Raw genomic sequence first — 144,179 nt, forward strand, 5'->3', positions numbered from 1 at the left:
GGCCGTTCGTGCAGTTTAACATTCATCTAAAGCTATTTGTCTTCTGTCAAAATAGTGTGTGCTTCTTTGTATAAAGCCCCTGTGATGTGGGAAAGTTTGTCAGTAACTCGCCAACGGTTGGTGGTTTAGGTCGGGCACTCCAGTTTGAAAACAACATTTCTGTGTCCCTAAATTACTCATCAGTCAACACCTGGACGGCTTTAAGTCCGGAATCTTTTCAAATAGGTGTGGTGCATGCATAAACACATAGAGTGATTCGTCTTTGGGCCATGGCAAAGTCTCTCTTCTACAACACAAAATGGCCACTTACATACCTCCTAAACAGTGGCATTTAACATGTGAGCACAGACTTAAGTAAAACATCTGCCAAGGTTTTTATATTTCTGCACACTGCAAAATCAAGTAACACCAGAGACCACACTGTAATAAGCCCAATCAGCACTTGAGAGGTCCAGCGAGTTTGCGCAGATCTAACGTAGGTAAAACACATTACATTACGGCTGTTGCTAGATTGAATACACATCTGTCTGTTGACTCAATGGCACCTAACGTAAAATCATGTCTTTTAGTTGCATTAGTCTGCGTCACCTTATTTTAGGTAAATCTACTGGAACGCCCAATACCCCTGAACTTGTTTTGGAAAGACCTAAATGACCTAAGAGAAAATAATAATAAACTCAAATCCTAACCCATGACATAAGTGATGTACGTCGGCCCCTATTTAAACACATTCAGTGTGTACTTGGGTACACAATTGATTTCACTGTCAATCAGTCTGGCAGACAGCGTGTACACTGTGTGATGTCAGGTGAAATGAATGACACATCAGCAGTAATTTGCCTGACACCCACCTGAGCTTGGCACAAGATAATCAACAAGTTGTTTGAAAACATGGTCATTCAAAATCAATATTGAAAAAAGGTTCGAGCATGGAGTTTAATTTTAGTTGGCTCGTACACTTCAGTGAGGCTATTCTTACCAGCTACTATATGGCGATAGACTGTTCTGGTCTGAAAACCACAATAACAACAAGTGGCCAAGGATAGAAGGAAAAAAAACAACACATCATTGAAATTTGTCTGTGTTTTTGGATGGTGTGTAAATTTAGCCTGTGCAGTCAACTCACCGTTCAACAGGAGCACGAAACGTCAGAGCACTAGGTAAAGCAAAAAGGCGCTGCAGCAACCGACGGGGCTATAAAACCCGCAAAATCTCCACAGAGAAAGGTAGTCCAAAACACAACCCCTGGAAGTTATTAAAACGGATTTAAAAAATGATCTTTCACTGATTAACTCGCTCTCCGCTGTCAGGTGGTTGTCGACCCGCCGAGCTCTTCAGAAGTCCCACGCAACGACATCTGGCGGTCACTCGGTACGACAGCGGCGAGTAAAGAGGAGACAACCGCGAGAAGGCCTCGTCAAAAGTAGGTGTGGTCGTTTTTTTTTTTTTTTCTTTTTTTTTTTCTTATTCTTTAGCTAAGATCGATTCATTTGTGACAGAAGGCGGATAAAAACTATAGAAATTCCTTGGCTACGCAATAATCACAATTAGTGATCACAATGTTCATGACAAGTATGTTCGGCACTGTAACGATGTCCTGTTCATTCCCGTCACCCCCACCCCGTACCGGAGGAAATAATTGAATTTCTTGTATGCGTATCATGTCGGTCAGACAACATGTAACGACACTGTTTAGCACTAGGGGGGCGTCGCCCATTACATTACAATGAAATCTATAAATATTGGCACTCCTTCATATCTTAGACACCACGAAGCCTTTATTTAAAAGCGAAAGGTAAACATTAGACGGTACGTCTTCAGTGTGCAAGCGTCCACACCTATCTAGGTGTTCAGCATAGAGGTATGTAGGCCGAGGCATGATATGGTACCTGTAGCAAGTGCAACTGAGAGCTTTGAGTTGTCTGTACGCCAACTGGTGTGTTTATCCTGAACCAAAGGACGACCATTACTCGGCCTGTCCATGTACATTCAGCTCGAAAAGAGACACGCTTGAAATAAACATGCGTGTAAATTTCAGTCAAGTATTTTATCCTGACAAGGTTTTAAATAGCGCGCACCTGGAGCGTGTTGATTTCATAGTTCAAAAAACACATTAGCATAAACAATGAAGCCTGTACAAGCCATTTCCCTGACAATACCTTCTAGGCCATAACCACAATTCAACTGTGACTATATATTTCCCTAAATGGCTTATACATTTCCCCCCTCTCTAATTTGAAGGAAACTACCCATGAACCTAGCTGTAATACCTATATGTACATTTATATTGCCACAAGTCTATATGTGCAAATTTTCCCTTTCTATGTCGTTTTTAATAGATGTGTTTACAAGATAATCTTTAGCTCTGAAAAGAAAACTTAATTTCCTTCTTTTAATTGGTTTCATAGGTTAAAAAAGAAACTCCTAGTATTGGTTACATTAGTATTAGTAAAATTGTGACAACTGGGTGTTCTGAGTGTACATGTACATGTGTTTTAACGGATGGATAATCACACTACTATTACGTGCTCAGTTGGCACGTGACCCAGAATTTCTATACTAGTGATAATCCCAACTGACAGCTACAAATATAGCCCATGGAATTAAATAAAACAATTGAGAACATTTTAACACATTTGTAGTAGATATTCCAATTTAACTCATGTACATTATTATATATCTGTATTATGGTGGAATAATAAAAAGAATAATTAATTCACCTGTCATTATTGTCCCTCTAACATGAGTATCCACACAAATAAATCACCCCAGTGTGTGAAACAAAGGATGTATATTTCTCGTTCTTTACGGATAATTGTACTTTACACCGTGCTCCAGATGTGAGCGTCTCCTATCCACAATGCATGCAGCTGTATTGTCATAGCTCAGTGGTTAATGGACTGGATATAATATTTGTATATTTGTATGTAGTATTTGTGGATATATACATGTATCTATGGAATCTCTGCCCCCCCCCCCCCCCTCCCCCACCTTCCCAGCTATGCCCCATCCTTTTCTCTCCATATATCATCTCACTGTCTGGCCCTGTATTGCCCCCCCCCCCCCCCCCCCCCACCTTCTCTTCCTATCTCTCTCTTCCAGTTTTCCCCCCTAGAGACAGACTCTTATATTTATTGCTAAAAATACGTATAACATAAATCAACAAACCTTTTAATTAGTGGGAATAAACTTGCAAATGTGTTTTATTTTCACTTAAAAATATACGTATGATCAGTCATAAAAAAATGGACATTAATCTCCATTTTTCATATTGCTTTATTTGTGTGGGCGTGTGTATGTGTGTGGGCGTGTGGGGGGAGGGGAGGGAGGTAGGGCATCAATGATTTTAAGACCCAAATAATTGTTGAAAAAACTAATAAAAGCAGTTGAAAAAAAACTACATCTACATGTAGCATAACTTTAGCTGTGGAAAATGTTAATTAAATTGACAGTTTGTTTCTTTTATTGGGGATCCATGCTGCATGAAAAATGGCATTTACTTATACAGACGTCACAGGTAATGAATGAAAGAATGCTTGGGGTTTGGCGTGGTAAATAATTTTTCAGTCATATGACAACGAGGAGTCATTAAGTTGTGTACATATACTATGTCTTCTTGTGGCAGGGCGAGTCCATGCCGCCAAAGTGCTGCCGCCACTGAAGTATCATGCCGAAGACACCAGACATGACACTCCATCCAATCACATTATACTTACACCGAGGCGACTAATCATGTTTCCTTGTTCTAGCCTCTCGGTTCTGAGCGCCAAGCGAGGCTGCAACAAGAACCATTTTTAGTGTTTGGTATGACCCGGCTCGTGAAGTTTGATCCCAGGCCTCCCGACTTCGTCGCCAGAGGTAAGTTTTACAGGTTAATCAAGGAGACCAAATAGCACTAAATGAATCCATGGCCGATTTTATTATTGGTCAAGTATAAACTGGGTAGCTTTGAATTCAAATCTTTTGTCGCTAACCACAGTGAAATTCTCATAAATATGTTAAGCCACCTTGGTTGACACTAATTTACTGATAACCTGTCTCACCATTTTCCAGAGGCACAAATCACAGACGTTCAGCTACCCCAATTTCTCCATTGTTCGTCTTCTATAAATCACTCTTTTCAAATTTTTTTTAGACACCCATGTTGTAATTAATGTGATAAAAAATATTTTTGATAGGTCACATGATGCAGTAGGCCATTTTTTACCTTTAGCGATAAAAGAGATCGAATTTGCAAACATCCTGTTGTATAACTTACCGAATTTCACCTGCATGAAGGTCAGGTCAGTGTGTGTATCATAATGCTGAATGGCAAGGTATATCATATGAGCTTCATGTACATCCACCCAAACAGGTCACTGTTGACCTCTTATTGTACATACAAAGAGTGGACATTCCCTGCCTGTATCTGGGATTGAATCCCCCACATACTAGAGAATGAGTGAGTGGGGTGAGTACTTGGGCTTTGACGTTGTCATATTACGATGAAGGAATCCTCAGGGTGCATGTAATGTGCCTCCTTGTTGCAGGACGGAGTTCCACTGCTATTTTTATCTAATGCTGCTTCACTCGGACACTTTACCGAAGCCAAGTAAGCTGTATCGCCCCAGCCATTATACTATACGGGTCAACCAGTCGTTGCACTATCTCCTTTATGCTGAAAACGAAGCTAGGAAGTTACAGCTTCCTCTTTCTAGGTCTTAGGTGTGCTTCGACTGGGATACGGGCAAAAAGTCCCCGGACAAAAAGTCCTGTTACTGGAAGAGTAGACAAAAAGTCCTCTTCATAACGAAAGCTTGTTTTCTTGAAACATTTGAACAATCTGATACTTATAAAAGAAGAAAAAAAAAACATGACTTTTGTTCTTCATACAAATTAAAGCACACGTATTAAAAGCTATAGCCCACAAATGCAGCACAACTTTATAGCAACACACTCTCCGTCTCCAAGTGTAAATAATGCCCATTCCAGAGCTCTGGGGGAAAGAGTGGAGGAAGTCTTCCAAGGAGGAGAGGGCCGACGCAAGGTACCGTTTACGTAAGTGACATCAAAGTAGTTGACTAAATCGTCTAAACCATCAGGAATGCTCCATGATGTGGAACGATTAAATGCCTGAAGATTTGACTTTCGCTTTATATATATTGTATATGACTGACAGATCTAACTCAGATGACTGCTCAGTTTTCCATTTTTAGTAAAGTCTACTGTTTTAAACAGGTTAGTCGCTAATCCCTCTTACCCCATTCTCTGCTAATCATGCCTGAATTCTGACAGAAGATTAATGTATTAATGCAGAAAAAAAAATTGAAGTAAAGGGAGTTACTTTCATTTATTCATGGATTTATAGTTTATAGTAATTTAAAGTGGCATTGTCACTTAGAAATTTGGACAATTTGTCACTAAAACTGAAGCTGTGAAGTGGACTTCTTTGCATAAATGTTGCTAGAAAGTTGTGCCGCATTTTGTGCTATAGCTTTTAAAAAGTATGCTTCAGTTTATATGAGGAACAACAGTCTTTTTCTTCTTTTACAAGTATCAGTTTTTGAAGAAAACAAGCTTTAGTTCTGAAGAGGACTTTTTGTCCCCCCTTCCAGTAACAGGAGGACTTTTTGTCCTACACCCGACTTGACCCAGGATTGACCCTGGATCCACCACTCCCGAAGCAGACACTCTACCAACTAGAGAATGAAAGACCTACCCCAACATAGTCATGTGCCTCCATTGTTACAGCTTAGGCAACACCAGTTTTAGTTTGTTTTTTACAGGCCAGTCCAATGTAAAACAATTCAAAAAAAGAATAAATATAAAACTCAAAATCCACCTTTTTAGTTTGTCTGATTTTTATATCTTTATGATTTTTTTTCCTGTTTTTCAAAGCTTTCTGACCATGTAAATATATGTCTTCAATGTCCAAAATTTTGTTTTTACAAAAAATTACATGACATTTAAATTTTATTTTTATATACTCTCTGATGACACTGGAAAAATATTTATTCTACCTGTAAAACAACAATTTAATTTGGATTGTCCTAAACATAAATATCACACAGGCAAAAACAACATGACTTCAGTGTCACCATTGAATGATAATTTATTTGTATCCAAAACATTTACTCTTGAATGAAATCATAACACAACTGTTAAACATGAACTCGATGACATGTCTCCATGTAGATAAAACCAAAATTACATTTGAATGGATTACTTAGAAGTATAAAGAAGACTTCAACATGTTGGCTACTAGTAATATTTATTTACATATATATAACTTATTGTATAATTTATAATAACTAGTGTTCACGATATAAATAAAGAGCATGATGTACATACATGAAGGTATGTAAATGCACACCTACAACCCATGTGTTGTGATCCCTACTCTATACCAATCACTACATATTTCACTCTTTTGTTTCCAGAGGTGAAAACAATCCTACCATGTCATGTGGCTTGTGAAAAATGTTACTAGGCAATACACCTTTGCTAACATTAATTTATCAGTCATCTACTGGGTATCTTACCCTTTTCCAGAGGAACAAATGACACCTGTTTCCTTTAGGAACTTTTCAAATTCACAAACCTTCAGATTCTCAATTTCTCTAAAAAATTACTTTTTATGAAACTTTTTCAGTTAGACGCCCATGTTATAGTGAATGTGATGAAAACTAGATGCCTAACATTTTTGACAGCTCAAATGCTAAAGGTTGGACTTTTTCTACCTTCATCGATAAAAGAGTTCAAAGTCGAAACTCTGGTATTTATTTGTCTATTTATTTGTCCAGTGAACTTGTCAAACTTGCCGAACCAAACTAGAACAAGCTCTTATTTCATGCGATATGCGTACAAATAACATCTGACTGTTCTCACATTTCTATTTTTTACAAACTGCAAATTAGTATGATATATCTTGAGGTGTCAATTTGTCTTTATAAAACTATTCATAATACTCAATTTCCCTCTCTCATTATCATACGATGTGAGAGAAAAACATATCACTGTACTTCTGTAATATTTTCCCCATATCTATGCATGCCTAAAATGTTACTATTATGATATTAATCACTTTAATACTATAATTTTTGTTATCACAGATCACAGAATGATTATAACCATAAATAATATACCTATTAATTATCACATGAAAACACACAGTACAATGTACAACACATGTAAGTAAGTATATATCAGTCAGCCTTAAGATCCACATGTATTCTACAAAACTGCAACAATTCTACTTATTTCAAACATTAACAGTATAAAATTTAAATTGCACCTAATAAAAATACATATATATTCTGATCAGCAGTCTTAATAATTGTTATTGCCTATTACTAATAATCTGAATACATGTAATAGGCAGTGAGTACACACAGGGGGAGTAACCTACGTGTAATTTTGTCCCAGTTCAGTTGTTAGAGTTACTGCCCTTGTTTCATGTCAAAAACTGAAGCTTCCAATGCAAACTAGGTACGAAGAATGGCTATGTACTTAGTTGAGAACTGATCAAACATTTTATTCAGTCAACTGATAGAGAACGGAGGGACAGAAAATGAGGATCGGCAAATACCCTATTCTGTTTGATTGCTGGTACATACTGTGATATGTAACAGAAATCTGGAATGAATATTCTGTTACATGTAATGCAGTTGAATGCAGTTTTTAACTAATATCATACCATTCTGATAAAAAAAATATCTGCCCTTAAAACAACGAGGCCATCAGAGGGTTCATTCGACAATACATACTGAAAAGAAACAAAATCTGTGTAAAGAAATATAAAAGCACGACAGATAACCCACAAATTTTCTTGAATTTTTTGGCAAAATCTAACTTAAAATGAAAATTAATGAATTAACAAAAATTATGAGTCACAACTTTGAATAATGAGAAAATATAAAAGCACGTTTTAAGAAAAGCATGTAAAATATGGTAAAAAGCAATTTATTTACAACACATTTTGGCTGATGACAATACATCGGCACACACAGAACCGCCAAAATTCCCCTAAAAATGGTTTCCAATTTTCCAGATGAGTTAAGCATTCATTTGCGTGGAAAGTTATCTATGGATTTGGTTAAATTTCTGTCCACAGGTTGGCCTTACAGGGGTTTATTTGTGGGAAAAGTTATGCATGGACTTGGATGAAATTCTGCGCTAAGGATCAATCCGTTAAAGTTTGGTTCTTATCTGAATCCAGAAAGTTTTAAATGATTATTCACTGTTAAAAACATGACAGAAATGCAGAGTATTCTCCCCTTGTCAGGTAGTATAAGACGAGCATTTTTTCATGCTGGTCCATGCTCTAAAATTTAACCACCCCATTCTATAGAACACTCAGAATTCAAATAAATAAAAAAACATTTATTTTTTGAAACAGCCCTTTATCGTGGAGATAAAGATCACAAACTGGATAGGTCAGTTTGAGGTCCTCTCCGGCCGTATGTGGGAAGGTCTTTCAGCAACCTGCAGATGGTCGTGGGTTTCCCCCGGGCTCTGCAGGGTTTCCTCCCACCATAATGCTGGCCGCCATTGTATAAGTGAAATATTCTTGAGTGTGGCATAAAACACCAATCAAATAAACAAATAAATAAATCAGTTTGAGAGCTGGCTTCACCGCAGCGATGATTTGACAGAATCTACATCGTATGTGCTCAGGCTACACCTAAACAAGTGACATCACCAAAAATGTGGACAGCGACCCTACTCACTGCTTTTTACTATTATACCAACAATTAGGTGAAGTGGGTCTGAAAACTGCAGTTCCACCTAACAAACATGTAGTTCTGCTGTAGTGAATCTAAAAGTTAACAGGTGAAAACTACTCTGAGTATAAACGATATTATTGACGCAATGACGGATTGGTAAGAAGTTGCAAACATCTATACTACCATTGTTGGACAAATTAAAGGAATTATTGCATAACTACTCACAAAAATTCTGATACACAGCGAAAATCTTCAGTACAATTTTGAGAGAGCTGAGTTCTGTAGAAAAATTAAGTAACTGTTAAACAGTTGGCCAAACCAGTCATACTTCTATCACCACTGTGACACACACATGGGGTTGTTTAGACTTGCCATTGCTATAGTGTCCTCGTGCTGACCAATAAACGTCACCCCAATGACTTCGGGGTTACGGTTGTTTAAGATTTCTGTACGAAATTTTCCACTGGTGTCACGTAGAATGCGGCCATATTCTTGAGGGTGCTGTTTCTGTCACTGTTTGCCTATTATGAAATGTCGGACAAGATTTTCATACACTCCCCACATCGAACCTGGCACAGACACAACCAGAAAGATGACATCAAGTACAGATGTACTCGTCATGGCAATACTTCACACTGCTAGCCCTGTCATTGTAAAGCTTCAAACAATTTATCCGATAACGGCATGTTTTTAAGTTCGTACAGCTGTCGTCGCATTTCCTCCACATCGGGACGGGAGGGTGGGATAGATGACTGCGGCCTTATGGGAGGCTCTTCACCAGGTTGGATTTCTTCCAAAGTCCCAGCGTTCCTTTCTGCTGACTTCGTCTCCTGGCGTGTCATCGGCGCACTGCAAGGCCTCGTCTGGCGATGACGATGCTGGTGATGTTGTTGTTGTTCCCTGCTCAATGTAGGTTTTTCCTGAGAACTTGCTGCAGCTATCGTTTCTGGAGCCTGTGGGAGACCCCCTACAAGACTTATCTTTGACCGGTGGCGAATTTCTGTCAGAGTCTGGAACAAAGAGATGCCAAGTTAATACCAGAATTTGGACTGGACACAACACAATGCTGAATTAAAGATTGGCTGTAACTTTGGGATGTATGAATCCACCATTTTTATTAAATGTAGTAAATATTATATGGGTTTATTGGGGTATGAACGCAAAAAATGTATACATCAGATAGCTCATTACTGCTTGAACACAAAGTAAATTTAATTATACATCTTATGAAAAATAATTAAAGAACTAAATGAGTTTTAATCTTTCTTGAAGACTCACAGAAACTTCAATGAAATCATTTTGACTACCGGTACATTTATGATTCCAATAAAGAAAATCTACATAGATCTGCAGACTTTAAAAAGCTTTTCAAAGTTGTGGCATGCAGTGAGTTGTGCTACAATTTCAAGCACTATATATATATATATATATATATTTGAATATATATTTAACAAAAGCATAGAAACAAATATTTTAACTTAAACATTCATGATACGGCGACACCAATTTTATTTTATGTTTCAGAGGCAAGCCGACAAAGAATCCCAAAATGGAATAAAAATAAAATTGAAAATCTGTTTTTATTTTTGTCCAATCTCAATGTTTTTTTTTTTTTTTTTGGACTTTCCTGTTTTTCAAGGTTTTCCCATAACATAAATATGTTTTTAGCACCAAAGATTGCTGGGACAGTCTATATTACCCACAAATAAGACAATTTTCAGTTTACCCTTCCATGACCTTGACGAAATGAATCTGACCCGTAAAACAATATAATTGGTGCGGCCTAATATCAAAAACAGAGAGACAAATCAAAAACTGTACTTGCATTCTCCGTCAGTCAACATAAAACCAGCAAAATATTTAACAATGGCACAACCAAGAAATTATTAAATTACAATGTCTAAAAAACGAGATACATACATGTCACGGGATCTATTAATTAAAATTTAAAAATAAGAAGCAGCTTTATTCATAACTGCAGGTGTAATCTAGGCAAACCCTAAGCATAATGATATGTAAATTCTAAAGCAACTGGGCATGCATAAATAAAAAAATAGAATACTACTGCAAGTATTATACTAGTGAGGAAAAAACACAAAAAACAAAATGGAAAACCAGAAAATATACTATGACACTCAAAGAAGACATTTTTTCTCCACTCCATAAATTAATTATTTATATTAATCGCGAAAAGCCTAGAAATTACTATACATGTATGTCGAGGAAAAATTTAAGATATTTGGACTTATTAACAGCCAGCCTTCACAAAACTGTAAACATTTATCAGAACTGAACTATTGTCATAAATCAAACAATAAACTTGTTATCTACCTCAAAGGACTTTAAAAATTAAACTGTAATAAAGGCAATGATAAAACTGATGACCAAAGCTTTGTGAAACTCTGGTTAGAGAGTATCTGAACTAGGGTACAATATGCAGGGTTAGTCAGTAATGCACGGAAACTTGAGGTAAATACCTGAACACTCGACCTGGTAGAGAAGGGGGAAACAACGACAACATTAGTGACACGTGCATCATCGGCATCATATAGTGCCAAGTGAGAGCTCTTTAGTACAACACACGTCAGTAATCAATCACACACACACATGAACAAAGAGGTTTGAACGAAAACTTCAGGGCAAAGGAATGCAAATCTCACAACTTAGAGACGCAGGTGTAAAAGTCTGAGACAGGAAAAGGTTTGCAATCTTGAGAATGTTTTGGCACTGTCTGTAATCCAGAGAATCCGCCGTCATGACAATTTACTGGCAAAGGTCTGCCATCATGACAATTTACTGGCAAAGGTCCGCCATGATGACAATTTACTGGCAAAGGTCTGCCATCATGACAATTTACTGGCAAAGGTCTGCCATCATGACAATTTACTGGCAAAGGTTTGCCTCACCAGGCTATGTAATCCAGGTTTGTAACTGAAACTTGAAATGCACCATCAAGTCCTTACTACTGGTCTGGAATCCTATGTGTAAATCCATGTACATGTGCCAGTAGCCGTGAAATCGGTTGGTCATGTTCCCAGGTCACCTTCCACATCAATGCTCTGAATCCTTACATTCATTAATCTGGAGAGTCAAAGCTGTTTACGACAAAAACAGCTTTCACCTCACTATGCTGGAATAATGAAGGCCATAACATCACAAATAATACGGCTGTACCTGCCAGAATCAGACAGCATCCAAACTTCACCATCGAACGTGTCCGAATCACGTGACTGCATTGCTAAGACGGACATGGCCGCTCTTCACAAAATTAAGATCATCTTTTAGACAACAGTTTCTTACAGTTCCTTCTGTTCAATATTACAACACAAATTAACGTTAATTAACATTAAGTAATCTGTCAGTGCCAGTAGATTGTCATGACGGCAGACCTTTGCCAGTAAACTGTCATGACGACAGAGCTCTGCCAGTAAACTGTCATGACGGCAGACCTGTGCCAGTGAATTGTCATGACGGCAGACCTTTGCCAGTAAACTGTCATGATGGCAGACCTTTGCCAGTAAATTGTCATGTTGGCAGACCTTTGCCAGTGAATTGTCATGACAGCAGATCTTTGCCAGTAAATTGTTATGACGGCAGACCTTTGCCAGTAAATTGTCAAGACAGCAGACCTTTGCCTGTAAATTTTCATGACGGCAGACCTTTGCCAGTAAATTATCATGACGGCAGGTCTTTGCCAGTAAACTGTCATGACGGCAGACCTTTGCCAGTAAATTGTCATGACGGCAGGTCTTTGCCAGTAAATTGTCACGACGGCAGGTCTTTGCCAATAAATTGTCATGACGGCAGACCTTTGCCAGTAAATTGTCATGACGGCAGACCTTTGCCAGTAAATTGTCCTGACGGCAGACCTTTGCCAGTAAATTGTCATGACGGCAGACATTTGCCAGTAAATTAACGTTAATTAAAGTTGTCAATCACATATTTATGGTGTACATCTTCTTGGGTTTAATCCCAATGTTCATGACTATCTTTTTTCAGATGATGACAAGAGCGAACTACTCAAATTGAAATTGGCATTCAGCAAAGTTTTTGTCAGGTACATTCGTATTAATTGTGAAGTTATGATCATTGTTCTTCAAAAATAACTAGGAGATATGGAGTCACAATCACTGTAGGATTAAACGGAACATGTTCTTTCTCGCATACACTTCTGACATATTGAGGACAGCACTTCCAGTGAATGGAATAGTACAAATCTGTTTTTCTGAAAGCTAAGCTGGGAGGAATGAAACAGATCTCAGATCTAGTATGCCATATATTACACTTTGTTTAGAATAAATTTGAAAGAAACACAATATTAAAGCCACATGAAGTTACTGTAAATCTTAAATCTTTTCAACCACTAAAACACTTTTTTCAGTAGAAGTTATGCATACAATTATTATGAAAATGATGCCAAACATTAGTTGTTTGTGTCACTATGTGCAAATTAGTTCTCTATACCTCATAGTTATCTCAGAATGATTCAAAATGTTGGTTGCAGTGGAGGAAGAAAAGGTTGAAGAATCTGGGTAGATGTAATTAGAAAACAGCTTGCATTGTGCACTTAAGTATGTTAAGACAGTAGAGTCCGAGTTCGGTATCAACCAGTGAAGACTCCATTACAACTACCCACACAAAACACACCGCACGCGTACCAGGAGTTTCCAATTCTATCGGCCGTTTTACCTGCATCGTGTCTTTCGCTGTCTGAAGACCTTCTAACCTCTTCTGCTCTGTCAGAGCTTTCTCATCAAATAACTGGCCACACTTCTTCACATACAATCGTCTGATGTAACAAAATGTGAAAACATGTTTTATGACATTGAAATAATAGCAAAAATTATAACAACGTTGATTAAGAACGTTCCAGCACTTATTTTTCTTTGTGTTTCATTTTTTTGACATCTGTCTACAGAATCTGCAGGAAATTTGACTACAGCCCCAATGCATTTAAATAATGTGTTATAATAGTTCCAAGTAAACTAAAACTATTTTCAAAAGATTTTCTGATATATATAGTTCTCTCCAAATATGGTTTTATATCCTGATTTATATACAGACTGACTTCTCTTTAAAAGTGTACTTTAGAATATTTTATTCAATATATCCTTTGTCTATTTCATATAAAGTGCCACAAAGGAAATAGGAGAGTCATAAGTAAATCAGCGACATTTTGAACGCAACAGTGTAACAAATTTTCCCACGTCTTGCATAGGGTCTCATGTACAAAGCAAGATCGTTCAGTATGCCATATTACTGGAAGGTTAAAGTGTGACAAACTTTCCCACATGTTGCATACGATCTCATGTACAAAGCAAGATCGTTCAGTATGCCATATTACTGGAAGGTTAAAGTGTGACAAACTTTCCCACATGTTGCATACGATCTCATGTACAAAGCAAGATCGTTCACTATGCCATATTACTGGAAGGTTAAAGTGTGACAAACTTTCCCACATGTTGCATACGTTCTCATGCACAAAGCAAGATCGTTAAGTATGCCATATTACTGGAAGATTAAAGTGATTTTTGAAGAACTTCGAGGCCATCTAAATGTCTCTAGGATTTGATTTGATTTATTTATTTGATTTGTATTTTACGTCATACAAAACCGGTAAGAGGAAACCGGGGAGAACCCACTGAAGAATTTCCACTTATGGAAATGTCTCTAGGAACAGTGTCAACCTACTTTTTGGAATAGTGGACGGACAGTATAATCGCTAAAATTTTCTTCTCAGGGCTGTGAGTGAACCATCAGTTTGTGTGCCTAAGAGAAGCATCTTGACAGCATTGCAACATTACGATTCGCAAGAATACATTTACTCTCTCACCTGTAAAATTGAACAGGGTGTTTTGCATAGGGTGCCTTAAGAAACCGACTTCCTCTGTCGTCATTGTTTGACAGTAGTGACTGACAGAGGGAGAATTGACCAAAGCAATCCTGACAACAGTACATACAGGTTTTCTCTGTCATCATTTATCTACATACCTTAGCTCAGTGTTTCTGCTCATTAGGTCATGCATCATCTGTTTATACTTATCATCCACTTGAGCCACCTTTTCATCAAACTGCTCCTCAAATGTCAGCAGACGCACTTTCTGTTCATGAGCGTAAAAACAAATAACAAAATTATTCTCCATAATTGTTACTTCTATCTCATTCTTTCTGACAGTAGTCAGTTTTTGGGCAGATATTTTCCAGACCAAACCAGTTTACCGTGGGCAACTATCTAAGGTACTTTTCCTCGTGTAAGTCTGACAATTTGAGCTCAATGTCTTTTTCCACTCTGGTGGAAGGGATTTAATATCCCAGGAACTTCATGTAACACCACCTGGATGCATGGTCAGATGAGAGCTATCAACATATTTTTTAATCCTTACACTAATATGAAGCAGGACCTGTTACTAATACCCTACTTCCTCATCCTTCTCGCCTATGAAAGGGCAACTTTCACATTTTCAAATTTCATTTTGGAGACAAAACTATACTGGTTGGATTGGCCAATTTCAGGGCCTCACAAAAAGTACAATTTTATCAGTCAAGACAGAAAAATGCCTTCAGAACATGCTTGAGCGAACATCTTGCAAACATGCAAAAAGGTTGAAGAATTACAGCACATCAAAACTTGACTGCTACTGTTACAATGATTGCTAATGTTACAATGACTGATAATTGATTGCTACTGTTACAATGATTGCTAATTGACTGCTACTGTTACAATGATTACTACTTGATTGCTGATATTACAATGCATCAGTTTCTATGGTAAAATTGTCCTGTCTATATTGTGACCTCATTATGATGAACTTGGAAAAGGAACCAATGTTCTGTTAGAATAGCACATGTAATTTTAAATGTTTTGGGTTCAAATGTACTTATGACTTTTTCTAATTGCACACAAAAGAGCACATTCCTTGCTAGCCAGTACATTTTCTACGCTTTAGCTAAACTTTTTTTTGAAGATTATATTAAAGCTGCCAGTAAAAATAAAAACTGCTTCATTTCGTCATGACTCAGGCTATATCCCAGATGCACTTGTGTTTAAACTACAAGCATTTTTATTCATCAAAATTTCAAATTTACTTCACAAATAGGCATATAGTGTCATCCAACGAAACAGTGATATTGGTACGCTACAAAGAGGTCATTTTCAGAGTATGATTTATCTGACACAATTATCCGCGTATGCAGTTAGTGCACAAACAGTTTTTACCTCCATTGTGTGATGCGTTCCAAAGCATTACAGGTCAGGAGATATCAAGTTTGGATGATTTGACATTTCACTCCCAGACCAGTGATTCCTGTATTTAAACATCTTCTGCCAAGGGTTGTTCATTCCCATATGTAACACCAGATCTTTGCTTTGGTCATGCAGTATTTTTTTACTTAATATGGAAAACGATTTCACTGTAAAACCTGCCATCAAATTTAAACTCTTCTGCATATTATAAAATGTGCTGTGGCATAACTTTTTCATTTATTTAATTGATTGGTATTTTAGACTGTACTCAAGAATATTTCATTAATGAAACGACAATCAGTATTAAGGTGGGAAAGAGCCTGGGGGAAACTCACGGCCATATGTAGGTTGCTGGTAGACTTGCATATGTATGACTGGAGAGGAAGCCAGCATGAGTTAGATTCGCAGCGATCGCATTGGTGAGGGGCTGCTGAGTCATTGTGCTGCACTAGCATGCTAACCTCTAAGCCATGAAGGCTCTGTAGCGTGACTGTCAGGAATATACGACTATATATGTATATATTTATATTTGTATGTTGCAGATTTACCGTGTCCATGAGTTCTGTGGAGGTTTGCTTCAGCTTCATGGCTGTCTCTCTGTACAGGGTTTGCAAAGACTCATGCTCTATCTTCAGCTCCTGAAACAGAAAGTGAAAGTCACAAGCACATTCTTATGATCAGTCTGTAACAAAACCTAGCAGACTGTTCAGACATACCCACATGCGCCCCTCTTTTTTTTTGTTGTTTACGCAAAGGGCTAACAAAAGTAATTATTCAGAAAAGGTTGGAAATGGACCTAAACAGCCACAGGTATATTTTGGCTTCTGTTACATCAGCAGGAACCACTGTATTTTGGGGTTAGAGAAGTAACTTGCACCTGATTGGTTAAAATTGATAACACTGTCGCACTTTTGATTTTTCAACATGTTCTTACTTTGATCTGCTGTATCTTCATTACGTGACATAGGAAACTTAGAAAAGTACGCTTTTTACACGTCAAGGAGGATACATGTACGATATCCTATCAGCATATTCTGGCTGATTCTACAACGGATTATTACATCTACACGGACAGGTGTACGTTTCACATCCCTTAAGGTCTTAAGAATGGGACGCCAGCAGAAGTCCGAAGTTCGACGTATTACCTCACTTCAGTGACACTGAACATTCCACTGCAACGTCAACAGCACAATGTCACAGTGGGTAGACAAAATATGTCGCAGGTGAAACTGTCGCACTCAACATGTTTCGCATCGTGCAACAAAAGCCTTGTGATGTGCAAGTCCTATGTAACACTAGTGCCACTTTTTGTGAAAGGGAAATCTGCTGGTATCCCATTATTATTCAAAAAAAATGATACAAGGAATATTCCAGCAAACAACATAAAATTTTAGAACAAATATACAGTATTGGAGGACTTAATCTATCTCTGTCATTACTTTCTCCGTAAATTTATTTATTTATTTATTTGATTGGTGTTTTATGCCATACTCAAGAATATTTTACTTTTACGACGGCGGCCAGCATTATGGTGGGTGGAAATCGGGCAGAGCCTGGGGGAAACCCACGACCATCTGCAGGTTGCTGGCAGACCTTCCCAGGTATGGCTGGAGAGGAAGCCAGCATGGGCTGGACTTGAACTCACAGCGACCGCATTGGTGAGAGACTCCTAGGTCATTACGCTGCGCTAGCGCGCTAACCAACTGAGCCACGGAGGCCCCTTTTTCCGTAAAGGTGTATTACAGAGATGTAATATGGTAAATGACACATTTCACTAATGTCTATTACAGCTGAACATTTTGCCTGACCCTGACAGATTTAGGTTTCACAACCAAAACATTTTATGTCATTTACCATATACAAATTAATGTTAAGTACATGTACGAATAAATAAAAATAAAAAGTTGCTCCAATTTGTGTGTTGTTTACCTCCAGCTCTGTCTGTACGTTTTTCAGTCTCTCCAGGTCTGCTGCAGCATTAGAAAACCTCTTCTGTAATGCCTGTGGTACAAGATAAAATATTATAACCCGGATTTATTTTGACTCTGCAAAACATCCATGTAAGTGGGTGTTTTATCTATATTACAATGAATGTAGAAACGATGATTGAGGGGAAACCACGTACATGTAAAGCTTTTATATAAAATGTGCTACATGTATGTCAGGAAAACCAAAAATGCTACTGTGTGCATCATACACGGTCTGGATTAAATCACAACCACACAGTCTAACTAAACCACACAGAGCATATGGCACAAACCACACATGGCCTGGACCAAACCACATAAAGCCTAGGGCAAACCACACATAGCATGAGCCAAACAACATACAGCTTTCCACACACCACATATGGCCAAGACAAAATCACATACAGCCCAGCACAAACCAGACTTGACCTTGGCTACACCACACAGAGCCTAACACAAAGCAGACGTGGCCTGGGCTACACCACAAATCATCCTGTTGTCTTCAAGATAACTAACTACATGTATACAACCTGCAGACAAAGTAAAGCTCCAAGCATCTGGACTTACGTTCAGCTCCTTTTTGTATTCCTTCCGTACGCTTTCCACATGTTTTTGGTGATCTTTCTGCATTGTAATTCTTTCGTTATTTCTTTCGGTAATTAACTTGGTTTCTGAAAACGCAATCAAGGAATGGTACATTGTTCATTAACCTCATTCTACTATACATGTATCTTACTATAACGGGAAGTGGATCATTTACATTATGGAAATACAGAGGCTAAGGGTTTCACAGAGAAACACAGTAACAAAGGGTTTCACAGAGAAACACAGTAACTAAGGGCTTCATGGCAAAATACAGTCACTAAGTGTTTTGTGGAGAAATACAGTAACTAAGTATTTTGTGGAGAAATGCAGTAACTAAGGGTTTCATGGGGAAATACAGTAACTAAGGGTTTCATGGAGAAATAGAGAAACTAAGGGTTTCATGGGGAAACAGAGTAACTAAGAATTTCATTTGGAAATACAGTCACTAAGGGTTTCATGGAGAAATACAGTAACTAAGGATTTCATGCAGAAATAGAGTAACTAAGGGTTTCATGAGGAAATACAGTAAGTAAGGGTTTCATGGAAAAATACAGTAACTAAGAATTTCATGGCGAAATACAGTAACTAAGGGTTTCATGGAGAAATAGAGTAACTAAAGGTTTCATGGGGAAATACAGTAAGTAAGAGTTTCATGGGAAAATAGAGTAACTAAGGGTTTCATGGAAAAATACATTAACTAAGGCTTTCATGGAGAAATACAGTAACTAGGGGTTTCAAGGGGAAATACAGTCACTAAGGGTTTCATGGGGAAATACAGTAACTAAGGGTTTCAAAGAGAAATACAGTAACTAAGGATTTCATGGAGAAATACAGTAACTAAGGGTTTCATGGAGAAATACAGTAACTAGGCGTTTCAAGGGGAAATACAGTAACTAAGGGTTTCCTGAAGAAATAGAGTAACTAAGGGTTTCATGGAGAAATACATTAACTAAGGGTTTCATGGAGAAATACAGTAACTAGGGGTTTCAAGGGGAAATACAGTAACTAAGGGTTTCATGGAGAAATAGAGTAACTAAGGGTTTCATGTAGAAATACATTTACTAAGGGTTTCATGGAGACATACAGTAACTATGGGTTTCAAGGGGAAATACAGTAACTAAGGGTTTCATGGAGGAATACAGTAACTAAGGGTTTCCAATAAAATCAGGTTTACAGGCAGTGGTGTACAGTAATGAAGCGTTCTACGGAGCAATACAGAAGGTTTCATGCAGGAACAGAATAACCAAGGGCTCCATACAGAAAGGATTTCATGCAGAAATAGACTACCTAAATTATTTATTTTATTTATTTATTTATTTGATCGGTGTTTTACACCATACTCAAGAATATTTCACCTATATGACGGCAACCAGCATTATGGTGGGAGGAAACTGGGCAGAGCCCAGGGAAAGCCACAACCATCCGCAGGTTACTAGCAGATCTTTCCACGTCCAGCCAGAGAGGAAACCTGGATTTGAAGTCACAGTGATCGCACTACCTAAAGTATTATGCCGGGGTAAAATTAGATGATGAAGTACATACTGAGGTCATGTAGAGCTTCTTGTTTGATTTCCTCATGTTCTAATCTGAATTCCTCCTCCTTCCTCTTCCATCTCTGGTCCATTTCCTGGTTCAGTGTGCCTTTATACGAGTCAAAGGCACCTTGTAAAAATTCTGTCTCATTCTTCATTCGATCTATTTGGGAAGAAAAAGGCAGCGAAAACTGTGAAGCATGCCAGACTTTATATAATACTGACTGCTTTGAAACTGAAATGTATTGTTCTTGGGGTTTTGGTGGCAATTCAAGGTCAATGCTACTTTCACACAGTCTTGCATAAAGTTTATTGGGGACAACTGGACATCCTTCAATGCTTCATATGTTTACATCTGAAAGTTTACCTTTAACTCACCAAAGGTTGGAGGTTTACTCTAGGCATTCTGATTTCATGACACCAATAAAAACTGATCGCCAAGTAAAGTATTTCTAGAGTATAGAAATTAACGTTTGAATACATAAATAAACTGAAACTGCAGAGTTATAAAAGTCTCATGTACCAAACAAGACTGAAGTCTAAGACCTGCAAAAAGGATGCCCTGTGGGGATGAGAAAGAGTTGACAGGCACTCTAGATCGCCAGACACTCCCTACAAGTATTTTACACCACTGAACACAAGCTTCATGTGTCTCACCAAATAAAAGCCAAACACCTTAATCACTCAGCCAGGACTGCTGTTAATGGTGTACTCAAGGATTTTCCAGTTATATGACTGAGCTCAGCTTTTTGGAACCTGACAAACATCCTAATATTAATAAAGTCAAAACCGGTATTAAAGATCTATTTTATTTATTTGATTGGTGTTTTATGGTGTACTCAAGAATATTTCACTTCTACAACGGTGGCCATCATTATGGTGGGAGGAAACCGGGCAGAGCCCACGGGAAACTCACCACCACCCGCAGGTTACTGGCAGATCTTCCCATGTACGTCCAGAGAGGAAGCCAGCATGAGTGACTTCAACTCAAAGTGGCCACACTAGTGGGAGGCTCCTGGTTCATTGTGCCGTGCTGGCATGCTAACCTCCCTGGCCACAGAGGCCAGCTGAATATTAAAGAGCTGGATTCGAGCCTACACCCTGACTGGTGCAAAGAGTCACAGAGTTGTAGGAGGAGAACCTGTATACCTCCCATTTGATAGGCATCAAACATCTCCATATATTTACAGCAGAAAATCAAAACAACTACTGTTTATATTACATTCAATACATCCATAATTAACGGGAAGCCCATTACTTCTTTTTTATTTGAATATAGGAAATTATATCCCTATGACAACCAGTTAAAAACTGAAATTCCAAACATGTAACTCACTGATTTGACCCTCAGCAGCCATTTTGTACTTCCCAAACTCCTTCACGTGCTGAGCATGCTGCTCTTGCAACTCTTTCTCATGTTCCTCTTCAAGCTTCCTGTATACAAACAGAAGAAAAAATGACACTATTTACCACTTGGTTCTTACTACTTGCGTACATACTACTACAACTAACCAGTATAACACCACACCGTGTTTTTTAGCATTTTATTTACTGCTTTCCATGAAGGGTACTAAAAGTGACAAGTATTTGCATCAGTCATATTTAGACATAACAACACTATGAATACAGACGAGCTATGTGATGTAATTTGCCAGGAACCATGACTTACCTAATACCTTTTCTTTCTGTGGCTAACAACATGCTCAAATTCCCAAACTTTCCAGTCCAGTTATCTGATTCACCATCGTACCATCTATAGTAACTCAACTACACGCAGGCTGCTCCAATAACTTTCACAAATCTGCAGTCTGATTGTATAGGCTTACGGTATATGTTCATTTGGGGGCCTTGTCATACCAAGACAAATTCTCTACAGGAGCATAAAACTAACTATGGTTCCCTTATCTACAGGTTTAATCTCTAGGCAACAACACATAAAATATGACACGGATAATCCACAGGTTTAATCTCCAGGCAACAACACATAAAATATGACACAGATAATCCACAGGTTTAATCTCCAGGCAACAACACATAAAATATGACACAGATAATCCACAGGTTTAATCTCCAGGCAACAACACATAAAATATGACACGGATAATTCACAGGTTTAATCTCCAGACAACATCACATAAAATATGACACGGATAATTCAGGAATCCATCATGCTAATCCCAAACATCTAGTTTCTTACTCCATTTCTTCCTGGTGTTTTTTCTCCAGTTCTTCAGCTTTATCCTTCAGGGCTTGGTTTGCCTACAAACCACATAAAAATATCAGAGTATTGCAATTTATTATAAAAAGACCTTTATATAAACTTATCCAAAGGGAAACTAGAAGGGACCCTGTTTAAAGCAAAAACTTGTCTCCAGCTCCTTCCTAAATACCGCTTCAACCCTACCAACTTCAACCCTAGCAATGTGGCCCGAAGCTGGACAAATTTTTGTTACTACATGCATTCTGCAGGACTAAAGGGAGATAATCAGGCGGAGATAACTCAGTCAAATCCTTTTTTAATCCTAAAAAAAAAAGAGAAAGGTTTAAAAGCCAAGCAAGCAGTGCCTTTTCATTCTGTGGGTTTAATATTACAAATGATAAATTTATTTAATAAAATATATACTAAAATATTACAGTAAACACAAATTATTCAGTTTCCATTTGTTATATTTGCAGTGAGATTCTGTTCATACTATATTTCTTCAAATTTATCAGCACATGGAACTTTTTCTATTGTAATAAGGTTAAAATTCATTTGGTTTGTTGCTCAAGTTTCATACTTGCAAGATATAGGTATCTAAATGTAAAGTGTATACATTATCTTAGTGATCATAATTATTTGTTTATTTATTCAATCAGTGTTTTATGCTGCACTCAAGAGTATTTCACTTATATGATGGTGGCCAGCATTATGGAGGAAGGAAACCGGATAGAGGTCAAGGGAAACCCACGACCATCCAAATGATTATAATATACATACAGTGTCTAACATATGTAGGTAATATGAATGTGATATATGTAAATGTATGTAACCATGGTTACTGCAACACGTACCTTAAATCTGGTTTGTCTGTGATTCATTCTCTCTTCCTCCAGGTACAGGGAAAGGTCATTGATTTGCTGTTGCAGTTCACCAATCAAAGCATCCCTTATAAAAGAAACCAACCAGAATGTTCATTACAAAAGAAACCAATCAAAGCACATTTACCCCATATACACATTTTTAACTACACTATCACCTTTAAAAGCAACCATTCAAATATGACACTGTTATCTGTAAAAGGGTAAACTACATATAAATAAGCATTTTTTTTCATTGTAGTCTTCATGTGTTGTGAAGATTTTGACTGACTGTATTAACTGTGGGACTGTACACGTATGCTTGTCTGTTCAAAATACCGGCTGAGAAAAAGAATACAGGCACAAAAATATCTTTCGTACTACATTTTTATTTCACGTCATTCTGGAGTTTAACCAGTGATACTCAAGCTTTTTAGATGTAACTCTGCCAACAGGACACCATTCTTTTTGTTCACTGATTTCATGTATTACTTTAAAATTAATCTGTGAGCTGCTCATTATTCTTATGCTAAAATTTCAACTCTAAGTTTGTTTGGAGGGTAGGATGTCATACTGGTGAAGCAGAAGTTTCAGCACCAATGTAATACTTTATGACATTTACTTGCTCCTCAAAATGAGACTTATTATGCAAAATGTGAGGTCATTTACAGTAAATCAATGGTAAATTCTAACCATAATTCTAACCTGAGTTTTCTAACAGCTGAGAAATTACAGTGTGTGAAAACTTACTTTTCTGGATCATAAAACCTGGGCCTGTAATGACACAAGATAAAAACAAAATGAAAACAAAAAACAAAAAAAAAAATTCCCTGTAGAGACATTAAGAAACATACAAGTATGTTCCTATTCTTCAACCATTTTGGAAAAAAGTACTGGGAAAGAAAACAGTAGAAAGAAGTTAGCATCACTCGACAAGACAGTCAAAACTGTTGTTATAAATGTATTCCACTGGTCTAAAAGGGGGCCTTCAGGCCTCAGTTGGTGGCCACATACTAGCTTAGGTTAATGACCCAGGAGCCTCTCACCAATGCAATTGCTTAGAGTTCAAGCCCAGCTCATGCTGGCTTCCTCTCCAGCCGTTCGCAGGAAGGTCTTCCAGCAACCTGTGGATGGCCGTGGGTTTCCCCCGGGCTCTACCCGGTTTCCTCCCACCATGATGCTGGCTGCCATCATATGTGTGAAATATTCTTGAGTACAGCGTAAAACACCAATTAAATAAATCAAATATAAACAAATAAACAAATTCTTGAATAAAATGAAATGCTTTTAAACAAAAAAAATACAAATGTAGGCTTTATAGACTATACTTACATGTTTTCCCTTTCTTTTCTTTATTATCTTTATGTTGTCATGTTGTGTTTGACAAAATTCTAGTAAAGTGTGTTGTGTAATACAGAGTTTAGAGAGGAAATGGAAAGCTTGTGACATCATCTGCACTCATCACTATCAGGAGATCCATAAAGCACACCTCAGCATTTACACATCTGAACGGAAAGAGAAAACCACCTATCTTTGGCAAGTAACTGACAAACTCTCCCACATGTGATGTGAAGATATGCACACACCATACTGGTGGAAGACAAGAAGGCTGGCAGGGACTTAACTAATACATTATGTCTAAGAGATTGAAAGAAAACACTAACATGAAGTATACATCTGACAAAAACCTGTTAAAAACTGTCTACAACCATAGTTTAGTTGATTTTTTTATGGTTTATTCAACCCAGAAAAAAGTACTTGGAACTTTGAATTTTAGGGGTGCCTGATTTGACCATGGTAGATCCAGTGACATCACAAAAGGTTTTTTGCCACTTAATATGCATACACTGATGGATTTCATCGTTTCAAATGCATATACACATAGATCTATCAATGTGCTCGCAGAATGGACCTTCAGACAGACTATTTCAAGTATGTGACGTCGGCTGATACCGTTTGGGTCACTAAAGACAACCGTAGATAATGATGTTTTAAAACCATTTTACTTAGTTGAAAAAATTCTAAAAAAATAAATCCAACTATTTTCATGGATAGTGTTTACAGGTCTTCTACCTGAGGTACACTTCATTTTGGTGTTTTCTGTGTCTTGAAAAGTGCTGTAATCATTCAAACAAGAAAACAAAATATATAAATATATCACAAGAATTTCAGCTGTATGAACATACTCTAGAAAACACTTAAAACTACACAGCCTGTAAAGACAAAAAGAATAAAAGTGTAGGACAAATTACCTTTGTTTTTCCCCTTCTGTGTGGCCGTCAAAGAACTCCTCTGTCTTTATGGTCATGTTATACTTGGCTTTGTTCCTGGACAGTACATACGTTGGGGTGACAACACAGGGGGTCATTGGGCCCTGAAGCAGAAAAGCCAACAGACCTGGCTGTCATAATTGTCTTGTTTGTAAATACACAGTAGTTTAGAACTATTTCTATTACTAGTATATCATATCTTGACGCAATGATCATCAGTTCAAAACATTTTCACAGATAACAGATAGTTTTTTTTTTTTTATAGTTATCACTTTATTTCACAGAATGATTTTAGTGTCTAAAGTCATACACCAGGTCATGTAACTTATAACTTATATTTGTATCTGTAATGCATTACTGTATTTCCCTTAGCATTTATTAAGTACAGGCCATGAAATCTGAAGCAAACGAAACAATCATTCGCGCGTCGGTTACACGAAATGTAATTGTGCAGACATATAAATCGGTTACACTGATCTGTTCCCCGGAATGTTCCCACAAATGCAGCCCTTGAACTGCGTAACGCTCAAAGGTATATTAGAGTTACCCAAACAAGGCTGCTGGTCATCCTCAGCGACAGCTACCACAAAATCATGTCAGCTTTTAGAGCTACCTCTTCCCAGGTTGTTTTAATACTTGTTCGTTGACAAAAAAAACAAGCGGTAATAGAACTGTGACCGAAAACGTCATTTGGTGGCGTGATACTACAAAGTGTTCTATTGAACTTGAATCCACTGCCATTATGCACGAAAATATGCAGGCACCAGTTTTCTGCTCTGACAAAATTTCGTTGAGGTCCACGCTCCATCAATCAGGTCAATACATTTGCGCTGTCTCATCTGTGCCGCCATGTCCAGCCTACAAACCCTCTAATAACTTCACTGAGGTGTATAAATAACTCCTGAGAAGGCTACCAAGTTAAAACAAAATTTGAAAACTTTTGGTTAAGAAATTACCAATCAGGTGCATTTGTCAGTTATGTATTTGTGCCTCTTGTGAGCTAGCGGTTGAGAAAGGTGACAATCAATTTGAACAGTTCAATCAGTTCAAACTTTCACTAGTCAACAACTTTCCTTGAACTGGTCATCGCTGACATTCCCTCGTGTCAACGGTTGTATTATTTCACCCTGTGGACGAAACCATTACATCAGACAGGGATGGTGAGGGCTTCATAAGCCAGTTGGATATTACACACACTACAAATAGCTACCTGTAAAAGTAATTATTAATCATCTAAAGAAAATAAAAGCACTCAGGAATATAACACATATGTTGGTCTTGAAAGCCATGTGATGCTCAGTGTGCATGACAAACATATTTTACAGTGGCTCCCTAATATATGCTGACAGTGGCTCCCTGATCTCCCTGGTTCATGCTGTGCCCCCCCCCCCCCACCCCCCATGTAGCCATTGTGCTATCTGAGGATTCCCCTGGACATGTAGGAAGGCAGACTGTACTGCAATACAACCAGCTTTATACGCAAATTAAAAATCTTTGCTGAAATTACTGTAAATAAAAAGAAAAAATCTGCTAGAAAGTACTGTAAATGACATGTTCATGTAACCAGTTTGTACAAATGATTGGTCTGCTTTCTCGTCGTGGTGAAACAGAATGATCGTTAACCGTTATTCAAGGTTAAAACCCGTCACTGATTTTTGGCTACGTCAACCACCTAAATTTCATGGCCTGTATTAAAGTGAAAATTTTTTTTTTTTTTTGCAATTTGTTGTTTCTGATCATTTCATCAACCTTGTAGGATAAGGCTGATTAAGTCTAATTAATTTCTCATCAGAAACACTTAAGTATTGGCATACAAACCATCATTTTAAGGCCTCAATATGCTTCTGAAACTGACTTATTACATGCCAACCTTTAGGTGAAATACAGCGCCACTATCTATTTCAGGGGTTAGAATACTAAAATACCCTACTTAATTAATTGTTACATATGACGTAAGGCAGTCTCCAAAGTGTATAGCAGATAGAAAAAGGAAAGCTCAAGAGAGTCAATTTACAAAAAATGGGAAATACTTTTCCTTTTACTTCAAAATGCACATGTACTTAACTGTGGTACTTTTCACACAAGACGTACATGTGGCTACACTACCAGCAGTTCTGTGTACATGTACCTAACTGTGGTACTTTTCACACAAGATGTACATGTGGCTACACTACAAGCAGTTCTGTGTACATGTACCTAACTGTGGTACTTTTCACACAAGATGTACATGTGGCCACACTACCAGCAGTTCTGTGTACATGTACCCAACTGTGGTACTTTTCACACAAGATGTACATGTGGCTACACTACAAGCAGTTCTGTGTACATGTACCTAACTGTGGTACTTTTCACACAAGATGTACATGTGGCTACACTACAAGCAGTTCTGTGTACATGTACCCAACTGTGGTACTTTTCACACAAGATGTACATGTGGCTACACTACAAGCACTTCTGTGTACATGTACCCAACTGTGGTACTTTTCACACAAGATGAACATGTGGCTAAGCTACAAGCAGTTCTATGTACATGTACCTAACTGTGGTACTTTTCACACAAGATGTACATGTGGCTACACTACAAGCAGTTCTGTGTACATGTACCTAAATGCAGTACTTTTCACACAAGATGTACATGTGGCCACACTACAAGCAGTTCTGTGTACATGTACCTAACTGTGGTACTTTTCACACAAGATGTACATGTGGCTAAGCTACAAGCAGTTCTGTGTACATGTACCTAAATGCAGTACTTTTCACACAAGATGTACATGTGGCTACACTACAAGCAGTAATTTTATATACATGTACTTAACTGTGGTACTTTAAACACACCTTTGTCTGTGAAAAAAAAAATTAATTGTTGTTGGTTAAATAAGATTAAACTATGAATCAAATGATAAATTTCATGCTGGTTTCCTCTCCTGCCTTAAGTGGGAAGGTCTGCCAGCAACCTGCGGATGGTCGTGGGTTTGCTCTGGGCTCTGCCCGGTTTCCTCCTACCATAATGCTGGCCGCCGTCGTATAAGTGACTTATTCTTGAGTACAGCGGAAAACACCAATCAAATGAAAAAATAAATGATAAATTTCAGGTACTTTCCCCCCTGGAGTTCACAGATCCACCCCCCCCCCCCCCCCCCCAATGACCTGCCAAATGTTTAAATAGTCTGCTGTTAATTGGTGACTGTTTGTGCCAATTTGGAAAAAAATGTTGATGTATTTAATGGGTTTGAGCGATCCAACCCTTCTGAGAGACAAGGACGACTGGAGAAATTATTTATTCCAGGCCATGGACATCCAGGCATTTCCGTTTTACTTAAACCAACGCATGTTATTCGAACAGAAACATCATTGAAAACACTGGCCACACATTGTGGAAGTTAATGCAAAACTTACAGCGATGCCAGTCCAAAACTAGACTTTGCTGACACTGACAATTTACATCTGCTCTGCAGTTCTGTTGTTTTACAATCAGCTGTAGGTATCAGAATATCATCCAATGGCTGATCATTGCCCTAAACCTCTCCATGTAACCTTTCCTCTCTTCATCTGCTTTGCTGCTGCCTGATGTAAGGAAAGTGCCCTGCTGTGCACGGCCTCACATACATATCCTCTATCATAGGGCAGCTACCCAATCAAGTGTTTACATGTATATACCTCCGTGTATCTAAGTTCTGCTAAAAAGAAATCAGATCCAATGTCATTCCAACAGTTTCATCACCCTGCGCAATAAACAGAATTTCTCCAGGCAAATTACTTCTGGACATTGTATGATGAAAAAATCAGTATAATAGAAATCTTGAAAATAATAGCAAAGATACAACAACAACAACCTGTCCTCTTCCATATCAATGAATGTGATACTGTATGTGGCTTGCTGTCAAACTGAGATATCAAGAGGGACAACTCACATCAAGGTTTTTCTGCCAGGGGGGCGGTTTATTACGTTTCAGAGGGAGGTGGTTTTCCATTCGTTGTTTGCGGGTGGGCTCATGCTCAACCTGATACAATCGATCACACCTGCAAATTGACAGAATGGACAGGTCCATTGTTAAACAGTATGTCAATTGATAATTCATAGATGCACCAAAACCAGCTTTGGAAACCTGTCATCTGATCAGGTTCTATGCTGCATATGACCATATACTGTTTTAAAGGCAATTAAAGGAAACAATAAAATGAAGTAGGCCTATATATACATATTTGGCAAAAGACCAGTAAACACTGCCCAAGAAAATAGTTCGATTTATTTTTCAACTAAGTAAAATTCATGATTTAAAACATCAGTTTCTACAGTGACCTGCAATGACCAGGAAGGTACCAGTGACCTAATACCTATATTTTTTGCTTGAAACAGTTTGTTTTGAGGTCCATTCAGGGAACATCTCTATATGATCTACATGTATGCATTTTTACTGCTGAATTCTGTGTGTGTTAAGTGGCAAAAACCTGACGTGACATCACTGGTCCGAAGAGGGTCAGAAAAGGCCATCACAGATTCAAAAGTTTCAAATATATTTTACTAGGCTGAAAAAGTTGCAAAAAAAAATGACAAACTATTTTAAATTTGTGGACAGTGTTTTATGGTCTTTTATCTTACATGTTTATACTTCACTATAGTGCTTTCTGTACTTTTAATAAAACAACAGATGTATATTGCGGCTTCTTTTTATTTTCACAAAGCAAAAAGGCATAGACAAAGGTAGTCCTGCACTGGTGATATTTCACCAGACTCTATAACACAAACCCAAGCTAATGTTTGGTACATGTACATACTGAATTCCATGGATATCCTGTTCCTAAAACTGTTAAAACTGACAGTGACAAACACTGCAAAAAAAAGTCAAATCCATGTCCATCATGTTTCATACCCATACCTCTGGCATGGAGAGTACGTGCTGGCGGGTTGAAAATTTCTTCCAACAGGAAATGTCTTTAAGAATGTGGTAAAATGTTTCGGTGCATGGCTGGATTACAGCTAATTTTGGTTTACCTATACAGCCACTGACATTTCTACCAGTTCTATGAGTTGGGGAATCGGCCCATACATGTGTAACCCAACATTAGGACAGACTTGAGTTAGCTGGTCCTGGGGTCTGTGTACATTAAACAGGCTCCTCTCTGACTGGGCTAAACAACTTACTGTAAAATCAGCAGTGTATGCATTAGGCCACACCAATTAAAATTTTTGTTTTATGGACTGAATGAATCTTTTTTCAAGGTCATCAGAGTTTAAAATTAAACATAAAACTGACAAAAATCACCTAACTCATGGGGAATGTGGACTGCCCCAGCATTGTTGTTTAAAATGTATTTAGTTGATTGACAAAATATTGAATGGTACGTATATTTACATTTTTTTTTCTGTTTTAGTTTTTAAGTGTTTTTTTATTTTTTGGTGAAGGTGCTTGATATCAAAATGATGGAAACTGTCTAAACTGTGTGCAGGTATGAGTTTTAATGATGAAAGTTTGGAATTCATGGCAAGATGACACAAGGAGATAGGTGGCGATGAGACTGCAAATACAGGTAATGTCCCCTTTGCATAATTAGGCATGCCTCCCACCTGCTGGCATGGAAAGGCCCAGATTTTGACGGTCAATCTATGTCAAGCTTTTTATGGCTGCTTTGTCAAAGGCTGGGCCAGCTTGTTGGTCAGGGATTGTCTAAGACTGAGTTACAGCACTAAATGTTGGCATTGTTGCTTATGGAAAATTAACAGGGGGGTCTGATGCCGAAATACATGTATCAAATGGAGCAGAATTTCAGTTCAGTCACGTCGTTATTTCACATGCACTAGTACTTAAAGCAACCCGAAGTTGAGTTGAGTTGAGTTGAGTTGAGTTGGGTGTTAAGTGCATGCTGAGCTTAACACAAACATCCCAAGGGAATACTGTCTTTGTAAATGAAGCTCCTGATATCTTACTCTGTACGGTACATGTTGGGATGGGCTGTTTTGGGGCGTCTCATTTTACTGCTGCTAACACGAGGCTTCACGGCAGATGAAGGAGTTGACCTGCAAAAACAACCAAAAAAACAAATGCTATCATTGCGATAATATGACATTCAACAGTAAAATTTTATTGTCCCTACATCATCTGTGATTCTCCATCAGATTGGTGAAAATGTAGACAACACTTGTCAGCGCTGCAGGCCATTCAGGGTAATTTAAACCTTGTGCAGCTGAATTACTGTGCAGGCTAGCATCACTTTAATTTGTGACGCTATACCCAGCGCAGCTACATTACTGCGCAGACAGACATAACTTTATTTTGTGACGCTGCATTCATGGCATGTAATTGTGATGTCATGCCACTATACCAGTGCTCTTTGCTGTCGACGGGGCTATCATGATTTTTCTCAGCTCAGCTTTTGGCTTACTACGTATCTGATAAATATTGTAGGAACAAAATCCCGATATAGCCTTCTCAACATGCGGATAACTTATACTATCAACTACAGTACATGGATGTGTGCACTTAAAAGTGGTCACAAAATACTTCCCTCGAAGACTATAATTTGTAATGATCATTTGATCATGCTCCGACTTATTTATCTCTTGACCTACTGTTACATTTACTAGGTCAGAGTTCGAGAAAACTTATATTCCTTGCGCTCTCAGAACAGACAAACACCCAGGTCTATAGACCTTTCCGGACTGTCAACCTTTCTGTGATGTCACGTCACCACAATCAAGCTGACCTTCAACGAGAGTGGAATGATACATAACATCATCATGAGAAAGGTTCTGCCAGACATCTAGGGTGTGGCATCCATCAAACAAAGACTGACAGTTCACCTTTCTGAACTGTCGACCTTTCTGTGATGTCACGTCACCACAATCAAGTTGACCTTCAATGAGAGTGGAATGATACATAACATCATCATGAGAAAGGTTCTGCCAGACATCTAGGGTGTGGCATCCATCAAACAAAGACTGACAGTCCACCTTTCCGGACTGTCGACCTTTCTGTGATGTCACGTCACCACAATCTAGTTGACCTTCAACGAGAGTGGAATGATACATAACATCATCATGAGAAAGGTTCTGCCAGACATCTAGGGTGTGGCATCCATCAAACAAAGACTGACAGTTCACCTTTCCGGACTGTCGACCTTTCTGTGATGTCACGTCACCACAATCAAGCTGACCTTCAATGAGAGTGGAATGATACATAACATCATCATGAGAAAGGTTATGCCAGACATCTAGGGTGTGGCATCCATCAAACAAAGACTGACAGTTCACCTTTCTGGACTGTCAACCTTTCTGTGATGTCACGTCACCACAATCAAGTTCACCTTCAATGAGAGTGGAATGATACATAACATCATCATGAGAAAGGTTATGCCAGACATCTAGGGTGTGGCATCCATTGAACAAAGACTGACAGTTCAACTTTCCGAACTGTCGACCTTTCTGTGATGTCACGTTGCCACAATCAAGTTGACCTTCAACGAGAGTGGAATGATACACAACATCATCATGAGAAAGGTTCTGCCAGACATCTAGGGTGTGGCATCCATCAAACAAAGATTGACAGTTCACCTTTCCGAACTGTCGACCTTTCTGTGATGTCACGTTGCCACAATCAAGTTGACCTTCAATGAGAGTGGAATGATACATAACATCATCATGAGAAAGGTTCTGCCAGACATCTAGGGTGTGGCATCCATCAAACAAAGACTGACAGTTCACCTTTCCGAACTGTCGACCTTTCTGTGATGTCACGTTGCCACAATCAAGTTGACCTTCAACGAGAGTGGAATGATACACAACATCATCATGAGAAAGGTTATGCCAGACATCTAGGGTGTGGCATCCATTGAACAAAGACTGACAGTTCACCTTTCCGAACTGTCGACCTTTCTGTGATGTCACGTCACCACAATCAAGATGACCTTCAATGAGAGTGGAATGATACATAACATCATCATGAGAAAGGTTCTGCCAGACATCTAGGGTGTGGCATCCATCAAACAAAGACTGACAGTTCACCTTTCCGAACTGTCGACCTTTCTGTGATGTCACGTTGCCACAATCAAGTTGACCTTCAACGAGAGTGGAATGATACACAACATCATCATGAGAAAGGTTCTGCCAGACATCTAGGGTGTGGCATCCATCAAACAAAGATTGACAGTTCACCTTTCCGGACTGTCAACCTTTCTGTGATGTCACGTCGCCACAATCAAGTTGACCTTCAACGAGAGTGGAATGATACATAACATCATCATGAGAAAGGTTCTGCCAGACATCTAGGGTGTGGCATCCATCGAACAAAGACTGACAGTTCACCTTTCCAGACTGTCGACCTTTCTGTGATGTCACGTCGCCACAATCAAGTTGACCTTCAACGAGAGTGGAATGATACATAACATCATCATGAGAAAGGTTCTGACAGACATCTAGGGTGGGGCATCCATCAAACAAAGACTGACAGTTCACCTTTCAGGGTTGTAGCCCAATCAAAGGCCTAGAAAGCAACTTGGGCACAGACCCATTTCATAATCACTGAATATGTTGCCACCCCCATCCACAATCAGTGGAATACAGTTATATATATATGTGTGTGTGTGTGTGTGTGTATACAAAATATTCAAAATTATATACAAAATGTGACTACAAGAGATCATTCAAATCTATCGATTCTTTGTTCTGTTGAAATACACCTGGTTTTTGGTACAAGTGCTAGACAGGGAATACTCTGCACAAGCCTTGGAAAAAGAGTAAGAAGTCACCATACTCAAATCCCACGAACTCTATCAACGAATTAGTTAACATTTGGCCCGTTTTATCTTTCCTCTTCATTCAGTCACAGTAACTTTACAGCAACAACATGTGCGGACGACTTCAACTGGTCATTCTGGATAATGTTACTCAGCCACCTGTATCAGATTTGTGAGCTCTTTTAGCAGAGGTAGGAGACGGAAGGTTACCGCACTCTGCATTAGGAATGAGTGAATGAATGAATGCTTGGGGTTTAACATCGAACTTAGCAATTTTTCAGTCATATGATGACGAGGAGTCATTAGGTATGTGTACATATACTGTGTCTTCTTGTAGGAGGGTGAGTCTATGCCGCTGAAGTGCTGCCCCCACTGAAGTATCATGTCGAAGATACCAGGCACGACACTCCAACTAGTCACATTATATATTCATTACTGACACCGGGCCAACCAGTCCAGCAACAGGTACAATTTTTAAAGTCTTTAAAGACTTCGATGTGGATGCTCTTAACCGTTAGGCCACCGAGGCAGTCATCTACATAAGAAAACATGATAAATCACCTTAATGGTCAAACCAGCCCTGTCAACTGCGTATTGCCAACTAGACCCAAAGAATATAGTGAATGTCTGGATCCCAGGCAGCAAGACTGGGATAATGAATTCCCACATACTGTGCCCCAGCATGAATGTCCAATAGACCTTTTCGAACTGTTAATCAACAACACGAAATTGACCAATCAAGAGCAGTATTATTGGAAATATGTCAACCCAATGTCCCATACATTGGTTACAAATGTTTAGTATTTCTGTAATGCAATGACATCATAACTGTTTCCACTGGGAATGGAATGAAAAGTATTCTACCCCAATGTCAGTTGCCAGCCGTGTGCAAATATGCATATTAAATAGAGATGACCTTTCAAACAACATCAATTGTGTCATACAACACACCAGCCGGTACCTTTACCTCCCCAATTAATATCAGTTTATGTCTAAAAATAAAAGAATTTGTGTTTGTTTACTTGTTAGATTTGCTTTCATGAGTTATTTAAAGACAAACTATCAGAATTTCCTTCAGTGATGAAAGTGTTATTTCGTACAGTTTATAGATATCGCTTCTGTTTTTACATTTTTGATAGTTTACACCCAGACGCCATGACATGGAAAAAGAAACATTTGTTTCATGATGTTCCAATCTGAGCTTAGCGGTATGACTTCATAATACATTTACAGTGCAAATGTACATTTCTACGTCCTTCAACAATGAGACACGATGCTACACATATGCAGCTTGCGGCTGATTGGTCTAAAAATGACCTCTGTGGAGGGAGTGAAAGAGAACAGCAGTAAAAGCTGTATGAAAGAGAACAGCAGTAAAAGCTGTATGAAAGAGAACAGCAGTACAAGCTGTATGAAAGAGAACAGCAGTAAAAGCTGTATGAAAGAGAACAGCAGTACAAGCTGTATGAAAGAGAACAGCAGTAAAAGCTGTATGAAAGAGAACAGCAGTACAAGCTGTATGAAAGAGAACAGCAGTACAAGCTGTATGAAAGAGAACAGCAGTACAAGCTGTATGAAAGAGAACAGCAGTACAAGCTGTATGAAATATGTATTCCTTTTTCAGATTATGGTTCATAGCTCCCCTAAATATCTAAACCACTTCAATATTTTGTAAATATCTAAATGTACATTTTGCACAAAATACTATAAATTGTAGTCGTGTATGAAATTGATCTTTATTAATAAATGGCCAAACTACCACTATTACCATGAAATTATTGCAATCCATGTCGACGCTGTAGAACTTTCATTGATTAATTTGCTTATTTATCTGATTGGTGTTTTACGCTGTACTCAATAATATTTCACTTATACACAGGCAGCCAGCATTATGGTGGGAGGAAACCGGGCAGAGCCCACTGGAAACAAACAACCATCCGCAGGTTGCTGCCAGAGCTTGACACGTAGGCCCGGAGAAGAAGAACCTTCATTGACAAACAGTAATTAGTTATTTAATTTTGAAGTGCAGTCTAATTAACTTTAAAAATCCATTCAGCTACAAATTTTACCGATTTCCTCTCCATGAAATCAGTCTGCTATGCTCTACACAGAACCAACTTTACATGATTATAAAGACTTTCATTATTCTTTTTCTAAACCTTCATACAAGAACTCCTAAGCATTATGGATATAACTTGACACTCACTCCAATTACATGAAAAACTGGGCGAACGTATGTGTGCCAGAAAAATCCTCACAAAGTCATGAAACTGTATAATGCACAAAAATTGCACTTACCATGGTGGATTAATGGGATAGACAGTAATCATTTTTCTGCAGTGTGCAACGTCATAAGAGGATAAATCCACAGTTTCAGACAAATGCTTTCATATCAGTTTACATCCCTGTTTAATAATCGCCACAAAACCACAGTGCCAATAACTGCTACCAACACACTGTCACAGATCCGATGCATACAGATTCCTTTCTTATGTGTCAATAAAGCTTGCACAAAATTCACCCTACTTACTTACTAAGCTGCCTTGTAGCTGACTTTTTTATGTTTACACTGTCACAAGTAACCAGGAACTGATACGTATCAAAACAACCACCTCCAGGCTGTAAAACAGGCTGACTGTTAAACCGGGAAATTTACAATCGCTGGGATATAAAATATAAAGTCTGTATACAGTACACTCATGCTACCAGTTTGTTCCTGTCCATGTCTCAAACACTTACTTAACACGTTATATGTACTGGTACTCTGTGTTCTCATTTTATACTGAATTACTATTGAAACCTTGAAAAGGGGTGGGGCGTGGGTGTAAATAAATTTTACTGTGCACACATATCAGGAGATAGACTCAACTAATCATTTATAGCCTTATAATGATCCCACAACATAAGCACACTCTGTGTTACTATTACAGCTTAAGTTTGGTATACAGTAAAAATTCACTTTTAGAAACGCATAAAGGCCTTGAAATTCTACTTTCCATGCCAAAACTTCAGTTTTTCTGATAAAAATGTAATCTAACTTCACAAAAAAGCTGTTAGGTAGCCTTCTAAGATGGATGAATCAGTCTGGATCAAGTGATATGTGTTTAGTTTGAAAATGTTACTTTTGGGTGAAATAGAGTGCTTGAGACAGCTCATTCTTGCTACACAGGGTTGATATGGGTAGAATATTGTATACACACAACTTTCATTCTTGCTACACAGGGCTGATATGCGTAGAATACTGTATTTACACAACTTTCATTCTTGCTACACAGGACTGATATGGGTAGAATACTGTATACACACAACTTTCATTCTTGCTACACAGGGGTGATATGCGTAGAATACTGTATTCACACAACTTTCATTCTTGCTACACAGGGGTGATGTGGGTAGAATACTGTATACACACAACTTTCATTCTTGCTACACAGGGATGATATGGGTAGAATACTGTATACACACAACTTTCATTCTTGCTACACAGGGCTGATATGGGTAGAATACTGTATACATACAACTTTCATTCTTGCTACACAGGGTGATGTGGGTAGAATACTGTATACACACAACTTTCATTCTTGCTACACAGGGTGATATGGGTAGAATACTGTATACACACAACTTTCATTCTTGCTACACAGGGATGATATGGGTAGAATACTGTATTCACACAACTTTCATTCTTGCTACACAGGGGTGATATGGGTAGAATACTGTATACACACAACTTTCATTCTTGCTACACAGGGGTGATATGGGTAGAATACTGTATACACACAACTTTCATTCTTGCTACACAGGGGTGATATGGGTAGAATATTGTATACACACAACTTTCATTCTTGCAACACAGGGCTGATATGGGTAGAATACCATATACACACAACTTTCATTCTTGCTACACAGGGCTGATATGGGTAGAATACTGTATACACACAACTTTCATTCTTGCTACACAGGGGTGATATGGGTAGAATACTGTAAACACACAACTTTCATTCTTGCTACACAGGGGTGATATGGGTAGAATACATTTACATATATGTACTAGTAGTAACACTACCCCGTTCTGAGAATGTCATTCTTAATAATTAATAAATCCTAAGAAAGAACAAAGGAACCAAAACACTGCCATATTTACACAAAGAAAGTTTTCCAGACTGCTATAGAAGGAAACAGACAAAGGATACATATGTAACATAAACCGTTCCGTTTGACATAGATCTCACTGATTCTTGTCAAATATCACTGTTTCTATGGAGACTGCATACATAATTTAAGTGACACAAAACTGTCGTGTGTATTTAATGAAAAACAAAAATGTAGTTCACATGTTGAGGGAAAAGTCTCTTTCAATTCCTGAACTATTAAAGGAAAAATGGACACTTATTTCAAACACATTAACATTGGTACATTTCCATATTTTGAAGAAAATGTAGTGAAGTCAAAATGGTTAAACTGGTTTTCCCAATTTCATCTTAAGTATGACCTAATTAAGGTCATACATCGGTAATAATTCACTCATTGATGTACATGTACAGATACTGCACACAAATTCAATACTCCAAGGGCACGAAATAATTGTCTGTACTTTTAACTGTATTTCACTATGTCATATTTATGGTATACTTCTTTGTTTCATAAAGGTTTACTGCTTTGTTCAATAATTTTTCACCTGCTGAAGCAGGAAGGAAAATGGGTACCCGGCATGGAGGAAATGTGAGTCTCCGGGGGGTAAACCACGGCATGCCCTTCACGAGGCACCTGATAAACCCCTTGACTTAAAGCTGGACTCCAACGAATAAAAGCTGGAGTCAAGTCAGCAAGACAATGGGCCAAATTGCTAAGTTGTCTACAGCAAGAGAAATGTTTTAATCGTGCATCTTAGCCAAGAAGGGCCTCCTAAGTTTCTGCATGTATGTGGTATGTACAAGATCTATATACTATTAGACTTACTATAACATACATCAGCATTTATCAACGATCCGACCCCTGGCAAGAAATCAAAAGGGGTACGGTGCAAAGCTGCATGCACTGTAACTCTTCAACCTTTTTGCTAGTTTAAATGGTTTAGATATGTAAAATTATACTTTTTGTGAAGCCCTAACACAGGCTAATCCAACTAATGTTGTTTAAACTCCAAAATCTGATTAAAAATGTGCATAAATTGCCTTGAAAGTTGCTCTTTCAAATGCAAAATGTTTGAAGAGTTTGGATATATTCCTCAAAAAGGGGGCAGGGAGCCAATTACTACTGCTTATCTGTGAACACTGCTCCAGGCAAGAAAGGGGCAGGGTGCACATTTTAAAGGTAAAGTGCAGCACCTTTCTTAAAAAAGCCCAGTTTGGGGTTTCCCCTATGTGCATACATGTTCCGATTTCCTTAGACTATATGCAGCCTTGATCTGTCCACAATTAGCCCATACATAGCACAGCATGTTATAAAAGAGTCCAGGTACAGGTGAGAACTTTGGACCGCAGCCAAACTCTGAGGTATCGTTAAACCATTTGTCTCATATCCTGCTGACATGACCACTCAACACATCATGAATTGGCTAAATTAACCCTCACACCAAATTGACAGGTACACTGAACTGTTTTGTCTGTTACACGGCTACGGTTATGTCTGATGGTAGCTATAGTGCTAACAAAAATGTCTTCACGGTTCACGGCTGATAGCATGTACTGTGACACTATAGTCTGCCCAGGGAAGATTGCTTTGTTATGGCTATGTGTCAGAGAGACAAGTTTTGAGTGCAATGTGATAACCTTAACTGTACTACATTATACACATGTACAGCACAGACTTGCACCCATTCCACAAAGCAGTAATGATAATGAAATTAGTCCACAAAGCAGTAAATGATAATGAAATCCAGGTATCACCACATAAGTGTAAAAGGTTTCACAAACTTCCACTTGATAATGATCTAGGCATATGGCTTGAAAGCTTGTGAAACCTTTTACATTTACGTGGCGCTGCCTCGACTTCATTAATATTTCTAATGAACCAACCTGCAACTGTGAGTCTTTAGCGATATATGGCTTACATGTAGGCTACATGCATAGTCCAATCTAAAATTTTATATTTTGCCACCATGCGCAGTTGCTAATGTCATCCAACCAAATTGTCTCGCCTTTGTTAGTTCTATCAACTGGTCCTGATATCAAACACAAGTGTTTAGGTCATGCCTCAGAGTCTGCCTTTAAGTGGCAAAACTAACTTTGGGCAACCAGCACCAATAGGGACGTACTAGTTGCGGGTTCAAACTTGGACATGGACGGGAAATTTATAAATTTGTTCCCCTTATATCTTCCACTTATATGTCTACGTCACACAATAGTAACAATAGTGACTTGCCAAAGGGTCGGTGGTTTATTACCTCACTACTATCGTATAAGCCGTTTATCGAGTATGGTGTTAAAAAACGATCAAGTCAATAGGTAAATTTTCTGCTTCACAGTAGTGTAATTTTTCAACATTTTAGCTACAGTATATGATGTGGTCCAGAACAATAGAGTACCTGTCCAGTCAGGTCTAACTAAGCTGGGTAGAAGATTGGTAATACGAAACAATTAAAAACACCTTTTGAGTTCAAGTGCAGTTCATGCTGGCTTCTTCTCCGGCCGTAAGTGGGAAGGTCTGCCAGCGGATGGTCGTGGGTTTCCCCCGGGCTCTGCCCGGTTTCCTCCCACTATATTGCTGGCCACCGTTGTATAAATGAAATATTCTTGAGTACATAGAAATCAAATAAATAAAAACGCCTTTGCTAGTTCGTGTTAAGGAATCGTTTAATCACCATATCTTTGCTAAATGTATCTATTTATTTACATGTGCATGTATTTATTTGCTTACACTTTTCCCAACTAATTATGTGAGGTGGATGGGTGGAGGAAACTCAATAGCCACCACCACTGGCATTGAACACATGCTACATCTGGCTGACAACCCCCTTCATCTAATGCCACAATGAAACTCAATGAAAAACACTTTTACACCCTTTAATACATATACCTTGGTCTGAAGTTCTCAGCCCAGGCATCCATGCTGTACGGTGTAAGGCAACAATGAAATAAATAAATAAATTTATTTACATGTACATGTACTTATCTGATTACACTTTACCAAAAAAAAAATTTAAGGTTAATGGGTGGATGAATCTGATTTGATCGCCCTGATTCAACCAGCACCTTTTGCACGGTACACAGTTGAAACAGCTTTACACTCTTTACACACATACCTTGGCCTGACGTTCTCAGCCCAGGTGTCCTCCCTGGTCTTCCTCCCAAACTCCACCCCTGGCACCCGCTTCAGCTCTGCTGGGAAGGTGAACATGTCAACGCTCTCCCTGTGAGCCACGGCTATGGACATGGTCTGAAATCAAGGACAGAAATGTATACAGTTTGAAATCTGTAGAAAAACTACACGACATCTATAATGTTTACAAGAACGTCATGGCCCACCATTACCACATGCTATAAAATCTTCAACCTTTTCAACCACAAAAGCACTTGTTTTAAAGCAATTTATGCATAATTATTATGTAAATGAGGCTAAAAATAATTTGTGTCACTAAAGATGCAAGTTTCAGAAAACTGCACAAATTATATCTCTACACTCCATAGTTCTCCCAGAATGTTTCAAAATATTGGCTGCAGTGGTAGGTGAAAATGTTGAAGAATTAGGGTTCACCATGAAAACTGTTTCCACATAAATCAGGCTAAGAAACAGAATGTTTCCATGCACAGCATGAAATCTGAAGTCAAAAGACACAATGTTTCCATGTTCATCTTCAAATCTGAAGTCTAGACACACAATATTTCCACACATATCATGAAGCCTGAAGTCAAGAAACACAATGTTTCCATGCACATTGTAAAACCTGCAGTCAAGAAACACAATGTTTCAATGCACATTGTGATATCTGCAGTCAAGAAAACAATGTTTCTGCATACTGTCTAATCAAATATCTGTTTGACAAACATATGTACAAGTACACCCTCAATCAGGTCATTTAGTTAATTAATAATTTGACAATTTGAATGCATTTTGTGCCTGGGATTAACCATCAAACTGTGACAAATTACTAACAAACTTTCCCACGTGTCACAGAGTGACGTACAGATATGCACATTATATGGGTGGATGACAAGTGGTCTTCAACCAACATTAGACTCCTAAGGCCATACAAGCCTTGTTACCTGTTTACTGGCTCCAACGCCCCTCAAAAAATGAGAGTGGAGGGGTCAACTAATTTCCTGGTGGAGAGTGAAGACAACCTGGGTGTAAAACGATTGAGCCACCAAGTTTCCAGGTATATGTATATGTGCAAAATGGAATACGTTTGAGAAAGAAAGTTTCCACACATCATGAAAGGTTCAATTCCTGCTCGCCTAAAAGCTGAGTCCATAGATTGATCACATTTTTTATTTCTTTCCTTATCATTTTAAACTTTAAACTGAATTACATCTCAACATTTCTAATTTTATGAATTTGCACTGATTTCACCATGTCAGCAATTTTCTTGCAATATTTTTTTTAAAGAACAATACTTTTCTCACATTTTTAACAACAAAAATAGTTTCAGTTCACTGGAAAGTAATTTGATATCAATATTCAAGACACAAGTTTCCTGGCAACGAATCATATAGGCCTAGTATAAATCAAGACTCCAAATTTCATACTTAGTTTCATATCAGTGAATTCATTCTTTAATTCAAACAAGTCATGTTTGTAACAAAACCAGTTTATCAATGGCCATGGTACTGAAATGCATCCACATTACAAATACAACTGTTGACATTTTAAAAATTAAGCAAGTTTGACACTGATTTTCTTCAACAAATTCTCTCTCTTCTTACCCAGTCTAAATGATAATAATTACATGTAGGTCAAGAGAAGTCCATGAAAAATATAATTAAGGCATGATTATTTACTTCACGGACTCCTCCCTCTCTCCTTCAAAGGGTGTAATCATAAAGTATGATAAACTACGGCAGTTATCAACATATGTACCCGTTAAAGTGTTCAGAATCAGGTTTTCCTAACTGTAAATTGAACAGCTGTCAACATCTAAGTTTACTTAAAATTAGACATTGAACATGACATTATTAGTGATCAAAACGTCAAGGTGTTCGTAACAATGGATCAATAAATGTAAACTAGAGAGTTAAAAATCAGAACAGTACAGATTGGTGAAGAAAGGTCCAATTATCGTGTTCATGTAAAAACAAATTCTGAATCAAATTAGTATATGAATATCTGAACTCAGAGAGTTCCACTGCTTTTGTACATACGCACCGGCGATTCTTTCATAAAAACTTGTCTTGAGCCTAAATTTCCATTATTCTAATTTACTTAGTAAGCGGGCATCGAAAATTCAACCACTGGGCGCCATATTTGTTGTCAAGACGCTGCGGATTAAGTCATTATCTCCCCTTAACAATTGACAAAAAATTGGGTAGGAGAGTTAACCCCCTTTTCCAAACAGGTACCCGCCATCCAAATTGCTATGAGCCACTTTTGTAAACCTACTTTTTTTGCGAAAACTGCATTTTTAACGTTAAAACACAATAAAACATGATTTACGAGAAAAGTTACGAAAAAGAGATTGATAAAGTATAATGAATGCAAACTCAGCTGTTCAGAGTATACACGGTGTACTATTTGTACGTACTTTACGACCAGTATACGGTCTTACTTTTAAATTTAGCAAATCTTTCAAAACATTGATAAAATATTGACCTGTGTATCAAATACTTTACCACAAAGACACACCTTACCTTCACAAAAATCCCCCACAAAAAACAAACAAACAGACAAACAAACAAACCTCGGACCTATCAACAACTGTGTGTACTCGGGCAATTATATTCAGTAGTTTAGGGTTTCCGTGGCCTAGGGGTTTATCACGCCAGCACGGAGCCTGGAGCCTCCCACCAATGCGGTCGCTGTGAGTTCAAGGCCAGCTCATGCTGGCTTCCTCTCCGGTCGTACGTGGGAAGGTTTGGCAGCGGACGCTCGTGGGTTTCCCCCGGGCTCTGCCAGGTTTCCTCCCATCATAATGCTGGCCGTCGTATAAGTGAAATATCCTTGAGTACGGCGTAAGGCACCAATCAAATAAATAAATAGTAGTTTATTTTATCTAAGTCATTATTACATTGAAAACGTTATACCTGTGCCGTGGAAAAGCGGAGTTACTTTGGCAGCTATGTACATATGTTGCGTGGTGCGCATGCATTCCTTGAGCTCTGTCAAATTGTATTCGTCCTTAAAGCCTGTATGACTGTCCATACTCTTTCAATAGTACATAAAAGACTAGAGCATGAAAAGTAAAACCAGAGTAGCGACGACAGTTTTGTGGTTGGAGAATACCGCCTCATGTCAATTTAACTCAATTAGGCTTTCATTCTAACTGTTCACGAAAATACTTTAATAGTATCTAATTACACCCCCCCCCCACCCCCACCCCTGTCAGACACACACACACACACACTGGCTAGCACCATGGTATAACCATCAGTTCGATAAATAAATAAATACACCATATGCTCCCTCACTTAGCTGGCTCTGTAGCCTCAAACGTCTCTCCAGCACCCCCCCCCCCCCCCCTTTCCCCCACCACTCCCACCTGTACACCCAGTTTCATTCAAGATTAGAAATACTACAGAATGGACATACCTTTATGGTGAGTGCGAATACAGTATATTTTCCTGAAATTTTCGTGCAACAAACTATTAGTGCTTGAATTAAGCTAAGCGAAATCAGAAATATGAAACTGATTTAACATAGCTTTTAAATGGGAAAGAATGCATGTCGATTTGCCGCTGGTATGAATCGTGACTGTTTGACTGGTATGGACGGTTTAAGGGTGGAAACATTTGGTGTCAAGTTCTCATCATAGGCCTATACGTTTTATAATTAAAGGACAAAACAATGCACAAATATGACTCATTAGGGACCGCCAACTTTTTATTAGGACGCCCCGCCATGACATCACTGACAAGTGAGATACAGAAACTTTATTAATTATTAAATGCGGTCGACATCCAAACGGAAGCCAACAAATAATCAAACAGACCATGACAACAACGTATATGGCAATTCTACGGAAAATGACACGTGTACATGTATGTATACCAGAAAGCATGGTTCCACCAAATGAACACATAACGAAACCCCAGTTTCACCCATCCAATTTCTTGCTAAGCGCGTTTCTTATTTTGGTTTTAATACCTGCCATTTAAACTATTCATGCAAGGGATGTAATAGTGAGTTTAATCCGAAGACCCTATATAATGACCTATGTTTGATATGGATGAAACGTGCTTTATTGAGATATGTGCATACCAGCAAATTTTCTAGGGGCCACAGAAATCGGCTATTTGCAAGCGTGACTCGCATAAAATGCCCTCATATGTTTCAACTCCTAGTTTTTCGAGTGGATCTTTGTATATACAGCATGCATGGCTCAGCCATTCAGGCGGTCATATATTTATTTATATAAACCTACGTGTGTATATTCTTACATATACAACCGTGCGTGCGTGAAGAATCACGAATGCCAAAAATTTTAGACATCCTTGCTAAGCGCGTAGGCATACAAGTCGTACAAGAGGAAATATGTTGGTCAGCCATTAACTCATATATATGGGTAACAGACGAAGTAAAGTTCGTATAATAGCAGTGTAGTTATATTTATTTGATTGGCGTTCATCTATTCATTTGATTGTTTTTAACACCATTGTATATATGCTCAAAAATATCTTCATCTTATAGTTCTATGGTCCCGTGTAACGCCGACCTTCTGAGCATATTGGTCATTAGACGTTAAATTCCAAGTAGCGCCTTTAAATAACGGTTTTAATTACATAGAATCAATGCTGGCCGACGCTGTGTAAGTGAGATACTCTTTAATACAGCATAAAACATCAGTTAAATAGATACATTACACAGAATCTACGTTTAACTTGTCCTGGGGGAAATACATGCATGGTCACTTCTAGTAAAACACGTGACACACTTTGATCGACATTGCAAAAACAAAAGCAGACATTCAGGTCATTTAGTATTCAGGTCAAAATGGAAACATTGAATAAGCCGAGAACCCAGCCATTTCTGTTTATGCCATCCGAAACCTGGGCTGCCTTTTAACCACATGTGCTTGGAACACAAGCGACGCAACATCGTGTTTCCGGCTGCTCTAGCATGGCGCGTTCCATGGGTTCGTAAAAATTCCCCTGTAGAAATTGATTTATAGAGGTATCAATGCAGCCTAATTAACAGCTGTTGCATTGGATGTCTAGGTTCAAACTATGTAACTTGTTACATTTATCTCAGGTTCACACTATGCAACCTTCTAAATGTTACGTTCATAGCAGAGGTTCAAACTATTTAGCTTATAAATGTTATAACCGCAATGCTGGCCGCCGTCGTATAAGTGAGATATTCTTGATTATGGCATAAAACACCGATCAAGTCAATAAATAAGCAGAAGCTGTTGTCCAAACTACCAATAGATTGTATGCACGTCATTCCTTATTAGGAGATTATTACAAATGTCATATAATCTTTACGTGTTTCATATATGTCATCCTAGATCAGAAACCATGTAATACTACGACTAATTCGCTTCGGTTCCAAACTGTAAAATCCGTACGGCCTCCGTGGCCGAGGTGTCAGCGTGCCAGCGCGGGGCAATTACCCGGGAACCTCTCCCCAGAGCAATGAGTTCTATCGCACCTCATGCTGGCTTCCTCTCCAGCATTACGTGGGAAGGTCTGTCAACAGCCTGCGGATGGTTGTGAGTTTTCCCAGCCCGCTTTCCTCCCACCATGACGCTGACCACCGTCGTATAAGTGAAATATTCTCGAGTACAGTGTAAAACACCAGTCAAATAAATAAATGAATAAGTACATAAAATCCGCTTGGCATCAAATAGCTGTAAATATATGAATAAGTGTAACAATTTTCTAAATCATTTTCTACAATTACATGAGAAATTAAAAAAAAAACAACAACAAAATTTGTTGCTTTCCACTTTTCTAAACAAATGACTGGGTTAATGGTCAACATAGTTATATCGGTACACGTCATTCATACTGTGTGAACGGCATGGCTTGTTTGCAGGTATTGGAGATAATATTTATTCAAATTGTGTTTGGGCGCATAAGATGTAAATGTTACGAAGTGGTTTACATATATTCGATGCATAGGCCTACAGTTCATTGGCCTACAGTTCATAGGCCTTTAATTAGGTAAGCTAAATCAGGCGTAAATCATTCGTCGCTTCGTTCATTTTCATCCTTCGTTTCCCATCTCCTTTGATTGTTTGTTTAATTTCCCGGGTTTCCTCTGTTTTTATTTTCGCAGCGCGACCTACATATGTCATATCAGCCAGCGGAATGCAGGCTAGCCCATATAAATATAGCAGTCAGTGGATAGGGCAGCTGACGCAGCTATCAGGCCTACCTTACTGCTTAAATTAGCAGGCCTCAATCAGCCAATGGGAGCGCACGTTTCATTGTCGTCACCTTTTTGCCAATTGGCGAGCACCGAAGGGATATCTTGGTAATGGCGACAGGTGACGTCCGCCATTTTCACCGACGGATGCATTTTTCTCGCCGACTGTGTCAATGAACTTTGGATTTTGAGGACAACATGGGCATTTTTTCCACACGTCGACTCTAAATCCAGCGACCAGAAGGGCTTCTTAGGTGGCATAACGATACATATTCCGTGTCGGAATTGGGCTCAACAGCGTCCGGCCTGAATTGAGGTTGTCGGACATTGAGAGCTGGAGGTTTTCGTTGCAGCACGATATAGACGGTAAATGTAAACAAAAACAGACCTCATCGGCGTTTTAGGACGATTTCTCGGCTTGCTGAAATGTCCGAGCTGCCGGGGATAGTTTAAAGATCCCCGGGCTAGCCGTGGGATGAGCGAGGGAGTGGATGTAAGATGGCCCATCCTGTATCCCGACTACAAGATATCCCGGTGGCTGAGCTGACGGCATTGAGCCGAGCGAATCGCGCTCAGCAATCTTCTTCCAGTCAGGTAACACAACCCATCCAACCTTCGCTTTTCCTCCCCCGAAAATTTCACATGTTCTCCTCACCATACATCCCTCTAACGTCTACGATTTGACTTGGATATTCTGTTTTGCGGATTTGGGATGGTTTTATAAATTACATGTCAAATACATCGCACTTAATGAACAGCAACCACACGTGGTGAAGAATGCATCTATGTAGGACGTACTAGCTGTCAAACCGAGCTGTCATTTTCACAATGAACGTCACTGTTGTCTGATTGTCTATATTGAGGGCTTCTTTCCTGCATTTTGATCTAGTCTGTTTATAGTTTTAAGGGCAATACTGTTTACATGTTATGTACCTTCCAGCTGGATACTTGCAGGTCACATATTTGCATGCATCTATTAACGGTTTGTCCACTGTATTGTGTTGCCTAACAATACATGTACATGTAGACTTAGGATGCAAATTTTGTACAGGATACACCATTTAGGAATTGTCAATTCAAATATAAACTTTGCTAGAGAGAAATCTTTTGCGGAAATGACACTTTTATCCCACGTACCGATATGCATTTCCGTTGATATTCCAATACATGTAGATCTAAGGCTGACCTGGATTTCGTTTATATGTAATTCTTTCTACACTACAGCATGTTGGCAGTTGGGTGAGCCTGCTAAAAGGAGACATTACAGTTTGATGGAAATCAATGTTTTGAAAGTGGTTTTTGTAGTCAAGCAAAGAAAGAAATGATTTATGAAACAACATTCATAATACATGTAATCATGCCTTTGAGGTGAGTAACGGTACTATTGGAAACATATCTAATGTTCGCTGTCAGAATGCATCAACCCGATTTGTGTTTATTCACACGAGGTTTCTGTCATTCTGCTCCTCACCTTTAATTGTCAATGGAACATTCATCTGCTTTTGTGTGGATTGTGTTGGCATTTGCTTGGAGCTATTCAGGTAGCCATCAGCATTGCTTCTTTCTGATCAATGCATTGTCTTCTAAGGCTGATCAAAGAAGCCGTAATTTCTAAGTGCCCGAACTCCTCAACCTTTTCGCATATCAAAGAGCAACTTTTAGTGCAGTTTATGGACATTTATAATTTGAGTTTAGAGATAAAACTACAAAGGTTGGATTTACCAATTTCAGGGCTTCACAAGAACATTGAAGAATTGCAGTACCATCAAATTTCTAGTGCTGCCTCACTGGAATGGCATTCCAAATACATCAGACAAGTCAGGTCAGGTCTGAGTATACTGTTGAGGAAGCAACCAGCACTCATTTTGTACCTTGATGTACCTTGATGTACCTTGACTGCATGCATTAACGCATGGACAAGCTTCTGCTCTAAAGTCTGCTTATTTGAACTTGATCTCCAAAGTCCACCATTGGGATTTAACCTGGCCCCCCCCCCCCCCCCCCCGTGTTTTTAAAGCAACAGATTGTGGTGAATTTATGGCTTGTTTGTAATGGCACTACTCCACTGATACATGCAACATACGATGTGTTGCCAGTGTTTTATGTAAGATATGTGCACTTGGCATACAGCACCAAGCTTGTTACTGGCTTCTGTACAACTTTTCAAAGTTGGAGACCCCTGATCAAACCCGAGTTGGCTCATACCAAATACTTAAGAATGGTACTTGTTGCTGCCTCGCTTGGCCCTCAGTACTGAGAGGTTAGGTTAGAGAAAGGAAAACAGGACTGGTTGGCGCAGTGTCAGTATAATGTGATTGAGTATAGGTACGGTATGATGTCTCGAGTCTTTGGCATTATACTTCCGTCGCCGCAGCAGCACTTAAGCGACTTGTAATTGCCTTGCTACTAGAAGACACATTATGCGTACATACACCTAATGACTCCTCCTCGTCATATGACTGAAAAATGTTTAAATGCGATGTAAAACCCAAAACATTCATACATATACATACATTCAAGGAATAGGACAGCCCATGTTGCCATAGTGCATTTGCCTGCATACATACATGTGTTATGGACTAGCTGCATAAGACTCACTGACATTTCCAGTCTGCATGCAGATGTGTGGATGCTAGCCTGTAGGTACTACACATAGGACCTACTGACTGGTTCTCTCAGCTCATGCAGATACCCAGCACATGTGCTCAGTCCCTACTGTACACACCTACAGTGTTATGAGTAGCCTACATGTATGCATTGTATATACCAATTTCTTAGTGTGTAGCATACTGCCTCTGTCTCTGAAGTGTGAGGCATATGCACTTGGGGACAGACTCAGCACATCTTGAAGGCTAACAGTTTGCATCATTACACACTATTTTTATTTACTTTTGGACTGAATTGTTCATTATATACATTATATGGATGTAATTAATTATTGTTGGAATGGATAATTATTGTTGGAATGGATAATTATTGTTGGAATGGATATTTTGAGCCATCAAGGCAGAGAAGATCAAAGAAAACACTAAATCTGGTCAATCTGATGTATATTAAACAATATCTTACTTTACAACACTCATCAAAGTGTCTTCAAAAGAGAGTGGAGTGGAAAGCCACGTGGAACAAAACAACTTCAAATGGCTGTGCCCTGAACTCTTTTGCCACTTGTCTATATTAAAAGGACGTAGTTTTACTGGCTTCAGCCCTTATTATGATTTTTCCACTCTGAGTCTTAGTCTACACATATATATTCTGTCACTGTAACTTTTCCAAATACTCTGCTGAAGACACTTCAACATGAGTGTCGCTCATTTGGTTAGCGTGCTAGCGCAGCTTAATGACCCAGAAGCCTCTCACCAATGCGGTCGCTGTGAGTTCAAGTCCAGCTCATGCTGGCTTCCTCTCTGGCTGTACGTGGGATGGTCTGCCAGCAACCTGCGGATAATTGTGGGTTTACCCCGGGCTGTGCATGGTTTCCTCCCACCATAATGCTGGCTGCCGTCATATAAGTGAAATATTCTTGAGTATGGCATAAAACACCAATCAGAAAAAAAAAAATCAAATATCAACATGAGTGTTGCTTTGTAAAAATCATTTAATGTTATGTAGATTTAGTGTTTTGTTTGTTAATTGTTGTTTCAAATATTTTTAAAAGAAAAGAATGAGAATAGGGACTTAAAAAAAGTTTGGTAAGTGTTTGTTCTGTATGCATTCACATATACTGTACCAGAGTTCATATTATATATGTGTAGCACGTGGCTAGTTTATAGCTTCTGGGGAAGGGGACTTCCTCGCTTGGCGTTCAGCATGATGGGCATAGTGCAAGGACTGGTTGACCCATACCAGCATAATGGCTCAGGCGGGGCAGCTTACTCGCCTTCGGTAAGGCGACTCAGTGAAGCAGCTCTAGATCAAAGAGCTGTGGAAATCCGTCCTGCATCAAGGAGGCGCATTACATTCACTCTAAGGATTCTTTCGCCGTCACATGACTGATAAATTGTTATGTATGATGTTAAACCCCAATCACTCACTCACTCTAGGGAGGGGCATGGTATACAAGACTTCTGAAGCAGAGTGTGTCCCCCCAGGAAGCCCGGGAGTCGGTCTGCATAGCAGCAAGTCTTGTCCCTTTCCAGGGTTAGGGGATATTACAGGCATAACAATTACTACCAAAGTGTGTACCTGTAGTCACTTGTATACCATATGGTAAGGATGGAAATTCTATCCAGGGTATGGTACTGTTGGTGCAAACAGTCAGATTGGGTGGGCTACCCTGAGAACAGCAGATGATGAGTCTGGGGTACTGTGAGTGGTGTTTCTCCCTGGGGAGAGGTTCATCCATTGAGTAGTGGACAATATGACAGGTTAACAGTGTAGCCAGTCATGATCATCTGTGTGTGTGTGTAGTCAGTCATGACCATCTTCATGCACTGTTGTGCTGGCCTTGCATTGTGCGACAATACAAGATCAGGGAATGTAGAAGTGTTAAAGCAGGCAGAAGTAAACATGTTTTGACTGACGTATAAAGAAACCTTGGACATAGGAGATCTAAATCCACAGGTAGAGAAATGCTCCGTGGAGCTTTTACTTGCAATAGACTGTTAAAATTATGGGGAGATATTTCAAAAAAAAAAAGTGATATTAAGCTGGATAGTAGCTGTTGGCAATTCGTTATTGGTTAATTTTTGGTGTTGACCTAGACACCTGTATTCGTGTGTATGTATATTTATTTATTTGATTGGTGTTTTACGCCGTACTCAAGAATATTTCACTTATACGACGGCGGCCAGCATTATGGTGGGAGGAAACCGGGCAGAACCCGGGGGAAACCCACGACCATCAGCAGGTTGGTGACATACCTTCCCTCGCGCAGCCGGAGAGGAAGCCAGCATGAGCTGGACTTGAACTCACAGCGACCGCATTGGTGAGAGACTCCTGGGTCATTACGCTGTGCTATCGCGCTAACCAAGTGAGCCACGGAGGCCCCTGTGTATGCCCCTGGGTTGTTGAGAATGTAGAATTAGTTACATGGTTAGTCAGTGATGGGATATGCAAATATAGCTCGAGCCCAATATGAGGATTATTGACACCGTATGTTTGCGTAACCTATCACTGAGTAACCATGTAACAGATTTGTCCTGCAGATGCATCATTTCAGTGCAGAAGAACGATGTATGGGTGAATGGCTGAACCAATGTAGTTACAACCCAACAAAGGGAGATAACCTACTCAGTAGAAACAGTTGACGTCGTCTGCAGGATTCGAGAATATATCATGACAGTTGTTGTCCAATGAAAAGCGCAGGATTTTGTCTGATGCAGGATAAATGTACATACATATACGTGTGTACAAATACATACACCAGTTACATCAGAAGTCTGTCACCTAGAAGTGTGCACCTTCCCTATAGCTAGTCTCCATGGCATTTTACACTTTTCTTTGATCTCTAACACATTATGTGTTGTATATGCACAGCTGTGTGGATTTCTTTTTCTCTCTCTTGCGCAGCAAATGTTTGAGAAGTGGCTGATGCATGATGGGTTCCAAACCCGGTTGTGTTGAAAAAAATTATGACAACAGAACATTTTGTAAAAGGACAACAATGTCTTTGATAGTAATTGTTTTATAGTTGCTTGGAAACATAAAAGTAGGCAATGGGTTTTTAAATGCATAGCAGTAATTACCAGTGAATCATACTTCTGAAATACGAAGTTTCGTTTTCAAGGTGTGCCCAGTTCTTGTAGAAGCTGTGTACAGTTAGATTTCCCATGATTCAGTTCACAATTTCCAATCAAGAGGTTGGCATATTTCTCCACCAGATGGCACGAGCTTCTATAGATGACGGAACGTGTACGTGGTCAGGCACATGTTGATTTAGTGATTGGTCAGGCACATGTTGATTTAGTGATTGGTCAGGCACATGCTGATTTAGTGATTGGCCAGGCACATGTTGATTTAGTGATTGGTCAGGCACATGCTGATGCTGATCTAGTGATTGGTCAGGCACATGTTGACTTAGTGATTGGTCAGGCACATGTTGATTTAGTGATTGGTCAGGCACATGCTGATTTAGTGATTGGTGAGGCACATGCTGATTTAGTGATTGGTCAGGCACATGTTGATGTAGAGATTGGTCAGGCACATGTTGATTTAGTGATTGGTCAGGCACATGTTGACTTAGTGATCGGTGAGGCACATGTTGATTTAGTGATCGGTGAGGCACATGTTGATTTAGTGATTGGTCAGGCACATGTTGATGTAGAGATTGGTGAGGCACATGTTGATTTAGTGATTGGTGAGGCACATGTTGATTTAGTGGTTGGTCAGGCACATGTTGACTTAAGTGATTGGTGAGGCACATGTTGATTTAGTGATTGGTGAGGCACATGTTGATTTAGTGGTTGGTCAGGCACATGTTGACTTAAGTGATTGGTCAGGCCCATGTTGATTTAGTGATTGGTGAGGCACATGTTGACTTAGTGATTGGTCAGGCACATGTTGATTTAGTGATTGGTGAGGCACATGTTGACTTAGTGATTGGTGAGGCACATGTTGACTTAGTGATTGGTCAGGCACATGCTGATTTAGTGATTGGTGAGGCACATGCTGATTTAACTATTGGTAAGGCACATGTTGATTAATTGATTCGTCAGGCTGAGGTTGATTTAGTAGTCAGATTTAGTTGGAAAATTTTGATAATTTTACTGTACAAAATCCTGTGGTGCCACTGATAAGTTTTACCTGAATGCACAAGTAGTAACTTGGAAGAATGAAGGCATTTTGTACTCTGCCCCTTTATTGTCTGGCACAATGTTAATGGATATTTAGCAGAAATTGCCACCCTGTCCATTTTTTGTCTGGCACAATGTCAATAGATATTCAGCAGAAATTTCCACCCTGTCCATTTTTTCTATGGCACAATGTTAATAGATATTTAGCAGAAATTGCCACCCTGTCCATTTTTTGCTTGACACAATGCTAATAGATATTTAGCAGAGATTGCCACCCTGTCCATTTTTTGCCTGAAACAATGCTAATAGATATTTAGCAGAAACTGCCACCCTGTTCATTTTTAGCCTGGCACAATGTCAATGGATAGTTAGCAGAAATTGCCACTCTATCCATTTTTGCCTGATGCAGTGTTCATAGATATTTAGCAGAAATTGCAAACTTGCCCATTTTTGGTCTGGCAGAATGTTAATAGAGGACCTCTGTGACGGAGGTAGTTAGCATGCCAGTGCGGTGCAATGACCCAGGACCCTCTCACCAATGAGGTAGCTGTGAGTTCAAGTCCAGCTCATTCTTGCTGTACATGGGAAGGAGTGGAAGCAACTGGGGGATCTTCGTTGGTTTCCCGCGTACTCTGCCAGGTTTCCTCTCACCATAATACTGGTTGTAAAACAGCAATCAAATAAACAAATAGTTCTGTTTCAGTGTGAATCAGGAGTTGATGATAAAGTATGAGTCTTCTTTTGCATCAGAGTTACGCTTTTTGTGTACTATATTTATAATGTGAATAGATATTCGGGACACGTGAAATTATGTTGAAATTTTGCTAAGTCATCCTACTGCCTCAGGTATGTTATGGTCTCTCTTCTACCAGCGTCTGCCCTCATCCCCTCTGCCCCAGTCAAGATGCTTTAGGCTATATCCCTAGCTGTTGCATTTCATTAACTATTTTTGTATGTTTTTTCAATATTTGTATGTTAATGTTGTATTTATTGCTGGTATAAGTCGTCATATATAGAATTATGATGACCCATTTTTTATGTGCCTGGTGTTATTTAGATATAAGTTATCTCCCTTGATGATGCTGATTCAATTGTCCAGACACGCATCACAACACTATGAGAAGCAGATTCTGGTTACTTCAGTTCCCGGAAAATCAGTGTTTTCCTTGTAGTTTATTTATTTATTTATTTATTTCATTGGTGTTTTATGCCGTACTCAAGAATATTTCACTTCTACAGCCAGCATTATGGTGGGAGGAAACCGGGCAGAGCCGAGGGGAACCCATAACCATCCTCAGATTGCTGACAGACCTTCTCACGTAGTGTCAGAGAGGACGCCAGCTTGAGCTGGACTTGCACTCACAGTGACATGAGAAGTTTGCAAATTTTAGAATTTGGTTGATGCAGACAGATCATGTAGCTGAATCACAAGGTTAAGCTAAACTCCTTCATGTAGCACAGTTCATGTCCAGTAGAATGTGCGTCAGGTTAAAGCATCCGTCGTGAAGTCGTGGAGAACACAGGATCAAACTTGGATTGGGTCATACCAAAGACTTTAAGTATTATGTGACTGGGTGGGGTGTCATGTCTGGTGTCTTCAGCACAATGCTTCAGTGGCGGCTGCATCTAGGCAACGTTGACTCGGCCTGCCAGAAGAAGGCACAATACATCTACACACACCTAATGAGTCCTTGTCGTCATATAACTGAAAAATTGTAAAGTACAACATGAAACCCCAAGCATACATACATTCATGCATCAAGTACTACACTGGAAAAGTCATCTGAAAACTTCTAGGTAACTCTGTGCACCATGAGAAAGGCAGTCATGAACCGTGCACTCAGATTTGTGAACTGTTGCGTGTTTGTTCAGTTGTCTTCTGAGGTGGAACTTAAATGTGAGAAAAAGCATCCTCATTTCTAACCATTTGAACTCCCATCAGTTGTGTATTCTGAACTTCATAAATCCCTTCTTGCCTATCAGTTTATTTATTTATTTGATTGGTGTTTTATGCCGTACTCAAGAACATTTCACTTATACGACGACAGCCAGCATTATGGTGGGAGGAAACCGGGCAGAGCCCGGGGGTAACCCATGACCATCCACAGGTTGCTGGAAAACCTTCCCACTTGGAAAAGCCGGAGAGGAAGCCAGCATGAGCTGGACTTGAACTCACAGAGACCGCATTGGTGAGAGGCTCCTGGGCAATTACGCTGCGCTAGCACGCTAACAAACTGAGCCACAGAGGCCCCCTTGCCTATCAATACAGTCCAGAGCTATGTACAAATAGTGTTAAGTTGTGGCTTAGGAAAACCCTTCCCGCAGTTCTCTTCAAAGATTTGTTCTTTTACCAGTAGAAGTTGAAAAAGAAAAATCCTCGCTGTCCATGTTTACAGCCTGTTCAGGACCGGTACCAAATACGTTCTTAGAAGTTCAGGACTCTTACAATGTCGTACCTGTATGTACAGAACCCTTACAGTGTCGTACCTGTACGTACAGAAACCTCACTATGTTGTACGTGTACAGGTACAGAACCCTTACAGTTTCGTACCTTGCCAGGTACAGAACCCTTACAGTGTCGTACCTTGACAGGTACAGAACCCTTTTAGAGTTGTGTGATAATGTGGAACTCCTGATAGACGGTGACAGTAATGGTACAGTGTTTGTGAGTTGTTTCAGTTAATCATGTTAATACTACAACCTGTAGCTTATTTTAATAGGTCTGCTCTGAATTACCTCCCTTGTTACATGCCAGTGACAGTGACGTGAAGCAAGTTTAGATTTCGAGCCTATATTCTATGGGCAGCAGAATGTAGGAAAAAAATATGAAGTCAGCCTGTGAGAGTTGCAGAAATTTCCAGAGATCTGAAATGAAGGCGATGATTTCCAGCTTAGGTAGAATATACATATATGGTGGGGGTTTAGGGAAGCTGTCTGTTGTATTTAATTTCGGCCAGGATTTTAAAATTACCTCCGAATGGGCTAAAAAACACATAACGCTTGTCCTGGGCTTTCCAAGTATGTTTACACAGTTAAAAAGTTAAAATCTGTTTTAAAGCTAGGTCTTCAACTACATGGTAGCTTATGCCCGTTTAACTCTGAAACTTGCCATTAACTATTTTCTGAGGTCCCACATAACCACACTCATAGAAACATGCCTGTTAAACGGAAGAGTGACCTCAAGGGAGGTAATTCGGTGCGGCCCATTTGTTATTAAATGCCCTGTGGGCGCACTTGTTTCAGAGAATAAAAATCTGACTAATTTTTATATATCATCGCGACATAATTACTTTGTCATGGCCACACATTAAATTTGCGTACCAATTTTGCCGAGTCATCCTCCATTCATTTACTGTAGAACATGTATGATTGATCAGCTGACCTACACGTAGGTGTACACCAGCAGCAGCAGGTGCCCCTCATCATTACCACCAAGCCTAGGTACCCTGATTGCATGCACACTTGTTTGCCGTCTGTGATGCTGAACCAAGTTGCCTTAGGCTACACATGTCAGGCTTCACATCACTTAATTGTAGGTTATATATTCACATCAATGTGTATTTTACATGTATGTTCAGGAAATCTTGATGTGTTTACTGAATTACGTTAAATGTAACATGCATTGAATGCCTTCTATAACCAAAATAAACAAAATAAATTTTATTTTAAAACTGCTGTCTGTTCATCATAATGGTGACTGCTGTCAATTATTGGAAATCTTCAACCTTTTCAACCTCTAAAGCCCTTTTTTGAGTGGAATTTGTATACATGCATATATGTATTTTGTAAGGGATCTGTTCATTTATTTGATTGGCGTTTTAAGCCGCACTCAACAATATTGTACTTATACGACGGCGATTAGCGTTATGGTGGGAGGAAACCGGACAGAGCCCGACTTTTGGAAGGGATGAACCAGAACTCAAAGCCTTAGGCGTAGTTTTTCAGTTTGTGTAGGAAGATCGAGTGTTGAGTAAAGTTTGTACATGTATGAATTTATGATGTTGTAACCAGGGAAAAACAGGACAAGAACAGTGGGCAAAAGCTGGTTTTTAAGTTAACAATACTCAAATAATTTTCATAGGAATGTCTTATATGTTTTCATACGTTGTTGTTTTTTTTTTTTATCAGGGAAAACGAGGCAAGAACAATGGGAAGATGAAACGTAGTGATGGAAGTTTTTCCGACAGTTCTAACAGCTTCATTCGCCAGGTAAGTCAGGTTGCAGAGTTCTTTTGGATTGTTTTTGTGTTTGTTTGTGTTCCACCCACTAACCACATGTAATTCATGAACGCCCACTTTTGATGTGACCTGATTTTCTTCTGACATGACATGTGAAATAAACTATGTTATTAAATGTGAGAAGAAAGACCACTGAAAACTACATTAAAAAATTATGCCTCCTCTTTTTTTTTTGTTTTTCTTTTTTAATTTTTTTTTTGTTTACTGAATAAGTAAATGGTCTCAAATTTACAAATTATTAACCTGGGTTTTATGGACTGTAAGTATTTTGTTAATGACCTCACCAATCCTTTTTCCATTGTGAACATTGTACTACTTCATTCAAAAGTTTGTACTACTTCAAACATTGTACTACTTCATACAAATAGTAACTATGTTATTCAAACATTGTACTACTTCATTTAAACATTGCACAAGTTCATTCAAACATTGTATGATTCCATTTTTCTTAACACTCACCTATTTCTTTATTTGAATTTTTTGAAAGTGACAAGTTTACTTATATAACAAATACTTTAAATTACATGTGTAAAACCAGTAAAACTCAATTTGCAATAACGTTGGATAAGTTTAAATAATGCAAAGTTGCTTAATGTAATCTTCAAGTAAGGAAACCTTTTATATTCTTTACATTTAGAAGTTTTATGATTTATTATGTAGTCACATTTCCCATGTGCTGTATGTTTCTCTACGGTTCTTCATTAAATGCATGAGACAACGTTGGCCTTTCACAGAACAAATTGGAGTTTCCAGCTTTTAAATTGAAATTACAATTACATGGATGTTTTTGTTGCAACTGTTGTAGTTTGTAGGAATGTCATGCGAGTTCGGTTTGCAGTGGAAAACTGTTCACTTCATGAATATGTATTTTCAGGATTTCACTGTTTCGGTATACCTGTGCTTATACCTGTATCTGAATCACACAGTTATATGATCGTATCATATGTAATAGCTGTATCTACATGTACATGATGGGGATCAAAGCCCATGCCAGACATTTTTAATGAACTGTTTGGAGTTTTTTTGTGCAAGATCCAAGAAGATGTCTGCTGGATGGATCTGAAACACATCCACAAAGTGTAAATGTTCAACCTTTTCAACCACTAAAGCAGTTTTTTTTTTCTGTGGAGTTTTATGCCATACAGTTATTATGAAAATGACACCAAAACTGATTTGTTGTGTCACTAAAGTTTCATAAAACTGAACGATTATTTCTCTAGGTGCCATAGTTCTCTCGGAATGTTTCAGATTACACTGTAGTCCCACTCTAGCATGCCGCTGTGGGGACAGATTCCTAAGCGTGTTATAGGCTACCTCACGCTATAATGAGATGAGCTTGAGATCCAATATATATTTATTTATTTATTTATTTATTTGATTGGTGGTTTACGCCGTACTCAAGAATATTTCACTTATGCGACGGGGGCCAGCATCATGGTGGGTGGAAACCGGGCACAGCCCGGGGGAAACCCACGACCATCCGCAGGTTGCTGGCAGACCTTCCCACTTACGGCCGGAGAGGAAGCCAGCATGAGCTGGACTTGAACTCACAGCGACCGCATTGGTGAGAGGCTTCTGGGTCATTACGCTGCGCTAGCGCGCTAACCGACTGAGCCACGAAGGCCCCGATCCAATATATAGGTCTACAGTATATAGGGCTACAGTCTATCTTACAGGTCATGATTTTGAAATTGAATGAAGTTTAATCGATGCATACTGTGCTTTGTCAAATGCTCTCTTACTGTTAGTTTACTTTTAACACAAGATTTTTTAGTTACCTAATGATTCAAGCATTCCGGCACCATCCTACGAGTCGCATCCGCCGAAGCTAACCTCGTATCACATAATCACAGGCCTGAGCTGATCTACAGAACTCGGTGCATGTTAAACATTTCCGCAAGCTGAATTCAAGTAACATAGTTTCATCCACTTTATTAAGCAACAACGCATCTGGTGTGCAGTTCATCCATGTCTGCTTGTATCAGCAGCAACTCCTGGAACTTGTATGCCTCAGACTCAATATGGCCGATAGCAGATGACTGCTAACCAGATGATGTGACCACGTTATAGCCACTGAACAAAAAAAAAAAAACAAAAAAAAAAAAAAAAATTCACCATTTTAAAGTGAAAGTGTACAAATATCAATCCCTGTATGAGGTATGCCTGTCACAGTGAGCGAAAATGTGTTCTGCATTGCTGGAGAAGCCACACATGAGGAAGTAATGCTGCAACAACAACATCACATGTGCTTTTGGAATCAGACTCGCTGGCAAAGAAAGTGTAACCGGTGACATCCATTATTCATAGAAAAAGCCATTCTTTTTTGCTTATACTCACATAATATTCATATACCTTGAATATCAAATTACACATGGGTAACACATGGGTAACAATAGGAAATGAAACCAATGATGTTTGCGTTATTTACGTATCTTTGTTGGTGAAAAATCTTTATACGTTAGCAGTTTTAGCAGTTCTCACATGAAAGTACACCACAGGTCTTTGGGGGACAAGATTTGGGTTGTGTGATATCCGATTGCGCGCTGTATCGAGGTGTCTTGTAGGGAGGTTACACTGTATTGCTTGCATGGTGGGTGAAATGGTTAAAGAGTTAAGGTATATCTGTATTCCAGGAACATGTCGTATATTGAATATTATAGTTTGCAATCATTAGTTGAATAGAATATAGCTAAGATATATAGTAAATACAGTGAGGATAGCGGTTATTGTGGTAATTTGAAGATGTGAGTGTGACTGTATGTTGTATGTATGGCTTTTCCTATCACAAACTGAAGTCAGTATTACTGGTGTGAAAGCTATGTGCATATACAGTGGTAATAGTACAGTACAGTTATGCTGAGCGTATTCAGATACGAGTTAAAGATCATACTTAACAATTTTTCAATTGTTAGTTGTGTTTACGTGTACTGCAAGTCGTCTTGTGGTTGAACGAGTCCATGTCGCCAAAGTGCTGCCATCACTAAAGTGTCATGCTGAAAACACCAGACAATTCGATGATCAAAAAAATGAGGTAGAGCAAAGATATTGTGCACTGTGTGTGCTTGTGCTTAGATGGACATGTGGAGTGGAAGGATAACTTTGTGCAGTTGGATGATCTGCTTGTACTAAAATTTCTGTACAGGTACATGTGTATATACATCTATCTGAAGAAATGCATGTTTTTGGATTTGGTTACTTAAGCTTAATTCGTTACTTAAGCAACTTAAGCGTTACTTAAGCGTAAATTTTTTGAAAAAAATGTATTCATCAATAAGGCAGCTCGTATATCTGGTGACTGAACTTACAAGTGCTGCAACAGGGTAATATGGAGAAAAAAACTGAAGCTTCTGATTACAGACTTGACAGGCGACATTGTAACCCTGCATAAATACATTTTATGAACTGCAACTCAAAATGATGGTTTCTGACAGCTTCTAAGTCTGTGAATGAAGGAAATTTGTATGAAAACTGAAATTTTTGTTGGTAGACCATCACATTCTTGTTCAATTTACTTTTAATTAGTTAGTTTTAATAGAACTTGTTTAGTTTTGTGGCCCAACAGTTAGGGAGCCCAAACGTTTTCCCGAACTAAAATGGCTCCAGATATGGTCTTGTGAAAGGTTGCGCATGCTTGTGGATACATCACAGTTCTGACCATCCTCCTGCATATACTTGTGCAGCCTAGAGTTATCTCCCCTCCCTTCCCCCCCCCAGCCAGCCTGTCCCTACCTTCAGGCTGTAGGGCTAACACAACAGCTGGTGTAGTCTCAGTTCATGCACTCATAGATCTATTTTGGTTGCCTGTGGGCTCCTGTTCTGGTGTTCAGTTGATGTCAGTTCCCCAGATACCATGTTGTACATTTGCCTTGGGTTACATGTACCCCAGTGGTGTGCTAACAGCTGGCCACTGTGTACTTGTATACATTGTTGCCATTTAGTATACTAGCTGCAAATTTCTATGCATACATGTGGTATGGGACAGTTGAGATGTGGTTGAAAGGCGTATGGTGGTATATCTTGCAGACTTCAACGTTAAGAAACAAATTTAATGAGAATATTTTAATTAAAAAATATAAGAGAAATTCAAGTAAAATTAATGAATGTGTCATTAGGAAATACTATTAGGTAAATTTTTTTGATGGTAAAATTATTTATTGTTTGATGACGGATGTCTGTGGCCCAGCAGTTAGTTGGCTAGTGCAGCACAATGTCTTAGGAGCCTCTCACCAATGCAGTGACTTAGAGTTCATGTCAAGCCCATGCTGGCTTCCTCTGTGGTCGTATGTGGTCTGTCAGCAACCTGCAGATTGTCATGAGTTTCTCCTGGCAAAATATTCCTGAATAGGGCATAAAATTCCAATCATTTAAACAGATGATTTTTCAAAAGTAACATATGGAAAATTTGAATGTTGGTTTTATCTTGAAGTTGCCTGTTTCTCTTTTGATTTTCCGTACTTTTTGTCATAAGGTTTCCGCAGTGGTTAAGTACAAGTAGTAGATGAGAGATTAATGATATGTATTTTGAACAAAAATCTCCCAATCTCCCAAAAACTTCTTGGCGAAAACTATCGTTGAGTTTTATCAAATATCACACTGCATGAATATTGGGAGTTTTGTTTCAGTGAAAGTGGCCTTTCTTACATGCATTAGTATGCCAGGGGTTATAGAACGCAGTTCGTTGTAGCTTTTGGAAAAGATATGCATCACTTATGCTACCAGGTGCACATGTTTACAGGTAAGCGTCAACAAATGCCAAAGCATAAGCTCAGCTGTTTACCGGTTGTTTCCTCAACACAGTTCTGCAGCATTGTTTATTTCTGTAATCTTACCCCTTTTTTTTCGGACAAGTTTACCCATAGACATAGCACTTCACTCTAACCTAAGCAAAAGTGGTAAAATTAACTCATCCCTGTAACCTCTGCAGGATGCTTTTGAGATGGTTTCGGGCTGGTTGGTTGCTTAGACCTACTACTGCTTTAGTTTCACAAGTTACGTAATGCAGTCTGCACCTGCCAACAACAACAACACCTGATTTTGGCCGAACCGAAGACTGATCTCAGGATTCTTGCGTCTGCTTTTCTCATGTGGCTCGTCTTTGATTTTGCCACTGATAATTTCCAGAACATACTGCAAATGCTGTAGATCTTATCTTATATTTCTTCTTTCTGTGTGAGCTGTTGAAAGCTAACATGTGTCCTCTCTATAAAAATATGACAAAATTTAATAAATTCTGCAGGTTTCTGAAAATGAGAAGAATGACGAACAGTTTACCTCCATAGATAAACATTCAGAGAAAGTTTCATAATTGTACCAGACAGGTAGCGTAATGCTTGTAGAATGTAGGATTCATTGTATGCAGGTGAAGTGCATGTGTGCAAGGTACTTAGAGCAGAACAAAGTTACATGTATCTGGCATTTTGCCAATTACAGAGATGACACATGTTCGTGTTTTGATTTACGGTGTCCGAATAAGGAAGGTCAAGGCAACGTTTTTGTGGGGGGGGGGGGGGGGGGGGTCTGTGGTTACGTCACACTATACATTATTCTATATGAAATGTGCAAATGTGTTTATAGTTTAACTTGCGTAAATGAATTACGAACAGACAGTGTTCTACACATCCCCAGATAGACATCAGAGGGGGCAGAGGGGCAAGTGCACTCTCCCTGAGGGGCCTCTGTGGCTCGGTTGGTTGGCGCGCTAGCGCAGCATGATGACCCAAAAGCCTCTCACCAGTGCAGTGGCTGTGAGTTCAAGTCCAGCTCATTCTGTCTTCCTCTCTGGCCGTAGATGAGAAGGTCTGCAAAGAACCTGCGGATGGTCGTGGGTTTCCCCCCAGGCTCTGCCCAGTTTCATCCCACCATAATGCTGGCTGCCATTGTATAAGTGAAATGTTCTTGAGTATGACGTAAAACACCAATCAAATAAATAAGTACACTCCTTGAAAAGACGTGCCTGGTGGCAATTTTCATTCCTATCCATTCACATCGTATCCTATGAAGAAAGGGCAGGATGCACCTTTCACCAGTCTGACAAAACCTACATGTAGATAGGGATATGTTCTATGTAGACTTGCCCTTTTTATGCATTGTCATTTTGTCAGTTTGTTCTTTTTCATTGTGTAATGGGGGATAACTCAGGGACTGAAAACGACCAGGGTCTCCCTTGTAGCATGGACCTGTGTCATGAGAATGTGATGTTTTGTCCTTAAGATGACAATGGAAGTTGTTTAGATAACTTATTGTGAGCACCTTGGTGGCTGTATAATTTAACTCCAGGATTTGTATGCAGAGCACCATACTCGGATACATGCACCGTTTTGACAACATCTCTAGCTTCATGCATCATTATGTAATGTCAAATTCCAACCACCCACCCACAATCCTAACCTGAGGATAAGTATTTTAATGCAGGAGTACCCACTCATGGAAAACCACAATTATTTAAGTATGTGTAATGAAACAGGAGATAAAATGAATTCCAGTCTGATTGTTTGGAGTTTCTTGCTTCATTGCCAGATTTTTCTTTCTGGACAGTTTTGTGATTAAAGACTACAGGGGCAACAAAATGTAATTTCCTTTATTACATAAAAATCTTAGCTTACAGTTTGTAATTTATAGTTAACTGGAGAGTTACATGTTGGTAAGTTTGAAAAATATTAGAAGATTTGTACTGACAGTTGACCAATGGACAGTGGAGAGTTAACCGCCCCCACAGGCTAGTTAGCCATGCCCACATTAGAAACTGCTGTTCCATGGGTGGGAAGTCAAGTATTGTATATGTAACTTTTTACTAACTAAATAATGACCTCAGTGCATATTTTTAAAGCAAACCATAGATTATTTCTGCTCTAGAAATTGAGCTACAGGAACATGCATATTGGCAGTGATTTGTTTGTATACGTAGTGTTTTGTATCATCCCTATTTCGGACATTTCACGAGTGAGTCTCCTTGTAACAAGCTGGGCCCAGTTTCACAAAGCTCGCTTGACATTATGAGCTCTACCACCATGCCTGTGTAATGCCTACAGTACTGGTTTCTGTGGTAGTTAAATGAATGTAACGTTAAGAGTGCTGTGTGAAACCAGGCCCAGGTCACAGTTAATGGCCACAAAACCATAATGCTGCATCAGTGACATGGTATGTCAAAGACACCAGACACAGAGTTCTGCACTACACACCATGGTAACTTACATTCATCAGGGCAAGAATGTGGCCTGTCTACTTGTACCAAGCCTCAAGCATGGGAACTATTAACATGTATGTTAGCTATTGTATATAGGCTATAAGTATGACCCATCTTGGGATTGAACCCTGGTTTTGTCATTCTCCGCTTCACACTAATTACATGTTACACTCACAGGCCAGGAACAGTACTAGTATGCAGTGTTTCTGGTACAGACCCGGCAGCATTAGGGACCTGGAAAGGCAACTTTGAGGCTGATCCAAAGTGTGTTATGTTTTCTTGGGCCGTAATTATGTTAGCTTTAGCACACAAGTCAGTCTGTAGAAAAGGCCTTGACGCTAATTGAGGACTATCTGTTTTTACAACGCCTGCCTTTTATTCCAGTCTTTCTAGCACTTTCCACACAATAACCTCTTTTTCTGCTCCTGGTATACTAACGTCATATATTTTCTGATGGAAGTTGAGAGAAGCAGTGGCCTTGGTTATAGTTTGTCTGACCTTACACCTTAAGTACCTGCTTTTATGAGAGATCACATGGTATAGTTACCTCCCTTTACACTATTGAAAGGGTTGAAGATTACCTGTACATAATGTCATCTTCAGGTGTGTTATATTAGGATTAAGTATTGCGTAAAACACACCTGCTTAAAGCCCCAAGCTGTAAATCAGAGAGAAAAGTCTAGAATTATTGTTTTTTGTTTAATTCTGTTAGTAACTGCTTATGCTATGCAGATCTGAAAAGCAGTGTTTATGCATCGTGGGCTGAATTTGACAGATTTTCTGAAGTTTTTGAGTTCAGGGATGATTCAACCAGTTATGTTTTAAGTACCTAATTTTCACTAGATATTTAGATATTTATGTGTGGTTGAAATTGAAAAACTTTTCAATCATTTCTCGAGAAGGCTCCCAAACACTTAATAACATAAAAGATGGTGCAGCTACGGGATAATGTAATTGGTTTTCAGAATACATGAACATGACTGTTGATTAAATAGGTATCCTTTGTAGAGGATGTTCATACGTTTATATTTAACTCCAAAAATCTACAAGTACATTTCGATAGGCATAGCCCCAAACAGTAAAGTTTTACCATTGTTAAAAAAATATCCTTGACTGCACATATTTAAACTTCACTCAAAGAAAATAAATAAAACAAAATGCAACATGTACAATCGTTGATGTACAAGAAGGGGAAGTACGTGGGTAATTATGCGTGAGTTGTTAATAAGAGGGATTGGTTAACAGGGATTCGCCGAAGGAAAGGGATTTGATTTATTTGATTGGTGTTGTATGTCGTACTGAAGAATTCACCTATATGACGGCTGTTAGCATTATGGTGGGAGGAAACCGAGCTCGGAGAAACCCATGTCCATCTGCAGATTGTTGGCAGACCTTCCCTCAAACCGCTGGACAAGAAACCAGCCTGAGCTGGGTTGAACTCTCAGCGAAGGCATTGGTGAGAAGTTCCTGGGTCATCGTGCCGTGCTGGTGTGTGGCTAACCCCAGGGTAGCCCACAACAATGGATAAAAGTTATCAGGCCAGGTCTGGTGGAGAAGCAGAATTTAGAAGACTAGCTTGGGGGTGCATTCCTGTAGCATTGGGTTGGTCTTCACTGTTTAAACATTGGGTATACTGTGACCGGCTGGCATGAGGAGAGGTTGTGAAGTTGGGGGGGGGGGGGGAGGGGGAGGGTGGATTTGGGGAGGAAGGGTGGTAAATGTGAAGTGAGTGTGGAATTGCAGTAAGTGACCTAAAATTTCCCCACAAAGAAACATTCCTAGAGGCAAATAATGGTGGTAAAACATTTCTTGTGCTGCAGAAACTTCCTTCTTTTTTCCCCGGTAGGATCTCACTCTTACCTGACAAATAGACCTGGAAACACCTTTCTAGGATGAGTAAAACTCACTGAATCAGGCCAGATGTGCAGCTACCATGTAGATGCAATTTTGGGTCCTTTACCATGTGTTGTGGGTATATATACCTGGCACAGGCCTGCCTTCTGTCCTGCTTCCAGTGACTTCAACCTCTGTATCATATCCTCATCCAGGGCAGGCTCACTTGTCTGGCGTGTCTCATCACTTGTAGGCGTGTTGCACAAGCTCTTGGAAAGATGACCGTTGATGTTTTCTTCCCAACAACAAGACCTTATTGCTAAGTTTACAAGTATGCCAATTCACAGATTTAAATGATCCATGTCGTGGATTTATGGTGGTATGTGCTTTAAATTGACTTGAACAAGTGGGTTTCTTGATTCCTTCGCTGGAGTTGAACACTGGAATATGAAAGTAACCAGTTATGGAATTAAGACATGATGTCCTTTTGATACAAGCATGTCTAGGTGATTGATGGATTATGGCGCCAGTTGAGGTGCTGTGGGTAAGTTTTAAAATGGGTATGACCCTAATTCCTTGACCTTTTCGCATATGAAAGAAAAACTTTCAGTGTAATTCATGCACTTTTTTAATTTGATTTTGGAGACAAAACTACATTGCTTGGGTGGACAGTTGCATGGCTTAATTCACAAAAAGCATAATTTTATCAGTCTACACAGAATAATTCCTTCTGAATATATGCTTGAATAACGCATTACAAACATGCAAAAACATTGAAGAATTACAGTATATATTCTGTAGACTAAAATTAATACTTCATATATACAGTTACTCTGTTTCACGATAAGCTGTTTGTTTTCCAAGAAACACATTTTACGTGATTCTGATGAATTCATCCACCTTAGAGGGCCACTTAAGAATTAAGTTTGATTAATTTCTTATCAGCAAAAGTGTTGACATCAAAAGTATCTTTTTACGGCATCTGTCAATTTTTACAAACTAAACTATAGGCTATTTCTGAAGTTTATTCAAATATAAGTAAAGCTTATATTCGCCTAGTTTAATGATCAACAAACATTTTGAGAGGTGTTGGCAGGGAGATATTTGAGCCTTTTCATGCCAAGTTTTCACCATCTTCTTGATGTCGTAGTTTTTCCACTTCCTCACTGCGTGGCCATAACTTCATGACCCCCTGGTCTGGGTGCGGTATTTATACAGTCGGACACCTGGAACTGCCAGTGATAACATATTTGGCAAGGATCCACGTTCATTCATCAGAAGCAGATCTCACTCTTCTCTGTACACTGTGTTTAAATCTGCTTCATTGAGACCTGCTGCAGATGAATTCCATTGGCTGGCAGTTGGCCAGAGATTGTTTTGATTGGTAGAAAACTGGAGGATGTGGATGTTCAGAATAACCCAGCCTCTGACATTCCTTTGGTGTTCTCGAGGCCGGGCCGTGGTGAACACCTGGTACTAAAATCTAGCAGGATATCGTGGCCTTTTTTTGTCCTATGATGCTTGCAAGTTTCTCCTCCAGTTCTTTGCCATGATTTGTTGGGAAGAAAGTATGTACTTAGGCAAGTCTTTTAGCATCACATTTGCTATGTTGTCATTTTCCAAGCGGAATAAAACAGTGTCTTGAGCGAAATTAGTTGAAATGATATCAAAATCATGTATTTCCTGATGATGATTAACAACAACAACAATAAAGCATTCTAGCCACAAATTCACCTGTGACTGGTTTCTTAAAATCATGTACAATTCATAAATGTTCAGAACTACAAGAATGGGCTGCAAGAATGAAAATTTGGCACGTTTGACATATCTGGGTGAGGCTTCATTTGACTGTTTGGATTCCAAACATAAATGCCCCTAATTCGTCAACATTTTCACTTTATTTGATTATTGAGACAAATCTACATTGGTTGGGCTGGCCAGTTTTAGAGTATACTTGAATAATCCAATTTCAGTGTGAAAAGGTCGAATTACAGTAACATTGGGCTCTTATGTTAGCACCATTCTGCTCTGGTGGTATGGTCAGAATATTGCAAGATTGCAAGTTGACAGTAAACACAACCAGGAGCAGGAAAAGTAAAACTTGCTGAATTGATAAGATTATGGTTACCACATTTGGTGTACGTGGCCATGATTCATGTGATGCATATCTTCAGCATTTTACCTGTGCATATTGCATCGCGGTGAATTATTTAATTGCTCGTATGAATTAATCTTACGTAACTGGCTCTCCGACAGGTCATATGGCGTAGATATGAAAGCCAGCAGTATCATGTTGACGTTATGATTATTTAATGCATGTATACACTTGCTCCATGTTTCTGTGATATTTGATACATAACCAGTTTACTTGTTGGTTTAATTGTATTCATCATCAGTAGAAGAGGCAATATTGCCAGGCCCTGGGTTCACGAGGCAATGTTGCCAGGTCCTGAGATCAGAAGGCAATATTGCCAGGTCCTGTGATCACGAGGCAATATTGCCAGGTCCTGGGATCAGGAGGCAATATTGCCAGGTCCTGGGATCGGGAGGCAATGTTGCCAGGTCCTGGGATCGGGAGGCAATGTTGCCAGGTCCTGGGATCGGGAGGCAATGTTGCCAGGTCCTGGGATCGGGAGGCAATATTGCCAGGTCCTGGGATCATGAGGCAATCTGTACTTAAGTAAAAATCTCTGTCTTTAAACTTGATATTTTTCGTTTCCATTATTCTGTCAGAAATTGGTTTTGCAATAGCTTCCCGAGAATTCATGTTGTCAAGCAATATTTTAACCATTTTACATAAGAAATAAAAATTTTAAAGTGATCAAAATTTTTACTCAAGTCTTGAGGCCAAAATGCAACATCGCTTATAAGTACAGCACTAACAATCACATATATACATAATCAGATGCAATGGTATACTTAATTTTGGATACATGTACACGTGGAATTTCTCCAAGTCACATGTTTGTAACTTTCGAACCCTTATACACATTAAAGTTGTCAGCTACCTTAATTCTTCAACCTTTTCGCATGTTTGCAAGGTGTTAATTCATGTATATTTCGAATGTATTATTCTGTGCAGACTGATAAAATTGTACTTTTTGAGAAACCTTGAAATTGGCCCAATCCAGCTGAAGTAGATTTCTCTCCAAAATCATATTAAGGATGTTTATAAATTGCATTGAAAGTTGCTCTTTCATGTGCAGAAAGGTTGAGGACTTAGGGTGAGAGAAAGTTTGATGGGAAAGTGAACAAGTCAGTTACAGATGTTCGTATATAGCCTGACTAATTGTGCACAAATTTCCCCCTGATTGAATCAGATTGTGCAACTCCAAGGGCATCTGTTGAATTTAACAGATGAAACAATATTGGTTCTAGCTGAACAAATATACCAACAGGTGGCCTAAAATTTGCTCAATGATATTGTCACAGGTGTGTCTATGTTCGTGTCTCCACCCTATAGCAGTAATGGATTGTGCCAGTGACCTAGTGGGAGGTCAGTTTTTAAACCATGTAGATGTACTGGATCAATCCATTTCTGTACCAAGGGGAGGATTAGTTGACATGTAATTGATACCTGTAACATGCACACGTGCAGTGGATACATGTGAATAGCAGTTGGTTATTTTAAGTTTTGCAGGTACATTAACTTGTCGTATAACACTGGTTGTTTGCCATCAAACTGTGGAATGGGAGAACAGTTAAGCCTGAGTTAGGTAATAGCTATAGGCCCAGCTTTGTCACACAGTCACTTGATGAGTTCACTTCCTACTCTGATTGATCTATGATTTTAATTACTTGAGTGGGCGAATGTCTTTGTAGTTTACTCTTTATCTGAATTTTCGTCTTATTGGTATGTCTCTATTTGATTTTAAGTATTGTTTTTTTTTTTTTTTTTGTTTTTTTTTTGCACTTTTTCTTGTTTCATGTGAATTCTTCATTTGTTTCTCTCTTTCTTATGCTGTTGTTGTCGTACCATTGTAGGTCGAGTGTCTGACCGCTGTCCAGTTTGCCGTTTGACCGCTCCGTTTATGGCTACTATCGTCTGGCTAAGTGCATAAGCTACCTGTCGGACTTAACTCTGAGCTTGGCCGAAATTTTACCTTGGACCTAGGCCAGGGATTTTGTGATTACACCAAGACATAGCTAATACCAAAACATTTAAGTGGAGGTACACGTACAATGTAGAATGTATATTACTGCTCTACTGCATGATGACAGCTCTGTGTTGATTCAATTGTGAAAAGAAACCTGATTGGTTACTGGGGATTGATTACGTTTTGACCAGGGCCACTATCGCCAAAAACAAGATTCTCTTGAAATATTCGCCGAGGGCGAAACACTGTGATTGGTTTGCGAGGTTTTGTCAAGCCTGGCCATAATGAAGTTGCCCTCAGAACCTTGGTACAGTTAATATGGAAGATAGGCCACATATTTTACCAGGGCAGCAAATGCAATAAACTCCTTACAGAAGGGGCTTAACAGACTTTATTGTTACTTGACGTCAGCGTGAGATCATCCGCGTCAAGCTATATGTATGACAGGCTGAAATTCTTCATGCACTGTTGCCTATTTAGGGCAGTGGGAGACCTGTGTTAGCCACCTAACATGTAGACACAGGTGACACAGAAAGTCGCTCATGTGGAAATGTATGTCTTTCACTGTGTCCTTTTACCTGAGGATAATCACCTATGCCTGGTGTTTGAGAAAAGTGTGCGATGATTACAGGTGGAGTTTTAACGTACCTGTTCCGAGCTCGTTTTTCTTTTAGTTTCTTTCCTACCTGTGGAAACGTTTGTGTGTGTGCATGTCGGCTACATGTGGTAAACTGTGTAGGTGAGGAAAACGTTGAATTGCGATCTGGAGCGTTGTGATTAATGCCGTGTCACTATAGACTTCATGCAGAAGATGACACCCAAATCGAAGATGCTGAAAAGTGAAACAAAGGCCAGTGTAGTAAGTATGAGACATACCTGTTGTACATTTTCGGTGGTCTGGTGTTTGGGTGACTGGAAGTCAAGCTTGATGGTGTTGGTTTTACCTTCATGTAAATATATTAAATAGAAACATAGAGTGACAGCTGAAGTATTTGAAACGTAAATCCGTTGTCACACACGGCAATGCGTTGTAGTGAAAATGCACGATTATTGTACACAGAGTGTCGGAATCACCACGATGTGTGTGTGGACCTATCCGAGGTTGGGAGACAGGCCATACACACAAAGTTAGTCATTTACATGTATTTATTTATTTGATTGTTGTTTAGCGTTGCACTCAAGGTTTTTTTTCTTAAAAAATGACAGCTATAATTTATGGGTTTAGCAAGCTGAGAAAGCTGAGTTGACCAGTGACGTTTCTCAAGTTACTGGTAAACCTTCTCATGTGTGGTGTGATGTCATTACGTGGGAAGGTCTGACAGCAACCTGCAGATGGTCATGGGTTTCCCCTTTGCTGTGCCTGATTTCCTGCCACTGTAATGCTGGCTGCCATCGTAGGAGTGAAATGTTATTCAGGATGGCGTAAAACAACAATCAAGTAAATAAAATTGTATAGTGCATGTAGGATGTGTTATGGTATAGAATGTGCTTGGGGAATTCAGAAAACTCCATTTCCAACTTTAACAAGGTTGTCCAAAGCAATCTTTTCTTTCCTGTAGCACAAACATTACACTCATCTGTGAATATGTGTGCTCTTGCAAACACTTGCATATTGAAATGTAAATGTAGGTAGTGCACAAGTGACATAGTGACAATTTGCAAATCCGTAACCCTGAAGGGTTCTTATGACAATTTGCACATCCGTAACAGTCAAGGTTCCCTGGGACAGTTTTCACATCTTTAACAAAGAAGGGTTCTTGTGACAATTTGCACATCTGTAACATTGACGGGTTCTTGTGACAATTTGCACATCTGTAACAGTGAAGGGTTCTTGTGACAATTTGCACATCTGTAACAGTGAAGGGTTCTTGTGACAATTTGCACATCTGTAACAGTCAAGGTTCCCTGGGACAGATTTCACATCTTTAACAAAGAAGGGTTCTTGTGACAATTTGCACATCTGTAACATTGACGGGTTTCTTGTGACAATTTGCACATCTGTAACAGTGAAGGGTTCTTGTGACAATTTGCACATCTGTATCAGTGAAGGGTTCTTGTGACAATTTGCATATCCGTATCAGTGAAGGACCACAGCAGGTTTAATAGTACTGGTTGTTATAGGTTTAAGTGAAGTCCAGATCATTTGCATACAATTAAGACACAGTATTAAGGAATATTATTAAAATCCAGCTGATCTCTACAAGCATGATATAGACCAGCTGCCTAATCTGATCATCTGGACAGTCCTCCACATGCCATCAGCCATCCACATCTAGCATCCACATCCCATCAGCCATCCACACCCAGCATCCACATGCCATCAGCCATCCACATCCAGCATCCACATCCCATCAGCCATCCACATCCAGCATCCACATGCCATCAGCCATCCACATCCAGCATCCACATCCCATCAGCCATCCACATCCAGCATCCACATCCCATCAGCCATCCACATCCAGCATTCACATCCCATCAGCTATCCACATCCAGCATCCACATCCCACCAGCCATCCATATCCAGCATCCACATCCCATCAGCCATCCACATCCAGCATCCACATCCCATCAGCCATCCACATCCAGCATCCACATGCCATCAGCCATCCACATCCAGCATCCATCCACATCCCATCAGCCATCCACATCCAGCATCCACATCCCATCAGCCATCCACATCCAGCATTCACATCCTATCAGCCATCCACATCCACATCCCATCAGCTATCCACATCCAGCATTCACATCCCATTAGTTATCCACATCCAGCATCCACATCCCATCAGCCATCCACATCCAGCATTCACATCCTATCAGCCATCCACATCCACATCCCATCAGCTATCCACATCCAGCATTCACATCCCATTAGTTATCCACATCCAGCATTCACATCCCATTAGTTATCCACATCCAGCATCCACATCCCATCAGCCATCCACACCCAGCATCCACATCCCATCAGCTATCCACATCCAGCATCCACATCCCATCAGCCATCCACATCCAGCATCCACATCCCATCAGCCATCCACACCCAGCATCCACATCCCATCAGCTATCCACATCCAGCATCCACATCCCATCAGCCATCCACATCCAGCATCCACATCCCATCAGCCATCCACATCCAGCATTCACATCCCATCAGCCATCCACACCCAGCATCCACATCCCATCAGCTATCCACACCCAGCATCCACATCCCATCAGCTATCCACACCCAGCATCCACATCCCATCAGCCATCCACATCTGTCGGCTATTGCATTGTAATACCAATGACATTCACGTGCTCGTGCAGGCTATCTTTCATCAGTATCATTAAAGTGAAGGTTTGCATTGAACTGTGAGATATATTATTAAGCTGTCCTGAGGAAATGGCTTTTATGGGAGAATGGAAATGTGAGGTACTCAGAAGGCCCAAATGACATTAGGACACATCGTTTTCTTCTGTGACTTTCGAGTGTGTGTGTGTAATTCATATGTGCTTTATGAGCTTACAGTGCTAGTGGCTGAAGTAGTTAGAGTACTGCCAACACGACACAATGACACAGGAACCTCTCACCAATGTTCAGGTCCGTGGGACACACTGCCCCCGACCTGCAGATGGTCGTTGGCTTCCCTCAGGCTCGGCTCGGTTTCCTCCCATCATTATGCTGGCAGCCATCGTATTAGTGAAATAGGACACCAGTCAAATAAAGAAATGAATCAATTTTTGAAGAAGACATCCAAATGTTGTTGATAGACCAGCAATTAGTTCAGCTTATAAAGTGAACGAAATCCCAACGAGGTGAAATATCTGGAATGACTGCCTACAGTCTGGAGAGACCAATCAATCAACGTGTTGTGTTTACGAGAGCTCATCTCCACTTATATTACCCTAACTTTTTTTTTTTTTTGGCATGTTACAGTCAGCCTGGATATTATGCAACACCTCTCAATCAGTATGAGACTGTTGTTGGGACACAAACCTGCCTACCATGTTATATATATATATATATATATATATATATGTGTGTGTGTGTGTGCTGGGATTTTCAAGTCATAACTTAACAGTTTTTCAGTCACATGATGGCAAGGAGACATGTGATCTGTGTACATGTACTGAGTTTTTTTTGTTACGCTTCTTAGCAGGTCTCGTCATCATATGACTGAAACATTGGTAAGCCTGATGTTAAATCCCACTCACTCACTCACTCAGTCTTGACAGGTCACCTGATACAGGTAGAGCTTTTAAACCATTTCTGGCCTTGCCATTGTACAAGAGGAAAGTCTTGAGTGTCAGTTAAGCAAAATTATTTTATTTAAAAACTTTTTAAACATAAAAAAGATTTTGATGTATATACAGACACATGCATGCAATAGCAATGCAGAGAAATAAAATTTAGGATCACATGTAAGATGACATGAATCAGTCCATCATACAAGTATGTCAATTGTAATTAATGGCTTGTTGTGTGATTATAGTTGTGTTGTTAAATTAAGGTAGAGATGTGTGGAGATTTTACTTTCCAGGGCTAATCAACACTTCTCACCCAGAGGGCTCCAAACCAGGGCTTAACAGTTTAATATATAAAGATGTCCCAAAAGACAACCATTCCTCAGGCTGCGGTGTCACAAGTTCTTGTCCAACTCTTGCTGGTTTTGTCCGAGAGTGCTTTATATCAGCAGGGTGAAATGGCAGTTTTTACTACATGTAGCTCATGTGATAGAAGGGTTAGGATTTCTGCTAAAGTTAAGACTGAACTAGGTCTAAGATTGCTGCTGTCACCCTATTGTAGGGATTTGTGTTCAATTAAGGTTCAGAATGTGGGACGTTCGTTTGGCACAACTGGCTGAATCACTGTTCTAGCAGAAAAGCAACACAATAACCAGTAAGTTTGCAGACTGGAATCCGCTGTCTGAGCAGTACAGCTGTGGCGCTGACTCGGGAGGTGTTAAGGTCAGATATGACCAAGGGTGTTGGTTTTACCCTGGCTCTTCATATGCATATAATTACCAGTAAAACCTTTAAGGGACTATATTCAGCCATGGTTCGAGGGTTCGGCGTTGCTGCGATATCGTGCCCACGATGACAACACGACGGGTGTAAGTCGCTGGTGTATTTAAACTTGACTGCTGTTGTGAGTACGACATTTCTAATATGGATTAGGGAAATGCAAAGAAATTCTAGTGGGAAAGGGATTCTAGTATGTGTAACATTAGCAGCAGCGGAGTTTCGAGTTTGAAGTCTTGTGCCATTAAAGGCAAAAAAAGTCTTACAGTATGATGTGACTTGTGAAAAAGACATTAATTTACTGATTGCCTGTCTTGTAGTACATGTTCTGGAGGCACAAATAACACCTCTTTCTTTTAGAAACTTCTGAAGATTCGTTAACCTTCAGCTCCTGAAGTTTCTCCATCATTCATATACCGTAAACAGCTTCTTGTGGAAGTTTTCAGACAGCCATGTTATAGTAAAGGCGAACAAAAATTGGTGCGTAACATTTGTGACACGTCACATGATGTGTACAGTAAGACATTTTTTTATACCTTACACAATATAGTAGTTGTAACTGGAAACTCCTCTATCGTTCATGAATATGTATTTACCTCTCTTCTTGCTGGCGCCATTTTGGAATAAATTTTCTCGCCTTGGCTACAGACATCATGGCATGGTTACTAAGTGTGTTCACATGTACTCTGGTGGAGTGAGAGTGTCACTTGTAAAGGGCAGAATGGGGGATTCACATCTTTTAGTAATCACCATTCAGAGCTAAACATTTATCGTTACATGTGGATGATCTTTGTGGGCATGGCCTCACCCACAGCATTGAGTCCTAAACATAGGAACTCTTAAGTTAATTAACAGGCAAGAGGACTCCTCTTGTCTTGTCGAATAAGTGAAATATTCTTGAGTACGGTGTAAAACGCCAATCATGTAAATAGATAATGTCAAAACCACAGCTTTTCTTAATGATGCAAACTTATTCAAGCCTGGATGTTAATATTTAGGCTAGACTGGGTTAGAGCAAAGTCTGCTGTGTCAGCAAATTTTACTTAGCTTGACATATACCTTATAATTCTTAACGGTGAATTGTTCCAGTCCCGTATACTATGTAGAGCTTGTATAGGATGTCTCCACCTCCCCCCCCCCCACCTCCACACCACCACACGTCCTCCCCCCCGCTCCCTTGTGAAAATTTGATGTTATTTTTTCGCACCTGTATTACAGTCTATACCAGTTGCAAAGTACATTGTACAGTACATTGGAGCTTTTATTTTAATAAAGATAATCAAGAAAGGTCATTTTATTATTGCATTTAGCATCTACCAAAATTGTATATACTTGTGCGGGGCCCATATCTAGAAAAACATTAAAGGCTCTGATCCCGAACTTTATTGGTGACATTGTGACTGTGCATAAAGAAATTTTATGAATGCAACCCAAAATGATGCTTTCTAAGAGCTTTTAAATTTGTGAATGAAAGAAATTTGTATAAAAAATATGACAACTTAGTATTGGTATAAAACCATCATATTTTTGTTTAATTTACTTCTTTGGTTTTAATACAGCTTGTTTCAGTTTGGGCAGCCAACAATTTAGGAGCCCAAACGTTTTCCAGAACTGAAATGACTCCACATATGCCCCTGATGTACGTGATTTGAAGTGTAAGAACTACAGACTTCATAATACCTGTGTGGGATGATCTTACTTCTACAATAAAATGATGTTCAGACTGACATGTTTAATACAACACCTTGCATAAAATTATGAGAATTATCAGCCATTAATGCAGGATATCTTGTCAGAGCCATTCCCTGGAGGCCTTAACCCTTCCCCCACCCTCCTCGCAAATCTCCTCACGCCACCCCACTCTCGTGGGCAACCCTCACGGGCATGTTGTACTAGCTCTAGGACAGGCAACTTCCATTATACCATTATAATCCCCCCACCCTCCTTATTTCCATCCAGTATTGATCTGGAGGAACTTGAGAACCAGCTCAGGAATTGAATTGAGCAAGGCATAGTCTGCAGTGTCATAGAATCGCTGTTGTAAATGTGTGATGCACTTGTGCTGTACCTAGCTCAGTTTCCAAGCCATCTAGCCAGCCAGCTGCGGAGTCAGTGAAATGGAGCGATCCGAAGCCAGTGTCTCTTCCAGTGGGACAGGGCTTGTGGAACATTCCACTCTCCAGCCTGCGCAGTATGTGTAGCAAAGGCTGTCTGATAGGGTTGAGCTGCGACCCTCAAGGCTGACTTGGCATTTCAGATCAACGAAGCCTCTCTCTGGACTTGGTATTGATCGTGTTGTGGCACAGGGCCGAACACATACACAGCTACTCTACATCTACCCATCAGAATTCCTGTTTGATGAGCAGTGCAGTATTATGGGATGGAGACTTGTAATTACATGTTTAGAGAGTAGAGAGAAGCTAGATTGTGTTGTCTGACTGTGCCTGCTGTGAGCACGTAATATGTAAGTGGCCCTGGACCTAGAAGGCCAGTCTAGTCCTGGTGCTCAGATGGTGATAGAAGACCTTTGTCTGCTACAAACGCTTGAGGCTGTGCTCATGCCATGAAGGTACCATAGAATGTGTGTTGTCCCGATTGTCCTTCAGTCCTTGTGCCAAGATGGCGTCGTCTGAACCGTAATGTAACGCTTTCCTGTCGGTACCAGCAACGAACAACCTGTGATCTAAGCATTCTTCCATGATCTAGGATACAGTTTTCACAGGTTTTTACTCTTTATCTGGACAAATGGTCAGTTTCCGTTAGAAGCCGGACAGCGTACGTGTATCCATTTCTGTATTCACTCTTCATTCAGTCATCCACAGTTGATCTCAGATCTCATTGATTAGCAGGTCTGGGAATTATATCGGCATTCCTGACTTTATCACTGGCATATTGCACATGTACTGTAACCATTTTTTGTTAACACCTTTGAATAGTGGATGATCGTAGTGTGTTTGTATACGCCCCTCCACCCCTTGAGAACAGACCTCCTATCGATCAGTGGTGTATTAGACTAAGATGAGTGCAAGCTGGAGGGTTAAGGTGCGCGCTGGATAGCGCCTGAGCCATGCGGACTGTGGTGAGCGCCTGTGCCATGCCGACTGTGGTGAGCACCTGTGCCATGCCGACTGTGGTGAGCGCCTGAGCCATGCCGACTGAGGTGTGGTATGACAGTCACTCCTCCAACAATGCCTGATCTGTACATCTGCCCAGACAAGCACAGGATGGGACGGCTGCGCAAAATACTCTCTGGTCTAAGCGACACTTCACTCACGGTAAAAATTTTCACTTGGACCACAAATATCGATTATGGTCACAGTTTCGCTTGTCTCCTAATGTCGTCATTGTATGCCCTGTATTCTCCATGTTGCAATGAACACAAGTATGCTTCAGTCACCTTATAAAATGATCTGCAGTCACCTTATAAAATGATCTGCAGTAATATCATGACCTGTATTATACATTCTCACTCAGACGAAAACATGTCGATCTTGGTTACATTTCCGGTTGTCTTGTAATGTTATTTTCTCATGACTTCTGTTGTTCCATGAATGCACATATGCTTCAGTGCAATCACGGTAAACGTATGGATGATAGTGGGTTTCCCCCCAGGCTCTATCCGGTTTCCTTCGGTACATCACACCTTTGCAAAATTTTGTTCAAGGACACATTTGTTCAGTTTTCTTTGTAAACATACAAGGTATTTCCCATGTTATCTGAAGAATCACCTGCATGTAAATTTCACTGCAGGCAGTGTCAGTGCTCGCATTCTTTCTTTCTTGAGCCTCCCATCAGATATTTCAAATTCGCTTTTTGTTTTAAAGAGGATATTTTTTCCAGATGCGTTTAAAGCGGGGTTTCTCCACTAAATTTACTGGTTGACAGTTCACATATCCTTGCAGCATTATTTCATGTGGCAAATTCATGACATATCAGTATTGTGAAGAGTGTACTCTTAATACTCTGACAAAGCCTTACTTGTGGAGAACATATCATTGGCCTGTCTTAATTTACCACAAATCAATCTTTACTCAGTTACATTGTAGTATCTACATCTTCAGTTCCCTCAGAAGGAAAATTGGTTTGTGAAAAAAAGTGAGAGTTGTAAATTAAAGCTAACAGCTCTGTGGTGTAGTTCTCTGTGGTGTAGTTCTTACTCGGACTGTAAATCAGTAAGATGGCTAATGTGTGCGATTTGTCACCAGCCATCTAATTACCACAGTATAAATGTACACGGAGGTGTCGTCCCAGACACAAGTTATTGGGGTATTGTGAATAATGGTTCCCTAATGCCCATTACAGTTGCAAAGTCTTTGTATCCATCTGGTCTGCTGCATTGTACCCGTCATAACTGGGTTACACTGATTACATTTGCTACATTATGCAATCACTGCTGCTACATTGTAACCATCACAATAACTGGGTTACACTGATTACATTTGCTACATTGTGCAATCCCTGCTGCTACATTGTAACCATCACAAATTCTATGTTGTAACCATTACGAGTGCAACATTGTACCCAGCACATTTGCTGCATTGTACCCAGCACAGTTGCTACATTGCACCCAGCACAATTGCTACACTGCACCCAGCACAGTTGCTACACTGCACCCAGCACAATTGCTACACTGGCACCCAGCACAGTTGCTACACTGCACAGTTGCTACAACTGCACCCAGCACAGTTGCTACACTGCACCCAGCACAGTTGCTACACTACACCCAGCACAGTTGCTACAACTGCACCCAGCACAGTTGCTACACTACACCCAGCACAGTTGCTACACCGCACCCATCACAGTTCCAACGCCGCACCCATCACAGTTGCTAAACTTCACCCATCACAGTTGCTAAACTTCACCCATCACAGTTGCTACACTACACCCATCACAGTTGCTACACTACACCCATCACAGTTGCTAAACGTCACCCATCACAGTTGCTACACTACACCCATCACAGTTGCTACACTACACCCATCACAGTTGCTACACTTCACACATCAAATTTGCTACATTGTACTGGCACTACTTACAGACTGCATGTACAGTGTACCTCTCCTCCTCCAGAGCCAAATAGAAGCTGAAGCTTCATGTTTAGACTGTCAGTTTATTTGAATCTTAAATTCTTAAATCTCTAAATTAAGTATCTGGGCATGTATGCATGAGCATGTTGTGTGTCTTCATTACCATGTGCATATGTATATAGAAGGGAATACATAGTAGCCTTAAAAATATAGAAAAGTCAGGAAAAAAAGTACAAGCCTCTTTAAAAGTTGATAATACTGTCAGAAGAATGATCAACACTGCGAGGATTTACGCATATACGATGGTCTAGGGGTATAATGGACCTTGAACTAGCTGCTCCCCTCAAGCTTACATATGTAGTTCTTACCAATGCTTGCGTCGTTGTGGTTTCCTTATTAATATGCAAGTAGAGGTTTTAGCTTTATTTCCCTCAAGCTGTATTCATGGATTGACGTTTGAGAATGCTTGATTGTCATGAATATGGTTTAGGGTAAAAATGTAAGTTTCAGCGTGAAAACGTAATTATTTACAACATTTATTTGCCTCTAAAAATACATGTTTACGATGAACTTTGAGGTCAGTTATCTAAATGAGAACTGTTGGTATTATTAAGCCGGGAAATTACCATCTGTGATAATGAGAGGTGCTTCTGCATAATCATAAGGGTCCCTAGTCTTAGGTAACACCGGTTTTATGTTATGTTTTGTGGGCTGGCTGACACCATATCAAAAAATGGAATAAAAACAAAACTGAAAAGCAAATTTTTAATTTTGTCTGATCTTGATGTTTTTATGATTTTCATGTTTCTTTGTTTTGTTTTTTCCAATGATATTAACAGGTCAACAACAGGAAATATTGCCAAGGATAGTCAACCTTGGAATTGGAAGTAAATCTGTATACATGTATTAAGATACAGTTTTTTGGGATCGCTTATTACATCATCGAATTCAATAGCAAGCATAAATGTGTCCCCGGCTCAGATGTTAGCTACGTTGTTGAAAGCATCAGTATCAAACTTTTCAGTGAAGACAATATTAAGGTTTTATTTCTGAGGATTGGTAATATTTATATTTATTTATTCATTTATTATTTATTTGTAAAACGTTAATCAAATAAATAAATAAATAGATAAATACATATTATGCTCATCTGGCTTTACTGTTAACATCAGCATCACATTGTTCTGCATTTACCCCTACGCTCAGCCGTTGCCAACCCCCGCCCCACCTATCCCCCCTACCAACATAATGCTGGTTGCCATGGTGTAGGTCTTGAGTATGGAATAAAACACCAATCAAATAAATAAATAAATCATGACATTGTTATCTATCCCTATGTCTGATACATTTATGTCAAGGCCTGTCATTGGTTGATCACCGTTGTACAGTACACACACATCACTACTATGTGGAACACGGTAAGCAGATTTGTCCCCCTCATAACGACTCAGAGGTGAGGGTTACAGATTGTCCTGTGGAATGAATCAGGGCTTTATAAGGCCACACCAATTTTGAATTGTTTTACATGTGGAATGTTAAAATCTTTCAGTGTCGGGAGGGTAAAAAATAAAAAAATAAAATCATCTACTGTTGACTAAAACTGCATTTTTTTTCCTGTTGAAGATATATTTACATGATTGGAAAGCCTTGAAAAAACAGTAAAATGATAAAATGAGTGACAAAATAAAATCATGCATTTTCAATCGTTCAATGTTTAAAAAAACAAAAGGTCTGAAAATAATATTTTTGTGACGACACTTAAGTTTTTCCTGTAAAAATTAAATTAATCAACTCCCTGCTCCCAAAAACAGTAAAAACGACTTTCAAGTTGACTTGTATAAAAGTGTTTGATACAATCAGAATCAAGGGATATGAATCACCAGAGGTCCATTACCTAGAAGTATGCAACTTACCTAGAAGTATGCAACTTACCAAGAAGTATGCAACTTACCTAGAAGTATGCAACTTACCTAGAAGTATGCAACTTACCTAGAAGTATGCAACTTACCAAGAAGTATGCAACTTACCTAGAAGTATGCAACTTACCAAGAAGTATACAACTTACCTAGAAGTATGCAACTTACCTAGAAGTATGCAGCTTACCAAGAAGTATGCAGCTTACCAAGAAGTATGCAACTTACCTAGAAGTATGCAACTTACCTAGAAGTATGCAACTTACCTAGAAGTATGCAACTTACCAAAAAGTATGCAACTTACCAAGAAGTATGCAGCTTACCAAGAAGTATGCAACTTACCAAGAAGTATGCAACTTACCAAGAAGTATGCAACTTACCTAGAAGTATGCAACTTACCAAGAAGTATGCAACTTACTTATAGCTATAGTCTCCATGGCAGAGCACGCATGTTCAAGACACACCTGGTGGAGAAATATATGCACAATAGAGAGAAAAATAAAAATACATTGCTGCGCAGATATGTCACATAATGTGTTAGAGATGGAAGAAGAGTGTAAAGTACCGTGGAGACTAGCTACATGTAGAGGGAAGTTGCGTACTTCAGGGTAATGGAATTCTGGTATCACTGAAAAATACTGACCTTCAGATGTATGTGTACCTGTTTCAGCCTCTAGACACATAGATACGTTGTCTGTATAATGTGGGTGTGATCTGTAAACAGTCATAGTACCATGACTTGTCAGCTTTCTTCCAGGTGAAAACGGAATTATTTTTCAGTAACTGATTCAATTAAGCTTTAAAATATAACCTCCTGCTCCTCAGAAATATGCCACATCCGTCTTCGTGCCCTATTAATTATTGACAGTTTTCAAAATTAGTCGCTAATTACTGGTTGTTAGTGGACGTTTTTGTCACTGACCTGCCAAATGGGTCAGCTGTAGGTCAAGCAGCTATTTTTGGGATCTGACATCCAAAAGAAGATCAGTATAGCAGAGCTATAAAGTTTGTGGTGGTGCGGTGTGCACAGGTGTTGTGTTTATAGAAATTGATGAGAACAACTTATTGCGTTGATTTCTACGTGATTTCATTGGAGCTGTTAAGGGTAATTGTTAAGTTATAATGATCAGTGTAAATGCCATTAATGCTTCGAAATGAAACAGTAAATTTATAGCGACAGGATATCTGATGCTGGCAGCATCAGTAATACACTAGCTGATGAGTGGAGAGTTTTAATACACGACTTACCGTGGCAGCCGTTTTGGAGTACTGTTGTTATACCAGGCCATGTAAATACCTATTGCTCCAAAATGGTAGACAAGCAGGGTCATATCCAAAAAAGCTGGCCAGTTTTGAATTTATGTCTTGATTTGAAAACTCGATTTCATATTCATTTTTGGACAGGAAATGTTAAAATTGGCATCATGTGACAAGTGTAGTGTTAATTAATTGAATTCTCTCCCAGCTGATTTCGTAGGACTTAATCGAATAGATGTTTGCAGATTTTGAAATTTGATTTAAATACTTCATTTGGACACTAAGCATTAAAATTAGGAAAATGTCACAAAGTGTATAATTCATTGCATCTCAATTTGAACTTCTTGAGCCATGACTAAACGTATACCTTTTATTGAAGTGAGACTTGCTTTTTTAGTTGAACCAAGTTATTCTCTGGGCTCTTTGATTTCTTCCGCCCATAAAACTGACAGCTCGCATTGTTGATGAAATAAATGTGTCAGTGTGTATGGCGAAAGCTTAATCACTTGTTGGATTTCTTAAATGCTTTCCACACATTTTTGCCATGCATGCTAACCAGGTCAAATCTGGCTTCAGGTGCATGGCATCTATGCATTCTCTAAGGTGGTAATGTTAAATAACAGGGCTACATGTAATTAATTGTCTAAGTACATATCAGATGAAATAAGTAAATAATTAATAAAACTTGGCCTTCCTAAGAATGGTTTGATTTGTGGGGAAAAAGCTGCAGGTTGGATTTACTGAGACAAGCATCTGTCAGCTGTTTGTATTTTCATTATGAATCGAGTGATTTCTATCTGGTCCAGGCCAGGGGTGTATATGTAGGGCATAGATGTACTGGGGATTTGTAAAGGTCATACCAGTGCACATCTGAGTCTGTCCATGTTATAAAGCCTCATTCCATGCTCCATTGTGGACATCATGGGAGATAAAATCATAATATAATCATGTAGTTGGAAAGGCCTGTCAGCAACCATGACCTGTCATGGACATGGCACCTGTATTGCTCAGGCTTACAACCTCTGATGTGTATAACTTGTTACAAACAGAAATGGTCAGAATTTTGCATTCCATCACATTTGTACCTCAGGCCAGCTCTATCTTTAATGTATTATGTGTATCTGTGGATTATGTGTGCCCATATAGTTAACAGGCATTATTAATTAATCTGCTGTGGCCATATTTACCCTAATCAGCACTCCTGACTGTGCACTGTGTCATGCCTTGTAGATGACACTGATTGACATTTGACCTTGTTGACATTTGACCTCATTGACATTTGACCTCATTGACATTTGACCTATATGTATGTGGACCAGCTTAATCGCCTGTGGCATTGCATGTCCTCGCTGACATGACAGCTCGACCTCTGACCAATCAGGCCACTGGATCAGATCCAGTTCTTGCTGGTACCTCTCTAAAGTCAGGAGGTTTGCCCGATACCTGCTGGAATGGGTTGGTCTACTTCACCTGGCACTTGTTCCATGCACCCATGAAGGCAACTGTTGTTTAGATGTACTGTAGGCACCTAAAGTTTGGCACCTGGTTTCCTCCCACCATAATGCTGGCCATCGTTAATTATGTGAAATATTCTTGAGAACGGCAAAAAACACCAATCAAATACATAAGTTTAGGGTTTTTCAAGCAACACATTCTGCTAGATTCTGATTGGCTCATTCATCTTGAAGGACCACTGTAGAGTTTTTAGTAAAGTGTAATTATTGTGTTATGAGAAAAATTGTAGTTTTGGCGGAGGAAGTATCATTTTAAGGCCTTTATTTGCTTTTGAAAGTGCATTTTTACATACTTAAGTTTAGGTATATGAAAAAAAAATTTGTGATGTCTTACACACTAAACAAAATATATACACCAGCACTTGTTTGACAAAGTTATTACATACAGGGATAACGGCCATTGAATTTGCCACCAACCAGTTTGAGATCAAAAATATGAATTTCATTGCATGTTACTTTAGATTGTTTGAAAGATTATAGACGGGCACTTAAAGATTTGTTCTTATTTAAGCAGACTGCTCAGTGTTCGTAATTCCAAAACATGACACCGTACCTGATGGTAGTTAAATTAAACGGAGTACAGATTACAGTAACTAAAGAGTCATCGTCTGTCTCTTGATTGAAGCTATGATGACCACTGGTTTGTGATAGTGAGGATGTATTGGCGAAAGCCCCATGGAAAATATACATTAAATTTCACGTTTCATTGTTACTAAATGAATTCATGTCTTTTCCCTAAGGTTGACATATACCAACTAGCATGATTATGTAATGACCTGGTTGGTCAATGATACACAATATGACAAAATTTTACAATCTTTTACTCATATCTTCAGTTGTGTGTACTGTATATGACCTTGTATCACATGCATGTCCCCCGTCCGGAGCCTCAGTCAGCCTTCCTCAGTCTCTGTGTCAGGGCTGTTGAGGTTAGCTGGCACGGAGAATTGGACATTGCCGAGGCCCTCAGCACAAATCTATTATTTATCGTGTGGTGAGTTTCTGTTCCTAGTCGCAAAAGCACGATGAGCTGCAAACCTCACCATTGGCTCTCTCTCACGATTTCTCTGTAATCACATTTCACTTTCCCGGAAATGCTTGCGGTCTCATGGTTTAGCCATAGCCTGTTTGGCTGGTGATTTTGTCTGGTGTGTCAGAGCCGATGGTTGCATCGTACGTTGTGAGGCCAATTGCCAAGGTTCCACTTCTGCCAAAGCAGGTTGTATCCATGGTCACCATCCAATGCCACGGGACCATCATTATACCCAGATTTGTTGTCATGTTTGCGGATTCACCCAAATATTCCGAACTTATTCAGATATTAAATTCAGTTTTGTTTATCCTTCATTAAGCATTGAATTGCACGTTTCAAATTATAGTTTTTCAGAATGGACTAAAAAAATCTCTAGTTTGATATTTCAATTTTGTTTATCCAGCAGTAAGAATTCAATAACACATTACAAAATCTTACTTATTCAGACTAGGGTTTGCCATTTCAGTTTTGTTGATCCGCTAACCAGCTGTGTATAATATTGTCAGATGTTAATTCCTCCAAATAATCTCAGAAAATCACTTCTTGGATGTTCCGCTTTTGCACCATTAAGCTTTATAGCAAATTCCAGCTATATGCCTTGAAAACTTGGAGACTCGCTTGTTGGACATTTCAGTGTTATAGAACATTGACAAGCTTTGTAACATATCGCTAAAATCAGGGAAATCACTGGTTGGGCATTCGTTATTTGGAGATTCACCTACTTCCATTGTTCAATGGGGACCATACTGCTAGTAAGCGAAAATCACAAAAGAAAAAGATTGTAATTATCTTGTCAATGGATCACGGTTTACATTGTAACAGCATTTGAAATAGGAACAGAAACCAGATAAATGCAGCAACTGATTTCTGTTTTCTGTGTAAATATCCTAAATATGAACTTTTTTGAGGTGATTGAAAATTAATATCATCAAAAGCATCTTTTCTAACTGGCACCTAAAAATCAGTGATGTTACTGATGGAAACGACATACAAAGAAAGACCTTAAAGTGTTGCTAATTGTCGGACACCTTTGCCTTAAGGATGATATCCATAAAATTGGTTTGCAGCAAGACAGTATCATAATTGTGGTAACCCATGGAATTTTCTATGTTTTGTGCCCTATGTTTGGGTGGCTCTAAATGCGTTAATATTTACACGTGTACACAGATATACCTCTGATATATGCATGTACATTCGGACAGGCACGGTTAGGTACTGCATGACAGTGGGGCTGTATAGCCTTTAGTTTTCTAACCCAGTTAATATGACAGCTGGTGGTCTGTACAGTGGAATTCCTTAGGTCCTGCCTTTTAATTGATCTAAATGGCTATGCATGTAGCACTGATAGATACACATGTAGATATTCACAGTTAAGTACCGCAAGACGACTGAGTTTATAGCCTATAGTTTTCTACCCCAGTTTATCAGCGGGTGGTCGAGTCTCCAGCTCTTATAAGCCTATCCAGGCTATACATAGACGATATATAGTAAAAGCCGGCTGCTGCCTTAGAGCCTACGCAGCACCGGTATTGATTTTTCATTGGACAGAGATCTGGTAATGTTTATATGTATGTCTAATACACAGAGGAACGATGGACTGGAAAGCTTGCCATATTGTCACAGGTTATACACATGTGGCCTTTTGTACCGGAGGACCTGGCTTGGGTGTTTATGCGAGGAAAGCTAGTATCAGCTCTCTTAACACTTTATGATAAGCTTTACTGTGTTTTTCTGTAGCCATATGCAACGTTCGTGCGAAAGCTTCTCCGACGTTTTATGCAAATAGTTTTCCTTGTGCCTTCTGTTATAGCTATAGTGAAGCGACACAAGGAGATGCTATGTAATAACTGTTTTCTAGTGAGCGCTGGGGATTTATAAAAATGCAAAGTGCGCACAAGCTATGATGTTTGTCAGCGTGACAAATGCAGCGTCCATGTACTGATTGGGGAGCTATGTCCTTGCTGTAACGACGCACCCAGACTGACTGGAAGCTGTAGTGTGCGTGTGGCTGTGTATGGCTGAGGCGATTCGCTGATTCAAGCCATACCAAGGCGAGCCGAATCAAGACTGGAGAAACCTCCTTCTGACTGATACAAGCACCTTCTGGACAGAATGAAATTAACGCACGAATCTGTTGATGTACCTCTTTGTTACACGTATGTGTAACTGTTACCCAACACGGAACATTCGCTTCAGGATATTAAATGCTTCTATAAGGCTTCAAAGGGATTTGTTTGGAAAGACTGTTCTGCAGCTTTCACCCAAACTGCTGGCAGCGTGTCAATTCTTGCATTGGGCCTGCTATGCATGCAAATGGATTTGGACAAAGGCAGTGACATGTGGTCTTCTGAAGAGTGAACCATTTGTCTCCCATCCGTGTGAATTTGTATCAGTGTTTTGTCATTGTTACCATCCATCCTAGCTGCGAGCTGAGGGCTGTCTAGGTCGGCAGGAATCCTCAAACCTTGTTTTTTAGTGGTGCCACGCGGCATGTCGGGGTTTAGTCGAGGTAACATAAGACTATGCCCCTTGGACCCGGCCTTTGGCCACCAATTCCTCTATTGTTCTCCTGTGAAGAATGCTTGGCTGTGTGTGATACCCCAGCCTGATCATTGTTGACCTGTAGTCTACTTGACGTGGTGAAAACCTGAAAAGGCTGGCTATTGATTAATGTCCCAAGCTTTGGTCCCACTGCAAGTTAGCCCCTTTTTTTCCCCTGCAACCAATTTCATTTACTGATGCATATAAGCATAGTGAGTGGGTTTGCATAAGCCAGACTTGTTCCCTAATCCCTTAAAACTCCCCCCCCCCCCCCACCCCCCTCCCCACCCCCCACCACCACACAATGGTTAACTAAAGACCTTGCTAATTAATTTAATACCCTTGTGAGAAACTGCCGCATTTGATTAGTATATTACCGTACCAAAGTGTAATTGTTAGCTCTCCCATCACTGCAGTTCTAGCAGTTTTTTAGCATGGAGAATATTCCACTTGCATCCATGTTATCATTAATGTTGTTCTAGTCTGAACAATTTTATACTCAAGATTCCAAAACAAAAAAAAACATTCTAAGTACACCACACGGAAATGAATCCCTTTGAAGGATACAGCCAAATTTGGCTTGTATGATTTGGATGGTATGGTATGTCCATTGTAGCTGTTACAATTTATTGCAGTCAAGGCTTATTTGTTGCCGTACTGAAGTGTTTGCACATGTGCAGCTGACATGCAGCATCGTTTACATGAACATGTAAGAATGAGTATATCCGACAGTTAAGGCGACAATCTGTTTTCATTGACACATGAATTAGCCCATGTGTTATTCCTTATCCATATACGTGTACATTCCTTTATATTCATGTGCAAATAGTGTACAAATAGTGTACAGGTAGTGCTGTATGTGTTGGAGCATTTGGCCTTTATTAGCTCTAGAACTGCAGCCTGTGATCTCGTCCCACTTCCCCTGTCCTGAAACCAGTGCCCGGGCCTGATGAAAATTGTGTCTGTCTAGCACACGGTTAAACAACATCCGTCGACTTTGACATTTGCTAGATGATCTCCTCACCAGCAGGTAATCCATTACGCCGTGTTTAGAGGCCGTAGCGCATGGAACGACTGACGTGCGCATCACCCTGCTGTGGAGAAAGAAGATTGACACACAGTCTGCAGCTGCTGCGCGCATATGTTGCTCTGACACGCAGTTGATCTGTCGTTATAGGTGTGTGTGTATGCATGGGCCACAGCATTTTGCAGGCCTCTGCAAGCTTGGTTGTATTCAGGACTCTCTCGGCAGCTGTAGGCTTTTTTCGTGGAAATTTGAATAGGTATACATAATTGAGCCTTGTTCCTGGAGACCTTGTGCACATTTCCAGGTAAAGCATTGTTTGTTGTTCTGAACTGTTGATGTTTGCATGCAGGTTCCACAAGTACCTGTATGACTATCTCCCAGACAACGTGGAGTGGTGCTTTTTTTTGCAGTAATTGCATCCAACTGCAAGCATAGTGGCTGCATATTGCCGCGCCAAAAAGAACAAAAAACTGTTGACATTAATTTTGGATTTGTTGCCTTTCTTCTTCACGGTTGATAAGAATAGGCTAGATTCATATTGCCTTAGACCATTGTGTTAGGCCATAATACTGAGGATGTCCGTGAACATCAGGTTTCTGTGCTGCCTATAACAGAGAATGTTGTGAAGAAATACAGACCTGTGGTCATCTGATACGTGTGTTATCGTGCGTACATATATATATATAGATACATATATATATATATATATATATATATATGTGAGAAGGTTTGTAATTGTGTTCAAGTGGAGTACTCAGTCTGGAACATATTGGATTTTTTACTCATTGTACAGTTGGGTGTTGATTATCGGAAGACTTCAAACTCGCCTTCTGTGACTCAGGCTGGTTTGTTATTACCGCGAATATCGGGCACTTTGTGTTGACTAGTCGTGCTTTGTCAAATCTGTGACAGTCTAGATCGAAAACCTTCATGGTGGCTGCTTCTAGGATACACTCACAAGTTCGCTTATTGGATAGTTCGTCGTCATACTCTCAGGTGAGAAAGAAAAATTTCTTTATGTGTAATATCATAGGTATTAAGATGTTTCTAAACTCTGTGTGTGTTCACGGCCCAGAGACTCAAGGTGGATTAAATTAGGAGAGGTTAGAACCCCTCAGATTATGACAGGGCTGAATACTAATTCATTTGACTAATTAGTTCTTGTGTGCCCAATCTTGAATGAATGCTAGAAGCTTAATGGTTACAATATTTACAAATGTTTGTGCGTACGCTTGTGGTTTAATGGCGTAAACGTAACAATTTTTCAGTGATTTGACAACTGTGAGTCATTAGGTGTGTGGACTGTGTCTTCTTGTGGCAGGGCAAATCCTTGTTGTCAGAGTGCTGCCGCCACTGAAGTACCATGTCTATGACACCAGACATGACACCTCAGCCAGCCACATTATACAGACACCGGGCCAACCAGTCCTGTTACCTTGCTCTAATCTCTGTATGTCCCGAGTTCAGTGGAACTATTCTAACACATGGTGTATATGGTGTAAAAATAAGATGCTGGGAACTAATTACCATATAGATTTTGTGAGTTTATTCACATGGGGAAGATCAAATATCCTCAAGTGAACTTGGGTTAATTATAAGTGGGCCTTGTATTTCTAGCAGGCTTAATTAATTAATTACTAGACAGTCCTGTGCCAAGAAATCGACCACTACCAAGCAAGAAAACAAATAAAAAAAAAAAAGCCTAAGTCTTCATGGATAATGTATTAATTTTTGTGGCTAACAGATTTTAAAAAATGGGGAAGTTTAGCCGTGCATTGCTTTAATGGTTCATTGCAAATTTTGGAAACAAGTTACCATGAGATTAAATTTTTATGAGAACAGGAGTTGTAAATTTCACTTGATTTTGCAACATTTTGCCATTTTCAACCTTGGTCCATGTTGAAGAAGGAGGTTAATTGTTTGATCAGGTTTGGAGGGCAATGTGGTCTGTCTTAATGGATAATTAAGGATATTATTCTTCAGGTGCATGGCTCATACTTTATTTTTTTTAACCATTGATGGTAATTTGATGGTAATTTGACATGCGTTAACTGTAAATTATGGGCAGTGCTCTGGTTTGATAATATTATTCCTTTTGTGAAGGGCTTACATTTCTCATTAAACCAATTAAGTTTTTAATATGTCCACTGTCAAACCAAAGCCTGAATTGCATTGGAAGATGCCTTTCATTAAGCTGAGAGCTTATGAAATTAAATATTTGCATGTATACACATATGTGTCCTTGCATATGTTGACTTCAGCAGCCTATAAAAGTGTATATGTATATTTATATATATATATATATCCAGTCTGAAGGTGTCTTTTGTTAGTAACACAATGGTCATTATTGATTGGCTGACATTCTGACCAATTGTGAAGCAGGAGACTGTTGACTGCCTAGATAGCCTGATCCCATGGTGCCAGCTTAGCAGCTACATGGTTCATTGTGTACATACATGTACGCTCCATATGCTGATTGTACAGGCTTGTATGGTGTGTATTGATGTGTATTGATGTGTATACATTGCCATATTGGTGCAGCATTGTCAGCTTGTCTTACAGTGCATAATGCAGAATAATGTCAGTGTGTAATGCAGGACAATGTCTGTATGTAATGCATGGCTGTTAGCATGTAATGCAGGAGAATGTCTATATAATGCAGGAGATTGTTTACCTGTGCACTACAAATTTTACCCATGGCTAACTTGCACAATTTGCCTGATCTTGACCATTTTGTTGATCTTACAAAGGCGTTTTGAGGTTTGTTTGGAAGGAATTGTCAATTTCAGCACCAAAGGTAATATTTTGTGAGATATTTTGGCTTGAGAAATTATCTTTTTTGGGGGGACATTAAAACATTTTAGGTCATTTAATGTATTTTTGATACTTAACACGCATTAGACTGCTACATTTCATCATTCAGAATGCATACACACATAGATCTATGATTGCATTCACTGATTTGACATTGAAATGAATTATTTCAGGCAAAAAGTATAGACACCACATGATTGTTTTTTTCTGGGTCACAACGGACCATGGTAGAATCTGATCTTTTAACACAATTTTACTCGGCTAGAAAAACTGTAAGAAAAATTAATCCATGTATTTTCCTGGACAGTTTTTGATGGTCTTTCGTCTGATATACTTCATTTTAGGGTGGTCATTACCTTCAAGTGATTGATATGTTCACTGTGTTTGTGTTTTTTGTTTAATATTTATATGTAAAAAGACCATGTTCCTATTTGTGTCTATTTCAAGTTTGATTTTAACTTGTAGTATATGTAGCGCAGCTGTACTGTGACTTTGCAATATGCTGCATTAGGGAAAAAGAAAGGTTGGGGGATATGTTGTACTGAAACCAGTGAATTGCACACGTTAAGCCTTGAAATATTGACTGGTATTTTATACCTGCATTGTATCCATAGTCATAATATGGACTTCAGTCCTTAAGCATGTTTTCATAACATGCATAATTCACCAATGGGGTCGCTGTGAGTTCAAGTCCAGCTCTTGCTGGCTTCCTCTCCAGCCCTAAGTGGGAAGGTCTGGCAGCAACCTGTGGATGGTTGTGGGTTTCCCCCGGGCTCTGCCCGGTTTTCTCCCACCATAATGCTGGCCACTGTTGTATAAGGGAAATAGTCTTGAGTACTACATAAAACACCAATCAAATAAATAAATAAATCAAATAACGTGCATTATAGTTTCATAATGTTCTACTTCAAAACTTATATCATTTCTGGACTGGTTAAACTGCTATGGCTTGTTCATCTTATATGGACATACACATGTATTTTATAAGAATTAATTAACGAATTGCTGTTCTGTGGCTTTTTGTCTTCATAGCCCAGTTGGCATTTCAAGGGGATATTTAAAAGGATCCAATCTTGCATGTATAGCTAACATTTTTACTGATTGTCCATCATGTGGTTTTAAATATATGAATTCCATTTTACATTTGTTTTACAGTAATTAATGATTTCTTTTTTTTGTCCTCAACATCCAACTTGACATGTAGTTTTAATTAGAATAAACTACATTCAGAATCATAATAATAATTTACATGTACGTCTGTTTTCTGACTTTCCATTTTTGTTGTATGGTTAAATGTTATATGAACACCAATCATGCCAATCTCCCATAAATTGTACATGTGTGAATGACCTCTGTTTTCTAAGTATCCATCTTTTGTGGTTCCAAATTTATATGAACTCCATTCTTCCATACATGTACATGTATATGTAGATGGTTTCTGTTTTCGGAGCATCCATCTTGTATGATTTTTAATTCATCTGAACTCCCATCTTCCAAATATGTATACGTGTGAATGTTTTATGAGCGTCCATCTTGTGTTGTTGTTGCAGGGCTCTGCGGACTCTAACTACAGCCAGCCGTCATCCGATTTGTCCCTGGATGAGGAGAGAGAAGCTCTACGTCGCGAGACGGAGCGACAGGCCCTCACCCAGCTTGAAAAAGCAAGGGTAGGTAACTCTGCAGGGTTTAAACTATGGCGTAGCTTTTTTTGGCCAAGATTTTTATACATGTATCGTCATACCCAAAGCTCTCGCAAAAATGGAGGCTGAATAAGTTTGTGTGTAAGTTTAAGGTTTGGAATGCGAGTGTACAAACAACCAAGGAGGTTATTTGTGGTCCATGTGACTTGCCATTGTCTGACTGCTTAATTGCATTGTAAGATTATATTGAGGTTCGCTTCCTACCCGGCTGTACATGGGAAGGTCTGTCTGCAGGCAACCTGCGGATGGTCAAAGGATTTTCACCGGGCCCTGGTTTTCTCCCACCATAATGATGGCTGCCATCATACAAGTGAAATATTCTTGAGTAAGGCGTGAAATAAATCAATAAAAATGTAAATATATTGAGGTTCCACAGGTCTTCCGTGAAACTGGCTGAAATCTCGGGCAATGGAATAATAAATGGTCACGATCCAGATTTTTTCAGAATTTCAGATCAAAGCGAAATTTATTTGAGGAAGATGCAAATTAAGCAGCGAGGTGTTAAATGTTCTTCATGTGATCTTAATTCTTTATAATGATTTGTAAAATGACATTACAGAAGCATTGAAATATGTTGACAAAAGTTTTTACATAAAGTTGATGTTTGCGATGGTAAAGCTTTTGGGGTTGACCGACACAACTGTCCTCGATGTTGCAGACGAAGCCGGTGGCCTTTGCGGTACGGACAAATGTCTCGTACGATGGGTCACATGACGATGACTCTCCTGTACATGGGTACGCTGTCTCATTCGGAGTTAAGGATTTCTTACACATAAAAGAGGTGAGTAACATATTTCACCTGTAATTTGCTATGTGAGGATGCACATACAGAAGCAGGTAAAGGCTTTTGAGCCCTGTATTTCACCTGTAATTTGCTCTGTGAGGATGCACATACAGAAGCAGGTAAAGGCTTTTGAGCGCTGTATTTCACCTGTAATTTGGTATGTGAGGATGCACATTCAGAAGCAGGTAAAGGCTTTTGAGCCCTGTATTTCACCTGAATTTGCTATGTGAGGATACACATACAGAAGCAGGGAAAGGCTTTTGAGTGCTGTATTTCACCTGTAATTTGCTATGTGAGGATGCACATACAGAAGCTGGTAAAGGCTTTTGAGTGCTGTATTTCACCTGAATTTGCTATGTGAGGATGCACATACAGAAGCAGGTAAAGGCTTTTGAGTGCTGTATTTCACCTGAATTTGGTACGTGAAAATGCACATTCAGAAGCTGGTAAAGGCTTTTGAGTGCTGTATTTCACCTGAATTTGGTATGTGAAAATGCACATTCAGAAGCTGGTAAAGGCCTTTGAGGGCTGTATTTCACCTGAATTTGGTATGTGAAAATGCACATTCAGAAGCTGGTAAAGGCTTTTGAGTGCTGTATTTCACCTGAATTTGGTACGTGAAAATGCACATTCAGAAGCTGGTAAAGGCCTTTGAGGGCTGTATTTCACCTATATTTTGGTATGTGAAGCGTATAAAGGCCTTTGAGTGCTGTATTTCACCTGTAATTTGCTATGTGAAAATGCACATACAGAAGCAGGTAAAGGCCTTTGAGTGCTGTATTTCACCTATATTTTGGTATGTGAAGCGTATAAAGGCCTTTGAGTGCTGTATTTCACCTGAAGTTTGGTATGTGAAAATGCACATTCAGAAGCTGGTAAAGGCCTTTGAGTGCTGTATTTCACCTGTAATTTGCTATGTGAGGATGCACATACAGAAGCAGGTAAAGGCCTTTGAGTGCTGTATTTCAACTGTAATTTGCTATGTGAAAATGCACATACAGAAGCAGGTAAAGGCCTTTGAGTGCTGTATTTCACCTATATTTTGGTATGTGAAGCGTATAAAGGCCTTTGAGTGCTGTATTTCACCTGAAGTTTGGTATGTGAAAATGCACATTCAGAAGCTGGTAAAGGCCTTTGAGTGCTGTGTTTCACCTGTAATTTGCTATGTGAGGATGCACATACAGAAGCAGGTAAAGGCTTCTGAGTGCTGTATTTCAACTGTAATTTGCTATGTGAGGATGCACATACAGAAGCAGGTAAAGGCTTCTGAGTGCTGTATTTCAACTGTAATTTGCTATGTGAGGATGCACATACAGAAGCAGGTAAACGCTTTTGAGTGCTGTATTTCAACTGTAATTTGCTATGTGAGGATGCACATTCAGAAGCTGGTAAAGGCCTTTGAGTGCTGTATTTCACCAATATTTCACCTATATTTTGGTATGTGAAGTGTATAAAGGCCTTTGAGTGCTGTATTTCACCTTAAGTATGTGAAAATGCACATTCAAAAACATGTTAATTTGTTTCCTTTCGCCAGAAATTTAGCAATACCTTGCTTACAAGAAAATCAGTGGAAGAAGGCTCTGTCCATTTTCAGTTTAAGGAAATACTCTTGGCTAAGGTGTAAAAAACCATCCATAGAATCTGTTGTGATTATTTTTGTGTTGTTTCTTCCTGCCAGAAATTTAACAATGGCTAGTGGATAGATGGATAAGAGAAATTACCATGGGTATGAAATAAAATACGTGCTTTTGTGCTTACATGTGTTTTTAATTTGTTTATTCCTGCCACCATTTTAACAATGACTGAGGAAAGGCTATGGCCACTATCAAATCAGTGACATATTCTGGAGGTGGTGTAGAAGGCCAGCCAAAGGAAGTAAAATATTTACATTTGTGCTTCAATTTTTGATTTGTTTTGTTTCTGTCCCTCAACATGAATTGAACAATGACAAAAAAAGAAAGGGTCTGACCCCTTTCAGATTAATGGCATATTCTTGAGTGTGGCATAAAAGGCCACCTAAGAGAAATAAAATATGTACATTTGTACTTATTTTTGATTTCTTTTGTGTCTATCCCTCCACAGAAATTTAACAATGACTGGTGGATAGGTAGATTAGTAAAGGAAGGCTGTGATGTGGGCTTCATCCCAAGCCCTGCCAAACTGGAAAACCTCAAACTGCAATCCTCAAACTCTGGCAGGGCAGGCAAATTATATGCTAGGTAAGTCTCATGCGGATAGTGCCTGGCGGCCATACTGGAGGACACTGTCCTACCAGCTGATGCTAAAGGTGCTAAGATGTCTGCACCTTCTTGTTCGGCTGAAGACCTATATTTCATACAAAAGCCTACACAAGTGTATAATGTGTTGTTTTTTTTTAAAAATGAATTATTTGACCAATAATACAAGTTCTAAGTTTTACTTTTATGTTTTATTTATATACGAAAGATTGCCTTCGGCTAATGATGTCTCTTACAGACCTGCAGTGTAATATTACTTCGAATAATGAAGACATTTTACTCCTAATTTCTCAAACTTAATGAAAAATATTATCCAGAACAGGCATAATTTTCACATAATTGTTTTGAGTGCAAGTGAAAAAGCAGAACATTTGTATCTTTACTTGTATATGTATTGTCATGTTCAGTACAAGTGCTGTTATGAGCGATATATTCAAATTAAAAATGTTCTTCTGTTTTTTTATGAATCTTGAATGTGCATATTGTTTGTATTAGTTTTTGTAAATAACTTCTAAACCAAAGGGGATTTTTGTTCGAAAAAACTGCATTCACTTTTAGTAATATTGTTCTCCTGTTAACAGTACGCAGATTGTTGTCAAAATCAACGTGAATTGCTTCTAAACCAAAGGGGTTTTTCGAAAAAACTGCATTCACTTTAGTAATATTGTTCTCCTGTTAACAATAGGCAAATTGTTATCAAAATCAACGTGATTTGTAAACAAGTTCATTAAGTTGAATTGCTTCTAAACCAAAGGGGTTTTTCGAAAAAACTGCATTCACTTTTAGCAATATTGTTTTCCTGTAAACAGTACGCAGATTGTTGTCAAAATCAACATGAATTGTAAACAAGTTCATTAAGTTGAATTGCTTCTAAACCAAAGGGGTTTTTCGAAAAAACTGCATTCACTTTTAGCAATATTGTTCTCCTGTTAACAGTACGCAGATCGTTGTCAAAATCAACGTGATTTGTAAACAAGTTCATTAAGTTGAATTGCTTCTAAACCAAAGGGGTTTTTCGAAAAAACTGCATTCACTTTTAGCAATATTGTTTTCCTGTAAACAGTACGCAGATTGTTATCAAAATCAACGTGATTTGTAAACAAGTTCATTAAGTTGAATTGCTTTTCATTGTACACGCATGAAAGCAAGACTTTGCTGTGATCTTGTTGCTGAACCAGTAATGTAGACCCACTAAGATTAGATCCTGTAGTACTCGGTAAATGACCTAAAAATTTGGTCCTAAAAAGTGCATTTTTAGAGGTAAAAAAAAAGGGCATAAAGTGTTATATTTGGAGCTGATATTTTTCCAGTGGGATATCATCCAACCCTCCAAGCAAACTTCAAAACACCTTCCTAAGGTCAGTAGGGCGCTCAAAAACCTGGAAAATAGGCGACTTGATTGTGGGTGAAATTTACGTCATTTACCATAATCATTTCACAAAAATATTGGCTGCTCGTATTAAAGTGAAGAAAAAAAGAATAATTGACTCGTGATGTGACATCAGAAGTACCTTGTCACTGTCCGTAAGATGCATGTGTGTGCACCCCAATTTGGAAAACAAACAAAACCGTTGGTGTGATAAACCCCACCCCTAACTTTAAATTAAGATCGTTGTCTTACCTGTCTTACTTCACAGCAAAACCAACTCGTCTTCAAATATTGATAATTTGTTGACAAATTCCAAATCCTCAAATTCCAGAGGGTCAACGCCACCTACCCCAGGTAAGCAACCAATCAAAACTCTTCTTTCTTAGTTTTTTCCATGCATGCCCAAGTCTTGGTGACAAGGATTTTGATTGGCAGTTACTTGTATGGTTTTTAAAATCATCAGTAATAACCATTTTGCAATTTAATGAAATTTGTACATGCATGCACATTTGGTTGGTATTTTTCATTATGCATTGCTCCTGGCTGGAGAATTTTTCAACCACATTTATTGTAGAATGCACAGCGCGCAATTATTGGCTTCTTCTCCAGCTGATTTTAATATTAAGAAGTGGGTTGTTTTGCATTTCCAAGCAATGCACTTCCTGGCTGTAATGTCCTGCAACTCTTCTGTTTCTACCAACATTGCTTATTTATACCCTCATAGTAGTAGCAGATAAAACTAGGAATGGTGGCACAGGCTGTTGATGGTGCATTGCTGCGTAGTGTATCATTCCACCTCTTCGGATGACTCATGGCCCTTTTTGAGAGTCATAGGTCATGGGTTCAAATCCTGTTCATGCTGGCATGACTGCTGCATTACGTGAAGAATTTCATCATGCACTTGTTGGGATTATGTGGTTGCTTTTGAGATCTGCCTGTTTTTTTATTTTCCACCTATAAACCTGTCTGGTTTCCTCCACCCCTTGCCATATTCCTCCTCCCTTAAACTTGTCCGTTTTTCTCCAATCCTTGCCAGTTTCCTTCATCTGTAGACCACGCCAGTTTTCTGCACCAACAAATCTGCGTGGTTTCCTCCACCCATTAATTTTGACTTCAAAGTGAATTAAAAAACACCTATTGAAAAAGTAAATGAAAGCTGTTTGAAGAGTGCTTTGGTTCAAGGTGTATTAGTAGCAAATATGTGAACACCAAGCAGTAGGTGCACGGTTGTTAAACCAGGTGTTTAGAGCGTGGTGTATTATGATCCCTCTTCATTTCGATGTGTCTGTGGTTAATGATTGGGCCTACCACCAAATTGAATGACTGATTGAATGATTATGGTTTTATAAAGAGGCTATACCAGAGAATTTTGACGCAAATTCCATGTTTGCTAATCAAATCAAATCTTCTGTATTTACCAAGAATAGCTCCAGTTTTTGCCTCTAGTAAATATAGAAATGTACCTGTACTACGAACGGCTTAGTGGCCTAATGGTTAGATCGTCTGTCTCGAAGTTGGGAGACCACGGGATCAAACCCAGCTCAAGTTATACCAAAGACTTCAGAAATGCTGCTTGCTGCTGCCTCACTTGGTATTCAGCAGTGAGCGGCTAGAGCAAGGAAACAGGACTGGTTGGCGTGGTGTCCTTATAATGTGACTGAGTAGCATGTCACGTTTGGTGTCTTCATCATGATACCTCAATGGTGGCAGCACATTGGTACTATGTGTGGTGATAAATTGATTTTAATGCTTGAAAAAGTTATAAAAACGAGACTCTTTATAAATTTTAGGAACTTTGAACAGTAACAGGTGCACAGACTGATTATTTTGTGAAAGATGATCATTTTGGCTATTCTGAAACATAGGAAAAATTCGATTAGACTTGCATTCATCAATTTTTTTTGAAAATTCTCTGTTATAGCCTCTTTAGTTGAACTTGACAACTGTGGAGGTCCTTGTACATATAGTTGAATCTTTCACTGAACACATCCGATTCGTCATGAAGAATCTGTCACTGAACACATCCTATTCTTCATGATGAATCTGGCACTGAACACATCCGATTCACCATGAAGAATCTGTCAATGAACACGTCTGATTCATCATGATGAATCTGTCACTGAACACATCTGATTCATCATGATGAATCTGTCACTGAACACATCTGATTCATCATGGTGAATCTGGCACTGAACACATCCTATTCTTCATGATGAATCTGTCACTGAACACATCTGATTCATCATGAAGAATCTGTCAATGAACACGTCTGATTCATCATGAAGAATCTGTCAATGAACACATCTGATTCATCATGATGAATCTGTCAGTGAACACATCCGATTCATCATGGTGAATCTGGCACTGAACACATCTGATTCATCATGAAGAATCTGTCACTGAACACATGCGATTCATCATGGTGAATCTGGCACTGAACACATCCGATTCGCCATGAAGAATCTGTCAATGAACACATCTGATTCATCATGAAGAATCTGTCAATGAACACATCTGATTCATCATGATGAATCTGTCAGTGAACACATCCGATTCATCATGGTGAATCTGGCACTGAACACATCTGATTCATCATGAAGAATCTGTCACTGAACACATCTGATTCGCCATGAAGAACCTGTCACTGAACACATCTGATTCATCATGAAGAATCTGTCAGTGAACACATCTGATTCATCATGATGAATCTGTCAGTGAACACATCCAATTCGTCATGATGAATCTGTCACTGAACACATCTGATTCATCATGAAGAATCTGTCAATGAACACATCTGATTCATCATGATGAATCTGTCAGTGAACACATCCGATTCATCATGGTGAATCTGGCACTGAACACATCTGATTCGTCATGATGAATCTGTCACTGAACACATCTGATTCATCATGGTGAATCTGGCACTGAACACATCCGATTCGTCATGAAGAATCTGGCACTGAACACATCCGATTCGTCATGAAGAATCTGTCACTGAACACATCTGATTCATCATGGTGAATCTGTCACTGAACACATCCGATTCATCATGGTGAATCTGTCACTGAACACATCTGATTCATCATGAAGATTCTGTCACTGAACACACATGATTCATCATGAAGAATCTGGCACTGAACACACATGATTCATCATGAAGAATCTGGCACTGGATACATCTGATTCATCATGGTGAATCTGTCAGTGAACACATCTGATTCATCATGGTGAATCTGTCACTGAACACATCTGATTCATGAGGTTCCCTGCATGTTCTTATTGATTTCCTCCATCATTTTCTCCACCCATAATCATGGTTTCCTCAACCCATAATCATGGTTTCCTCAACCCATAATAATGATTTCCTCCACCCATTATCATGATTTTCTCAGCCCATATGGTGTTTTCCTCCATCCATAATCATGATTTCCTCCATCCGTAATCATGATTTCCTCCACCCATAATCATGGTTTCCTCCACCCATAATCATGGTTTCCTCTACCCATAATCATGGTTTCCTCCTCCCATAATCATGATTTCTTCCATCCATAATCATGGTTTCCTCCACCCATAAATCTTCCTCCTCTTGTAAAGTCATTCGTGTAAAGTAATATCCTTGCAATAAGTTAATATAACTAAATATTCATACCACATTTATGCATGGAAGTACATGTATGTCATATTTTTACCTTTGGTGCATACACTGTTAAAGTTTCTGTGTAAAGTCTGAAGGCGTGAGGATTTAACTAACGTTTCAATTTCATTTCCAAAGTATTTGTAAATTATTATTAACTTAAGATGTTGACAGCCTGATTGACTATCAGAATGACTATCAGGATGACTTTCCCCTGTATACATGCTTCACGTACCTATATAGTTGTACTGGTATACATGATTTTCTCAGGATGACTTTCCCCTGTATACATGCTTCACGCACCTATATAGTTGTACTGGTATACATGATTTTCTCAGGATGACTTTCCCCTGTATACATGCTTCCTGTACCTATATAGTTGTACTGGTATACATGATTTTCTCAGGATGACTTTCCCCTGTATACATGCTTCCTGTACCTATATAGTTGTACTGGTATACATGATTTTCTCAGGATGACTTTCCCCTGTATACATGCTTCACGCACCTATATAGTTGTACTGGTATACATGATTTTCTCAGGATGACTTTCCCCTGTATACATGCTTCCTGTACCTATATAGTTATACTGGTATACATGATTCTCTCAGGATGACTTTCCCTTGTATACATGCTTCACGCACCTATATAGTTGTACTGGTATACATGATTTTCTCAGGATGACTTTCCCTTGTATACATGCTTCACGTACCTATATAGTTGTACTGGTATACATGATTCTCTCAGGATGACTTTCCCTTGTATACATGCTTCACGCACCTATATAGTTGTACTGGTATACATGATTCTCTCAGGATGACTTTCCCTTGTATACATGCTTCACGCACCTATATAGTTGTACTGGTATACATGATTTTCTCAGGATGACTTTCCCCTGTATACATGCTTCACGTACCTATATAGTTGTACTGGTATACATGATTTTCTCAGGATGACTTTCCCTTGTATACATGCTTCACGTACCTATATAGTTGTACTGGTATACATGATTCTCTCAGGATGACTTTCCCCTGTATACATGCTTCCCGTACCTATATAGTTGTACTGGTATACATGATTTTCTCAGGATGACTTTCCCCTGTATACATGCTTCACGCACCTATATAGTTGTACTGGTATACATGATTCTCTCAGGATGCTTTTAAATGCACAATAATGATCTCGAAAGTAGGATACACAGTAGCATAATTTCACCTACCTTTCTTTGTCACTGCCGACCAGCCTCTGACCAATACAGGTTGTAGGCTTGGATCCACCTCTTTAATTCAGCTGTGTCCTGAAATCAGGAGGTTTGTCCAGTACCGTGTGGTGGGCTGCAGTTCCTCCGTGGATTTAAACTTGATGGATATCATATAAATACAAACTCTTGAATACAGCATTAAAACTTCAGTCAGGTTTCTTTGAGTGGCATTTAGACGTTGGTTACAAGTCAGATACATGCCTTTGGATGATAACCTTAATGATTGATGATGATGATTTTCATTGGTGACTTCGTATAAATGGCATCGGCCCCGAGAGCACGGCTGGTAGAGTCTCCGCTTCGGGCACGGTAGATCCAGGGTCAATCCTGGGTCGGGTCACACCTAAGACTTTAAAAGGGGAAGTTGTAGCTTCCTCGTTTGGCGTTCAGCGTTACGGGGATAGTGCAGTGACTGGTTGACCCGTATAAGTAAAATGGCTCAGGCGGGGTGGCGTACTTGCCTTCTGTAAGTCTTCTCAGTGAAGCTGCACTAGATAAATGAGCGGTGGAAATCCGTTCTGCAACAAGGAGGCATATCACGTGCACCTTAAGGATTCCTTCGTCGTCATATGACTGAAAAATTGTCAAGTACAACGTTGAACTGCAAGCACTCACTCATTCACTCACTCACTCATATAAATGGTATTAGAATCCACACTGAAACATTGTTGTCAGTATATAACTGAAGGTGTTATCCATAAACAATTTTTGATGTTTGTAAACTATCAGATAAGAACTGCTTTGTTAGTCTAATGGTTAGAGTGTCTGCCTTGAAGTCGGGAGATCCCGGGATCAAACCCGGGTCGGGTCATTCCAAAGGCTTCACAAATGTTGCTTGTTGTTGTTGTCTCACTCGGCGCTCGGCATTCAGAGCTAGGAGGGTTGGAGCAAGGAAACATGACTGGTTGGCCTGGTGTCAGTATAGTGGGACTGGGTGAGGTGTCTTGTCTTGTGTCTCCTGCATGATACTTCAGTGGCAGCAGCACTGTGGCGGCGACTCTCCCTGCCCCAAGAAGACATAGTCTGTGTACACGCACCTGTTCTAATTCTACATGTATAAAAGGAGTGGACTGAAAGCAGCTGTTACCCTAATTTCTCAACTTTTTCACGTATAAAAGAGCAAGTTTCAGTGCAATATATGGACATTTTTCATTTGATAAAGATCCAACATTGGTTGGATTGGCTTCATAAAAAACATAAGTTGATCAGTGTGCACGGACTAATGCCTCTAGAATACGCTTAAAGAAACACCTTACAAACATGTGAAAAGGTTGAAGAGTTACAGTGATATATACTTGTATGTACTACCATGATTCTTCAACCTTTTCAACCACCTCTGCAACCAATATTTTGAAACATTTTGAGAGATCTATAGGGTGTAGAGAAATAATTTGCAGTTTTATGATGCTTGCTTCTTTAGTGACATAAACTAACTTTTTTTTTTCAAAATAATTGTTGGCATAAACTTCACTGAAAAAAGTGGTTTAGTGGTTGAAAAGGTTGAAGATTTACAGTATATCGATTTAAAACAGTCTGCCACTCTTCACAGTTAAGCCTTTAAAAAGTTCAGTTACCTTTTCTCACCTGCACACCTCACTTGTATTCTCTGTCCTCGTTAACAGGTGTTGAAGGGGATCAGAATGGGATAGACAGTAATGTAGGAGAAGATAGTGATAGCATAGGCAACCCCAAAACCAAGACCAGCACAAGCACCACACCACCTGCCAAGGAGAAGAGGAAACCCTTCTTCAAAAAGGTAAATCTCACCATCCTCTGTCAGAGGTGTTTTTAATTTTTGGTAACTGATTGTCAACAATGTTTTATGGATGATTGCGAGAAACCACATTCACACGATGCAATTTGTCATATGAATTTGTCACTGAACTTGAGGAATTGGACTATAGTCAGAAAAAAACAGGACAACCTGTATCTTAAGCCACATTCACGCAATGTAATTTGTTGAGAGGTACAAATTGTGTGAAATACCATTTGTCCATTTTTTTCTAGTTGATCACGGTATGTCACCTAAACTTCAGCATTTTTCCAGTGAAACATAATACTTGATTCTGATTGATTTTTCTGCTTTGTAGGGCCACTTCAAATTTTCCTGTGAAATCTATATAATTTCTTCTCTATATAATAATGACAAAAAATTCATTGCCTTCATTGAGAAGTATCATTTTTACAGATTATAAGTGGATTTTTGCACAAAGATTTGGCTGGGTTAATGGACACATGACATGCATCCAGTAATAGTCCAGGGATATTTATGTTGTTGTTTGTTTGTTTCAGTCTGAAAATGTTCCCCCGTATGAAGTCGTGCCTTCCATGCGACCAGTAGTATTAATAGGTCCTTCTCTCAAAGGCTATGAAGTAACTGACATGATGCAGAAGGCGCTCTTCGACTTCCTCAAACATAAATTTGAAGGACGGTTAGTATGGCAGAAAATAGGCCAGAAACAATATTTTCACTCAGTGTATTTTTTTTTGGCAGTGCTTCAGTGTTTTTTCGTCCAGCTCATGCTGGCTTCCTCTCCAGTCGTACCTGGGAAGGTCTGACAGCAACCTGCGGATGGTTGTGGGTTTCATCCTGGGCTGTGCCCGGTTTCCTCGTGCCATAATGCTGGTCGCAGTTGTATAAGTGAAAAATTCTTGAGTACGGCATAAAAGACCAATCAAATAAATAAATAAATAAATCAATGTTTCTCTGTAATATTGTGAGTAAAAATTGAGTGGCGATAGTTTTTAGGTTTTCCTGAAAGCAAATTACTTTCTGCCTTTGAGACAATCTTATTCTGTTATAGTGGTATTGGCATGACTGGCTGACAATATTCTGCAATGCGTAATGGGTTTGTCTTTGAATGTGAAGAAAACTTTAAAAAAATTGCTGCCAAAATCAGGTGAAAGAAGGTGAAAACTCATTTGCATATATGTTACGTACGTTGTAAATCAAAAGTTGTATGTATGCAAGCTTGGGCTTTAGGTGGTACTTGAATGTTGTAGATACCACTAGGCCAAAATTGAAATGTTATTTGTTTGATGTTACAAGCTCGTTATCACAAAACAAAGTGTAGGTAGGTCACAAGTTTGATCAGAAACTTCCTCAACCATGTCAACATTGATCAGAACACAGTGCTAAATTATAACAACCAATATTTGGCAATTCTCAAAATAAATTTAAACAGCTGTGATGTTTACAAGATTTCATGGGAACATCTTACAATGATTATCTGACAAAATGAGTAATTAATCTGAAATCTCGAATCTCTATGGAGACACAAGGACACTGGTCATCAGTTCAGTGAAGTAGACAACACTTCACAGGTATTTCGTTCTACGGATATGGGATAAGTATAACTACGGATATGGGATAAATACAGCTGCGGATATGGGATAAGTACAGCTACGGATATGGGATAAGTACAGCTACGGATATGGGATAAGTATACCCGTCAGAGGGTGGCATGTATAAGGCCAGCTTTGTTCAACAGTGGGGTGGGCAGGGGGGGATATTAAGTATTGCGTATGCAGCGAGATTTGCTGATGGGGTAGCTGAATACAGATATAATGTCATAATCGGGTGCACACGTCGTCCGGGCTGAGGATGGCAGCACCTCCCTGTATGAGTAAATATCAGCCATCCTTAGACCGGATTTTCAAAAGAATGCTCGTCACCTGTATAAAAACCGAAGAAAGAATTCTGATCTGGGCCTTTTTGAAGGGATGGTTGTATAACATCAAATATGTAATATTTTAATTTTGGCCCTACCAGAGTTACATGCATCACATTATCCCGTTGTGTCTATGTCGGTGTTTTTGTCTTTCAGAATAATTATAACCCGTGTGACGGCGGATATCTCGCTAGCGAAGCGCTCATTACTGAATAACCCCAGTAAGAAGGCGTTGTTACCCAACAGTAGGGCATCAGGATTAGGTAAGTCTGCTTCTTAACGTGGAACCTTTCCTGGTTGGCTGAGCCACTTAAACTTACATGTGTTTAAACATACTACACTGAAGATTTATTGTAAAAAATTGATTAGCAAAAATCCAATGGAATTTGAGCTATTCTAAAATAATGGCTCAAATAATTACTTTCCACAGAATATCAGCCTTGTCTGTGAATGTTTTATCATCCACAAATGGTAATGAATCTCCTCATCTTTATAAAGTAGGTCGTATTATAAATTTGTCCAACTTTAGAATCATTGTTACACTATAAATGGAACAGGTATGAATCTGATACTTACTGAAAGGCAAGAATTTGAACTATTTTTGGTAAAGACAGAAAATTTTATTTGATAAGTAAATGGGGATTGTTTTGCCAAAAATCTTCAGTATAGCCTCTTTAAGCTCACCATTGTGCAGTGCCTAAAAATCCAGCTGATTTTTTGTCTTTTAAAGGCTCTTCGTAACTTAATAGCTCAAATGGCCAAAAAGAAGTCTGCTTTAGTCAATGGCCCCAGGCCCCTGGAGCCTGTCCCCTGGCCCCTGCCCCCTGCCCCCTGCCCATTAAGTTGCCTGTGTTTATTACTCCAGCCCCAACAGGTTTGAATGACGCTTTAGGAGTTTTGGCAGGTGTCGAGGGGGGAAGGGCAGTGATTTAATCTGGGCTATCAATATGACTGTAATTATTAATATTGACGGACTCATCAGTTTTGAGAACTGACATCTAGAGGGCCTTCTATTGACAATAAGCGGCCAACGATACCTACATGGCCGTTTACAGAGTCTGATACTTAGTGAAACTCAATATGTGAGTTTCAAGTTCGAACTCTTATATAATTGAAGGTCCAACTATATCATATGACCTGTCAAAAATGTTACACATCTATTTTTGATCCTATTCACTGTAACATGGGCGTCTGTAAAAAGTGAGGCAGGTGATTAGTAAATCAATTTCAACAAGGTTGCCTAACATTTTTTACTGTTCACTGGGCACAGTAGGACTGTTTTTACCTTTGATGACAAAGAGTTCCAACTTGAATGTCTTCATCCACTCCGTCTTCCTATACTCTTGAGAGAAGCATTGAGCAACTATCGAATTAAATAAAAAATTCAGTCTCTGTGTTGCTTGGGAAAATGTATATGTTTAGCAAAGGTTAATTTTTATGCATATTTGGAAATGACACGCTGTTCTACATTCGTTTGTGGTTTTGTTTTTAGCTGAGGTCCAACAAGAAATAGAGAGGATATTTGAGATAGCGCGCACGCTCCAGCTGGTTGTGTTGGACTGTGACACTATCAACCACCCTTCACAGCTTGCCAAGACGTCGTTAGCTCCCATTGTAGTTTATGTGAAAATCTCCTCTCCAAAGGTAAGTACCCCAGAGCCTCAGATACCTCAGCGCCCAGTCAACCTGCAAGCAAAAAAATGCGGGTAATAGTCGTATATTTTTTAACAATCATGCGTACAATACGTTGTTGGGGATCTTGGTGTATCTTGAGGAATCTGTAGATATCACCAGTGACTGGGGGGCCTTCTAATGTTAACTGGTCAGGCTTTGTTATATGAAAACATCGAAAATGATTGTAATCATTTAGGTAGGGTTAGATCTTTTGTTATAGGAGGATTTTTTTTTAACGCAATTTCCCGTCTCCTTGTAGGTGTTGCAGCGATTAATAAAATCCCGAGGTAAATCACAGAGCAGGAACATGAATGTTCAGCTGGTTGCTGCAGACAAACTGGCCCAATGTGGAATGGTAAGATATGCACACCGGCAGTCTGGCAGTTCAAACCCAGCTCCATCCAAGTGGATTTTTTTTTTCCAATGTGCAACACTCTTGTGTCTAATTTTCTTTAAGGTTCAACATTGTTTCAAGGAATAATGAGAACATTATTGCACATTTTTTAACTTATTTGCAAAATATAATTTTGCTCCTAAAAGCATCAAATTAAGCAATGTAATGAGTATAATCAATTATGTCACTGGTTTACTGATAAATGTCTCACTTTTAATGTCATATTTTACTCTCTAGAAATTAAATTTCTTTCTAAACATCCTCACTTAATGCCATCAGTGAGTCCAGGGTTATTCCCCTTTCTTTTGGCTCCTCCACTGGTGTTAGATATGCAATGAGATACAAAGGTTTCGTCCTCCCTGTTAAGGGACCTCCGTGGCTCGGTGGTAAGGACGCTAGGACAGCGCAATGACCTAGAAGCCTCTTACCAATGTTGTTACACCGAGTTTAAGTCCAGCTCATGCTGGATTCTTCTGCAATTGCACATGTGAAGGTCTAGCAACAACCTGCAGATGGTTGTGAGTTTCCTCAGTACGGTTTCCTCCCACCATAATGCTGGCCGTCGTCGTATAAGTGAAATATTCTTGAGTACGGCGTAAAACACTAGTCACATAAATAAGTCCACTAATCTGACCACAAAGCTGTCAGAGGTTTCTTAACAGGTCAGGTATGCAATGAGGTACATCGGTATCCTCTAAACTGTAGTTTCCTCTTTATGAAATCTGGCTAATTTCCAAGACGTGTGAAATGAATGTAACATGTTCCAGTAACAGATGCATACCAAGCCCATGGACAAGGTCTCATGTTTGAATATTATATTCAAATATTGCTATTTTGGCTTCAACTATTAGTCCGAAGGTTTGCTAGGTACCTGCCGAAGGTTGATGGTTTACTCTGGGTACTCCGGTATCCTCTGGGCACTCTGGAATGCTCTGGACACTCCTGTTTCCTCTGGGCATTTTGGCTTCCTCAACCCATAAACCTCACCACCGTTACAAAAGTGAAAACTCTTGAGCCAAATCATGAACACCAGTTGGATAAATAAATAAATGAATAATGGTTTTCATTTCATCTGGGCAAGGTCAAGGTCATTGGAAGTACTTCTGCTTTTTTCATTGGTACCTGTGCATGGGACTTTAATGTGTTAACCTGAAATAACCCTTCCATGTTTTTTCTTTAGTCTTTAATAGTGTTTTTTACATTGTTGTTGTTTTTTTTTGTTTTTTGGAAACGCTTGATTCTAAACCTTGCTACCTCTTATGAAGTAGAATGTCCATTGATTTGGGTTTGAAGCAACAATGATTTTAAGAGAATCTGTAACCCTTTGCCACTTACAGTGCCTTTTCCATTTGTATTTTAAACATTGGTTTTAAGGTGCACTTGAATTTTTTTCGTTGGTTTTATGGCTACTGGCTATTTTACTACAGTTTTGTGTTTGTAGTAACTCTGTTAACTTATATGCCAATATGTGTTTTTGCACTTTTAACATTGGGACATTTTCTCGCATACTCTTATGATCCTAAATTTCTGCCTCTGGAAAGCTTGTATATTCTTTGAATATTATTAAAATGAATCATATTTTCTTCCTATTTGACAACTTTGAATGTGCAGCAAGCTTGTTACATGGTATGAATTGTAACAAAAGCCTGTCTTTTTGGAAAGTATTGCCAGCTTCTTACATGTACATGGCACAACTTGCAACAGAAGCCTGTCTTTTAGGAAAGCATAACAGACTTTTTAGGTGTATGTTGCCCAATTGGCAACAAAGCCTATAAAATTAAGAAAATTTTGCAAACTTGTTGGTACAATAGTCAGTTTCTAAATTCTAACTGGCTTATCATATAGGAAAATATTGGCAAACTGATATGGTTTGGTTGTTTTGCAAAAGCAACCAAACTCACCATTATCAAGTGTTCAAGTGAAATTTCAAGACTGATTTTGCAGGAGTATGTTTCTGGAGAAATTCTTAATCCGAAAACTTACACTGCAAAAAGCAGTTCATCTCTGCTTAAGATATGAAAAGAACCTAGGATTTTTCAGAGGCATAAATTTTGGATCAGACTTATTAAATCTTGGAGTGAGATGAACTGGTGACATTTTACAGAAAAATACAACAAATACAAACAATTATAATCACTCACAACTAAAAACTGTGTCCAAAAGTTTTGCAATTTTTTAAAGAAATTTCATGAACACAAGAGTAGGAACAGGTGTTCCAGAGTTTTTACACTTTTTTGTGTAGCAAAAGCTAAAAGTATATCGCACCCATTGGTGCTTAACAGTGTGAGAACATTTACAGTGTGAGAACATTTACAGTGTGAGAACATTTACAGTATGCTGATGTAAACTTGTGATAACTACTGTTTAACTGATATTCCATCCAAAAAATATTTTTTAGAAAACCTGATTACCCTTCTTGAAAGAAAACTGGAAAATTAAGTGTATTTTTGCTGAAAAAATTTTTGTTAAAACCTTTTGTTTCGAGTGTGCCCATGTCACACCGTTCAGTCTCACTTGTTTTTTTTCTTTTTGCTGCTATGTGGACCAATGCTTTTGTTTTGGGTTTGCTCATGTTGCACGTTTCATTAAAGGCCTATTTCTCTATGCCCTTTTGACCTCCCATAGATGACCGCCTCAACCGTGTCAATGTCGTCTTCACAGGAGTTGTTCGATGTTATTCTGGAAGAAAACCAGCTTGAGGACGCATGCGAACACCTGGCGGAATTCCTTGAGGCGTACTGGAGAGCGACGCACCCGCCTAGCACAAACCAGTCCCCGAAACACCAGAATGCTCTGGGTGCCCTGCCCACGACCCCTCATCTGCTGAGTCGACACTTCCCCGTTCCCTCCTCGCCACGGCCGCAGAGCGTCGATCGAGGGAACCTTGACTCACCAGATCGCCATGACGACTCAGATCATGGCCGACATCAAGACATGAGCCCGACGCGAGAGCGGCTCCATGAGAAGCGTGACTACGACCGAGGCGGTCGGGATTATGAACGTTCTAAGGACTACCTGTATGACCAGCCCAAGGACTATATTGGCCGGGACAATCGAGATTACGGCATAGGGCGGAGTCGGTCTGAGCGTTACCATGGACACGATAGGTTTGATGATAGTGCGGACTCTCCGCCTCCACGGAGCTCTCGTTATCCTCCAATCAAACAGGGCAGTATAGACATCTAGCGACCGTGAAAACTTTAGGCATATACTGACGATACTCTCATATGGCTGATCTTGACATTTTCTTGTTGGGTGATTTTAATGTTAACTTAATACTACTATCATCATGATGGTGACTGTCAAGTGTGCCCCTGTTTTGGGGCAAATGATAGAAAAGAGACAGAGAAAGAGAGAATCTCATTGTGATCTAGAAAATGCCACAACAAAATGACAGTAATCCTTTCAAAAGGACTCTGTTTGGATCTTTGGCAACGTACATGTACAGCAAATCAGAACAGTCTCCAAGCAACAGATCTTTTGCTTCATAGGCAATCTGAGCTGCCTGCTGGAAATCTGATAGCGAGTTGCATTTCTGAAAAGAAAAAAAATCAACCAATAAGATTTTGCTGTGCCTGCAAGGTTTGACCGAAGCCATTGAAAGTTTTGCGTTCTCAGGACAACAGTTTGAGAATCTCCCGAGGAAAGTTTCCATAACCCTAGACTTTGATGGAATAATTTCTCTTTTTTTTAAAAAAGAGAAACTTTCATAGTAAAGGTTCAAGAAGTATGGAAATAATGGCAAGCTCTTTAAGAACCTGGCAAGAGATGCAACTTCCGTGGAAACTTTATTTGTTTTGAAAAGGAAAACAAGAAGAGCAAATTTCTTGTTCTGACTGCTTGATAATAAGGCTTGACACAAAGCTGGGAAAAGAAAAGCAGTTTCCATGGTAACAAGCTCTAGATTGTTGCAAGACCTTCGTCAGGGATGGCAGTCTTTCTCATGGAACTGGATATGGAATGTCAACAAAACTTTCATGGAAACATTCCAATCCAAATTGCATTCAACCACTGACTTCCTTGAGCAGATCAAAATCTAACAGCTGCATAAATGTAACATCAACTGAATTGGCGTGAACATTTTGATGAGTGATCAAGCACCTTATATCGCGTTTGTTCTTGAATGACATCTGAAAGAGTTTGGACTGTTTGTGATAATTGTAGTGTTTGGTCAGCTTGAGTAGGGGCTTGTCCCTGAGTGAGGATGCCAAGATCACAGTGGCTGGACAATTTGACAACTGATGATTGAACATCTGAATACAAGGTGTTTTCCACAGGGCGGTAAGCCTAGACCTTGTCATGACTGCAGCGTTTGATCAGTTTAAAATGGAGCTAAATCATCAACAGCCGTGGCTTAAAAAATCTACACTAAAGGATGAATTGGAGGAAAAGACATAAACATGCTGTCCGCAATTGTTACACAGTCTCAACCATTCAGAAACAGCTTTGCTGCAGTGAAAGTTTTCAACTGCTGTAAACTTCCAGTGCATTATGGATGAAGTTGCTGTTCAAAAGTTGGTTGACACAAGCGTGCCCTGAGTCGATGTATAGAGTACAGTCTCAACTTAACCCACTCAGTTGGAGAATTCTGTTTGCCGGAATATGCCAAAACATAAACTCTCTATTTATAAAATGAGATGAGAACCAAAGGACTTCTGGATCCTTCCAACGCTGTTACGTCTTGTTTGGATTTATTGTTGTATTTTATTCTGATCAGACCTGCAGATCACACCATAGATGTTCAAGCTTCTCACCCTCTGAAAGAGAACCGAAAGGAAGGGAATTACTGGCCAGAGTATTGTCAGATTCAAGCAGCAGTGGTCATATAGTAGCGCTGGGATTTTACCCGCTACACCCAGTGATACAGGTATAAGTACATTTACATCAGCCCCTTCTGAAAACTGCCAGCGGATCTGTGTGTCACTTGCCTGTGGAAGATTTGTCCCTGTATAGCTGTGTGAATATGACCTTCTGGACAGTTTGGAAATGTGATACAAAGCTGTTGTCCATGGATGGTATTAAAAACTCAGTCCAGAAAAGAAAATCTGCAAGCTTTTCATGGAGGTAGTACATGAAAGCCTCAGGTTCAGTGAGCTCTGCAGTGAAAACTTGATCGCCATGCAGACCCCAGAGTCAACCCCGGCGGAATGCCTCCAGTTTATGTGCGTTTCTTTAGGAGTTGTGCAGTGAAATTTTGATCGTGTTCCAGACGAAGGGGAAAATTCTTTGGCTTACCAAATGTTTCTTGTGAAATTGACCACATTTGACCTTTGGAGCATGAGAATTCTGTTCATTATAACCAGCCACCAGATTCGGGTTCCGTTCTTCATTTAGCGGGTAACTTCCAAGCGTTCGTGGGTGATCCAAAACAACTCACCGGATCTCCTTGTTATTCACCGGATCTGGTGCTACACTACTCACCGGATAATCACGGATACTCAGTTTTCCGCTTGTTGTGACACCAGCCCTTCGAAAAAAAAAATACTGGCCACGTGTGAAGTCATTGTGATGTTTTCGTTTCAACTGGACTACATATATATATAATTATATATATATATACATATATATAAATATATATCCGATTATCAAATATCAATTTTATCAAATTATTGTTTTACAAATATTGTGATGGATGCTTTGTTAATCCTCACGATGCACCGAAAGCCCCAGCTGTTTCAAATGGGCACCCTTACACATTCAGACATGGAGATAGGTGCACCTCCAGTTTTTCCACCTCTCTCCTCGCACACGATAATTCACTCCTCACTTGTACATAGCCTGTTTGCTTTTTCTTTAGTACTTAGGTATATATGTATATATATATATATATATACTAGCACGAAGCCCATGTTTTTAAAAGCGTTATGATTGCTCAAAATCCTGTGTTGTGTAACAGGTTACCAGGGAGATCAAACTTTTTAGAAACTGGGCGTGTGATACTTTGAGATTTCCAAGATTTCCCAGTATTGGAATTTCCTCTTCAGTTTCTGTTGGTGATGCTTCCGTTGTAAATGCATCTGAGACGACTTGTACCTGTTGGTCAGTGGGTGTGCGCGAGTGCATGGGTGCATAGCTGCCCAATGGTCTTTAGGAACTCTTCAAAACTTACAAACTTAACTAGTTCAAATTTGGTACTAATGTCAACATGATAATGATCTGTTGGAATTTTTAAGACAGTTCCTCGATTTTTTTTCTTAATTTTATTGATTGTGGACATGATTCCCACAAATTAAATATATCATGACCATAAAATTTGGAAAACACCATACCAATAACCTGATTGGGCTTTGATAAATACTGCTTGAATTTCTCAATTTTCTCCTTCAGTTTACTGATGGTGATCAGTTTAGCTTTGGTTTTAGTGTTAAATATTTGGGCAGGTCTAAACTAGCAAGTATATATTGGTATATCTCCTGATATCCCCCATGACTACAAAGGCTGGGCTGGTGGGTAGATTTGATCTTTTTTGAGCACCCAACAGAATATCTGGTTTTATTTTTTTTCCTTATTTCCTTCGCATTCTTTTTTCTCTCAATTATTAGTGACGCCTTCACCTGTGTTCCAGTTGTGGTGTGAACAGCACATTTTGTGACTAAAATACATGTAGATAGGAATTTCAGATTTGCATTTTCAACATCTTCCCTTTCTATAGGCCCAATTGAGTATGCAAATCAGTGTACGCACGTGGGTGGGTGGAGGAGTTTGTGGGTGAGAGAGTGAATGAATTTCTGGGTGTGTTCTGGGGTTTTTTGCGAATAGTGAGAAAAGGAATGTACATAGCATTTACATGACGTGACAAGTGTTTTTGACTTTTAACCCTCCTATTCTCTTGGAAAAGGCACCAAAATGGATACTATATGTATCTAGAAGCTTGTATCTACACTGAGCTATTTGTTAGAGCGTACTGATTTGTGAGAAACTGTCTAGTGGTGGATAGAATCTCAGAGCTGTTGAGATGACAGGGTAAAGATTTTCTCGTCACAAGGTAAAAACAAGGGGATACTTGGAAGGGAGGTAACTGTTGACATTCTCGGGAATACGGATATCGGCCCTACAACATGTTCTTACGCAAGTCGGCAAGCAAAGGTTGAGGACCTCCAGAACCAGCAGTAGAACCTCACTATAAAGACTATTAATTATAAGTGCATTTCATCAGATCATTAGTGAATACAGGCCATGGTTGGGATCATGGTTGTTAGAAGACTTATCTTTTAGAGAAAATCAGTGGCTGGCGGAACGGACGTTGCCGAAGGTCTGATTTAATACCAACACGTAGGACTGATACATGTCAATTACAGGAGAATTTGGTCATTCATGTACAAGTTCTGTCTTTACTGAGTTACCTCCCTTATATTAGTTTTTCACCCCTTCAGCACGCTGGTCGTTTTACTCGGTATACATGTGGTCCAGTTTTAGTGGAACTGAATTTTGGTACGGTAGCAATATTGTTCCTATGGAATATATTCCATATTTTAAAGACTTTCGCTTTTTTGTTTTTGAGAATAATCAAAACAGTTGTAGTTTGAGTTGAAATTAAGTATCTTCGTTCTGTGTCTTATTTTGACCTTTCCCAGACAATATTTTATTCGAGTTTATTTTCTGTTGTTGCAAAATATTTCAATATAGGTGCAATATTTGTTTAATGTTTTTCTCTTTATATAGTGCAATATGATCAGTTTGTATTTCGAGTTTTCATCTGTTATCAAATAAAACTTCATAAATTTTCATAAACTCTGCTCGCATTGTGCGAAGGGTTAGTTGTATAAACTTACATTTACTGCCTGTCTGAATATGTTTGGTTGTTTGGTTATAATGGGTTTTTGGACGGACTTTGCAGGGTAAAATTTATGGTTAAGTGACCTTGTAATGGCCTTGCAGTCTGTCATGTTTCCATTTAAAACGAGAGGGCATGTTCAGTTTGTTTTGCAGATGCGTCATTTAAAAGTTAAGAAAATCGTTCGGATTGTAATAATTTTTGGGCTTCAGCCTTTGAGGCTGAATTTTCTGTATTTTTAGTCTAATAGCAGAATTACATACCATTGGTATCGTCCTATTTGCTGGTCTTATGCAATACTTAATTTTTTTTAGTACAGTAGTTCCATTGAGACAGGAATTAAGAAAGTTTGTGAAGGCAGTAAAATTAATGAGCGTTGGCATATGTGAGTGTGGCATATTGTTTGGGCAAATTTTGTGCAAAATGAGCGCTTACTTTTCACTTCATTCTTGGTTGGCCTGTTTGCAACAAAATTGATTGTGATTGTTCTCATGTCTTGAGAGACAAAGACAGTCCTGAGACAGGAATGGTAATGGCATCATATTTTCATCATGCACATTGCAGAATAATTCAGAGAAATCCAGTTGTCTAACCGTACCCGATTCTACCTAAACCAACAGCGGGCAAAGCCACTTGGTTAATAATCGAGTTCTGAGCTAGAACTCTTTTGTCTCCAAAGATAAATATACCAGAAGTCCTTCTCTGTTGTGTGACTTAGGCAGCTTTTGTTGACGTAATGTACAGCTCTCCTATCTCACTGTGATCCCATGACGAAATGATACCCCTTTCCACCTGGAACTTCCTGAGTTCACAAACTCTCAGCTCCTCAGTTTTCTCCGTCATTCATCTACTGTGTATAACTGATGACATTTTACAGGTGCCCCTGTTATAGTCAAGGCAGTCAAACATAGCTGCGTAACAATTCTGACAAGCTACATGGTAGCGAAGGGCTTACTTCATCTTCAACGATAAAAGAGTTTGATCTCCAAAGTCTCCAGTCTAGTATCTGAAATTGGAGGGAATTGCAATCTTCTGTTCTCAAGGGTCAAGTTTTTTGTTGCTTGTGCAGTGTTTGATATGATGTTTATTTTGATCTTTCTTCTTGGACTGTCTTATCGAACTAGGTTGTGACTGTATCCACAGTGAAGTAATGACAGGGGGCCTAGACGTAGACTCCTTGTTTTCTTTCAGTGGTTTCAAACAAATTCAGAAATCTTCCAAGAAGTCCTGCTAACACTGCAAAGTTCTGAGATTGTGTTATAAAGCCTGTTTTGGTGCTTTATTCTGTGTTCTGTATTATTATAACTAGGAACATGCCTGAAAGTGCAATCATGCTCATTTCTTTTTATATATTGCTCTTGATAAAGATAGAGCTAAAGAAATCACTTCATGCTTAATTTCTTAAAGTTTGACCTTGAACACAAATAATTATAATCTACCTAAACAAAGATTTGCCAGGGAAGTGGGAGGGAGATGAGTTACTTTGCCCCATCTTTTGTAAAGGGAGAAAACTGTGAAAAAGTTGGGTATCTTCACATTTGATCTTTAAATGCTCTGGTTTTTTTTTTATCACTGGCAGTATATATATATATATATATAATTAGGAATAAATTATCTTGTATACATATTTTTTGTCTCTGAGAAACTCAGAATGTGTATCTAAGGAGTGTTAATTTGTTTGATTATTTTTCTACTTGTTTTTTTTTTTTTTTTTTTTTGTACATTATAGATTTTATCAATATTGGCTGTATCCTACAGAAATTTCTTTTCTTGGAGAAGGACTTTTGACAAGTTGACTTCATTTCTCCTGTTTGTAATCATGAGCATGCTGCATTAATTTGTCAACTTTTAAATCTCACCGATTTTTGATAATGATGGACAGTTATTTTATCTTGGAGACAGTTTCACTTTGACTTCACATTCATTTCTTGCTTTTGCTCTTTTTGTCATGGTTTTGATGAACTTTGCGCAGTCTTGACATTTACTGATCAAGCATTTAATGTTTAAGCAAAATAAACATTGCGTATTCTTTGCACCTTTACCTTCAGAATTCCGTTGATGTTCTGAACATTTTAGCGAATTCTGTTTCCAGCATAATGGGGACTGATGATATAAATCATTGCCATGCTTTCTCTGGGAATTGACTTTAGAAAAAAGTTGGAGTTTTAAGTAATATATAGTCGTTAAGAGGAGGCCATTAACATTTGTAATTATTCAGCCACCAGATTCTCCATTACTGACCTTCACAGTGAACTGGCAGAGTTGTGACGAGAGTGGGTGTGGTTTTGCTGTTGCTAATGGAAACGTTGATCGAGGTGTGCCCGTGATTGGTTAAGTGATGAATGTATGAATGGAAACTGGATATAGACAAAGGGCACTAATATTGTGATTTTGTTGAAGGTTGAATGGCGTATTATTATATCATGTTACACTGAACTTGTGATTATTGACAGCTGTGAAACTGAACGTTTTTTTGTTTTTTGGTCAGTCAGAGTTTGGGGGGGAGGGGGAATGACAGTGGTTAAGTATTGTGAACCAAACCTGTATGGCATCTAAGTAAATCGATTAAGTATTGTAAGTGTGACAGATCAGATTGGCTTAGAGGGTAAATGTTCTTGTGAGAATCTGCCAGGGACGGACAGGGTTGAACTCCACAAGAAAGAGATCAGACATTATTGCTCCACGTGGGAGAAAACAAGGGAGTGAACAAGGGGGCGAAATGTGTTAGTGAGTTACCTCCCTTGTCTGAGTTTTTCTCCCCTTCAGCACGCTGGTCGTTTTACTCGGTATACACGTGGTCCAATTTTAGTGGAACCGCACCGGGCTTCTATTCGATGTGTATCATACTAACCAATTTTAAAAAAGTTTATTGTTGCAAGAAATCACCGGATAACCACGTTCACGTTTTATGATATACCAGATATATTGGTTCCACCACATTGTCTTGACTCGTTACTCTCTGTGTTCGTTAATATATTGAACACCTGGGCTACTAATGCACGCCCCCCGGCCGTATCTCGACCCCTCTCCCCCCTCCCAAAGGTGAACTGCCGTGTGACAGTTCTACTAACCTAACCTGTACTATTTTCACTATGAATAAACTCCATTTTGTTGGATTTGTAAATAAAAGAAATTTTTATCCTGCAGAAAGCTTGTTGCGTGTATTCTTGCTATGTTACAATCTAGCTTCCTTCGTCGTCATATGACTGAAAAATGGTTAAGTACGACGTTAAACCCCAAGCATTTTCCTGGTTTCCATATCAGTACCGTACAAAGCAGAGATGTGCCTAATAAATTCGATGCCTCGCTGTCCTTGATCATTGAGGTCGCGAGTTCGAATCCAGCTCTAGTTGTGTCGGATTTGTCAGGTAGGAGGTTTACTGCAGGCACTGCAGTTTCCTCCACCTGTAAATCTTAAAGCCCTCGTATGAGTGAAAATTGCTTTTGAGTACTTCGTTAAATACCAATTAACTAATCAATCATTCGCGAACAAATTTTCGCAAATATTTACAAAGGTACAGATCTTTGGATTCTTCAAGAGAACTTTATTGCTTTTTGAGGCTTATCTGGCAGTTATATTTTGTTACTTATATTGCACTTAAGAAAACTTGTTGGCTTTTTGAAGATTCCTGGCATAAAGGCTTGTCTAGCAGTTCTATTTTGTGACTTTTATTGTACTCTGTTCTCATCGCTTCAGAAAAGGTTTGTTTTTTTTAAGTTTCTGGTATAAAGGCTCGTCTGGTAGTTCTATTTTGTGACTTTTAAGGTGACATGAAAGATTTCATCATTCGTACCCTGCTGGCTGAGTCATGTAAGGTGTGTGGCCAAAGAGACCACAGACTTAAATCTTGCTCCCTCTTTTTCTGTGCAGTTGTTTGGTCAGGAAATTTTCCAGGTACCTAGGGAAGAGCAACAGGTTCTACTCCGATTTCGCCCCAACCTTAAGCCAGACCACGGTTGTTAAGTTACTGGTAGCGGAGATCTTCTGGAAAAAATCGATCAGCGCGAATCCAACGGAATTGTTTTAGAATATCCGAAAATTATTTATTTATTAATTTATTAATTTATTTATTTGATTGGTGTTTTACGCCGTACTCCAGAATATTTCACTTATACGACGGCGGCCAGTATTATGGTGCGTGGAAGCCGGGCAGAGCCCGGGGGAAACCCACGACCATCCGCAGGTTGCTGGAAGACGTTCCCACGTACGGCCGGAGAGGACCGCAGGACAGCGACCGCATTGGTGAGAGACTCATGGGTCATTACGCTGCGCTAGCGCGCTAACCAACTGACCGAAAATAATACCCTTTCTTAAAATTACAGTCTTGTTTGTGTATTAGTTACCGTTCAAAATTGGTAATCAATTTCTAACTTGTATAAATGGATCTTTCGTGTGATCTTATATGTCCTTAAAGCTGATCACTCTGGTCCAAGCTGTATTGATCATTGTTCTTTTATAGCACTTGAGTATTTATTTTACCTCGCAACTGACCGTAAACACCTCATCGCCAAGGCGACCGGTAGAGCGCAAGTCAAACGCTTCGGGAGCGGATCAATCCTGGGTCGAGTCACACCTAAGACTTTAAAAGAGGAAGTTATAACTTCCTCGCTTGGCGTTCAGCATGAAGGGGATAGTGCAACGACTGGTTGGCCTGTATCAGTATAATGGCTTGGGCGTAGCGGCTTACTTGCCTCAGTGAAACAGCACTAGTCAAAAGAGCGGTGGAAATCCGTCCTGCATCAAGGAGATACATTATATACACCCTAAGGATTCCTTCGTCGTCATATGACTGAGTACGACGTTAAACCCCAAGCACTCACTCATTCACTCATTACCAAGGCAGGAATATGCAACAGCAAATGTGATGTGTAAAGTGATTTTTTAAGTAACAGTATTACCATTGTTAAAGTGTTACCATTGTTAATGCGTTACCATTGTTAAAGTGTTACCATATGGTATAAATGGCTGACATTTATTGCTGTTGATTGGAAGCCTGACTTAGGTCGCTGGTTCGAATCCCGGAATGGTCAAGGATATTTCACAGAAATGTAATCTTTGCTATTTCTAGAAAGTGAATAATAATAATAATTGATGATAATAATAATACTATTACGATCGTTTTCCCTTGGCTGGTAATTAACGGTCATTAACGATAAATCACAGAAAAACAGTTCCTAAACTTTATTTATTTATTTGATTGGGCGGGGCGGCGTTATGGTGGGATGAGACCCAATTCCTACAGGATTACTGAATATCACTATACTTCAGACACAATGCGCTGCCAAAACTTTCTGGCAATGTTGTTTCCTCTAAGATTCGATCGCTTATGTGAAGAATGATCAGGGTCACATAAAATGCCGTTAATGTATTGTGTTTTAAACATTATACCACCAGAAACCTCGAATATAGAAACCGTGAACCTAGTTAGTCAAATTAAAGGCAACGACCACTCTCAAATGAAGAGTGTATCAGATCCAAGACCATTAAAAACAGTTCAGGAAAATAGTTGAATTTATTTATTTATTTATTTATTTATTTTTTAGAATTTTTCAAACCGAGTAAAAATGTGTTAAAAGATCAGATTCTGCGGTGATTTGTTGTTGTATCCCAGGAGGTATCATTTACGTCGCATCTACACTTTTTGCCTGAAATAATTCGTTTCAAGATCAAATAACCGAATGCATTCATGGATCCATATGTAAATGCATATTGAATGATGAAACGCAGCAGTCTAATGTGCGTTCAGTGACAAAAATCTGATATAACGTCACTGCTCCCATTGTGGCCAGAAAAGACCACCATAGAATAAAATATTCAGTTGCATTTAATGCAAGGTTTAAACAAATTTAAACAAAAAAAATCAAAAATCAAAAATAATTCAAATTATTTTGTGAACAGTTTTTAATGGTCTTTGATCTGACACATACATGATTTTAGTGTTTTCTTTGCCTTTTAGTTGGGTGAAGACCTTAAAAGACGTTTGGACTTTTCCAGTCATACGCGGGAAGGTCTGGCATCAACCTGCGCATGGTCGAGGATTTCCTAGAGCCCTGTTTCCTGTCACCATAATGCTGACCACCGTCGTAGGCTATAAGTGAAACAATGCTGAGTACAGCGTAAAATTCCAGTCAAATAAATAAATGAATTAAAGGCTTTGTTTAGCTTATTAGACGCCTTGGCCTTCGGTCATTGGCGCTGTAAGATCCTTACTCTGTGCACATAGTTGAAATGGTATGTTCTCATACCATCAATATTCATGTCATTGAATACACGTGCTGAAGAAGTGACCTAAGCTGGATGGGAGGTAACTCTCGCGAAGTTGGTTTTAGCCTTGAAATTACGGGTTGTTTCCCCTGCGTTGTCCTAAGAAAGTAGTAATTGTGCTTTAGATTCCATCTTTAATCTAATTCCATCATCTAATATTTAGCAGTACTTCTTGTGTATTCGTCCGTTTGATCCAATAGATATCGAGCTTAATATGTTTTAATGTGAAGGTCCGTTTTTTCTGGTGAATTTTATGCAGAGCAGCCTTTTGGAAAAAATGGTTATTGCCACTAATAGTCTTTTAACAGTGGAGGCCAAGGAAACTGGACAGTTGGTTGTCCCAGGCTGGACGGTGTATATATAAGAACAAACTTCGACTGCTTATATATTTTCATGCTACATGATTTGACAGCTTATTTACCAGCGTGGTACACGATTTCACAACGTGTATACTAGCATGGTAAACGATTTGACAACTGATATACTAGAATGGTACTTGATTTGACAACTTATATACTAGCATGCTACATGATTTGACAACTTATATACTAGCATGGTACATGATTTGACAGCTTATTTACCAGCGTGGTACACGATTTCACAACTTGTATACTAGCATGGTACACGATTTGACAACTTATATACTAGCATGGTACACGATGTCACAACTTGTATACTAGCATGGTAAACGATTTGACAACTGATATACTAGAATGGTACTTGATTTGACAACTTATATACTAGCATGCTACATGATTTGACAACTTATATACTAGCATGGTACATGATTTGACAGCTTATTTACCAGCGTGGTACACGATTTCATTTCACAACTTGTATACTAGGATGGTACACGATTTGACAACTTATATACTAGCATGCTACATGATTTGACAACTTATATACTAGCATGGTACATGATTTGACAGCTTATTTACCAGCGTGGTACACGATTTCATTTCACAACTTGTATGCTAGGATGGTACACGATTTGACAACTTATATACTAGCATGCTACATGATTTGACAACTTATATACTAGCATGGTACACGATTTGACAACTTATATACTAGCATGGTACATGATTTGACAGCTTATTTACCAGCGTGGTACACGATTTCACAACTTGTATACTAGCATGGTACATGATTTGACAACTGATATACTAGAATGGTACTTGACTTGACAACTTATATACTAGCGTGCTACATGATTTGACAACTTATATACTAGCATGGTACACGATTTGACAACTTATATACTAGCATGGTACACGATTTGACAACTGATATACTAGAATGGTACTTGACTTGACAACTTACATACTAGCGTGCTACATGATTTGACAACTTATATACTAGCATGGTACATGATTTGACAACTTATATACTAGCATGGTACACGATTTGACAACTTATATAATAACATTCCTCCGGGCTCTTCCCGGTTTCCACCCACCATAATGCTGGCCGCCGTCGTATAAGTGAAATATTCTTGAGTACGGCGTAAAACACCAATCAAAAAAATAAATATATAATAACATGGTACACGATTTGACAACTTACATAGTAGCACGGTACACGATTTGACAACTTATGTGTTAGCATGGTGCAAGATTTGACAAGTTATATACTAGCATGGTACACGATTTGACAACTTGCATACTAGCGTGGTACACAGTTTGACAACTAATATACTGGCGTGGTACACGATTTGACAACTTATATAGTAGCATGGTACACAATTTGACAACTTCTATACTAGCATGGTACACGATTTGAATACTGATTTCACTCAGTCGCCTAGAACATACCTTGCACCTGTCCAATATCATTGAAAACTGTTGACTGCTTCTCATGCATGATTCCGTCCTATTTTCCGTCCTCAAGGAGAGTTTTACAGAAAAACGACAATAAAAATTTAAAATGTGTAGATTAAAATTTTCATGAACAAAACTTAATAAGGATGGATGGTAGGAGTCAAACGCGATGGAACTGCAGGCCTTAGTGTCGTATACATTTGTATCTTTAGCATAAAACGTCTAATTCCTTCGGCCATTCCCTGGTCAGCATCCTCAATAAACCGTATACAGCAAACTAGATACTCGTACGGAAGACCACCTGTATATATTTTGGAAATATTGGCTCGAAATAAGACATCATTTTCTACATGATGGTCTACATACGAAACGAGAATCGTCTCACAAGGCCCATATGGGTCTGTTTATACCCGAGTTAAAGCCTCGATTTCCGCCTATAATTACCCCAAAATGGCAAAACGGAGATCATTTCAACAGGGAAACGTGTATGTAACGCAGTGCGGGAGCTCTCTCAAAAGTAAACAGTTATATACACACAAAAAACACTCGTGTTGAAATCTAACAGAACAATTTGTGTTGTTTCTTTTAACACAGAGATGTGTTACTCCAACACAGAAATGTGTTACCCCAACACAGAGATGTGTTACCCCTACACAGAAATGTGCTACCCCAACACAGAAATGTGTTATCCCAACACAGAGATGTGTTACCTCCAACACAGAAATGTGTTACCCCAACATAGAAATATGTTACCCCAACACAGAAATGTGTTACCTCCAACACAAACATGTGTTATCCCAACACAGAAATGTCTTACCTCAACACAGAAATGTGTTACCCCTACACAGAAATGTGTTACCTCCAATACAGAGATGTGTTATCCCAACACAGAAATGTCTTACCCCAACACAGAAATGTGTTACCCCAACACAGAAATATGTTACCTCAACATAGAAATGTGCTACCTCCAACACAAACATGTGTTACCCCAACACAGAAATGTCTTACTCCAACACAGAAATGTGTTACCCCAACACAGAAATGTGCTACCTCTAACACAAACGTGCTGGCCCAACACAGAAATGTGTTACACCGAAACATGTACACATGTTTGCGTCACAAAATAATAAAGCACAAAACAAGACCTGGTGTTGATTTAACAAAAGATAGAGTTGTCTAAATATGATACAAGGCATTTGTTAGAAAGAAGTTTGTGTTCATACAACACAAGTGTTTTTGTGTGTATAACGTAAACAATGTTAAATCATTAAAACATTTTTGGCGTGACAGGGGGAAACGTATCTATAATGTTTGCTCAACACTTTTCTAAAGTCTTAGAAATTTAACACTTTATATATGACAAAATGGTGGTGTAGTTTAACACTAGCTTATGTGAAACACATTGACCCCGGAGCCTCTCACCAATGCGGTCACTGTAAGTTCAAGTCCACCTCATGCTGTCTTCCTCTACGGCCGTATATGGGAAGGTCTCCAGCAACTTGCGGATTGTCGTGGGTTTGCCCGGGGTTCCGCCCGGTCTCCTCCCACCACAATGATGGCAGCTGTCGTATAAGTGAAATATCCTTGTATACGGCGTAAAACGCCAATCACATAAATAAATAAACAAATTGAAAAGAACACGTTTAGGTATTATGTTCTGCAGTATAAACGTTCTAAATGTAGCATTATGTTATAATATGTTTAAAACCGTTAAGTGGCGATTTTAAGACGTTTATTAAGATTTCTTAAAAATTTAAGACGTTGACACTTACACTTTGCATTCAATAGATTAGAAAGCCATCCCGTGGAACTTAGACGTCCTACACTCAAGAAACTAATCTGTTAAATTTAAAAGAGAGCCTGTTGTCTGAGTGTGGCTAGAATGTACTCTGTTATTGTAACACAATAACATAATGTCATGTTAGTCTAATAGAATAGCTGTGTTGATCTGACAGAATATATGTGTTATATTTCACAGAATAATCTGCTGTAATATCTGAATGCATTCCATAAATACTCAGATAATAATAATGCGTCACATAATATAATCAAATACATTCCCGTGCAGTTATGTAATTTTTCGTGCTACACTGCCCATGAAAACTAATCGCGTAGCTAAGATAACCCATCTTGCAAACATTCTGTCTGGACACAAGACAATTCAGTATTGTTCGTCTCGGCGATTCATTTGAGGGGAAACAACTCCCAATTTACCTTGGCCTTGGATGTCGGTCAACAATTTCCGGTATATGAACATGAAGTTATCGTGCCTCTTGAACGAAGACCGGCTGAAGCTTTATTGACATAAAATAATACTGTCTGAGCATTTTGCTCCCTTTTTCAAAGAGTGCTCTTAAACTAGTTTTGAATGCAAGTATATATACATTTTGCTATATAGGTATGTTTCTTCGTTGCGAACAATCATTTGCAAAAAGCCTGACAAAAACATAGTAATTTGTTGAAACTTTTTACAGTATTAACATGATTTGATATCATGGATGTGACACACAACCTGTTTTTTTTTATTTATTGTTTTATTTGTTTATTTATTTGACATTGCATGCTGTATACTCGTGAATAGTCACATCTGCCTTTGGGCTGTCAGCTTTATTATCCATTGACGTACAATCGCCAATATCCATAGCCTCATAACTTACCTACATAGATTTATTTATTTACTTACTTATTTGATTGCCATTTTACGCCTTACTCAAGAATATTTCACTTATACGACGGCGGTCAGCATTATGGTGGGAAGAAACCGGGCAGAACCCGGGGGATTCCCACGACCATCCGCAGGCATATAGGTTGATATATGTATTTACAATAAAATATTTGCAAACTATAATGCATGTATATCGATCAACACGTTGCTTTGTGGACCGTTCGAAAATGCATGCCATTGACTGCAAAGTCACTTTCTACTTCATGCATATGTAGTTTTTTTTTATATCACACATGCAGCCCCATTACATTTTACACACTCAATAAACAACTTTCACTAACTTTTTCACGTACAAAACTAACGCGTTTTATTTGTAGGAACCATAAGGACGCTTATACCTGGATTTTTAAAAAAATCTTTTTGTGTTGCTTAAAAATCTGAATGGAGGTATATACAGACACTTTCCAGAGCAACAAAAACACGGTCATTGTTCCCCAAATGTCTTAAAGTCAAACACACTCTGACCAAATCACGTGACACGGACACCATGCCTGCTGTAAATCTCGCAAATCCTCGTTCATCACGAGGCAGTCAGTTTTACATCTGTTCTAAATATTTGAGGGCCGTGAATAAATATTTGAGTTCTCAATCTACAGGGCGACAAAAGCTCTGACGAAAGCATGTGCCTTTTAAACAAAACACTCGAGCGGGGCGGCGCGACTCCGAAAATCCCCGGTAATCCCCGAACATCATGTCCGGCAATGCGTTCATTGTTCTGAAAGAAAACAACAAAACCAAAGCAGGTAAAATTACATCACAGAGGTTGAAGCTGTGTATAAAAGCGCACACAGGAAAATGTATTTCGTTTTCAAACTTAACATGTACACTGTCCTGCACAGCGATGATTCTAATATACCGTTACTAACTTTGCAAATCTGTGTTACTAAGTATGTTACATGGTTATCGCCCCTACATATACTTCACAATTCATATTGTATTATATTGGTCGAGCGACCATACAAACACACACAAAAATAATAATGTGCCAATTTAACAAAAACTTTGTTGTCGGAGTTTTGCAAAAATGTATTTTGTCATTATAACATAATACTGTGTGATATCCAACAAAACATTCTGTTAAATTACTCTATGTATACACTCTTTGTATTGAATTGATAGAATATGTGTGCTATTTTTAACAGAATAATCTGTTGAACATCAGTAAAAGAATGCATTCTGGACAACAGACTTTCTGTTACATTTAGCAGACTATTTATGAGAGTGTATCACCATTCCGATCAATGATCAGACAAAAACAGAAACAAAACTCCACGTAAACATTTCACCATCATCGAGTATTTGAACATTTTTAGTAGGTCTTGTGTTAGTAAAACAGAAATCAACTCAAACTATTTCGCTGAAAGCGTTTGATGTAATTTTACATCCACTGGCCTATATACCTTATAACTGACAAATCATTGTTGTGAAGCTTAACTTGCATGGGCTTTTCATTCTTTTGGAAGGTTAAGGCGTTTGTTGAGTAGCAAGTACCAAACCTTACAGCTACTAGAGGACTCGATATAATAAAATAAAGAACATTCTAAATACAATATTCACCTAAGTACAAAAAAAATGTGCGCGTTTATCGTAAATCCCCCCACAGAAGTGTTGAACTATGGGGACTACTTCTTCGTACTACCTATACTCTACACGTGAATGTTATTTATTTCCCCCAATGGATATCAGCACTAATGCTATCTTTCAGGTCGCTAGAGGCGCCTCGTCGTTGTGGATGGATCGCCATTCCGCCGACGATTGTTTCACACGCGATTATGTTCCACGGATACTTCGCCCTCTCGCGTGAAGTTGCGTTGACTCCGTGGATCTGACCCTGTTCTGGACAGAAAGGCTAATTTCATACAGCCAGATTTGACCGGATCTTCTGGAAACGGCCGCATGCAGTTCTGATGTTGTCCTTCACCCTGAGTTGTTCACATTGTGGTTATCAAAAGTACTGTCAAAAATATAATTGGATCATTTTGGCTTATTTATTTATTTATTTATTTATTTATTTATTTGTTTATTTATTTATTTATTTATTTATTTATTTATTTATTTATTTATTTATTTATTTATTTATTTGTATTTTACGCCATATCCAAGAATATTTGATGCACTTATACGACGGTCAGCATCATGGTGGGAGGAAACGGCATAGGCCCCGGGGGAAACCCATGACCATCCGCAGGTTACTGTCAGACTTCCACACGTCTGTCCATTTATAAAAAGAAAACCTGTTGTCGTAACATGACAATGTGTTATATTCAACGTATTATCCTGCTAGTCTTGTACAATCTTTATGTTTAGTTAATAGAACATATTTATACATTTAACATTATAATTTGTTGAAATAACAGAATATGCATTCTAGCAACACTAATTTTTGCCAATTTTAACCGAAGGCTATGCTTTTGAGAGTACCATGCAAACAGTCTTCAGTCTTCATATAGTCGGACAGCCCTGCATCCAGTTATATTTTAATAAGCTTATTCCTGACATCGGGGCCTCCGTGGTCGAGGGGCTTAGCACGCCAGCACAATGATCCATGAATCTCCCCGGTTTCCTGTCACCATAATGCTGACCGCCATCGTATAAGTGAAATATTGTTGAGTATGGCGTAAAACACCAATCAAAATAAATAAATAAGTATTCTCATTCTAAGAATTATTTTTTTTATCTTTGTGACGACAGAATACTCCAATTTCACGAAGACTTCAGTCAAAATATGAAATACGATCTTAAAGCTTATTTTTCGGTTTTACAGAGTAATATTTTGTACACCTCATCAGACTTATCTTAAGCCAAATGTATCCAAATTTCAACTTTTAGTACCAAAAACTGAGTGTTGTGGAAAGGTTTTAAATTTTGACTGATGTCAGAAATAGCTTCGTGGAATCGGCTCTGTTCTGTGTTGCAATAAAAATTCCATAATTTGTCACAGTTAGTCTGATTATAGCAAACAGGTCTGAAGTTCAGACAAATTAAGTCCCCAAATAAGTGTTAAGTCTAAGTCACCTCTATGATCTGAGGACTACGCCGGACAACTGAAAAGTCTGATTTGTTATCTGAAATGATATAAAGCCTGGAAGCGTGCAAAAATGTTCAGCGTAACAGTTGGTATTAATTCACTGAAAATCGTTGACGAATAGTGGCATACCCTGGAAATGAATATTTAAGTAAAGTAATAAAGTGGCAGTTGGTATTAGTTCGCTCAAAATTGTTGAGGAATGGTCGCGTGTACTCCGGAGACAAATAAACAAAGTCAAAAAAAAATTTTTTTTAAATCCAACAAACTAAGAGACAAGCATACAAGCAGGCCAACCATATGTACACTCAACGAAAATACAGTGTGGTCGGTAATCACAGTTTACGCTCTTCGTCATGCTAACGGTGGGCACACTCGGTACTGAGTGAGTGAGTGAATGAGTGAGTGAGTGAGTGAGTGCTAAGCGTTTTACATCGTACTTAATAATTTTTCAGTCATATGACGACGAAGGTTTCCATAGAGTGCATGTAATGTGCTTCCTTGTTCCAGGGCGGATTTCCAGCGCTCTTTTATCTAGTGCTGCTTCGCTGAGACGCCTTACCGAAGGCAAGTAAGCTGCCTCTCCCGAGCCATTATACTGATACTGGTCAACCAGTCGTTGCACTATCCCCTTAATGCTGAACAACAAGCAAGGAAACTACAATTTCCTCTTTTAATGTCTGACGTAGGACCCGACTAAGGATTGATTGTGGAGCTACAGCCCCCAGTAACGGACGCTCTACCTACTGAGGCTTCGGGGCTGGTGTTTGTACGAACACATGTGCAACCAAAACATTACTCTGTTAAATCTAATACAAAGTCTGTCGTCAGGGATACTATAATGTTTTCTGTTATTACAAAACAATGGTGTGTGATGTTCAACATGATTTCCTGTTAGCCTGATAAAATGGTTATGTTGAATTAATAGACTATGTGTGTTATATTTATCGGAAAAACCTGCTGCAACAACAGAATACATTTTAGTATCACTCAGATAACAGACTTTCTGTTGAATTTAACAGCTTATTTTTTAGTATAGACGCCGCAGGGGATTGAGCCAACGAGGACGCGCGGGTTCTGTTCCTAATGATTTAATAAACTCTTTTACAATACCCGTAATTGGAAGAATATTCTTCAGGAATTTTAAAATGATTCAAATGATGCCATGTCTTTTTTGTTCTTTTTCATTGGAGAAAACCTATTTCTTTCTTAAAAACATATTAGAATAAAACTTATTCAGTTCAAGTGTCTTGTTTGAAACAAGTTTTATTCATTCTTAAGAATAGTTTTAATGAAACTGAGATAATAACTGAATGAATACATATACAGCCTTGTGCCATTCTGGGGCTTGTCACAGTTTCCTATTTTGTAAAGCTTGTCAATAAAGCTGGATTTGTCTGACCTCTTTATATCAGTATTTCCTTGAAGAATGTCTGATGTCGAAATAGAGTTTAGGAAAACAATAGTTTGTTTCTGAGCAAAAGGAAAAATGATCGGGGAAACAGCATCTTTTAATATCAAAGTGAACTTGACTGACAATAATGATATTATATGTTATTGAAAACTAGCTCATGATTTTCCGCGTGAACCCATTGTATTTCGTGGACGTTCTTAAAGTGTAGCACGAAAGATGTAGGCCGAAAGAGGATTGAACAAAGATTTCAGTCCGAAATCGATGCATAATTTCCGATGATTAATAAAAAAAAATCCTGAATTTATAAACTGTCCAAGGTAACGAAGAACAGCTGAAGATGCAAGTAATTTTCCCTTCCCAGACGGATGACACGCAAAGAAAAACGGGATATTGATAAACCTTGGACACGCCAAGGTAAAAAAACACAGCTAGATGTACATATATTTCTGCCCGTTGCAGCTAGATGACATGCTAAAAAAATAACCAGATATATATATATAAATATATATAGGTTTTTTATGGACACGTATAAATCTAACAAAGCATGCAGAGTTCGGATGTTTGCACAAACTAACGTGCACGCGCATTAAGAAAGAGTATAAGGCTGTTTAGGATAAATACAAAATCTATACGCACATGATTTTCCATATCCCAGATGGATGGCATTCAAAAAGGATAACACGATATTTAATAATTTTAGACGCGTAAGTGTGACAACGTCTTACATTGCATTTTCACAAAAACCGTATCCATAAACAAGAATGTTGACGACATTGCTTCAAATACATTGTTGTTGCTGAGCCTAAACCGTTCCAGAAAGATTTTCTTGTATTTCGCTACAAAAAAAATCAAAAGAAATACAGAAAGACTTTGACGAATTCACGTGGGTTGTAAGGCGACATCGCATCGTGACGTTTAGAGAAGCGGATTGCTATCTCCCCGGTGAGGCGTGGCTAAAGCTGGCGGCTTTCGTCGTGATGGCAAATCTGGCGTGGCTTGCACGCGACTGTAAATACTCTAGCTACCTCCTCGTCTTGAAGAGTGCGCCTAAGTTATCAACCGCTAAAACTCCAGGGTAAATTCCTGGAATGTCCTGGGTTGTCTTTGCGACTAGATACAGGGGAGGGAAATAATAGGTTGATCCCAAATGATACCTCGATAATCCGCCCTTCCGCTGACTATTGTTTGCGCTAATCCGCAAAAGTTGATCCCTTTTACAAGGCGGCCATGCGCCGATAATTCGTCAATCCGTTTTATGGGGGATGCACACAAGTCACACGACTGGCTGAAGCGACGGCTGCGTGCCGGGCGCAGATCAAAGCGGGAAGTATTTCAACGCTATGCGGAACATGGATTTTAAAATTCCGTCATTCCTGAACGGGGACAAAAGAACGTAAAAAAATCAGCCTCTTAATGCGGGATTGACGATTTTAATTTTAAGGCAAGGTTCGGAATGTCATTCAAAGAATTTAACGTGAAAATCGCTGACAGACGCTGTCGATGCTTTGTTGGAAAATTGGCCGAATTCTTTCCGTTACTCCCACTCTGACATCAGCTTTGTTTATAGAACGAAGAGGAAACACAGGCCTTTCTCTTTGAATTTTATACAGGCGTCAGCAGCTTTCGGGTTTCAGATCTGAGCTTCTTGTAAGAAGGAGACATGAAAGCAAGAGAGAGTAGCTATACAAGCTTCAATATGGCTGTGTGACAAACGTAACGAAAAAAGTGTGATTAAAATACAACATATATACATCTATGCATCGAAACAGACAATTGTATTCCAGCCGTCCACCAGTAATGACGTTCCAAGTCAATAATTGCAAGACCAATTCCCTAAAACAACGTATAACACAACCGAAAAAAAAGAATCACAAAATATATAAAGCAAGAAAAAAATGGAATCACGCAGACAACGGTTTTCAACGATGTCGGAAAGACGCAAGGTATGTTCTAGGGGACTGAGTGAAATCAGTATTCAAATCTTGTACCATGCTAGAATATCAGTTGTTGATAACAAATTATGTATGTTAGCTGCGCTTTGATTGCCGCTGTTGGTGTATCCAAGGTGGCGATCTAATTCAACACGATGAACATACAGTCCTTGGACACGTTAGGCGGACACATGAGGCAGACCGCCAGATTGTGGACGCCCTGTCCATATTTACTTACAAGCGAATTATACTCATTGTAAAACTTAAGGAACTTAGAGTAAATGCGTTTGATGGAATAACCTTGACACACTAGTTTTTGCAGTGATAACTTGTGACAGAAAACACGCAGAATCTAACAGTCACGGTTAATATGTGTTTACTTATAGTTCAAAGCTATTTTATATATGTGCTGTGTTCAAAATAGTTTTTTTTACATAGTAATAATAATAAAATGAATAATATAATAAATAATAGTAATAAAAATAAATCATTATTTCGTAATAATTAGATCTTTCATGCCACATTATATCATCAGATCTGACTGCAGAAAGATTTATTCATTTATGGAGGACATACCAGAAGAAATGAATTATTCAGGAACTATTATAGATAACAGATTTTTACAGACAAAGCCCTGAAACCTTCATATAAAGTAAAGGTGCATGTTGAATGCAAAACCGTGAAAGATATGGCCTGTTCGGTTGGTTACATACTGATTCGCATCAGATTATGTTGTGACCAAAGTTTGTATAGATTGAACTCAATTTCTCGCTTTCCTGGAGACGTGAAGGTGACTTGTTTTTGAGCATCAATCATATTGCATTTATCTTGTTTCTTTATGTATTAAGTAGTAAGCTCTGTCGATATACACTTACGAATTTTTCACGAACATGACGTCAGTCGATCAATGTTTGATTGTTTATTCAAGATATTTCAGTTGTCTGATTTATTTATTCGTTTGGTCAGCTCTTAACGTCGTTCTTAATTAACTTGTGTTTATTAAGTTGTTTCTTTCCTTATTTGAATGGTGTTTTACGCCGTACTCAATTGAGAATATTTTACTTATACAGCGGTGGCCAGCATTATGGTGTGAGGAAACCGAACAGAGCCCGGGGGAAACCCAAGACCATCCGCAGGGAGTGATCGAGTTTATGGATGGAGAAAACTACAGTACACCGCCCACTTCAATTACTTAATCATAAACTTCCTGACTTAAAGCATTAATCGAACTATAGTGAGATCTATTGTTGATTCGAGCTTGCGACTTCACTGGTCTGGTGACAATAGGTTTAACAACGCTGTATAGATGTAGTTGTTTGTGATGATTTTAAAGCCGAAGAAAACATTAATATGTATGAAGTATACATCAGATTAAAGACCAATAAGCATGCAGAATATTTTGTTCTTTTATAATTTATTCAACCGATTCAAATGCATCTGATGTTCTATTTCTATACACGGAGGCCTATTCTGACCATGTCTTGATGCACACAACGATGATATCACTTAAAATTCGTGCCACTTTAAAAACACACGAAATGCTAAACTTCTTTCAAGGGGAAAAAATGCCAATGACACATCTCTTATACCCTTAGCATAGGTCAGTCTTCTATAGAATCTGATGTTTCTAAAGTAATAATTTGCACAGAAAAAAAAACGTGAATGAAATAAATCGTACTGTTTTGCTACACAATGTTTGATAATACTTAATCTTGACATACCCCTGTACTTCGTGTTATAGTGTTTGTAAAGCTGAACACGGTGTTTAACACATTAAAAAAGGCTACAACCAGACAAGTTTCAATGCTTTAATCAGTGCAAAGCCTTGTTTTTCGACGGTGGCCCTATTCCAGAGAATCTGGCGTCAAAAGAATTTGCAGTAAAAAAAGAAAAAAGAAAACAAAAACACGTTCTATAGTAGATTTTGCGTGAAGTACACATGCTGGCTTCTTCCGCAGTCGTGTTATCAGTGCATTAAACAATATAGGGTTTAAAATGTTGATGGAATGACCGCTCAGACAGCGACTTGAGGCGTTTTGCGCACAAACAAAAGCATTCTAAGACAGAGGGGAATTGAACTAGCCGACGAGACAAGTAAGTAATCTAGCCACTGTATCTTTTTTGGCTTTTGAGGTTTGTGTTTTTCTAGATCTTTGTTCTGGAATCAAAACAATCCGTCCTGAGCCCGGGGGGCTGGGGTTCGAGGAGAGGAGGCGGTCTGAGGGAGCGCCTAGTAAACTCTCAAAGGACACCCTCAAGAAATTGCTGCATTATTCACGATTCTGGTATGCCTCCGGTAGAGGGCGCTCGATTTCAACTGGAGTCGAAATGTGATTGACATTTACCTCCCTTTGATGTGTTTAGCCGCTAGGGGATTGCTGCAGCTCCGCCGGGCTGTTGGGGCGGCGAGTAGGCCCTAGCCGCAGATCTGTATATACTTCAGGTTAACATTATAATCTCATAAAAATACGTCGGCGAATTCTTTCTTTTGTACTATTTGTCTGAATGCGGTCCCAAATCTTTCGAGGGCGTCGTTTTTTCTCCTCGTAGTAATTAGTATCAACTGAAAACGATTTGAACGTATTTGGTTTCCGCATCTGTCGGTCATTAGCCATCTACACCCACCGAAAAGAGTTCCAGCGCGGCACCACTGCCCCAAGTAACGCTGATATTTACAACCTCTTTGTGGCAACCACAAGGCCCCTTGATAGCTATCGGCTCATCATTCTGCTGACCTGGAACTCTTTTGTGTTTGGAGGAACGATCGATGTGGCTGGTGTGTGGTCTTCAAAAGAACTATATAATGTTTTAAAATTGGTAGGGGACATTTCAGTTTTCGCTGATTTTCTCAAAAATACGAACGTGAACGAATAAGGAGTACTGTTCATGACATGTCATTTTAATCGTCAGAGCGCCCAAAGTTGTGCAGGCGTTTTACGTGACAAGCACACCATTAACCCGGGTGGGCTGCATGTCCAAATTTGCATTTAATCTTGTCAGCCAGTTTGGGGCTGACTGAATGTTATTTGTTTATTTCGCTGGTGTTTTTACACCTAACTCAAGAATATCTCACTTATACATAACGCTGGCGGCCAGCATCATGGTGGGAGGAAACCGGGAAGAGTCCAGTGTTATTAATAAACCCTTCATGTCTAATCAAAGATTTGAATGTAATAGCCATGGTTCAGTTAGACCTATACACAAAAACATATAGCTACGAGGAGCATAGATGATAACCTATGTATCATTATTTATTTATTTGATCGGTATTTTACGCTGTACTCAAGAATATTTCACTTATACGATTGTAGCCAGCATCATTGTGGGAGGAAACGCCTGTGTATATTACAGTATGTACCGTTCGAAAACGTAGAATGTAAATAAACAAAAAACAACAAATAAATAAAATAATAAATAATAAATAAAAATGGGGTTTCGTTGGCTTACCCACACCGTATATATATTTTCACCACAGCCAGTCATCCCTATATATTACTAACGAGGTCGTAGACTCGAATCCAGATCTGCGTATGCTGTTTTAAGAGTGTTTCTTTAATGTTATTCACATGTAATGAAGGCTGTTTGTTTGTACCCGGGCACTACTGTTTTTTCCATCCTTAAACTTGAACGTCGTCATATAAATAAAAATTACTGGGCACAAAGAGAACTGAATTCGTGCACGCATGCGTGGCGGCATGTTGGTCAGTGGCCGGCGAAGTGTTGAGTGACATTTTAAACGAATAAGCCAGCGAAGATCATCAGAAGATGCGTACATAACCAACAAGGAGTCCCACGTATGTCTAGGATCAGGACGATGCGTACATAACCCCCTAATGTTGTGATGTACGGGGTATAAATTATGACGTAGACCACAGAGCCGTATGTTTGTACAGTGTCCACTGCTTGAAGTGTCCTTTTTGTGTGATGTCCAAAGTGCACTGAAGTGTTTGCAGGTGCTCTAACTCTCTTGGGGGCGCTTCGTTTCCGCTAAAAAGAATTGTGTAATCGACGATTTAACAGGCATCTGGTAGCTTGTCCCGTCACGTAATTGATGTCCTTTAAATGAAAAGAATTGTCATTTATTATGTTTATATAAACGAACGCACAGCAGATCTGGATTTTACATATTTCAACCATTATTATGTTGGCTAACTGACTCATCTGGCAACTTTTCACGAGTTGTCCCCAAGAAAAAGCTCTTTACATGGTTATTAGGCTCTTTATTTAGTTATTTATTTGTTTATTAAAGTGGAACTTTTATGACAGTATATGCATGTATTTGATTTAAATTGTATTTTGAGTACAAAAATGTGTATTATGTCATGCATTTAAACCATTTTAAAATGGTTTTATTTGTCGCAACAGCAGCAAGCTTAAAGTTCACTACATCAGGACCTCTGAAATTCTTTTATTTCTTTCGCCATTTCTACGTCATGATACGAATGCATTCATGCAGTATCTTTGGAGAAAAGAGTTTTGTCGTAATTTGAAAGCGTAAAAGTTTAGTGAACGGTCTCAAGAATGGAATCAATTTCAAAAATACTTTTATTTTAAGGACATACAAATTGTCATTTCATTTTCGTCATCATACATCATACAGACTCGTTGTTGTTAAATTTAACAGATTATTATTATTAGTTTTATTTTTATTCTTTTTTTGAGAGTGAAAGATGGAAGGCAGTGAGTCCGGGTAATTTTGTGCTTGGACAGCGTCTAATTGTATCACATGCGTAACAAACGGCAGGTTGAATTCTTCACAGTGTCTGGATGTGGTGTTACCTTACAAAATAGTGTCGTATCAAGTGTCTTAGCAGCCGGATTCCACAGGATCAGGTTCAAGATGACATTTATATTACCATCAGTGGAGAAATGAACACCTGTATTACAAAGCCCTTAAAATATTACATTTCGGATCCCCGCCTTGGTTCGGAATTTGATGCCACATTCTAAAGACCATTAGGACCTCCCACAAAGATGTACCAAACGATCTCAGCTGGGAGCTGTGGTGTGAAATGTTCGGTTAAGAGGTGGGTTTGAGACAGAAATGCATTTTTGATAGAGCCTCGAATGCCGTCAGTAACCCGGCCTATCCTACCGTGCACATTTCTTGGGGAGATGATTTCTCATACACAAAAACCAAACAGCTAGGGTGAAGTCGAACCTGTATATGGTTACGATAAGACATCACAATCATTTGAAGGTCAACTCTAGTTTGATCTTGAAAATAGAAAAAAGAAAAGAGCGCTTCTGAAAGAGAAAATTTTCGCAAATCGAAGAAACTTCTCTAACAATTTTTCCTAATCCATATTTAATCCAAGTGTTTAAGGCAGACCACTTCTGCGCAAACCTTTTGTCTTTACACTCAAAAATTTAATCTGTAAATTTTAACACGAAGTCTATTGTCTGAGTGATGCTAGAATGTGTTCTCTTATTGCAGTAGATTGTTCTGTTAAATATAACACATATGTTCTATTATTTGAACATAAAGATTCAATTAAACTGACAGGATATTGTGTTGAATATCAAAAAGTACTGTGTTATAATAACGAATACATTTTAGAATCGCGAAGACTTCTTGTTAAAATTAACAGATTAATTTTTTGGAGTGCATCGACATTGTGTTCAAGCTACATTCTTTTGTATATATATATATATATATATATATATATATATATATATATATATATATATATATATATATATATATATATATATATATATATATATATATATATATATATATATAACTTTTAACTCTACTTGGGCGAAACGGTCCTTGAAACACAGTCAATACCACCACCAACAACAACATCAGTATTTAACGTGGTATAGTGGGTTAGAATACTCCCAGACATGTTGTGGTTACAGATCCCAGTTTTGCTGTCAGCGGCTCAAAGTATCGGATGTTGTTACAGCGCCGTATCATTATCCCATTAGACGCATTTAGATGGAGTGATTATAGTCCCCGGACGTTGTTAACACGTATAGGCCTATATGTATATGCTAATAGTGACCACGTGAGTTTAATCAACTTATGCAAATTGGTATACAGGCTTTAGTGTAGATGTATCGCGATATATAACGAGAGATTGGAGGAAACAAGTACGGTATTTGTTGTTATAACTCGTTTAAGGCGAAGTCATGGATGGCGTAAAGGCTTAAGCCAAATCTCATCTTACCAAGACGTTTAAACAAAATCCTGGATGACCTAAAATCAATCTCCGAACGGCTCATGGAATGCATCACGTTTTTAGCTTTTTAACCATTTTCACCATGAAATTCATCACGTTTTTTAGCTTTGTAACCATTTTCACCATGAAATTCATCACGTTTTTTTTAGCTTTGTAACCATTTTCACCATGAAATTCAGCACGTTTTTTTTAGGCTTTTTAACCATTTTCACCATGAAATTCAACACATTTTTTTTAGCTTTTTAACCATTTTCACGAAGACATGACGTATATAACATGGATATGCATAGGACTGGCTACACCTGGACTTTAAAACGCAAAACCGATCCACAGTCAAAAAACTAATCTGTTATATTTAACAGAAAGCCAGCTGTCTGAGTAATGGTAGAATGTATTCTGTTGGTGTAACACAATATTCTGTCACATTCCACATATCTTCTTAGTGTAATAGAAAGGTTATGTTGAATGAATATAATATATGTGTTATATTTAAAAGAATAATCTTCTATATTAACAGAGTATATTCTAGCATCACTCTTACAACAGACTTTCAATTAACTTTAACAGATTATTTTTTTTTTCAGTGTTATAATATGGACTACTGAATAATAAAATATGCGAGAATTTTGTAATGGAGAAAGTAAAGACACAGAGAAATATAATATTTATTTATTTCATTGGTCTTTTACGCCGTACTCAAGAATATTTCACTTATACGACGGCGGACAGCATTATAGTATGGGAGAAAACCGAGCAGAGCCCGGGGAAACCCACGACCATCCGCAGGTTGCTGAAGACCTTCCCACATACGGCCGAGACATGTAATAGCATGCCAGTTGTGCATAATGGTATTACATCTCAGGAAATGTAAATTTCACCTAATATATGCAAGCTGAGAGAAAACCTTAAATTTCCCCTGATATGTGGAAACTGAGAGAGGACCTTAAATTTCCCCTGATATGTGGAAACTGAGAGAGGACCTTAAATTTCCCCTGATATTTGGAAACTGAGAGAGGACCTTAAATTTCCCCTGATATGTGGAAACTGAGAGAGGACCTTAAATTTCTCATGATATGTGGAAACTGAGAGAGGACCTTAAAATTCTCCTGATATGTGGAAACTGAGAGAGGACCTTAAATTTCCCCTGATATGTGGAAGCTGAGAGAGAACCTTAAATTTCCCCTGATATGTGGAAACTGAGAGAGGACCTTAAATTTCCCCTGATATGTGGAAACTGAGAGAGGACCTTAAATTTCCCCTGATATGTGGAAACTGAGAGAGGACCTTAAATTTCCCCTGATATGTGGAAACTGAGAGAGGACCTTAAATTTCTCATGATATGTGGAAACTGAGAGAGAACCTTAAACTTCCCCTGATATGTGGAAGCTGAGAGAGAACCTTAAATTTCTCCTGATATGTGGAAACTGAGAGAGAACCTTAAACTTCCCCTGATATGTGGAAGCTGAGAGAGGACCTTCAATTTCCCCTGATATGTGGAAACTGAGAGAGAACCTTAAAATTCTCATGATATGTGGAAGCTGAGAGAGAACCTTAAATTTCTCATGATATGTGGAAACTGAGAGAGGACCTTAAATTTCCCCTGATATGTGGAAACTGAGAGAGGACCTTAAATTTCCCCTGATATTTGGAAACTGAGAGAGGACCTTCAATTTCCCCTGATATGTGGAAAATGAGAGAGGACCTCCGATGTACGTAACTACCTCGACATGTATGTATTACAAAAGTCGCGTTTATCGGGTTTTATAAAGAACAATGCATTCAGTGTGCTTCGTTTCTGTTAGTTGTATTGTTATATCTGCCCGGATTCTGTAAATATATAAACTCGTAAAATCAAAAACGAATATTTTAAGGGAAAAGGTTTCTGCATATATCTCTGCATGGGCAAACCAACTATAAAGAATATATATACTCTGCTAAATTTAACAAAAAGTCTCTTGCCTGAGTGATTGTAGAATGTATTCTGTTATGGAAATGGATTACTCTCATAAACGTTGTACATATATTCCGTCAACTGAACATACAGATTCTATTAGAATAACATAACACTATGTTGAATATTATGACACTGTTACGTGTGACCGTTTGCCAGCTATTACACTGTCGTTCTGCACGTCTTTTATAGAACAGTATTACGTATAATAACGATATACATTCTGTAGAATCACTGGGATAACAGACTTTCTGTAAAACTTAACAGATTATTTGCTGGAATGATCAGCCGAGGTATTTGAACAATGCTTTCAAATCTGTGTTTGGCTACACTAGTTGCAAGCCGTTGCTTTTGGCAGCATACTTTGTCATCATAGGTTACCAACTAACACCATTTTTGTCATTACGCATCCCACGTGACAGACATGTTTAACGTTCACGGCTACAATTAGATGTTGTTACGAACGCCTCTCCATCCACTGGATTCTGGGGACGTGTATATTAAGTGTTCCAAGTCTCCGCCCATGTAATCGTTTAGACACATACGTAACTGAATATGTGTTTATTAGATAATTAATACACGGTGTGTGTTGCA

The 144,179-nt window shown here is 39.0% G+C and overlaps 2 protein-coding genes across 5 annotated transcripts; one reads left to right on the forward strand and one right to left on the reverse strand.

The window, feature by feature from the left end:
- Positions 1 to 8,118: 8,118 nt before the first annotated feature.
- Positions 8,119 to 43,500, reverse strand: LOC135464860 (repetitive organellar protein-like). The gene is made up of 16 exons (XM_064742429.1): positions 43,396 to 43,500; positions 41,336 to 41,469; positions 31,289 to 31,378; positions 29,274 to 29,382; positions 25,345 to 25,466; positions 23,843 to 23,866; positions 23,087 to 23,180; positions 22,230 to 22,291; positions 21,369 to 21,466; positions 20,043 to 20,195; positions 18,483 to 18,586; positions 17,878 to 17,949; positions 16,497 to 16,586; positions 14,697 to 14,806; positions 13,395 to 13,494; positions 8,119 to 9,715 (listed from the first exon to the last, which is right to left on the reverse strand). Exons 1-16 carry the CDS (start codon positions 43,408 to 43,410, stop codon positions 9,353 to 9,355), a joined length of 1,740 nt encoding a protein of 579 aa, XP_064598499.1. The 5' UTR covers positions 43,411 to 43,500; the 3' UTR covers positions 8,119 to 9,352.
- Positions 43,501 to 47,772: 4,272 nt separating this feature from the next.
- On the forward strand, positions 47,773 to 116,037 carry LOC135464581 (voltage-dependent L-type calcium channel subunit beta-1-like). Of its 4 annotated transcripts, XM_064742020.1 has the most exons (13): positions 48,121 to 48,150; positions 58,419 to 58,499; positions 71,530 to 72,501; positions 95,317 to 95,433; positions 96,125 to 96,247; positions 98,333 to 98,469; positions 100,125 to 100,210; positions 106,373 to 106,506; positions 107,043 to 107,182; positions 108,578 to 108,684; positions 109,914 to 110,065; positions 110,355 to 110,450; positions 113,115 to 116,037. In XM_064742020.1, the coding sequence occupies exons 3-13, from the start codon at positions 72,445 to 72,447 to the stop codon at positions 113,673 to 113,675; spliced, it is 1,710 nt and encodes a 569-aa protein (XP_064598090.1). In that variant the 5' UTR covers positions 48,121 to 48,150; positions 58,419 to 58,499; positions 71,530 to 72,444; the 3' UTR covers positions 113,676 to 116,037. The 4 variants fall into 4 exon arrangements, with proteins under 4 accessions (XP_064598087.1, XP_064598088.1, XP_064598089.1 ...); XM_064742017.1 differs by lacking the exon at positions 71,530 to 72,501 and having other exon boundaries at positions 47,773 to 48,150; XM_064742018.1 differs by lacking the exon at positions 71,530 to 72,501 and having other exon boundaries at positions 47,773 to 48,150; positions 113,151 to 116,037.
- The last annotated feature ends 28,142 nt before the right edge of the window (positions 116,038 to 144,179 follow it).

This window comes from Liolophura sinensis, chromosome 4, assembly GCF_032854445.1.
Source record: "Liolophura sinensis isolate JHLJ2023 chromosome 4, CUHK_Ljap_v2, whole genome shotgun sequence".
Lineage (NCBI taxonomy): Eukaryota > Metazoa > Mollusca > Polyplacophora > Chitonida > Chitonidae > Liolophura > Liolophura sinensis.

Excerpts from the sequence above, each read along its gene's own strand:
- LOC135464860 (XM_064742429.1), bottom strand. Across the intron at positions 20,196-21,368 it reads GGCTGCTGAGGGTCAAATCA|ATCGAATGAAGAATGAGACA; the intron begins GTGAGTTACATG and ends CTTCCCAAATAG. Across the intron at positions 17,950-18,482 it reads AATACAAAAAGGAGCTGAAC|GCATTACAGAAGAGGTTTTC; the intron begins GTAAGTCCAGAT and ends CTTGTACCACAG.
- LOC135464581 (XM_064742017.1), top strand. The coding sequence starts at position 48,055 with ATGGCCCATCCTGTATCCCGACTACAAGATATCCCGGTGGCTGAGCTG. Across the intron at positions 100,211-106,372 it reads GTCAACGCCACCTACCCCAG|GTGTTGAAGGGGATCAGAAT; the intron begins GTAAGCAACCAA and ends CCTCGTTAACAG. Across the intron at positions 106,507-107,042 it reads GGAAACCCTTCTTCAAAAAG|TCTGAAAATGTTCCCCCGTA; the intron begins GTAAATCTCACC and ends TGTTTGTTTCAG.